Source organism: Chelmon rostratus, chromosome 16 (assembly GCF_017976325.1).
Source record: "Chelmon rostratus isolate fCheRos1 chromosome 16, fCheRos1.pri, whole genome shotgun sequence".
NCBI classification, from domain to species: domain Eukaryota; kingdom Metazoa; phylum Chordata; class Actinopteri; order Chaetodontiformes; family Chaetodontidae; genus Chelmon; species Chelmon rostratus.
The window spans coordinates 17,942,806-18,064,701 of NC_055673.1; the positions used below are offsets into that span (position 1 = coordinate 17,942,806).

The 121,896-nt window shown below is 44.0% G+C and overlaps 9 protein-coding genes and 2 pseudogenes across 11 annotated transcripts; 2 read left to right on the top strand and 9 right to left on the bottom strand.

Moving 5' to 3' along the window:
* Window positions 1-27,969: 27,969 nt before the first annotated feature.
* On the top strand, window positions 27,970-41,640 carry dlgap3 (discs, large (Drosophila) homolog-associated protein 3). Its single transcript, XM_041955556.1, has 11 exons — window positions 27,970-29,031; window positions 33,379-33,587; window positions 34,918-35,020; window positions 35,117-35,333; window positions 36,931-37,469; window positions 37,701-37,795; window positions 38,762-38,981; window positions 39,812-40,106; window positions 40,204-40,295; window positions 40,520-40,666; window positions 41,335-41,640. Exons 1-11 carry the CDS (start codon window positions 27,970-27,972, stop codon window positions 41,638-41,640), a joined length of 3,285 nt encoding a protein of 1,094 aa, XP_041811490.1.
* A 6,650-nt stretch (window positions 41,641-48,290) lies between these two features.
* LOC121619556 (tissue alpha-L-fucosidase-like) lies at window positions 48,291-53,412 on the bottom strand. The gene is made up of 8 exons (XM_041955347.1): window positions 52,887-53,412; window positions 52,608-52,742; window positions 52,139-52,276; window positions 51,867-51,972; window positions 51,574-51,774; window positions 51,012-51,202; window positions 49,145-49,244; window positions 48,291-48,868 (listed from the first exon to the last, which is right to left on the bottom strand). The coding sequence occupies exons 1-8, from the start codon at window positions 53,225-53,227 to the stop codon at window positions 48,734-48,736; spliced, it is 1,347 nt and encodes a 448-aa protein (XP_041811281.1). The 5' UTR covers window positions 53,228-53,412; the 3' UTR covers window positions 48,291-48,733.
* Window positions 53,413-54,805: 1,393 nt separating this feature from the next.
* Window positions 54,806-58,281, bottom strand: LOC121620047 (annotated as a pseudogene).
* On the bottom strand, window positions 58,014-62,342 carry zbtb8b (zinc finger and BTB domain containing 8B). Its single transcript, XM_041955797.1, has 5 exons — window positions 62,240-62,342; window positions 61,471-61,663; window positions 59,964-60,879; window positions 59,598-59,776; window positions 58,014-58,805 (listed from the first exon to the last, which is right to left on the bottom strand). The coding sequence occupies exons 2-5, from the start codon at window positions 61,642-61,644 to the stop codon at window positions 58,491-58,493; spliced, it is 1,584 nt and encodes a 527-aa protein (XP_041811731.1). The 5' UTR covers window positions 61,645-61,663; window positions 62,240-62,342; the 3' UTR covers window positions 58,014-58,490.
* Window positions 62,343-75,303: 12,961 nt separating this feature from the next.
* On the top strand, window positions 75,304-79,597 carry heyl (hes related family bHLH transcription factor with YRPW motif like). Its single transcript, XM_041955776.1, has 5 exons — window positions 75,304-75,793; window positions 77,729-77,795; window positions 77,886-77,969; window positions 78,125-78,206; window positions 78,500-79,597. Exons 1-5 carry the CDS (start codon window positions 75,714-75,716, stop codon window positions 79,183-79,185), a joined length of 999 nt encoding a protein of 332 aa, XP_041811710.1. The 5' UTR covers window positions 75,304-75,713; the 3' UTR covers window positions 79,186-79,597.
* A 2,477-nt stretch (window positions 79,598-82,074) lies between these two features.
* Window positions 82,075-85,793, bottom strand: LOC121620048 (coagulation factor XI-like). The gene is made up of 9 exons (XM_041955986.1): window positions 85,733-85,793; window positions 85,344-85,500; window positions 84,740-84,860; window positions 84,506-84,651; window positions 84,259-84,380; window positions 84,028-84,160; window positions 83,512-83,618; window positions 82,499-82,658; window positions 82,075-82,234 (listed from the first exon to the last, which is right to left on the bottom strand). Exons 1-9 carry the CDS (start codon window positions 85,791-85,793, stop codon window positions 82,075-82,077), a joined length of 1,167 nt encoding a protein of 388 aa, XP_041811920.1.
* Window positions 85,794-88,255: 2,462 nt separating this feature from the next.
* Window positions 88,256-91,744, bottom strand: LOC121619891 (plasma kallikrein-like). The gene is made up of 9 exons (XM_041955827.1): window positions 91,610-91,744; window positions 91,302-91,458; window positions 90,287-90,396; window positions 90,030-90,192; window positions 89,685-89,803; window positions 89,464-89,596; window positions 89,030-89,136; window positions 88,762-88,921; window positions 88,256-88,614 (listed from the first exon to the last, which is right to left on the bottom strand). Exons 1-9 carry the CDS (start codon window positions 91,668-91,670, stop codon window positions 88,497-88,499), a joined length of 1,128 nt encoding a protein of 375 aa, XP_041811761.1. The 5' UTR covers window positions 91,671-91,744; the 3' UTR covers window positions 88,256-88,496.
* A 3,776-nt stretch (window positions 91,745-95,520) lies between these two features.
* Window positions 95,521-102,193, bottom strand: LOC121620162 (coagulation factor XI-like). 3 transcript variants are annotated; one of them, XM_041956128.1, is made up of 9 exons: window positions 99,051-102,193; window positions 98,757-98,913; window positions 98,436-98,558; window positions 98,178-98,340; window positions 97,573-97,691; window positions 97,340-97,475; window positions 97,114-97,220; window positions 96,415-96,574; window positions 95,521-96,215 (listed from the first exon to the last, which is right to left on the bottom strand). In XM_041956128.1, exons 2-9 carry the CDS (start codon window positions 98,842-98,844, stop codon window positions 96,113-96,115), a joined length of 999 nt encoding a protein of 332 aa, XP_041812062.1. In that variant the 5' UTR covers window positions 98,845-98,913; window positions 99,051-102,193; the 3' UTR covers window positions 95,521-96,112. The 3 variants fall into 3 exon arrangements, with proteins under 3 accessions (XP_041812062.1, XP_041812063.1, XP_041812061.1); XM_041956127.1 differs by having other exon boundaries at window positions 95,523-96,215; window positions 98,436-98,545; XM_041956129.1 differs by having other exon boundaries at window positions 98,757-102,193.
* Window positions 102,194-102,334: 141 nt separating this feature from the next.
* On the bottom strand, window positions 102,335-104,876 carry LOC121620167 (glutathione S-transferase A-like). The gene is made up of 6 exons (XM_041956133.1): window positions 104,643-104,876; window positions 104,443-104,508; window positions 104,137-104,242; window positions 103,260-103,378; window positions 102,734-102,816; window positions 102,335-102,632 (listed from the first exon to the last, which is right to left on the bottom strand). The coding sequence occupies exons 1-6, from the start codon at window positions 104,808-104,810 to the stop codon at window positions 102,503-102,505; spliced, it is 672 nt and encodes a 223-aa protein (XP_041812067.1). The 5' UTR covers window positions 104,811-104,876; the 3' UTR covers window positions 102,335-102,502.
* Window positions 104,877-107,881: 3,005 nt separating this feature from the next.
* On the bottom strand, window positions 107,882-111,214 carry LOC121620164 (annotated as a pseudogene).
* Window positions 111,215-113,895: 2,681 nt separating this feature from the next.
* LOC121620169 (glutathione S-transferase A-like) lies at window positions 113,896-116,501 on the bottom strand. Its single transcript, XM_041956135.1, has 6 exons — window positions 116,168-116,501; window positions 115,968-116,033; window positions 115,662-115,767; window positions 114,786-114,904; window positions 114,295-114,377; window positions 113,896-114,193 (listed from the first exon to the last, which is right to left on the bottom strand). Exons 1-6 carry the CDS (start codon window positions 116,333-116,335, stop codon window positions 114,064-114,066), a joined length of 672 nt encoding a protein of 223 aa, XP_041812069.1. The 5' UTR covers window positions 116,336-116,501; the 3' UTR covers window positions 113,896-114,063.
* Window positions 116,502-121,896: the final 5,395 nt, after the last annotated feature.

The following is a 121,896-nucleotide window of genomic DNA, read 5'->3' on the forward strand; positions in this document are numbered from 1 at the left end:
CTAAGAGCAGTGTGATATCTTGTCCTTTTCCCTCTCTTCCATTCCTCACACATTCTCTCATTGATCATGCGAGCGGCTGACAAAAATGCAGCGTCGAGATTTTCGAGGGAAGGTGAAAGCTTTTTCCCCTCTTGTCTTTCTCCTCCCTTCTGCTGCGACGTCTCTCCTGTTCCCTCTTTCTCCGCCACCTTCTCTCCATCCCGCACCCTCTAATAAACACCACCGTGCAAAAGCCTGCAAGAGAAAATCACTTCCTCATTTGTCATTATCACCTTATATCTGCTCTTCAGCTGCAATCTTTCATGCTGCATTTCATTTTCAGTTGCGAGTGAGTTGTCGGTGCAGGTAATAGGAGGGTTTGAGCTTTAAACAGATCGGATTTGTCACGGAAAACAGCTGGGGAAGTGAGGAAAGTGCAGTTCTGGAGCTGTAAAATTCAACAGATTCAATCCTTGCACACAGTGTGCGTGTGTGCTTTTCACACATGAGTGACTGTGTGTGTATTGTGTCTAGAGGGAGGCAGTTGCAAATTCTAGTCACTCGCAGCATTTATGCTCCCACAGTGACCTGCCTTGCCAGTCACAGCTGAAACAACATGTGCTTCAAAGACCACAACACACACACACACACACACACACACACACACACACAGAGGACACAGAGGACACGTGCATACTGACTAATGTGAGTGACTCCAGTAAATGTGATTATACACAGATATAAGAAGAATCAGAATATACTCTATATATTATATATAATATATAATACTATATATATCTCTGAATTATGCATGGACAGAAATATATCTGGCATCACTGCTTACAGTAGATGTAAATGCAAAAATCCATCTCACGTCCACTGCAGCAACATCAAAAACGCACAAACAGCAAACTTATTTGGAAGATAAAATTTTTACTTTTAGATTTCAGGTGTGCTCACTTTTACATTCAAATATAATGAAACAATAAAAAAAAATGCTATGACCATCTGGACTTTATATAGGCAGCGGTGTGATGACAATATTGAAACTATTGTAGTACGGCTTCCTGCATTTTCATTAACTTGACACATTTAACAATACTTGGAGCAAAGTAGGCATAATACAGGGTCAACTAAATGGCACAAATGTGAAAAATCTTCATTTTACTTCAACCAAAAATGTATATTTTTCAAAAAATACAATCACATCTAAGTCCTGATATGAGTCAGACATTACTGACGAGATGAGCTGGAGAGGCTTCCTGTATGGAGTGATGTAAACATGTATGCTGTAAAGGAATAAATTGAGGTTAAACATGGCATGTGTCCAGATATGGTTACCATGGTGAAAGCAGCCTGTGGTTGACAACCTGTCGAGTGAATGCAGAGAGAAGCCTGCGTTGGTAGCCTCGGGCGTGTTGCATGTATACACGACTGGGAGCAGCCTGCTGAACACAGTGCATACAGGAGACATAAGACCTTCACATTCTGCACAAAGACATACACATTGACTTTAACATCCTTCAGCACATGGTGTGACAACATTTCCAAAGAGCAGATTAAGATCAGGTAGAAATGTTGTGTGTTCAAAGATATTGTCTCAGGGCATTTCTCGAGTTTAATGGCCACCTCAACTTAAGCTTTTGCCTTAGGACACTGTAAATCACAGAAAACAAGCACTGCTCCTCAGAACAAGCTCGTTTGAACCTGCAGCGAGTGAAACTCAAAGCTACTCTGAGGAGGAAAGCAAGTATCTATACAGAACATAGAATAGGGTAAAGCAACTTCCAATACTACTCTGAAAATGTCACTTAATGTCAAAGCCATTTCTCCTAGAGAAAATTCAAAACAGCAATGTAGCATTTGGTTGTGCTAATCCGCGTTTTACTGGGAAAAATAGTTTACGACTGGGAACATTACGTGACCAGGCTGGTGTTGGGAAACTAGTTAAACTAGTGGCATCGCCACACGTCGCGTAGTTTCCCCTCAGAATACCTGTATCTGTCTCAAGATAGCATGCAAGGAAGATTTTCCATGAATTTTATTTAATTTACAGTTCTGAGCAGATGATTTGAGTTTTCTAAATATAGAAATGTAATCCAAAACCAGATAAACAATGGGGATTAGTTTTTAGTCCTTTCAGGGGAGACGCAAAGGGGAAAAGAAGAAGATAAAATGACGGAGTGAGGTTTTTTTTGTAAGGCGGGACAAGTGAAAAAAGATGAGCTAGAGAGAAAGGAAAGTGCAGGGCATACCAAATGCATCACTGAGCCGCTCGCCTCTCTGACACTTGACTTCTTCTCTTCCCTCTCTCTTATTTTACATTCTATCCCTTTGCATCACCACCACATTTCTCACCCCATATCCCCTTGTTCTCGCCATCCTCGGCTCTTTATCTCCGCTCCCCTGACTGTGCCCTGACACTCCAAAGCTCTGCTCCCCTCATTAACTCTCTTTCATGGGGCTGCAGATGACAATAATTGGTTTGAAAACAGGAGACAATGGGATACAAGGATTATCCCCGGCTCACGCCCACCACCGCCGCCACCCCATACCCACCCCGTGAGGACATCGCTGCTCTGCATGCTCCCCTCCACTTCCTGTCCTCGTCACTTGTCCTTCCTTTTTCTCATCCTTTGTTTCATAATTGCTCGTTGGTCCCTTTCTTTCCCCAACCCTTTTCAAACTTTTTTTTTTTTACTCTACTAACACACACACACACACACACACATTTTAATATTATCTCTCTTTTTCGGCTTTCTCTAACCCCTTCTCCCCTCTTCTTTATTCATATTTTTGCAGAGAGCTGTGAGATGAGTCCCCATAGGGATAAATCTTTTGTTCCTGCCAGGAGTTAAAGTGACATTACTGACACAGTCTCACACACACACATGCCCCAACACCCCAACACACACACACACACAGAGAAAGGTAGTTCTGTGAAATGATAATGACATTTGATTAAACACTTTGACTAATGTGATGTCATCTTGCCAAGGAAACCATGAACCTGTGACAAAGTGATGGAGAAAAATGGAACGGATAAAAGGCAAAGACAGGGAGGTGGGGTGGCGGTGGGGGTGAGGCGGGGTAAGAACAGAATGGGTGAGGAGTGAGGGATGAAAATAAGAACAAACCTAAAAGGCACACCATCACCAACTTTACCTCAGAGTCATTCTATCCCTATGTCACCTTCTCCCCCATCTGTTTTCTCCTCATTTCCATTTGTTCTGAAGTCACTCTCTCCATCGCTTATCCCCCCTCCTCCCCGCTCCATCTATACTCTCTCCATCTCTTCCCTCCGTTGAGGGCTCTCAGGTTTCGGCTGTAACTGCTTTAGCGCAAGGGATAATGGTTTGTAATTCACTCCCAGCTCCTCTCTGCTGGTCAGGAGGCCCACTCATGTACAAGCAGAGAGAAGCAGTCAGTGTGTGTGTGTGCGCGCGTGTGTGGGTTTGTGTGTGTGTGTATCCTGTCCTGTTTCTCTGTATTTTGTATGACTTTGTCAGTGTCTGTTCCTTTCTTTCTGACTGTAGTCATGCTAATATGTGCGTGTGTGTTTGCATTTTTCATGTGTGTGTTCTGCACTGAAAGTGCATCGAGAGCCACTCAAGCATGCCGTCTGTGTGCGTGTGCGTATGCGTTTATGTCAGTTTATTCATCTGATGTGTTATGTAACTCCTTGTCAAAATGAAATGCTCCTATCATGCAGCAATAATTAGCGCACACACAAATACGCACTCTGCTATAATGTGGAAACTCAGAAGCAACTCCGCCCCCTCTCGCTGTGGCACCATGGAGCAATACTCCACCTCCCTGGAGTATGAATAATAGAGGGATCCCATATGTGTCAGCTTGTAAAACTAGATCACCAACTGTGGGCCTGAGGAAGCTTGGTAGGCCCAGGGGTGCCCCAGGGCCTCGGGGGTGGGGGGGGGGGGGTTCAGGCTAAGTAGGACCAGGCAGACTGTCCACCGTGCGGTGCCTCTCCTCAGGGCGGCAAACACAGTGGGTCGTGGAACATAAGCAGGCCAGTAGCATCTCAACTTTACACTGGCCTTTTACCCATCATTACTCTGGTGGAGCGTGACTGGATGGAGATTTTGTTATTCTGTGTATGTTTATCTTTCAAGATGGCGCCCCACGAATGGCAGCCTGTTAGAGCAGCTCTCGCTTACTGTTAAGCTTTTTCTTCCAGTTTTCTCGGCTAAGTTTGTTTTTTAGTACTTTTATACACGTGATTACTCTCTTTTACTTGTCCATGCACCATGGACGCTAAACTCGCTGAGTCTGCAAGGTTTTACGCTGCTTACAATTAGGGACCATGGACCCATTTTTCACATCATGGATCAGCTGATATCGCTTCATAACACAGCGGTGCTACCTGGGGCGAGACCAAATGTCCCCCTGAGGAGGAAGAGGCGAGGAAGCCTGTGGGGGACTGAAAGCAGATGAATCCGGATGGCATCAGCTTAAGGCCTCTCCGGTCAGCAGACCAGCTGTGCAAGTGCCCGCCTGGTACCAGAAACAAAGACTCGCCATCCCGACGACCTCAACAACTACAGGCCTATGGCAAAGGCATCACATCTAATGAGGACTGAGACCTGCTACAGTTTGGCTATCAACCTGACATTGGGGTGGATGGCACTGTCATCTACCTCCTACATAGATCCCTCTCACCTGATAAAGGCTGGGAGCACTGTGAGAATCATGTTTTAGATTTCTCCAGTGCTTTCAAAACCATGCAGCCCACGCTTGTGAGCAACAGGTTGGAGCGCACTGGGGTGGAGCAACACCTCACAGCATGGATCATGGACTACCTCACCCATCAACCACAGTGCATGAGAATACGGAACTGTGAGTCCGACATGGTTGTCTGCTGCACTGGGGCCTGTAGGAAACCATTCTGGCTCGCTTCCTCTTCCCTCTTCACTGCAGACTTCAGGCACAAATCAGCTCACTGCCACCTGCAAAACTTCTGTGAGAACTATGCATTTGTTGGCCTCATCACAGATGGGGACAACCGGGAGCACAGAGCACTGACCTAGGGATTTGTGGGTTGGTGCCAGCAGAACCACCTCCACAGGTGGTGGACTTCCACAGGTGCAAACACCTCCTGCACCACTGAATATCCAGGGAACAGACACTGAGATGGTGGAATCTTATCGGGTACCAGGGTCTTCACCTGAATAATAAACTGGACTACACTGACTAGACAAATACACTATATAAGAAAAGCCAGAGCAGAGTGAATCTGCTGAGGAGACTTAGGTCTTTTGGAGGGTAGGAGGGACTCCCGAGGACCTTGGTGTGGCCTGTAGTGGCACCAGCCATCATCTCTTGAGTGTCTCTCGACTGCTGACAGGAAGAGACTGGCAGACTGGTTAAGAAGGCCAGCTCTATCCTGGGATGCCCCCTCAATCCTGTGGAGGTGGTGGGAGAAAGGAGAATAATGGCTAACCTATCATCCCTTGATGGAGAACATGTCCCACCCCATGTAGGACACTCTGAAAGCACTGGGAGCAAGGAGAGATTCTGCTACTGTTCCCAGTAGACCACACACACCAAAAAAAGACAAATTCACGTACGTGCAATATCAATATTCCATATGTGCAATAACGTGAATTCAACCGTTGCCTTGTTTTACCTCTTATGTTGTTTACTTATGTATCACATCTGCTTTACTTCCTGGTGCTTCTTAGTGTAGCACGATCCCCTTCGCTTCTGTAACACTGCAAATTTCCCCAGTGTGGGATTAATAAAGGATTATCTTATCCTTGTGTGTATGTTTTGTTGCACTCATACACACATTGCAGCTTCTTTCAGGAATCTAACTAATGCAGTATAGATGTGCAGGAGATCTGCTTTTTTCTGGCTTGTTTCTGGGATATTATAACTCACTTTTAAAGCAATTATAATTCATATTTCTATAGTGGCAATAGATCACATAACTAGGTGTATGTGAAGACCAAAGGTCAAAGCAATTAATCAATTGTACCCAGCAGTGCAACCCTCAGCCTTACAGAGCTTTGTAGGATCTTTCAGCTAAGTGTTGTGGTTTTGGGGCCTGCAATTATATGCAATTATACTTTTGGTTCGGTCTCACCACACGACTGTTCTTCTAGCATCGTTGTCCCCCTTAGCAGGCAACTGGCTTTGCAAAAAGAAACTCTAAAAACCCACTGTACGCTACCGACCCAGAAACAAACGGCAGATAAAGTTAGCAACTAGCTACATTTAGCAGCTAAAAACACAGATATTTCCCTCAGGCATTGGTAGAGACCAAAAAGAGAGCTAAAAGAGAGTAAATATTATGCACACATTTGCCTGGTGGACAGAAATGTGACCCAGTATAATTAATAGTGTTGCTTTGTGTAATAATTTGGCAACTACATCCTAAAACCATTATAACTTAACTGTTATGTCAGTGTTTGTTCACAGTGCCCCTACTCGCCAAAACAGTCAGTTATTGCAGGTTCAAATGTTACAGTTTAAAAAATTGACATAAAAACCAAATGTGATACTAAATCACTTATCAATATATTTTTACAGTGTACACTGCATTATCACAAATACTGCTGTGATTAAAACCCTTGAACCATAAGCACTGTAATCTTAGATTATTTTGGATACAAGAAGGAGACTGTTCTATATAATATTTTTTGCACAATGGTGCTGAAAACTAAAGGATAAATGTCTTCAGGGACCAATTTGTGCTACATGGGCTATTTCTGTACTTCAATCAGTAGATTTCAACCTGCAGATCTCAGGCAGGCTGTCTGCCCATGAAAGTTCAGCGTCACTCACATTCATCTAAATGATTTTCCAATATACTCAGAGAGAGAGTGGTACTGTCACTCTGTTTTTAAATGCAGAAGTGCCCTCTTCCCTCTGAATACTTAATATTACTTTGTCTGCACATCTTGGTCAAATTTGAATTCAGCATACTGGGAGCATAGCTTATTTAGTTTTTGCTCTGTTATTTCTAAGAGTAAGGTCAAACTGCTTCTGTCACGTAGTGTGGAGCACACCTAAGACAAATGTTCTCTTAAAGCACTCCGTTGAACATAAAATGGACAAGATAGAAATTACTTTGTCTCAGAAAAACATGTTTGATTGTGAGTTGACAAATTATAGATAAAATAAGTAGGAATTTTGCAACACTGTCCAAACTTTGTTAACTTCGGACAGAGCCAGACCAGCTGTTCGCCCCTGTTTCCAGTCTTTATGCTAAGCTAAGGCAAGCAGCTGCTGGCTGTAGATTTGTTTCCTGTGGAGACACGAGAGTGGTATCAATCTTCTAATCTAACTTTCATTTTTACCACTAAGGAGCACTTGAAGGACCAGGTTCCAGTAAGTGTCAGCGAGCAAAGAAGCACGACCAATCATACAGTGCGCCGATACCTCCCACCTCATCGGTCCGTTCAGCTGCTCCCAATGCACTTTTGATTTAAGTCCGCAGATTTGTTTTCTTTCCAACAGTTACTGAACTTATCAGGCGCTGACATGAGTGTGTTGTCGCTGTCACGGTGCTGGTCCTTCCCCCTGTTGGCAGCAAGGTGGAGAGTTGCTTTGTTTGTCGAGATGTGCTCAGCAATTCAATTTCACAGCTCCGTCTCAGATGAGAGCAGGAGGAGCATAAGGAGAGGGGACAGTAATTGAAAGGCAGTGGAGCTCATCCTGTGTCCTCCTCTACTTTCATTTCTTTTGTGTACATCTCTCTTATATCTGTACATCTGTGTGTGCATTTGCGTTTGCCTGCTTTACTGTCACTGTGTCATTACTATTGCAGCGATTCGCGTTTTTTGGGATGCTCCATGTAGTTATCCACAGAATAATGTGTTTTAAACACAGCTGACACGGTGTTCTCCATCCCTTTGTTCTTGCTTTCATAGACAGCGGAAAGCTGTCACAGATTTGTCCAAAAATGTGTTTTGATCTCTCCCGTGCTTTGAGTCAAAGCCCTTTACTTTAATCAATAATTGAATTACCTGTGTGACAGCATTAATAATAATATTAGCCACATGGAAGAAGCTAAGTTTGCATGAAAAGGTACATTGTTATCCTAATGAATGTTCACTCCTTAATTTAGATTTGATGTCTCTCTTAAAGATTAAAACGGGGGTCCTTAAACTGGAGCTGTTCCATCAATTTTAAAATTAAAAAAACAAACTTTATATGTCCAGTATCCAGGATGAGACAGCAAGGACGCTACAAGGATATTAATAAGTGAGTGAGTTTGTAATAGGGCTGTAAAAGATGAGATGAGAGTCAACAAGTTTGTCCTCAAATTCCCTGTAATAGCACAACTCCAGACTGTGTAAAATAAAACAGAATGGGATCATTTGCCCATCCTTTTTGACATATACTCAGTTGAAAACAGCAAAGACAATATATTTAATGTTATACCTCATCAGCCTCATTGATTTTTGTAAACATCTGCTTATTCTGAATTTGATGCAGCAACACGTTTCAAACAAGTTGGGCAGCAAAAGACTGGGGAAGTTGTGAAACGCTCCAAAAACACCTGTTTGGATCATTCCACAGGTAAACAGGTTGATGGGTAACAGGTGATAGTATCATGATTGGGTGTGAAAGGGGCATCCTGGAAAGGCTCAGTCGTTCACAGGCGAGGATGGAGGGAGGTTCACCACTTTGTGAACACATGATTGGATAAAGGAGATTAATACATGGGCTTGGAAACACTCCATAAAACTGTTGGAGGTAAACACAGTTCCTAAGCAAATGATTGTATTCTGTTATTTTTAGTTACATGTTATACAGCATCCCAACTTTTTTGTAATCAGGGTTGTATTACAATTTCGGTTTGTTTCTGTTGTTGCCATGTTTATTATTTCTTTAAGACAAATTTAAAGCTCATTTTCTGTCATTTTTAAATTTTTATTTTTTGTTTGCTCATCAGCTCTCTCTCATGGTGTCACTGGAGTGTGACCCAACAAGGGCTTTGAGTGTAACTAGGTCTGAATGAGAGTTTGGCCAGAGAGGAGAGGGGGGCGGGGGTGAGATAGGGAGAGTCACACTGCATAATTCAGATGGGATGGTAGATTATGCGCCATCTGTGTCCACATCCCAGTGGCCCTGTCAGAATTGATCCACAACCCTTGACCTTTTCCGACACTCGGTGTGTTTTCCACCCGCTCTTCGGTGTGCGGTGTGTTGGTGTGCAGGCATGCGGGTGTTTGTATTTCTGTGTGTTTCCAGGATGAGTCAGCCTGCTGCTCGCTAACCTTTCCGCTGGATTACACAGTGCAGGTCAGATACACACGAGGAGTTTTTTTGTCTTTATTTTGTTGTCACTCAAATTAAAGGTCAAACATTTCTGCTAGAGTATAAGATATAACTGGCACTACATACACCACCTAAATAGGTCATATAAATGAAGTTAGACGAACAGTATACAACTTTTTGGGAAATATTCTTATTTGCTTTCTTGCCAAGAGTCTGATGATAAGATTGATGTCTGTATGCTACAGCCGGCGGGTATATTAGCAGTTAGAATCAACTATAAGGTTGGAAGGAGGGGGAAAGCACGAGCCTGGCTGAGTCTTGGTATCACTGCGAGGTTGCCAGACAACCAGCGGAGATCGTTTTTGTATGGATTGAACAGCCAAGATATAACATGTTAATTAGTGAGCTTTAACGAGTCAGCTTTTGAACAGAGCTGGATTAGCTAACAATACAATGACCTAATCATGTATTGTAAGCTATTTGGTATAATGTGATACAGATACAACCATATGGAATAAGTGTAGTAAAGAGAGTGAGGGGGTTGTACGGCACAGACAGGCAATGGAAGAGGAGGTCTGCCATTCATTTTGGCAAAACTATCTAATTCATGAGTTCTTGTGTGTTGTCTCACAGCTCTTTGCTCGTTTAGCTTTGCGATTCCAAGACCCCATAAAGGTGTCGTGCGGTGCCTTTGTGCCGGCTGTAAATCGCTGACCCTCTTGACAAAGCTATGACAAGAAACTGCCCCTGTGTGTATTGTTGCCATGAGAAGCTTTCTGTGTATTCCAGTCTCTTCAAAGAAAAGTCTTTTAATGGTACAGTACAGAGTGGAAGTGTACGGCACTGAGTAGAGCGATGGCCGCAGTGAATGCATGGCTTTGATTCGAGCCTGCAGAACATCAATACAGCAAGTCAGGGTGAGGTGCAGTAGCTGCTGTTGGCTTCTTGAAGGAGAGGCCACCCTCAGTTGGCTGCTAGATGTTACCGATTCTAGTATTTTCTGCATTTTATTCGGAAAGATTTTTCACCTATTTCAGATTTTTGGTTTGCCCACTTTCCAAAAAACCTTCTCCACCTAATGATTTTGTATATCGTATTGCTGTTGGTTATCATAAAGGTCGATAAAGCAATAGAAACAGCAGAAATCACAGATTTGTGAAATCATCAAAGTGAAATCAAAGCTGTGGCGCACCTTGCTCAAAATACATCATGTAATATGACCAGGTTGAAAACCAGTAGGTAACTCATGGTGTGATAAGCCTAATTTATACTTTCCACATCCGTATGGCCGCAAGCATTTGCGATGAGCTGCGTAATGTGAATTTCATCATCTGTCCACACCCACTTGGGTCTCGATGGACAATCAGTAATGACCTGTACCACATGTGTATAATGTTGTAGAAACAGAACAATGTGCATTAGCGTTCATGTCATTATATCATCATAATACAGATGCCGTCCTCTAAAATACATCACAATATGTCTAACAGAAGAAGAAAATCAAATGTTACTGTGTGTGTACCGTCATGTGCAGTATAGGTTGGTTTACAGGTGTGGTGGAGCAACCCATTATCTCCACTAAATCGTGATGATAATGAATGTCGCATTTAAGAGCCGGGTCATGACAAGTTTTACTATCTAATGTTCTGTTCTATATAGGCTTTTATCACTATACACTATCACTATCCAAAAACCCAAATACACCCACTTCATGAGAAATCGATAACCTGTCCATACCTCACCAGTGCGTCACAGTACATCTGATATTCACCGATAATCGATGTGGAAAACAACACAAAACCTACTGTATGAGCACTGGACATGATGCTAACGAACTGCAACCGTCCAGCAGGGAGCAGAGTAGGAGAGAAAACAGCTCTCCATGCAGCCAGAGGCATGAGGACGAGTGCACCCCAAACAACACTGAGTCTGACAAATCACTCAACACCGAGTGAGAAAAACGAGACACATCCTCGAAAAGGAAAGGAATGAAAGAGCAGTTGGTGTTAATTATAGATGATCATCGTTAGAATTATGATAAGTTCGCTTTCAAATGAAACATTTTCAGATATGAGTGCAAAGTACTGTCACGTGACCATGTCATGTGACATGCTATGAGTACGCCTTAAGAACAAATGCTGCTGGGCCCACAACAGAAAACATATGAACATATAATGTGCAGGAATTTACATTATAGACACCACTGACCGCACACTGTCCAGCCCATGCACGAGCTTTCAGCCCAGTCCTATTATCATACCAGCGTTAGAGTCTAGAGCTCTTGACCATGAGTGGAGGACTGTGAGCGGAACAAATGCTGACCTTTAGAATCTACTTTTGCTTTATATTAAATCTATTAGCTCAGGCAAAGATGTACCTTTGGCTCAGTAAATCACTGCATACCCTTTTACCGCTATCCAGTTCTGTACATTGATGTGACATTGTGGGTTAAAGGGCAAAATAAACTATTTTTGTGCCGCTGAGTGCTGGTGAGTGTCGTGGGTTTAGGGCACAGGAGTAGGAGAATTAATACACCCTAAAATGGTGCGATACTTGATATTTTCCATCTGTATTTTTGTCCTTTTTCCGTGCAGTGAAATACAGCTTGATGTCCTTTGTCGAAGTGGGCACAGCCCTATCATAAGCATAGTCGAGCGCCTCTGAAGGAGCAAATCGGCTGTGTGATGTGCTCGAACTAAATGACTATCTTACTGTAATTCTCGCCAGGGTTGGGATGCTTGAATACAAAGTACGACATGAAAGGCCGGGAGCCTCGTCTCTCACACGGCACACATCAAAGAGCAGACAGGCGAATGACACCGAGCTTTCCTCTGATCCTCAAGGAGTCAAGAATGGGAACGAGTGGTTGACGGCGCTCCTCAAATCGCTCCGTCTCCCCACCCGAGCGACTCCCCCGCTCTCACTCCCCCTTCCCTCTCTCATTCGCAGCTTTTGTGATTTAATCTTTCGTTTGATTGACTCCAGGTTTCCTTCCGCCCTCGTCACAGCTGGCTGAGAAGTTAAGGCCGTTAAGGGTTCGTATCGGTGTGATGAGCCCAAATCGTTCCGCTTTCGTGGCGCCCTTGAAACTTAGTGAGGTCGCACCGCACATGCCTGTACACATCCAAGAGTGAATTCAGGGGAGAAAAAAGCGCCACTCATGGCCAGTCAGACTGAGTTAAGGCCACTGTGAATGTGAGTGTGTGTGAATTTGCAGGATGTCAAGGTAGCGCTAATGTGTTGTAGATTCCTGTCTGATTGTGATTAATTAGATGATGAGAAGTGTGCGCTGACAAGCTGCTTATTCTGATTAGAGATCAGCTTCCTGTGAGAGGCAGAACTAACAAGGCTCATGAACCTCCACACCAAGCTTTCTCAACACATCTGCACAGCTCAGCTTCATCAGTCACTGGCTCCCTGCTGCTTAAATAAATTCATTAACTACGGTGACCAAACAAAGTCCAACACAGTAACTAAATTTTAAAAAAAAGGAGCAGGAGTCCTACAGTGAGAAAGCAAATAAAGTCCATGGAAAACTAAGCAAGGTCCAAAATCATAGAATAACCAGGGAACACTCATTATGACAGGAACGCTTGACACAAAAGGTCCGAAGACAAACTGGCAAAGACTGAGGGGAACGCACTGACTTCAATGCACTGGGAGGAAGATAAAGGAGGCACAGGTGTAAACAAACGAGGGACAGGTGACACAAATCAAACAATCACAAAGGCGGGAAAACACAGGAAGTCAAGCAAAAGGTGACGCATGAGGAAAACTTTCAACATAAAGCAGGAAATAACGCAATCAAATAAACCGGATCATAGCACACTGTTTCAGCAGGTCACAGAAAACATTTTGTTGGTTTTATCACTGAAGTTAACACAGTGTATCTCACTGGGAGACGTGTTTCTTGTTGCCTGCTTGTGGCCCCCTCCCACGTGCTCTCAACTCAGATAATGATGGTGATGATGTCTTTAAAGCTGTGTGATTTTTCTTTTTTTGCTACTTGGGTTTAGCAGTACATGCTAAAATCACATCTGTGATTCTGGGCTCTGTAAATACACTTGACTTGATTTATGTCAACCGTGTTAGTAAATAATTGCCTCTCATCCAGCAGACATGGAACATTAGCATTCATTAGGAGTTGTGTTTCTGAGTATTTACTCCGCTTTTAACTCTGTTTTGGTCTCCACTAAGATCTGTATGAAATATAGCTATTTAGCTTGCTAGACAATTATTTTATTAGTTTAGTTTATTATTAGTCCAGGGAAATGCTCACAAACGAACTGGAAATCTTGACACATGCACAAAGGACGAACTGACAAAGACAAAGGGGAACACACGGCCTTAAATAGGCTGGGGAGGGAGAGCTAATGAGACACAGGTGAAAACAATCGGACAATCATACAGGCGGGAAAATACAGGAAGTAAAGTAAAAGATGGCACATGAGATACATTTTCAACATGAAACAGGAAGAAGCAAAACCAAACACTCAGAACCGTGACAGCAGCGCTTCACTTTGTGCCGCACACCAACTCTTAGCTGCTCTAAAAGCGGTTAAGTACAGCGAGAGTGGTTTACTGCAAGGCAAGGTCTGTAGCAGTACATGCAGTTCAAGTGAGAAAAATATTAGCTCCATCCTTGAAAAGCTCCAACATGTCATAGCATCATCCTTAAATAAGACCGTGTAGACTGAACAGCGCTTTGCAGAATCTATTAAAAATTGGACCACTGAACGAATCACCACTGTTCCAACACTAGTGAGCTGTTCCATGCACCACCATATTAAAATTAAATTGCTTTGTGGCTCTGGGGTTCAACAGTGGGATTACATGAATTACATGTGGACAAAATATTGACAGAATTATACAGCGCATGGTAACATGAATTTAAAACCTGCTAATAAGCATTTAAACATGCTTTTCAGTAAGAATTCAGTAAGAGCTATTTGCTCGTATAATGGTCATACACAACTTGGGGGAGTTAAGCGTTTCCTAATAAAGAAAAACATTCTATTTATTTGTGTACTTTTCCCTGCATGGATCTGCATCCTTCCTCCTCTGACTTGCGTAATCTCCCCCCCTCCCCACCTACTTCCTTTGACCAAATGGCAGGTGTCCAGCTTGTTTTCCAGCCAGGAATCAGAGGGAAATTAAAAAGGCGGCTAAGGCACAAACAATCAGAAATCGATTGCACCACAGTTGAACAGTGAGTCTGTACTTTGTCCTTGGAGTGGGCTCCTGCAAGCTTCTTACCTTTTAAATTTGGCGATCTTTGTGTGGCTCAGCACTCAATGCACCAATGCGCAAGGATAGATTTTGTTTCTTACCCTGCAAAGATCAGAGAAGATGTTAAGGCTTTTTTTTGAAGAAAAAAAATAATTCCATCATAAAAGATCTCTTCATCAGATGGGTAGGCTCCTCTACAAATGTGGAAATTTGAGTTCAGGTGGATTTACCCCTCCTGTTTGCCAGATATAGCTTCTCCCTCTGTGTAGGAAGGCTCTCTCAGCTGTGGCTGCCTAGCTCATATGTTTCCCACAGATGGCCTGTCATTCATTCAGTCTCCAACTCACCAGAGATCCAAAATTCCTCAGAAAGTTTTATTAAGCGTGTCCCTCTGAGTCATCCCGGCTCTGTGCGACTCTCTGGCTGTCATCGCTGTCTTTTATTTTCTCCGCTGATGGCCGATGTACAGACCAATCCTCGCCAGCTCAGTGACACATGCAAACATACGCGTGCACAAAATCTGCGGGCCTGTGAAGCTGCGTGACACTAGAAGAAGAAGTCCCCCGGCACACAAACACGGCTCACGCAGAGATAAATAGACGCCGTGGGTTTACAGAGAGACTGATTCGGCACAGAAAGTGAGCACTAAACATACACTCACATACGCGACGCAATTTTACTGTTGGAAACACACTAATCATGGGTTCATTGTCTTCCATTACTGCGAGTCAGACAGGTAATCAAGTGGCTGTTTCCATGAGTTCTCTACTCATTAGCACTCATTAGTGTTTTCCTCTCCACTACTTCCATGATCCTGATTATCTGTGCATCTGAAGCCGGCTCCATGAGAACAGACGTCTTAGAGAAGCACCACCAGACCTCATTTATCAAGCGAGCGCGCGGCCATAATTTCATTACACTCAGCCTATTTTTTTCTGAGATAACGAGTAGTTATCAATTGGATTTTTTTAATTCTAAATGAGGTATCCACTGCGTTACAGTCTCTGACCCCTTGACCTTGCAAGCTGATTTCATTCAAGTCAGGAAAGATCTTTCACACTGAGCTCCACTGATTTTACGCATCAGCTTTCACCGTCTCGCATGGGAGGGTTGCTTTCTTTGAATCCAGTGTGGTCTGAGAACGTGACCCCTGTGATGTCATCTGGGTTATTTCAGAGATGGTTGGTTTTCAAGATGCATTATGTAGGATCAAGTTTTCCGTTTCTTATCAGTGTACTGGCCAGAACAAGATCCCTTTCTAACTCACTTCCAATCAAAGTGATTGGAGACAAAATTCCTTCATTTTACAGGCAGGCACAATCAGATATCGTTTAGCTCGGATATACACGCGTAAAACCTGCTAAAACCTAACAATAAAGCTTTTGCTTACAACAGCTTCTGAGCTCATAAAACTCAGCACATTTCGTCCTGAAAGGGAAACAAAGTCAAGATTGTAATAGCTTATTGTTTCCACCACTCAGCACTACTCCAGCAGATACAGGCAGCCATCAACAACGCTATCGATGTAGCTGTCGCTGTGATGGCATGACACAAGGCACCATCACAGAATATGTCAAAGTAATTGAAAGCAGCGCAGGTGGAGGCGACTGCGTCCTTTTTGAACATGTATTTTTTGAAACACTGGTCAGTGGTTCAATGAGTGGCTTTTTAAAGAAGGCCACAGCTTCTGTTGTAGCATACGTCAGTCTACTGTTGGCCTTTCTAAGTGTCTCAGTGAGGAAAATGTATTCCAGGGAAGATAAAAAAAAGCATCAATTGATGCTTTTTAAAGTTTAATACATTCATGTTTGTTTTTCCACATCACTGCATTAGAGCATCTCTGCCTCCCTACATTGCTCTTAGTCGCCCCACCCAAAAACAAAATGAGCTTTCTTGCATTATTCATTCCACATAACCCAAAGTAACACCTATCCTTGATCTCTTCTTTGACAATTTTATTAGATCTGCAGACTCATTTTCATTTTGTCTGACAATTTTATCTCACTAACATTTTATTGAAGTGGCAGTTTTCACTGCTATAAAAATCAAAGGCACAGTGAGCCACTAACAGCAGGGAGACCCTGTCGTTCCCTTCACTCCTGCATTCAGATCTTCTCGTTCTACTCCATTGCATTGATTGGAAATCTAAATTACGTACCACCTGTAAATTTCACCAGAGGCCGCCCTGTGATTGTGTAAAGATTTTTGGATTCCCGCTCCGGCAAATGCCGTCTTTCATCGTGCGATTCAGCAGATTACGTCTGCGTGACAGCAAGTGGAAAAGTTTCCACAATCAGGCATTTTTAAGGACATCTCAGCGGTAGAATTTGTATTGGTTTCAACAATGGCATGATAAATGAGAGCTGGCATCAGCGCTGATTAATGAAGTCTTCATTATCTCCTGTTTTCCCGCTTCTTTTCATCCTCGCTCTCGTGTGGTCTCATTGTTTTGCCTGGTTAGATTGCGTCGATTTTGTGCTTCGTAATGAGACGGGGAACAATAGCAGGGTACTTTTTCACTTCTCCTCCTTAGCGATACTTGTTCTTTTGTCTGCATCCTCAATGAATGACTCCTGAATGTCACTCTCTCTCTCTCTCTCTTTTTTATCTCTCTCTTCCTCATTTTCGGTGAGCAATTCTCATTGATTCTCGACTATGAATGGTGACCAGAGTGAATGAGAGGACCTTTCCATTTATAACACTTCTGGCTTTTCACTTGGTTGAGTCTGTAGGGGGCTATAAACCAAAACAGCGATTTATCAAATTCAAATGGGCGTGCGTACGGAGCTTTAAATGACACGACTAAATGTCAGATATTGTCAGTGTTGGATGACTGTCTTTTTGAAGGAACAGTGGTTGTAATGCTACATGGCAGTGTGCATATCCTATTAGATACTATCTATTACAGAAATGAAATTACCCTCAGTTAATTTGATTTGGATAATATTAGGCTAATAGAAGTGTGCAGTGCTCTGTGCTGAATGTGAATAGAGCGGACAGAATTCTACATTCATATCCCACACAGCTGCAACCTCTGGATGTGAGACCGGCTTTCCACGGTATTCTTTTTCTTCCCGTGCTCCCTCCCTTTGTCTCTCTCCTTTCTTTCTCTGAGACACACTTCACACAAAAGAGTACAGTAATAACATGAGCCGGCCACGGTGCAGCGCCGACAAATTCAACACTAAGTGAAATGGATGACTTTTGTCTGGCAGTGCAGCAAGTAAGCAACGCATTAATGGAATTACATACATCGCTCATCTCCACCACGAGAAAAAAGTTTAAAAAAAAAGGAAAGATTATGTGTTTTGGGGGGTTGTACATTAGAAACAGTCTATGTGAGTCATACACAATGTTCTCCAGGTGTTCTTGTTCCTGTGAAGACTATTGGATCTCTTTCCTGCGGCAAAATGATACATGCTCACTTCAAGTCCAAGTCAAGGGTCAAGTGTTTGAGGGTAAGCCCTAGTCAAGACATTAGCCTTCAAACCTGTTGGAAGTTCAGGTTCAGGTCTCTTCCTTCAGGTCTTTGAATGCTGTCCCATCAGTGAACGCCCCTACAAATTAAATGTTCAAGGTTTGTGGCTCTGCAAGGCCTGCCTATAGCTGTCTTACATTAGGGCGTCCGTCTGTTGGTCCACCACACTGGTCCAGAGTGAAATATTTCAGCAGCTTACTTCTACAAACATTCATGGTTTCCAAAGGATGAAACCTAATGGTGAGCCCCTGACTTTTCCTCTCGCACCACCATTCTCATTCCCTTTCTCAACAACTATTGGATGGATTGTCTTGAAATTGGCATCAGACATGATCCCTACAGGGATGAATTGTGATAACTTGTAAAACATCGACACTGATAACATGACATTCCCATCAGCTGTAACTTGTGTTTAGTGCCAGTTACCAAATGTTAGCATGCTAACTTGCTAGACTAAGCAGGTGAACATGGTAAACATTATACAGTGCCTGCTAAACATCAGTATGTTAGCGTGTTGATGCTACCATTTAGCTCAAAGCACCACTCTGCCTAAGTTTCTCTTCTCATGCCAGGCTATTATTGCCGATGTGAACTTGAGGCAGAAACGTGCATCTTAGCACTGATTTGGTTTTCTGTCAGTGTCAGAGAAAATTTTCACAATGCCGTGGATGAATTAAATCACAAAAATACCCAGGAAAACTTCTGTATCCTCCCTGCAGAGCTCTATGCTCACTTCTTAGCCTCTCTGTGGATACTCCCCAAGTGTGTGTATGTGTGTGCGTTAGTGTTACAAGCACCGCCAGCAGGAGAAGGCAGTACACATACACACAAACCTTCTGCCACAAACACAGTATTTTCACTGCCTGTCACTTCTCACCTATTGCACAGCTGCGTCCCGATTGCCGGGAGTGACAGAACACCTCTCAGCACGACACGGTTTTCATCTTTCTCTGCGCATCTGTAGGTTGCTGTGCGTGTTGCTGTCCTTGTGTGTGTGATCATGTAAAACGCATCCAGCTATTGATTCATGCAGCATGTGGCGCAGCGGACACTGAGAGCGCCTTTTAACTAAACGATGTAAACACTTCCCGTTTAGCCGAGATGACTGCTAAACTATTTCTTTTGCACCTTAATGAGATTAAGTGTTATTAAGCTTCCTCCATCTGTTTTATATTAGAGTTCTCCAGCATGTACGCTACAGTTTTAGCATTGATATTAATTTGGGTTGCAGGGAGGAGAAGAGAGGGAGACTAGAAGGAAGGTAAAGTGTGAAAGGCATATTAAATATAAGATATATGAGGAAAGGAAAGGAAAAAGAAAGCAAAGGCAAGGAGACAAAAGCAAAGGAAATGAGAGGAAGTGAAAGAAAAGGAGAGAAAAGCAAAGGAGTTGGCCCACCTCTGTATTGGCTCTGCCCTCAAAGCTGCTATACATGGCAATCCTACATCAAAGCACCAGCATGTGAGGCCACACACATACACAGTATGCAAATGAACATATACATTTTGCATGTATACTTCATTTGCATTTCAAACATGCTTTCATTTGTATTTTAAACATATTCAACAAAATACACACAAATAAGTCCTAATTTTGTTGCATTGCTGACATTGCACCCTTAGAAGATGAGCAATTGATGAGCACAATTATTGATCCCAATAAATAACTCCCTCTCTCCCTTCCTCTCTCTCTCTCTCTCTCTGTCGTGGTGTATGTGAGATTTATGCAAAGATGTTCTACATGTAGTAACCTAGTTCACCAAGTAACCTAGCAACACTCAAGTCAGCTGGTTAGAGTGTGTGTCCATCCCACTGCCTGTCTGTGATTTGCATCTGTGGACACAGCTGCAGACAGTACCCACGCATGTGCAGCAGTCGCAGAAGTTTGAGGTGACTGAGTGCTGGGAATCCGTCGACAGAGATGTGAATTACAACCACAGCGATCCGTCACACTGCATGACATTAGTGTGTGAGTCGTTTCTTTTTCCGATATTGTATTTGCTCTTAAGTACGTCTTGCTGTGATTTTCCTTCCCTGTGATCACCTGTCAGTCAAGCACTGGGTCCAGAACTCTATCGCTGTTTCAGTTGCTGTGGGAGGATTGTTGATTTTTCATTTTCGGAACAGGAATTGGCTAAACAACCTCACAACAGAGTCCATTTTGAAGCTTTTCTGGAGCTTTTGATCATATCTCGCACTCCTCCTCAGCAAAAGGATTTTGCATGGATTTGTGTGTGTGTGTGTGTGTGTGTGTGTGTACATAAGAGAGAATTTCAGCAAAAAAGAGATCATTCATGGCTCGAAACTGAAAAGAGTCCTTCTGCCAGTTTACAAGCATGTTGGCAAACTGGAGTTGAGAGTGAAAGTTCATTCTTGTCCCTGCTCCCTCTTGTTCCACGGACAAAACTAAAAATGATCTGCTGGCAAAAAAAAAAGCATTATTTTTGATGAACGGTCTGTGCCACAGTAGAAGCCACCCAATGATTTGGCAGTTGAATGCTTTTAGTGTGAAATCTTGGGTCAGCAGTAGCAGTAACTTATTACAGTGTTAACCGTAAGGACTGATATCAATGAGATACATATTAACACTGGATCATATGCTACATTGCTTCCTGTCAATCGCTTGTAGGCGAATTTAATCCAGCATGAGACTGGCGGACTCTGCCACTAACAACTAAAACCAATCTATCTATCTATCTATCTATCTATCTATCTATCTATCTATCTATCTATCTATCAGTCTTCCAGATAATTGGCAACTTCAAGTAAAACAGCACAGTGTGGTGAAAACAGAGGTGGTGGCACTTTAAGCCGACCAAACTTTATGACAGTGGGAAAAGACTCTGAGCTGCTGTTTGGTGTGTGTGAGTGTGTGAGTGTGTGTACGTGCCTGTGTGTGTCTTGACTCTCCTCAGAGCCGTGGTTTCTGCTTCTACCTTTGATTTCCTGTCAGGGGAGTTTGTAAAACAACACAACACGAGCGACTAGAGAGACGTGGGGAGAAAGAAGGAGAAGCGATGTATTGAGAAGGTGGCAGAAAGGGGGGGGGGGGGGGGGGGGGGGGGGGGGTGCCGGGAAGGAAAGACAGTTATGAAGTGAGGTGAGGTGAGAGGACGCGAATGAAGGAAGAGGGAGGGAAAGAGGGAATAAGAGGGACACAAAAAAGGAGAGGAAAGACTCAGAGTGTTTGTGTGTGGAAGGGCGAGTGTCGTCCTGCGGAAGGTTAAGGCCTAATGTCTAATGACTGACTGTGAATGAGGCTGTTACACTATTCTCTCATTGCCTTTGATCTCTGTTTACCGCCATCTAATATCCCCGGCAATGTCCTCTCATGTTATCTGAGGTAGGGAGGAAAAATGCAGGCAAATTACAAGCCAGCAGCACTCTACTAAGTGGTGTTGGTATTTTCCCTCTCATTAAGTCACAGTCAGAGGCCTGCAGTCGCACAAACATACTGCTTCATGCTAAATGTGTTCCTTCGTCACGTTCGCGCAATCAGACTGATTAAAGCCGGGGTGAGTCATTCTGGAGAAACACTGTCAATATCGCCATCTCTCCTTCTTCGCAATGCTGTTGCATGTTAGCATCCCCGGTTTGCCGTCGCTCTTGGTTCCCTCCATCTCCCCTCCCCTTCCCTTTGTCCTGTGCATGAACACGAACACCACCTGTTGCTGATTGGCCGGAAGAGTGTTGCGCGGCTCGGCCCGAGATACTTTGTTTGTTTCCCGTCGCCAGAGCCAGGGCTGCGCGCAAAAAACAGATTTTTCTCCAGCACACACTGAGAACAGACAGCTAGCAGACCATGAGGAGATCTTTCTTCAGAAAGACTCACCCCACTTTAAAGAAATGACATGATCACTTTGACTTCATTTGTTTGCTCTGCATTGCTATGATAATGTATTTGTTTTCGAAATGGATTATCAATATACATGGAGCATGGACAAAACAGTGTGGGGCTGGTTTAACTCCCAAGAAGTGCCCTGCAGACATTTTGGTGAAAACCTCATTGGGTGAAGCACTTGCTAAAAGTGACCTATGTTTACCCTCTCCTGACAAGTGACCTCTTGCACTGGTGCCTGTTATTTCTGAGAGGATAAGAGAGAAAGAGTGTGAAGTTGTTGGAGTGCCACAAATCCTCTCGGGGAGGAGGAAGGGGTCGATGGTTTGGTAGATCGCGTTTGAATCTTACGCTGGAGAAGGCGACAGTCGACGCTGAAGAGTCTTAAAAGTTATTGAATTGCACATCTTAAAAAAAAAGATATTAAAATGTGGGTGAGGGGTCTATTGTGTTTATTTTAAATATGTTTTTAATTTGCTTATATGTGTATGTTGTCTGCGAACAAAATTCCTAATGGCAAACTAAAGTTCCATGAAAAGAAGTGAAGAGGCTGACTTGTTTCACTCCTGCTCGCCGCCAAATGTCTAAAACCTGCCAGACAGTTCTGCCTACATGTTGTCAGAGGAGGAGTGAAAGCGAAAGAATGGAAGATAGGAGGAGGAAGAGGGGGAGGAAGGAAGGAAGGAAAAAAACAGGTTGTGCAAGAGAGTATGGGAAGGATGAGAGATGGGAAAACAGGGCAAGAGGAGGAGGAGACTCAGAGAGCAAGATAGAGGAATTGCCCCCTAGGCACTCTTCAATTTTGCCCTTATGATGGGAGCATATTTCCCCTGTGCTGTGGCCATCATCTCTCCCTCTCACACATTCGCTCTCACACTCTCTGCCTCCCACTCCAGCACTTCCTCTCGGCCCGCCTTGATGCATTTCTGCTGTGTTTTCCTCGTCTCGCTGTCTTCTCTGCTCGTCATGGGCATGTCAGGTGACAGTCCATTGTCAGCCCCCTTTTCCCAACACCTTTTTTTACTGCATGTCCACATGAGCGCGAGGCCGCGTGAGCGTGCGAGTGCAGCGTATCCATCTTCCCAGTTTCCCCCCTGAAAGTCTACAGCTGCAACATATTCATCCAAAATAGATATAAAAGCATGCATCAGGCCAGCAGGTGCATTGCATTTTTTAAACACAAAGCCTTTATCGTTTCCTCTTTTCTTCATGGGTCTTTCCACTTCTTCTACATCGGCCCCCCTCTCTGCCTGCACAGTGCTGACAAGCTGCAGCTGCCCAAATGGTGGTAGCAGTCATATGGTACAGGTCCTCTTCCATGGGTCACCCTTGAAATGTTCCCTCTTTCCCATCATGCTTGATTCTTTCTGGATCCTCATGGGTTAGCTGTGGCAGTCAGCCCGCTGCCAGAGAAGTGTGTGTGTGTGTGTGTGCGCACGCGCCTGTCTGTGTGTGCGTATGAGAACAGACAGTGGAAAAATGAAAATAGATCATTCATGGCTAAAAGCTGAGAAGAGCAAATCAGTCCTTCTGCCAGTTTCCCAGCATGCATGTCTCTCTGGCTGGCGAAGAAGGAAGTGCACGCCAACACACAGCTGAGCCAATCCTCTATTGTTTCCATTGCTGTATTTATACATTTTGCCATTGTCTGCCCCGCTCTGCATTACGGGTGTGCAGAGCTCCAGTGGTTAATAGCTTATTTGAAGTCTACTGTAGGCTACTGGCACATATGGACAGATACCAGGCTAATGAAAACTTGCTCATTGTTTGACTGCAGTTCTGTAAGGGCTCTGTGCAGTTCACCTTCTCGTACTCTCAAATGAGCCGACATATCTGCCCCTGACCACGCTACCGCTTCATTCATTGAATGTGCAGTCAAACAAAGCCCGTATTCAGGCAGACAAAACCCAGTGCCGCGCAGCATTTCAATAAAAGCCAAGGCAGTGGCTGCCATGTCCAAATGATTGTCTGCTATTGTCTCCCATAGTGGTAGCAAAATGAAACCCAATTTAAACTAGTAAGTCATGATATTTCATATGAATAATAAAGGAATATTTGACAGTTTGGTGGATTTTTCACTTTCTTGCTGAGAGTAAGAGCAGATGATTGCGACCACTCTCATTTCTGTGCGCTAAATATAGAGCTACCGCCAGCAGCCAGTTAGCTTAAGTTAGCATTTAGCACCCTAAAAAAAGCAAAAATGGCATGTTGTAGTTTTATGGAGGGGTTATAAGGCACGCCTTGAATATTTTTTGGCTGGGCACAGTCACTTCTTGGAGTCTCTGCTGGTTGCCTGTCGACCTTACAGTCAGCACATAAAACCACAACATGGTGTTTGTGAGCTTTAAAGTTGCTTGTAGGTGGATTTTGTTACTTTAGGACAACATCAGCTGTTTCCAGTCTTTAAGCTAAGCTAAGATAACCGTACAGACACGAGAGTGACCTCAATCAATGAGCACATTCCCCTTAATGTGGAACTATTCATTTAAAGCCAATTTTGCTTCCTCTAATTACATAACATGTCTTAGGTCATGAAATTTACATGAAATGTTTATTCTCTGTAAGTGATGCCTTTTATCATCAGACCGTTAATTCATGCTTCACAACCGCTGGCTTGTTCACAGCTGTGCAGCAGTCAGCTGACTAGTCACGACCAATCATATTAATGCAGGGTATAGGGGGTCTTTAAAACGGGACTCACTGCGACTCTGCTGATACACTCATGTCGTTGGTGTCACAGCTCCAGCTCCCTCTGTTTGTGCTCTAACGTTGGCAATTTTGTTTTAACGTTAAGATTTTAGTAATTTAGGTGAATAAATTATCACTGAAAGTTATGTTAAATTGATTGCTTGGACCTATAAAAATAGGAATATTTGGATGCAGAAGTCTTCATTGCTAAAAATTTATGTTCTTATTGAAAGATTTTCATTTACCCTCTAAAGCCAATGAAACGCTCCTGGGCTCAGGGTGTTTCTGTCCACCGAACTTCATAGTGACATTTTTGGAGCTCTTCTGCCTCAAGACGAGCAAGAACATTTCCTTGAAGTGAGGAAAAATACATATATCATCTCTGGTATTCCAGCTGTCGAATTTACAGTGAAACACCCTCTGACCCACAACTCACGGAGATGGCAGAGAGCAGGCAGACTCAGCTGTTAGCAAAGTGGGTCAGAGCAGCTGGCATGATCGCATAAATATTTAAAATGAAACAGCGCCAGACTGAAGCCTCTGTAACAATCACGTTGATGCCAAGCAGTGTTAAACAATGACAGCATGTTGTACGGCTCCAACTCCCTACTGAGCTGCTGCTGAATATTTCTGCGTGCACAGAAGAGGAGGGGGGAGGTTGTCCAAAGAGGAGCAGAAATATCGAGAGAAAAGGAAAAAAGATGTGGAGTACAAAAGGAAGGAGTGTAGCTAGGGTCAAATCAAATAATGGCAGCAGGTTTAGATTTTAATTTGAAGGGACCTCTGAAAAAGGGGGGGAAGGGGAAGTAGGCTAATGGAATTCTTTGATGTATAAAACATGTGTACATAATACTGGAATACCTCAATTATCTAACAAGAAATGAACACGAGAGAATGCTTTTGGAAGACAGACAGATCGGTAGAGGCCAACAGATGAAGAACGCCAACAAACTTTGTAATTAACTCAACACAGAGACGTGTTGACAGGTAGAAAGCTAGACGGAGTGACAGGTTGAAAGAAAGAAAAGAAAGAAAAAAACAAAAGAAAGGAGGAGAGCGAAGGGAGGGAGGGAGAGACATGACTGGAGGATGGATAGAAGTAGGTCAGGGGGAGAGACAGAGAGGAGAGGGAGACATGTGGAGGGATGGATAGAGAGAGGGAGGTAAAGGAGAGAGACAGCCGACGTTTGGCTGCGTCTTCTCCACCTCTCTGTCTGTTCACACGGGCGCCTTTTGCGTGCGTGCGCACACACGAGTGCACATTCGTGGTGATTGGCAGCTCCTAGCCAGCAGTCTGCTCCAAAGCCAAAGACTTCATAATAAACAGAACATGGTTTAATTTACTCCTCCAGGCAGCGCGCCGCTGCTCACTTTGCTGTCTATTCATAAACAGGGACACACGCATGCAAGCACGGCACACTGCAAAAAATATCCATCTGGCCAGATTGTTTGATAGTGGAATTTGAATTCTGCTCATTTTTTTGTGTAAAGAAATAATGATAGCGCAGTTATTGTGCATGTTTATCTTGTTTTCAAAACGGGATAAAACAGTTTTTTGGAAATATTTATGGAAACTACGTCTAAAAGTCTGGAAAGCCTTTTACCAAGACACTTGACTCCACTTCTAACGTGCGCCCCGAGCCTGTGTAGCCTATGAACTAGAGGCGGCCCCATCCACCCAGGTGCCGCGGCTGTCTGAAATCTGTCCACGGTGGGATGTTGACTTGGAGAGGCCCGTCGTCACGGCTACACCAATGACACGGCTGGATGTGGTTGAGCTTCCTCTGTGGCAGCCCTCATTCAGCCAATCAAGGCAAACAGGCCATGCTCTATTTAATGATTATGCCAGCATCTGTCCCCTATCTCTCATCTCTGTGTGAAAGCCGGCAAACACGAGCGCAGATACACTCGCAGGAGCTCAGTGAATCCCATCCAGCCGCGCAGCTCGATTCTGGCTTTCTTCGAGTAATTTCATCTCAATTTAATCAAATCTAGAAATGATGGGAAATGCTCGTGTGCATTATAACCAGGCTGCGTGCCTCTGATTGATTACATAGTTAGGGGAGAGCGTGGTTAATAGAGGATGTGATTGCAGCAGCAGCAATTAATGCCAGTCCAATAAAATGCATGATTACCACATTTGGAATGTAATCTCAGTTGTTATCCCTGTGCTGCGAAGAAAGGCAATACAAAGATAGGCTTTATCCTGTTTCCATTGTGTTTACTTTTACTTAAAGCAAACAGAGTGTGTGGGTGATAAGGTTTACATTGTGCCACAGTCTTGCTGCAGCTTGGCCAGGTGTATTGATTTCATTTCCTGCGTTTGTTTTGTGGAGAAGGTCCCATCCTCCTCTGCACTTTTCTCCCTGCGAGGCAACAGCAGGGTTGGGTTCTGCCTGATCACTTGGAAATTGGGAATCATGTTATTGTTCAGCTGGCCCTCAAAGAGTGAATTTGCCGTGCCACTGATAGCACAGACGTTTGTGAATATGCTTGGACGCTTGCCGCTGCGCTCTAGCTCATCAATAAACACACTGTTTTGATCAGCTGTAAATCATGTGACTGCTCAGAGACTCCCTGTGGGCAAGGATAGAGGAAAAAGAGACAGACAAGGAGCGCCGGGCTGATGAATATAACGATAAACGGGAGAGAGAGAGAGGCGCGAGATGTGCTAAATGGGAGAGCGAGGCAGAAACTGAAGAGGCGCCGCGAGAGAGAAAGAAAGGCTAATATTCTTGATTTATCAGCCAGGCAGCCTTTGAGATGAATGAGAGAAAGAAGGCTGTCTGTGGCCGCTTATTGCAGGCCACGGGATGAATGCTCACTATTGCACTGTTTGTCTTTGGTTGCGTAAAAAATGAAGTACAAAATCAATAAAAATGTTAATCAGAATAAGAAAAAAAAAACTGTGTTTCACTTGCAATTTATCAGACACTTGATAGAAGAGACCCAACATTCTCGACATCAATCCACAAAGTCTATTTATTTTTCTTGCGATCCATTTGTAAGTCATAGCATGAATTACATTCCGCTGCACCTCCCACCTTTTTGTCTCCCACAGACATATACAGTGCAAAAATGCCAAATAAGTTATTTATACCTGTACTCACTCTGAATCATATTTTTCAAAGATTATATCCCTGTTTTTTATGTATTCTAGCCGTTGCTGTAGTACAAATCAATAGTAGCGACTGAAGTAACAGAAGAGTGACTGGCAGTGATCTGCAAAACCTACTCATCATCTCGTGATTATTCTGTGTAATGAGATAGAAAAATATTTCTGATTGCAAGACTGAACACTAGATTCAATTATTTGATACGAAGGATATATTTATTCATAAATACAGTGTGCTCGCTGCTGTCTCCTGAGGTGCAAAACTTAAACAGTGACTCTTTTTGTGCCTCCAGGTGAGACCGGTGCAGCCCTGTCACGCCCACAGCGCCCCCTTTCGGCCCGGACGGCCCACCACGCCCCGGCGCCTGTGAAAGGGTACCATGTCAGCCGTAGCATGTCCCAGCATTCCTCCGGTGGTGGCGGAGGAGGCCCCTGCCACTGCACGCCCGAGGACTGTGACGGCCCGGGCAGAGACTACTACCAGGGTCACAGCGACGGCCACTACTACCCTCCAGGAGGTCCAGCTGAGGCCCTGGCACTGGAGAGGCACCATTCCCACCCCCACTCGCACTCCCATAGCCACTCTGGAGGGGGAACCTTCCCCCGCTCCCACCCCAGCCAGCACCCACCTCTCCAGTCGTTTGACTCTTGCGAGGAGTGCCTGTCCTCCGGCCACGGAGGGAAGATGCACCGCATTCCCCCGAATCTGATAGACCAGTTTGAGAAGCAGGTGCCCTTTCATCCTGATGGCTTCCACACACTGCAATACCAGCGCACCACTAGTGGGGGTGCCGAGCAGCGCAGCGAGAGCCCCTCACGTATCCGACACCTGGTCAACTCTGTGCAGCGCCTCTTCGCCAAGTCCCATTCCCTGGAGGCACCATCCAAACGGGAGTACAACGGCACGAGAGGAGGTGGCGACTACCGTGGCGAGAGAGGAGGGGGCCACAGGAGTGGAGGGGAGGACGGCGGAGGCCACTACTCCGGCCACCAGCCTCGCTCTACCAGGAGGAGCAAGTCTCGAGAGCGGAGCAAGAGTGGAGACTCGCGGCACGAGTCGGGCAGGCGCCACCGCAGCAGGACGGCAGGCTGGTGGAGCTCTGATGACAACCTGGACAGCGACAGCAGCTTCCTGGTCAGCGGGGGCAGACGGGGGTATCCCAGCGGACACGAGAGCCTGGATGCAGCCATCCAGGAGCTCACCATGAAGAGGCCCAAGGAGCGTGGCGGTGGGCCGGGGCCTGGGGAGTGCATGGCCTGTACCACAATGGCTCTGGCTGGGAATGAAGGCGGGGGACACCACGGGCACCATGGCCACTCCCTGAAAAGGAGCACCTGGTCAGCCATGACAGTGAGTCAGGCCAGGGAGGTGTACCCATCCAGGGGAGGAGCCTACGACAAAGCCCTAGTGCCCGTGGAGAGTAAGCTGAAGGAGAGGACCTTCCACTACCTGCAGGTGTGTGTCCACCTGCATGCCAACCAGTGTTCGTGTGTGTTAGTGTGTGAATATAGTATGTTGGTGACTTCTGCTCAATGCTGACCTGCAAAAAGGAGCAGTACTGTAAGGTTCCCACATATAAGTCTGCAGGATAACCTTTAGCTTGAGTTTACAGGTTTAGCATGAGGAATTTCACACCTTCTTCTAAAAAACAACCCTGAGTACATGCTACTCTTTTCAGTGATAGCAGTGACTCCAATTTCTTGATTGATTTGGATGATCTGATGATTTCAAAATCATGTTAAAACAGCGCTCCTTATAACTTAACATCATGCCTATTAATCGTCAAATGGACATTCTCTTCTTTTTCAGACTGAATCAATTTGATTGTTGTCTACATCCATTATTACTGTGTGAAAGAAGCACTAGCAGCTGACAGAGCACAAATTCATGGTGCAAATTTGCCTAAATGTAAAGAAATGAAGGCTAAAATTGTTAGCCAAGAGCTAACTCACTGACTCCATGTGACACTGTAACACTTCCTGTTTGCATTACTCAAAGCATGATGGGAACTGCAGTGAATACAATAGTCTCTATTTGGCCATATACAGCTTGTTCACATACAGGCAAAAAATCCACAATTGCATTCAACTTTTTTTTCATAAAAAGTGTCAAAAACATGCCCATGGACTGTCTTGGTATTTTGCAGTGAGTCAGAAAATTTTTGTCCCAACAGTGCGTCTCCCAGTTCCCATCTCCAGACCCAACATGCAATTTTCCTTCCCCTTTCTCTCATTCTGTATACATGAATTCCCTAAAATGAAACGCTAATGGCTGTACCTACAAAGTCACACGCACACACATCAACACACACACAGACACCTCCAGCTGTGCTGAGGTAGAGCTGCCACGCAGGCTGTGTTTCTACGGAAACAGCAGGTAGCCACAGGAGTCCCTGGTGTTTTTCCAACTCTCATCCTTTAGACACAGCTGAGCTCTGCTGATAGTAGAGACAGAGAGAGCACGGTTGTGTGTGTTAGTGTTTTCAAAGGACTAACCCCACACAATTCGCCCCTGTGCCGTAGGCTATCATCACATTCACACCTTAGGACACAAAATGAACTTCCCCACTGCAGCCTTTCTCGTATCTCCAGGTGTCACTTGCAGTTTTGTGGGAAGCGGGGAGACGGCGTGGGGAGTGAATTTTTTTGTGCTGAGCTTAGATGTGTTGAAGTCAGCCAGATTGATCCGTGGCTTCAGAGCATACGTCTTCCTGGAGCTGCAGATATACAGCTGTTTGGGTCTCCAGCGCCAGCGCGAGACCTCAGGACAAACAGCAGCGCAGGTGCCAGAATGAAGCGACAGCTCCAAACTGAAGCCTTGTTCTCTGGGAGCGAAACATTTGCTGCCAGACAAGTGTGTAAAGACTAGATATCATGCATTCAACAACTTTAAACTTTAAAGCAGCCAATAAATGTTTTTATATTAACACAGACAGACACAGTAAGCGAGTAGCTGGTGAATGTATGTGGCGCAGTTTGAAGCTAAAAAGCGAGGTATTTCCCTCAAGTGTCAACAAAAACCAAAGCAAAGAAGAATAACTATTGGATTTACATTCATTACATGGCCACAAACTGATTCAGGATCAGTGCTAATGCTCTGTGTCTGCTGGTATGAGAAAAATTGCTCATAAACCACATAAACATTTCGAGATCCCTCACCTGGGAAAAAGGTTCTGCTAGCAGAAATGTTCGATCATGGAAATAACCCAACAGGATAAGAACATAAGAGATTGATGGAAAATATCCTCATATACAATGTTATCATCAGGTTTGTTGGTCTGACTAGCCTCAAATTAATTCTTCTTGATGAGTGATCGCAAAGTCATGGAAATAAAAGTCACAAAGTGGTTTTATAGTACAGGGAAGACATTGTGGCTCTCAGTCACAAAGCAGCTACCAAAAGTATTGTGTAATATGTATTTACAAGCTGGCTGCACAAAAGCAAGACAAAAATGGAGCAGCTCGAAGTGAAAATCAGGGGAGCAAGAAAAAAGTCAGAATTGTCGTGGTCTGAGGCAAAGGGACAAGGTTTCTCCCATGGTGTGAGCGGCGATCACAATGTGCGGCGCCAGAACCCGGCGCTCTCCGTCCACTAAGCCTCTCCCTTCCCCTCGGCCTGTGTCTGATAGATAAGGGATGATAAAAACCAGAATATGGAGCGAGAGTGAAATGAAGACAGAAACAGCGAGGGAGAGAGAGAGACAAAGATCGAGGGGGGAAAGAGCAAGGTAGAGGGAATGCAGAGATAGCAAAGCAAGCTGAGGGATAGAAAAGAGATAAAGGAGGTGATGGTAGCCGAGGGGCAAAGCGAGAGGAGCAGAGAAAGAGCGAGATGAGAAAATGAGAGAGATAGTACAAGGCCAGGGGGATCGGGAGATTAGGCTGAATCATCTTTTAAGTGATGACCTTAAAAACACACACTCGACTGGATGCCAGACCCCGGGGCCTGGACTGCGTGTGTGCGTCAGTGTGTAGGTGTTTTCATTTGGTCACATGCTTGTGTGAGACTACGCACCTCGGAGCATTCGCAAAAAAAAAAAGGCAACGACGGAGGGGTCTGTCGGCGCAAGCAGCTGCCGTTGCTTGCTGTTAGCTTTCATAATGCTGGAAAAAGAAGTGGGATCAAACGGTACCCACACACGCAAGGTCACACACACACACACACACATACAAGTTTACATATCCAACTAAGCGGTCCTCCACAATAATAAAATGCATTGTATGGTACAAGGTTGATAGCTCTCCTCTTCTATGATGCTAATTAAAGCTGCACTTGTCAATATATTTTTATGCTACCATTGGATCACGCTCAGATGAACCGACCATACCTGCAGCTGGCAGGTGAAGACAGCCAGATATTGTGCTCAGGGATTGGTGGAAAGCGAACAGGAAAATGAAAACGGGACTTAGATTCTTCAGGTGGCCAGAAACAGAACTCCAAAACGCTGCTAATGTGGCTCTTTGTTCTGCTGGTTTATGTGAAGAGGAAATGTTTCGATACAACAACTTATTTTAGGTGATGCTATTGTGTTTTGAAAACAAAAAAAAAAAAGGAAATATCCTGCTCTCTGTTTCTCATTGGTCAAGTTCCCCACAGATCATGGTATATTTTGGAATGTTGTTAAATGAAAGCGGTGTATTTCACACATGGATAGTCAGGATATTGGATCAAATCTGAAGGTAAATCACAGAATGCTGGAATTTTCACTTGATACGAATATGCCAGAAAATATTTCACAGCTTCATTTATCGTTAGATTTTGTCTGTTTTTCCCCTCGGAAAGCCTTCAGCCACAGACCAGGGAGTGATAACATTTTAAAAAGTTATGAAAGCATTCCGAAAAGTCATTAATTTTACATGACGGCCACAGTGGGAACCTGTCAGTAATTTTTTTTTTTCATTTCATTGCTCTTTATGAATTCTCTGTCGTCTTCCTCCTGAGTTTCTTGTCTTCACTTTGTTCCCGTGTGTGAGATTCTCATTTTGTTTTCTCATCGCTCTCATTCGTCCGTCTTCCTGCTTTCCCCCTGCTCAAGTCTCAGCTCCCTCTTCCTTGTTTAATCACCCTGTACCTGTCTGTCTCTCTATCTGCCGCCTGTTTGTCTGTCTGTCTGCCTACATTCCGTCTGTCGCTCCACTCTGCTCGTCTTCCTGCTTTTTTTTTTTGCGCTGCTTTATTTGCTCTGTCTTTCGGCTTCTGGCTTACGCTGTTTCTCCTTCTCTGTGTCAGTGTTTCTCCAGCTGTCAGAGTTTCTCTCTTTCTGTAAGTCCCTTTGTCCCTTTCTCTCTTTCTTTAACGTCATCGCCCATGTATGCATACGTGTGTGTGCATGTGTGTGTGCGCATCATGAGCATGCTTGAGCTCTCTGTGCTGGTGTGTTGGCTTTCCGCCGGGAGCACGTGTGCCATGACTGGATGTGTAATTCATCGCGCTCCTTCTGCTCGAGGTGTGAAATATTTTTCGCAGATGAAAAATATTTCTGTTCTGAGAAGTCTTTTGACTTTAATAACAGATATTGGGAAGAAGCTGCCAACAGGGCAGTGAAAACATCTTCAATATCTCAATACTAATGAATTCACACTGTGATCAACTGCTTTTCTCTTAACAGTTGGTGTAGAAGACGAATGCGTACTTACTTTTAATCCATTTTAACTCTTACTAAAACTGAGTTTGACCATGTACATACTCTACATGGGTTTACACTGAACTCACCATGTGTTGCAGTTTCAGATTAATCCCCCATCTGCCTTTTTCACACTTACCAATGACTACGTGAATGTTGCGAATGTGATCGCGCCTCAGGTCCCGTCAGAAGACTGGGGTGGTGGGTATGGCGGTGGAGTCGACAGCGGAGGGGAGATTCCATGCCGGCGCATGCGGAGCGGCAGCTACATCAAGGCCATGGGCGACGATGACAGCGCTGACTCGGACACCAGCCCAAAAGCCTCGCCGAAGTCCACCCTGATCGCCCAGAGGGACGCCTTCAGACGGTCTATCAGCATGGATCAAAGGTCAAATGACACAAATGCAGCGTTTATAGAAGTGCTGAAAGGAAGTCTAAAACACATGCCTTTAATATACATTTAGTTCCTGTGTTTAGGTCCTTGATTGAAACTAGTGGTAAACAATACATACAAAAAAGTGTCACAGTGAATTCATGTTCACCACTGTGATTAAAATGTTTACAATTTATTTCACTGGGGGAAAAATCCTAAATTTTCACAAAAAGCAAAAAGTAGGCATTTTCAAGTACTTAAAGGGGACACAATTTAGTATTGCACTTTCATAAAGTTGAGGAACTTGGGAAAAGCTCCAAAAACATATGATCCTACATTTCATCAGACCCTCCATGCTTAGTAAACAACGACGTCTTGCAAACTCCACACATTCAGTTTGTAAGGCAAAACAGATGCTACCAAGGTGTATTCTTAAAGTCAGGCGGCATGTTCAGGGTTATTTCAGAGAGCTGAGTCAGAGGTCAGAGGGTGTAAGAGTCTTTACAGGCTGAGTAAAACTGTGTAACGCTGGTGAAGTGTCCTGCTTTGGACTGTTAAGAGTGTTTTGTAGTCCGTGGCCTATTGAGACAAATGCTATGTTTAGGTTTGAGTTTGAAATCAACATGTCACCTATACGTACAAGCAGGAGGCTTGTACGTATAGATGACATGTTGACCTCAATGTAAAGACATGTAAGCTAAATATAAGTATAAATACCCAACATTTGAATATAGATGGCCTAAATATAGATTGACTGAGCAAAAAAATGGATATTTCCCTTGGGCAATACAGTAAATGGCCTTTTTTTAGAGGAACTCCTAGATACACTACTAGAAAAACATATGTAAAATATTCAGTTTCTGTTTTGTCGTTATCAGTTTTTATTGAACTTGGACTAGGATAAGGCTTCATGCTGTGGTCCCATTGTGTTTTCCAGCTGATAAAGCCCAGATATATCATATCATCTGCAGGCATCTTTTTGCAAAAAATATATATATATATATATATTCAGGCAGAAATAGACTCTTTGTACCTCAGTGTGTTCAGACTTGTATTTCTCAATGCCAGTGGCTCTTCCAGTGATTGTGACTGCTGGGGATGAAACTTCAGAGTGTTACCTTTCACTCCGTGAAATGTTTTGTTCAGCTGTGGTTAACCAAATGGTGTACTGTGTGTTGTCGAATGTTACAAAGAAAATGAGTTTTTGACAAAAATAGCACAGCTGAAGATTTCACAGCCACAATATAACATCAAGTAAGTGAGAAATAACGATCTGTGTCACCATACACTGTGATGTAGTTGTTCCAGTTGTCAGAAAAGCTTATAAGTACTATTTTCCATTCAGGTACTCATGTAAGCAGTGTACGGACTCCTACCCCAACACCCGAACTACACCCAAAACCCACACCCGCTCTCGCAGTTACACCCGCTCTCTGACCAGCTCACAGGTAACAAATAATGTTCTTCATCTGTGTGAATCATGTGTTTGTACGAGGCCTTGACTACAGCAATGTGTCTCTCTCACCTTCCCCGTCGTCCTTCAGCTGGGAGACACGTTGAACCGTCAGTTTGAGGCGGTGTGTGAGACCATGTTCGGGGAGGTGGAGTCTCAAGCCGTGGAGGCCCTGGATCTCCCAGGTGTGTTCCGCACTCGCAGCCACAGCTACGTCCGCGCCATCCAGGCCGGCTGCTCCCAGGACGACGACTGCCTCTCCGTCTTCTCCATGTCGGGCCCCCAGGGAAGCATCAAGAGCGGGGCCGGTGAGTGTGCGGCGTGGTGTTTGGTACACGACGTGTGCGAGAGGCAGAAGGACGCGTGGTTGTCTTTCATGCGGTGGCCACCTGGTGGGAGACACAGCAGGACGGCCAGTGGGAGAGAGAATTTCATGACAGCTTGCGTCTGCTTACCTCGACAAAAGCTAGTTTACACACTCGCGCACGCGCATCCACAAAGCACACACCCTCAGCCACTGCACAGCTGCATGCAACCAGTTTTTAATTTTTAATTTTCACCCTTTTTTTTTCCCTCTATCCTTTCAATCTCTGTGATCTTACTTTTTCCGCCCAAGCCTTCTGCTCCTCTGCAGCACTTTCTTTGTGTTTCTCTATATGTGTGCATGCTATAAGCGTCGACTTGTGTCTTATGTTATTGTGCATGCTCTTTGTTCTCTGTCATCTCTGTATCTCATCTCTCCCGTCACCCTCCCCTGTGTGATCGTCGCTTTCTCAGGCTCAGTAATAGGTACAGGAACGCTCATGACTGTGATGATAGCCTAGCGTCTCCAGCTGCTTCCTTCTCTCTGTCTATCTATAGCATGTGTCCTCCTGCTGCAGCCTCGCTGTTTCACCTTCTTATTCGGTATCACTGCTCTTTATGTGACACACGTCTGTTGTTGTGCATTTTGTATTCTTTGCAGGACTTTTTTTTTTTTTTTGCTTTATCATTGCAGTCACCCTCTTAGGCAAGCCCTATATACAGTACATCAGCAGGAATTTGTGATAGTCTGTGTGTGTGGGTGGTTATATTTGCTTATGTGTGTTTGTACAGTAGACTGCAGAGCCACTCGAGTGCCTTACAGGATTCAGATTTCTAAGCTTAGACCAGCAAATCCCCCCTGATACTTATTAAAGTCTGCAAAGTGTCATATACATCAACCACAAGCACGCACACACAGCACGCAAACTCGAAGACACATACACCTACATACATGCACGCTCCCATAATGGAGCTTATACAGCTGCATGGTTCGGATCTTTGTAAACTGTGACAAGCTGAAGATGCTTGGAAAGAAATGCATTAAAGATTGATCTTTTATTTACTGAAAATAAACTGTGTGTGCATGCGTGCGTGTGTGTGTGTGAACCAAGCTGTGAGGGAGGAGGAAGAGACAGAATCTGCGTTTCTCATTTTAATATTTCTCTCAGGAAATTGCTTTATAGTCTTAAGGAGCAGAGCTCAGTTAGCTCAAGGGAGGAGGTTTTCCTTTGTCACTTCTGTCAAGTCTGTCTTTTCCTCCACTTCACTCTCTGCCTCTCACTGAAATTCGAATCACAAGCTGATTTTTGGTGAAAAGAAGTAGTGCTTTTGAGTTGCGTTTATGAATCTTTCTGTCACATCTTGCATTGGCATTATTTCTTAATGATTTTGTTGTTTTCTCCTTTTCTCTCCCTACGTTGCTTTGCCCCCTTTTTATGTCCACAAATTTCCCTTTTCGCCTTTCCTTCCACCTTCTCCTTCTAGTCTGTCCCTTTTGTAAGTATCCCCCCTCCCCTGCTCCCTGTTGATACAGTACCCATGTTACTGTTAACAGCCCACTATGCCTCTGTCTTCCTTTCTCCCACTCTTCTGACACTTCAGTCTTTCCTTATCGCAAAGGTGCTCCTCCCCCACTCCCACCTCGCATGTCAAAGTCTTCACTCTCAGTGCGAGCCCAGAGCAGCACCGAGTCCACCCAGGATGCCTACTTCCAGAACAGCGGACAGTTGGCCTCGAGCTCAGGCCCGGGGCGTCCCAAGCAGCACAGCAACTCCGTGGACCTGGGCAGCTCTGACGGCCCCTCGGGTCGCTCCTCCAGAGGAGGCTACTACACCGCCACGGGCCCTGGACGTTCCCGACAGCACAGCAACTCGGCAGAGAGCCTAGATGGGGTGAGGGGTTCGAGGGAGCTGGTGCCCTACGGAGGAGGTCCGGGAGTCGGGGTGAGGGCCAAACACAGCAGCTCGGCCGACAGCCTGCTGGAGGGGCCGCCGAGGCCGGTCAGGGAGAGGGACGGCAGGGGCGGGGGCAGCCTGGGAAAGTCAGTCTCCCTGCCTCAGAACAGCATCGTGCTGAGTAAAGCTGGGGGGCAGGACGAAGGGCGTGGTGGGAGAAAGTGGAGACCATCTATAGCTGTACAGGTGAGGAAGGGCATTTTTCTCTAGCAAAATGAGGCTGCATTGATCATTTAATTATTGAGTCCAAAACATGTCAGACATGTCAGACAGACAAAACAAAAAATGTCCATCACAGCTTGTTGTGTTTAGCTTTCTGTATAGATTCAACAAAAAAAAAAAAACAATTTATAATGTGTGTTTTAACAAATACCACTGTACTCTGACTGCGGTGCTTTGTGGCTCTTTGTGTTCCAGGTGGACAGCTCAGAGACTCTCTCAGATTCGGACGCTGAGGGCAAAGCTCTCACAGAGGTCCACTCTATAGGAGTCCAAGTAGAAGATGACAAAAGGTAGTGGAAATACAACTACAAATCAAAGCAATGAAAAAAGTATTTATCCCTGAAATCTCAACTTGAAGTATGCTTGTTTTGCCTGACATTTAACTTGCCTTAATCATGGACCCAAGCTTGAAAACAACGATGTGCCTTTGTTTATTTGCTCATTTGTCTTTGCCCCAAAATGTGTGGCTTCATCAAGAGGTTTTGGTCTTTCCGCAGTAATTTATGTGAATAATTTTAATATATAATTTGAAAAAGCCTTCATTTCCTGGGCGCCCGACAGTGCAGCCACCTATGGTTGATTTCAAGGCTAGATCCCATTATTTCATTTAACATTTCATCAGACATCACAGCTTGAACTCAGTATCACTTTGTTCCAAGAATGTGGTGTTTTTCGACTGTAGCCATGACAACTGCAAATCATACACTCGACATGACTTTTACACGTGATGCAGCCCTTCTCCTAATTATATCTGCTGTTGTATCATCGCCCACGGGTCAGATTCACACGCATGCATGCGAGCACTCGCAGCATCACATTCTCCCAAACCCCAAGCAGAGTGTGATCATGCACCTGTTAACGATGTCCCCTACCTCCTGCACTAATCAAGGGTGACAGTATGACATCAAGGGAGAAAGCAGGAGTGCGAGAACGGAAATCTGAGTCACGCCTCACACCTCATCAGACAGCAAAGAAGGATGAGGGGAGGTGGGGTACAGACTTTTAATAGAGTAAACACTCATCACTGAGTCCATTGACATGATATTTGCACACACTGGTGTGTCATATGCCAAAGGATTTAGCAGGGCTTATCACAACTCAGTGAGTAGTAGTGACTGCAGTGACAGCGTGCCTATCCCTGCTCCAACAGAAATGTGCAATAATCAGAGGAGAAAAATAATTCGAGAAAGGCTTTTGCATGTGATACTCCGTGTGACTGGACGGCTCTGGGCCTGCCGTGACTCCCTGTGTTGCAGGCGGGCTCGTTTCAAGCGCTCCAACAGCGTGACGGCGAGCGTGCAGGCCGACCTGGACCCCGAGGGCTTCCCGGGGCTCAGCATCGCTGTGCCAACACAGGACAAGAGTCTCCAGTTCGGCTGTTCCTTCCAAAGGCACTCGTCAGAGCCGGAGTCAGCTAGCCAGTACACGGAGTGCCACCGCACCGTCCACACACAGGGACAATGGGCCTACAGAGAGGTAGGTCTGCAGTGATACGCAAAAAAAAAAAAAAATCTTCATGCTTCTAACATGTTGCTGCCACCAACTGTAAATCAGTGGAACAGTCTGAACCTCAAACAAAACTGTACAGTATATGCCAACGGCCACATGCTCACGCATCTGCGTTTGCATGCATGTGCATTAAGACAAAGAGTAGAGACTTGCTCACAAATATTTTGACACTACAGGTTAGAAACTTTGACTGTACCTTTAACAAAATCGTTGACATTTCGCTGCTTGCTTCGAGATGAGAAAGTCCAAACCACTCTCATATCTCTCTGTTATATGTGAATATACAGCCAGGCGACAATTAGCTTAGCTTAGCACAAAGACTAGAGACTGGGAACCAGCCAGCCTGGCCACAGTTTTGGTTCAAATTTAACAAAATGAGATATAAGGTGCTAGTAGGCTTAGCAATCCTAATGCTGCTTGCTGTAGATTAACATTTCATGAACAGACATGAGAGTGCCATCAATCCCGTACTATGACTCTCAGCCAGAAAGCAAAAATGTCTACCATGCCTTTAAAGTTGAGCTAAGAAAAAACATCTAGAATAAATCTAAATCTCCAGGTATTTAGGACCAAAGGTCTTATTATTTGGTTATAATAAATATTAGATATTTAGTAACTTGAAAGCCATCACATTGCCAAAATAATACTGTAACTTATCATCCATTAGTCAGTAATCCAATATCTTATGGTCAATTTAATTGCCACGAGACTAAGACATGACGATCGATGATGAGGTGTACCATTTAGACGTCCAAACACCATGTGTCCAACAACCATCTTTTCTCATGTTATCCCAGGACTTTATCCAGAGTGGCTACACCACTGATTCCTGCCCAGCAGACCCACGGCCCCACCAGCACCCACACCTGCCTCCACGTTCCCACTCCCCTCTGCCCATCGCCTCTGAGAGAGCTTGGGCGGGGACGCCGTCCCTGGAGGGCCCCCGGAGCCTGCCAGACTCGGGCCGAGCCTCGCCCTGCATGAGAGATGGAGAGTTCTTCTTACGCCTCCTGCAGACGGAGGTGGAGAGGATGGAGGGCTGGTGCCAGACCATGGAGAGAGAGGCAGAGGAGAACGAACTGCCAGAGGAGAGTGAGTTTGGGAAGAGGATCAAAAGGATCAGAGATAAAGATAAACGATGAATAATTCTTGGATTTTTAAAACTACTTATGTGCTGTTTCCTCCCTAGTTCTTGAGCTGATTCGAAATGCAGTTGGCAGTGCCCAGATGCTCATGTCTCAGAAAGTCCAGCAGTTCTTCCGCCTCTGCCAACAAAGTGTGGTGAGTATGTGTGATTGCATGCAAAATCACGACAGCACACATTAGATATGGTGCGTGGTTTTGTCGAGATTCACTGTCGCTAAAGGCAAAATTAGCTTGGCTGCAAAAACACGAGTGCAGAAATGGTTCCTATGGAATTTTGCTGTCCTTCTTGTTTTTCACAAATTCTCGTACATCACTCTGTCACCCATCACATGTCATGTCCTGCCTCCCTTCCCACCCAGGACCCATCAGCGTACCCCCAGCCTACCTCTCAGGACCTTGCAGGCTTCTGGGACCTGCTCCAGCTCAACATAGAGGACGTCAGGGTCAAGTTTCAGGACCTCCAGAGGCTCAAGGACTCTAGTTGGAGGCTCCCACCTGAAAAGAAGGTGAGAGGCCCAGGGGTCCAAACAGCCCTGGTTTCCCTACAGCACTCCCCCAGAGCTAAGATGGCAGTGTGCAGAAGAGTAGCGCAGATGGTCGTGCCCTCCAAACCTTTGCAGGCTGTGAAAATACAGAACAGCAAGAGGAACTGAGCTAAGCTGCCCACGAGACGGTGGAGTCTTAAACTGCTAGAAGTCTAAATGCGTTGTTGCGTTTATTGCAGCTGGTCAGACAGAAAGTACTTTTCCGTTACATTATTGTCTATAAAGCTTAGGCTACTCACTGATCAACATTTTTCTCGATAACAAACTAACAATTGTTTCTCTTTCCTTCTTTTTCTTTTTACGTTCTCTTTGTTTACCTTTTCTTCTCCCATTTCATTTCCTTTTACGCCACCCGATGTCAATGCATGCTGAGATACTTCTTGCTGACTTGTTGTCGATTTTGCCTTTTTGTCTGTCATCATGAGTCTTCCTCACTTGAATTTAACCCTTTTTGTTGGTGGTTTTGCTTTCTTTGGTATCTCATTTTTTTTGTTTCTCCCAATATTTCCACGTTTTTGCATGGGGTCCCTTTCGTACAACCACACAAAACCTTTTTTTTTCACCACCCGACACGATAAATCCACTGTACGTTTCCATCTTATATCTGCGTCTCACCATTGCCGGGCTAGGAGGATAAGAAGCTTCCTCCTCCCTTACCAAAGAAGCCAGCAGGCGGGGTGAGTGGCAGCCTCCGGGGCGATAGCGGCGGGGATGGGGGCGCCGGAGGTGGGTCGGGGGGCCTGGTGGTGCCTCGCCTGGGTGGACACACCCTACCCATCAAGGAGAAGTCCCTGGACCTCGGGGACCGTCAGAGGACAGAGGCGAGGAGGAGGCTGCTGCAGACCAAGCGTGCCGCCTCCTTCAGGCAGAACTCGGCCACAGAGAGCGCCGACAGCATCGAGATCTACATCCCCGAAGCCCAGACTCGACTCTGAACACAGGACTGAGGTGTCTCCCACCCACCTCCTCACTGGCCCTCACTCCTGCGAAGCTGACCCGCTCAGTCTTTCTCTGAGCCCAGTTTTGGATCATCTGCGGGTCGTTGCTGTTCATCCTCTACCCTCCCTCCAGCGTTCCCGACACTCACCACAACCGCAAATTCATCTCCTGCTCATTAAACAAGCAATGACAGCCATTTTAGTGTCTTGAAATTTGGACATTTTACAGACACAGAGGCCTCGACCTGAAATGGTAGCTAGCAGATGTGAGTTATAGACTTTTTTTTTTGTTCAGAATTATCTGATTTCTTTTTGGCTGTCAGCAAACAGGAAATAGTCCACTTTTATAAGTCAGCGGAGGGTCACGCAGTAGTAGCATGCCTGTGCGTGTTCACCTAGCACTTCTCCATCACTGAAAATAAAGGGCTTAACAGGCACAAAACCTCTGCGCGAGGAGACGACAGAATCACCCAGCGGATCCCCTGTTGCCATCTCCTGAATGCCATTTGCAACAGATTCAACTAGGATATATCCACACTCTTCACTGATGCTACCAGTACGGATGAATAAACATGGATTCATTGCTCTTCATCAGTTTAAATGCCCTTAAAGTCAGATGGTCGGCAATCCCCAAAGAACATTCTCCGAGCGTAGTCAGTCAACTACAGCTGGCTCCTTTCGCCCAGGTGCCATCTGTCCACCCAGTCGCCCAGTCAAAGAACATGAAACAGTTCTCTGCCTCTTCCCTTCACTCCTCACATCCCGCGTATCCATCGACTACCCTCAGCATTCAGCGGTGAGGCTGTTTGAATGTCCAAGTGCTATTTGTACATAGTGTGCACACTCATGTTTGCCAAAAGGAGCTTCTTTTGCGGTGTAGCATCACAGCCTTGACAGCTAGAGAGCATCACAGACAAGAATACACAGTCGCTTTTTATGTAGTCTCTCTGAAGTTTCAAGTGTTCAGGGGTGGGGTTGCCGGGAATTTTGAGGGGAATATATTTTGGTGGCTTTTCAGGACTTTACTGAGGATGCCTCCATTTCACTGTGAGACTTTAGCACCACCAAGTGGTCAAATGAGGACCGAAACCAACAAACAGTGGTCTGCAGAGAGTTCTTTCCACCTCAGTCAGGAATTAACAGACGCACTGATGAAACAGCCATGAGAGAAGATCAGTTTCTGGGGTTTTTTTTTTTAGTTCGTTCCCTTAACACAAATTGTCTTTTCTCTTCTCTTGAATAATAATGAGTGGACCTTCCCATCATATATTTGCATATTTGAGAAAATAAAGCAGCGGATCACAAAGTAAAAAAGGGGGACAGCTGCCAAAGTCTTCAGCAGATCCTCTGAGTTTCACACAAAGAAAGGGAGCGATTTCTCTGATCGGAAGAAAAGGAGTCACACTCAATGTAGCTCCCGCCAACCCCCACCCAAAGAGTCATCAAAGACAGGAGGCCAGCAGTTGGGAAATGATGAAGAAGAAGCAACTTGATAGCGCTCGGGATATGCTGGGATTAAATAGCATTTGTTGTGAATGGAATTATACGATACGTTGGTTTCCCTTCGTTTTTTTTATTTACTTCTTGAAATCATACTATCTGATGTTTCCGGTGAACAAAGTGTAGCATGATTTGAAAAACCCTGAAGGGGTCTCATTTACACGTTTGTGTCAGAGCAGATATTTCTAGTGTTTTGTGCGGATGGTGCATATAGGCTTGTATGCTTGTGTAGTGTGAATATGAAGGGCTGTGTGTCAGGGACGTGTGATGAAGCCCAATCAATACTAAAATGTCCAAGCATGACCATTTTTTTTCTTTTCTATTTGGATGGAATATGTTGGTAAAATGGGATATTTTAATGGGAGATGTATATTTTATAATATAATCTACATTTCTAGATTAGTAGAGATTATTGAGTACAGTATATGTACAGAAAAAAAGCATATATCAAACGTGAAATACTACAGTATTATTATGATAGATTATAGCATTGTGTGATACTACAGCCGTGTGGCATATCCAGACTCAGTACACGTGAAAAAGAATTTCAAATGTTTATCATCTTCAGTTTGTGAGTGCTGGGTCAGGTTCACAGGGTATATAACTGGCAAGAGTGTTAATTGCCAAGTATGATCCTCCTTAGGCCTAATGTATATCTGTCTGTGGTTCTAACAACATATACTGCTTTACCCCCTCCCTGTATTTCCTCTCTAGAACCAACTACATGTGCCTAACCAGCTATATGTGGAGGTTTCCTTTGAACACAGTTTACAGTATATATAGAGATATATAAATAGATATATAAATAGATATATATCTATATATATAAAGATATGTAAATAGAAAAATATGAAATCTCCAGAGAATATTGTTGTTTTTATTGTACTGACATGCCATTCTCTGTCTCCCTCACTCTCACTTGCTATACACACGTAAGACTGGCAGATTTTGTTGATGTTAACGCTGCATGTTTTATGTCGACCTCATTTGAAAAATTTAGCAGAGTCCCATTTTTGACTGATAAAAGGAAAGCAAAATTTTGTAGCTTTTAAACCTTTTTTGTGACTGATAAAAAAAAGGACAAGATTTTACAGCGCAGTTATTTCCATGAGTCACTTCTTTGTACACAGAGTATATCCTTGGAGGACGACCTTGAAGCAGCAGTCAGTGTTTTGATGTGAATCTCAGCAGATCAATTTAACAACCTCGATGTGAAACGAGCTGCCCTGGTGATGGAAAAAAAAAAAAAAAAAAAAGAAGGGCTGAGAATCAGACGTTGTCATGTTTAATTCATCTGCGGCAGTGTGGGCAGCCCTTTTATCCCCTCATCCTTCTCCCGTTTCCCTCAAACTTGACAACATCTCAGTGGTGTTTGGCACAGCCCTCATCAAACAAAGCACAAAGACCTGCTTTTATACTGTTACTCCACTGTGAAGGCCTCTGGACTCCACCCTCACAATCCTCGAACCCGCACGCGGAGGGATGGCGAGGTCTGTCCAATACGAGCCGGCCTTGAGGGACACCAGGAATCACAGAGGCTTTGTGGGATGTTTATCCACCGTAGCAACTACTACTTCTTCAATTCTCGCTGACTCTCTCTCCTCTATACTTCTGATCACATGTTGAGGTGTTAGCCAGCCACCTTGCCTTGAAACAGGTCCATTGCAAACACACTTCTGGTGGTACGATTTCCATTCTTTCCGTTCCGTGTTTTTCACATCCATTTGTCCTCTGTCCTCACAGTATAAATACAGGAGCCTCAGCTAAACATAGCACCTGGGTGTATAGTTGTACAAACATGATCCGAGCACTCGCCACCACACCAGACAGACTACTATACGAACCCTTTCACCTCTTTCTAGAAGTGCAAAAACCCCTCGTGGACAGCCAGACGGGACAAGTCAACTCCGAGTACCTCAGTTTCTAGCAGCAGTGTCTCCAACCCCGACCCAGGCCTCTGTCCTCAGGGGATTCTCTAATGCCACACAGTCGATGGACCCTGAAAATACAGGATCAGATCAGTCCCACAGGAACGTCGTCCATATTCTCTGAATGAAAGGGGAAACCCTTTTTGAGCCCAGATTCTCTAGTAGCCATTTTCTGAGACTGGAGAGCGCTTGTGAAAGAGGCGGTGTTTGAGGCAAGAGCTCAAGTGTAGCCAACGTACGTGTGTGTGTGTGTGTGTGTGTGTGTGTGTGCTGTATACTGTACATCTGCAGGAGAGATGCTGTAGCAGCAGATTTGAGTTTTGGTTATGCAGACGTTTCTGAGAGGCAGAGCTGCTTTGGAGGAACACTACATGGCTACTGCTGAAAAAATGGCAAGCTATGAGAAACAGGCTCCGATTTCCCGAAAATCTTAAGGTTTCGATCTTTATTATGAAATTATACTTTGACCAAAGCACCTTAAAGCTTATTCTGTGGCTCTTCTGTCCGAGGTTTTACTTCCCTCTGCCTCCAGAGCAGCTCAAACCCCAGAAGATGTTTAACTGAAACTCCAATGTGCCTTTAGCTCTGAGGTGCAACTGCGTTTGTATGCGTGTGTGAGTGTGTGTGTGTGTGTATTTACACTGTAATGTTGTTTAACAGTACACACACAGGTAACCATGTGGGTCAGAGACAACTGAGCAATTACTGTGTAATTAACAAAAAAGATAATACCCTGCCACCCTCACGTTTACAAAAATGTACATACCTGTTGCCAATGGACATTGCTCTTCTCAATATTACATATATTGTTATTACAATATGATTATTATTAGTATGATTATTGTCATTAAAAAGATTAATTATTGCCATCACTCTCATTCTTATAAACGGTGTTGTCAACTATAGCTATGGGTAAACATTGTTCTGTATTCAAGGGCGAGTCTTGTGTACAATAACATAAAAAGTAGTTTAATCTATGATGACAAGTCTTTAATCGCTGCTACTAAGGAGATGGAGTCGAAGAAAAGCAAACTGACAATAACTCTGGGAAGACATTTTTTCTCTGGGATCACTGACAGACACTCCGATGAGGAGTGAAAGATCACCAAAAGAGGAAAGCATTGAACAGGTGGACTGAATGGAAGATCCAGACATCAACCTTCTTCACGCGCATCGATTCCACTCCGAACTCTTCGTTCTGCCACAGGAGGAAAACAACATGGACAGCAAACTGATAGCGACTCTACTCTCTCTGTATTCTATGTAGCAAAACTAAATAGCCCCTTGTTCTCTACTCTCCTCCTCTTTCATCTCTCGTGCGTTTCTCACTGAACACCATGATTTTTAATCAGACGGGTTTGATACAGCGAGCTTTTCTGTCTTTCAGCTCAGCTTTATTCTTGTGTTCTCGTTTTATACGTTTGATTCAGTGCCAAGACAGCATATTGTACATACAAACATGAAATGCTTCTGTTTTTCCTCCTATAAAAACAACTGACTGGAGCATATAGCAATAGCGATGCCATCAGACATGAACTTTGTTTCATAACGCCACCGGTGGATACACTCGATGCATGAGAGCACCACAGTGAGCGGGAGATGCAGCGTCAACGCGTGCTGGAGGGCGGCGGAGGCCGTCGCACAGTGAAGTGTAACCCATGATTCTGTTCGTTGTGTTGTGGCTCTCATTTTGTACATACAAATTTATTTATTGATCTTGTATGTTTTACGGATCTGGATGTGTCAGAGGAGCACGTCTGATAGCGCTGAAGCCCAGAGAGATGGCACACTGTGACGTGGTTTACCCCAACACAGAATGTAACACTGTCAACGTTGTCAAAACATTTTCTAATGGCTAATATTATTACTATTAATATGATTATTATAAAGCTATTTTAGCGAGTTAAATGAGGGGTGCTGTGTCTCCTTTGTCGTTCTTTTGTGTGGATTTTCCGACTATTGAATGTTTTAAGTGCTGAAGAAAGGAATCCTTTAGTCAAAGTCCCAGAAAACTTGGATTCACATCTTCAGTAGCTTCTCTATTATATTAGACATTCATCACTAAATTAGCAGAAACCAGAACAGCAGTTTGTTAAAAAAAAAGAAAAAAAAAAGGTTATTATTTATGAAGAGTTTAACAAAAAAAAAAACTTCTTTCAAAGTAATCGTCTGCCTTATTTTACCTTATCATGCTGAAGCCTTTCTTAACCTAGTGGCATTACCTCTTGATGAAATCATGATTCAGTATTAATGACTTGGCAGAGGGGACTTTTTCTCTTTTTTTTTTGCAATGTACATATACATGCCCTCATGGGAGCATCCATCAAATATGCAAAACAGGTCAAAAAGAAGGATTTTCAATTTTCTTTCCTGTTTCTTTTTCCTTCTGTCTTTCTGCCTGAAGGATTTCCAATGTAAATACCAAGCAGGTTAAAAGAGAGGACAGAGTACAATTTAGCACTGAGTCCAATAATTCCCGTAGGCATCTTCTTCCCACTCAGGTCTGAATCAGACCGACGCATTGAGGGGCTATTTTTGTTTATTCACACAGTAGCTGTGGTAACGAACTGCACTCACGAATATGACCTGCTGTAACTGAAAATAAAGTGTTCACCTGAGATTTAAGAACATGCAGCAGTCGCCTCCAGGTCCAAGAAGGAGGCTACAACCAAAGCGCAGGAGTTAGTCTGACATAAAAGTGTGGGAGGTGAATGCGTAATGCCACCTTGAGGCACTTAATGGGGTTGCTGAAAATAAAAGGTCTAACAAGTGCTGCACAGAACATCAAAACATCCAGAAGTACCCATGTCATGCTGTTCCCAATGGTGACTGTACTGTGTAGAGCAAAAAATGTTATTCATTCATACTTGAGTGCAAAAGGCACTCTCAAGGTTTCTACATCTTATCCGAGAATACCGAAATTCAGGTAGGATTTGAGCTTTTTTAATTTTTCAGAAGTCTGAGCACAACACAGCAGCACGGAAGGAAGTGCCATTAGGGAGGCCGAGAGACAACTTCTTGACTTTTCTGATGGGACTCCAATGTTTCAAAAACCCTGCAGGCCAAGGATGGCTGCGAGAATAAAGGAAGAAAGTGGACCACGAACAACAGCATTTTAAAATACCTCAAAGTTTACTTCTAGTTCTGAACTTCGTCGCTTTTCCCAGAGCTTCACTGGAACCTTTAAAATCACTAATATGCTGTATGAACACACAGGAAGACAAATCATCTTTTATTCAATCATTTTTCACAGCACACAGTAAAAAAAACTATAAAAGTGCTTCACATGTAAACTGCTGATTTTCAAACAAACCACTCGAACAAATGAATTATTTCTAAACCCACAATTAGACCGCTGAGAGGATGCCAGGAAAGTTTTACACGCTGAACAGCAGATTCCACTTTCCATTCATAACTATTTCATGATTCCAAAGAGAGCACAATTAAGAGACAGTGACACATTCAACCTTTCATCCTCCGAGCTATAAAGGAATTGATAAAGAGGAGCGTTCCCTTTCATTTTGGCAAAAATACTTAAAACATTACATAAGCCCGGTCCCTTCAACCACAGTGCGTAAGTTCCCCTTATACCACAAGCGTGATGATTCTGAGATGAAGAAATTCTAAATACTCAACTTTGTAGTGTCTGGGGGGTTTAAGGCTCACTGGATACCGTCCAGTTTGAGTGTCCATGCTTGACCGGGGGAGTAAGGCAGTTCAGGCAGAAGGACAATAAGTCCACCACTGGGGAGGAGGGGGGACCAGGGTAAAGGCTTTGGATTCCCCAACAAGGTCACCTGGACAAGAGACAAAAATCAGTTCATTCTAAATTAATAAGTTCACCTTCTGTTTTTTTTTTTTTTTTTTTTAAATCTTTTTACCAAATCAAGAAAATGAGCTCATCAGTCTCCACGCTGCATGTTACTGTTATTTCTTTGTAAATGAATTGTCACTATGCTGGTTGTAATATGTCATGTTGTTACAAGGTTACACTTCTTTTTGCCCAAGCTTTACTTATGAGTTTTTAAATCAGCTCTAAAAACATAAACAACACACTGTCTCAGTCCCCTTACCTTAGTGGCTGCTGATGTTTTAGGTCCCAGTAGTTTCAGTGTGGGCTTGGGGGGTTTAGCTGTCATGATGGCATATACAGATGCTCCTTTAGATGTATACCTAGAAGAATGAAGACGGTAACTTGCATCAATTCAATTCAAATCAAAATAACTTTGTCCCTCAAGGGGCACTTCAAAGCATGCAAGTGTGCAATCAAGCCTTAACCTTGTTAACATGTCTATATGGTGTTTTTGGATATAATACAAGACATAACATGAGAGAAATAAGCAGTCAATGCCATGCCTGAGCATTTCCACCTTGGAACTGCAGTGGACCAATGACAGTCTACGAAACAGACAGCCAGAGTTTCACACAAAACATCCGTAAGGAACCAGTCCCCTTGAGGAGACCAGAGGTATCTAAGGAGAGGCTAGGTGCGGCTACTTATCGGTATTTTGGAAGCCAAGTTTCACTGTTTTTTAAAAGATGGCAGAGACATGTTCTGTTTTCAGTCGCAAAGTTGTAAAAGAATAAATGGTCAGCCATCATGTATTACCAAAGGATCTGAAAATCCAAGAGCCAACTTTCAGAGACAATACAGGTTTGCAGGAGCCATTTTCCAAAGCACTGTTTTGAAAATTTTACACAGAAACTGATGGATACGGCCACACAAGTGATACTGAAGCCCGATGCTGTTCCATCCATTTGTCCTGAGGACACAGGGAGTACAAGCCAACATGTTAGCAAGTTTATTTCTGTCAAGTTTTGTCTGTTGACTGTGTCCAAACAAATCTGCAGTGTGCTAGATAATGTTGTGCAACGTTAGCCTGCCAAGTTACACTGTGATTCACGTCAAGCGGCGGAGGGACGCTTCATATGTCCTGAGGGTGTTGACGAAGAAAGTTTCTGCAAATGTTACTCAAAACAGTTTGTCAGATAGTTAGACTGACTTTGAGCTGGTTCTTTAGAAACAGTTTCCAGGTTGAACATGTATGGCTGAATCAATTATTATATTACCACTTGTCATTGTGTGGCGTACAGTAGCTAGCAAAACAAAAAGCAAGCAGAGGATTGTGTGTTTGGTGAGCAGGTAAGCTTGAGAGGCAGAGGGGTGGGTGGGTATTTAGATCTGTGCATATTAATTGCCATTTTAAGGCATGCTGGGATATTTTTTCATGGAAGAAATTTTTAAAGTAATTCTGATGAACAGAATTTTACGAGGTTTAGTCAATGCCAGGAGAGGAACTTTAACATACATGAATAAAAAATCTAAAAATACAAATGACATTCATAGCGATTAGGATGAGGTCAAAAGTGCAGATTATCTGTCAGCCAATATACAAGGTAAACTGACTATTTCTATTACTGTGACTGTTCACAAGTCCAGTGGCTTCTGGAATAAAACCAAACGTCCTGCTACATGTTTTACAGGCAATCTAAATGCACTCCTGACTGCAGCATCTTAGAGTCGTCACAGAGACATGTGGAGTTAAAAGTTCAAATACTTTCAATAAAAGAAGAAAAAAACATTGCTAATATTCTTTGATCTAGTCTGCACCTCCTGTCTGTGTCTCTACCATCACTTTCAAAGCACTTTCAAGGCAAAATATCAAATCTGCCAATTCAACTGACCACATGATCATAGCAAATATTTGCACTAAACCCTGAAAACACTCATCAGCAGCTCATCCACAGCAGAGCAAATTCAAACTTAAAACTGAGTCTGTTAACATTATTGAGTCCACCTCTGTCCTCTGAATAACAGGTAAATGCATCACGAGATACTGTTTACGTATAGATGTATGAAAATGTGCTTACAACTATAAATGACAGAAACTACAAGATCACAGACTGCTTTACACATTCAGCTCTCCCTTCGCTTCTTACCAGACTGGTACAGTGGTGTTCTCGGTCTGGATCCTCCAGGGTTTTGAGGCATAGATGGCCTCCCCATTTATCCCTAGCCAGGCTCCTACACCCCTCAGCCTCTCCTCAAACACCGCAGGGATCATCCCATCAGGTGTGGGACCCACATTCAGAAGGTAGTTACCTCCCAGAGCCACAGTGTAAACCAGATCCTGCAGCAGAAGCGGGAGGAGGAGCATAATCAGTCAGAGAGACTTGATTGATTACAGTCAGGTTCTTAGATACATCTTTAAGCAGTGAAAAATAGGATGACTGACACCATGTCTCTGAGGTGATGACAGCAAATTATGGATGAGCAAAGTGACCAATTATAAAAGCAACACTTCCCTCATGAGATTAGACTGATCCATGAGGGAATGTTGGCTTCTGGGACAGATTTACACATTAGGAAATAACACGGCCACAAGTATGCTAACCCTGTATATTCTGTATGTATGAAAGCCACACTCAGAGGCAGAAAGGGCCTAGTTATCATTCCAGGTTTGGTAATCAATCCTAAAACAATGCTATCACATATCCTCACCTCTATGATAGTGGGCAAGTCCATCAGCTCACTCATCTTCATGTTTCGACGGTAACCCCAGGAAAAGGTGTCTACAGATGTGCACTTCTCCCACTTGTGCTTGGGCAGCTGGCCTGGAGTGTATTTGTCTTCACAGTTATAGTAGCCACCATGTTTACACGCACAGCCAGCTCCCCATCTGTCATTGGTCACAACAGTATCCTAAGACAAGGAAGGTATGGTAAGTTCATGTCGCCGTGTGGAAACAATGAATAACTGAATCTCTAACCTTGAAAAAAAAAAAACACACTTACCTTGACAGGGCTGTCATTGTAGAGCCAGGCCAGGAACTGGGTGGAGTTCCAGTAGGTGTCGGGTGCTTCCCAGTCCCCATCAGACCAGATCACCTCAGGTCTGTACCTGTAAAATAAAAGGAAGACAAATCTTTAAATATACTGCCGTAAAGTTTTATTGACATGTGCCTGTATCTCACAAAGGCTCATGTAACTAAATCTGACTTATTGTACATGCAAGTGCAATAAACATTTGTACTACAATCGGTTGATGGAGAAATGTAAGTACAGACCTTACAACCATGTTATAGAGCTCTGGTAGAAGTTTATGCATCACAAACGCCTGCGTTTTGAATCCATTCTTCTTGTCCATCAGATATAGCGGGTGGAACCACTCGTATAAGGAGTTGTAGAGTCCATAGTGCAATGACCTAAACAAGGGAGGTAAAAACCTTAAAATCTGTCATTGAAGACAAGTAGAGTCCACAAGAAAACTAACCACAATTCAGGTTTTTTAAGTAAATCCAGGTATTTTGAATGATGCACCATCCCACTCTTCTCACACAGTACTGATAATCAATATCTGCAGATACAGAGGTCTGGTCTGATACATAGGCTGTCTTTTTACAGACTGAAAATCTGTATACCTCATTGCATGGATGCATTTTTATGTAAAGTATCATGAGGACAGAGATGCTGTGTCACCATTCTACCAGCTGTAACCACTTTCCCTCTGCTTCATCACTAAACATGATGGCCCACCTGTTGCGCACCGCCTCTCCCAGGTCTCCCACTAGGTCCCTGTGAGGACCAGAATCGACTGAATTCCAGTTCCAGGAGTTTGGAGACCCCCAGTTAGTAAATCCTTCGTGGTGTTTGGCAGTCAGGACGACATATCTGCAGTGAAGACAATCAGTAAGCGTAACACAGAGTATGCGTGAGGCTGCAGACCACAGATGCAGGTCAACTAAGAACCCGGAAGTTAAAAAAGTGCCTGGTAGATCATGCCCTGTACGCACATTTAACTACAATAACACTCACTTTGCACCAGAAGCCTTGAATATGTCGGCCCACTCCTCCGGGTCGAAGAACTGCGCGTGAAACTGGGGCGCAAACTCCGGGTAGCTGAACCCAGGCGGGTAGTTCTTCGACATGTAGCTCACACACTTCTGGTCCGGAGGCTGCTGGCCCTGCCAGTGCCACCAGAACCACTCACTGCCAAACCCGGGGACGGAAAACACTCCCCAGTGGATAAAAATCCCCACCTTAGCCTCGTCGTACCATGAGGGCAGCGGTCTGGCGTCCAGACTCGTCCAGTTCGCGCTGTACCGAGCCGCCGTTTGAGAAACTACAGCAGCTACTATGATAAACACGGCTAGCATGGCTACAGCAGGTTAGCCCTCCTGGTAACTACTGCGGGGATGCTACTGCGACGCTTAGCGCGGATATGTGTTCAGCGGCTGGTACACCAACAAGCCCACGATAACGTCAAACATTAGAGGGGGTTACAACTCAGGTGCAACCCATCAGGTAAAATGTTTACCGTCATATGACTGCATCATATGAATTGTCACGTGACCATCCCATCCGGGCTTTTTCCCCCAACTTTATTTACAAACATTGCAGGGGCTGGTCTGCACACATGGGACTTTCACATATGTGTCAAAAACGACAAGATTCCTTCCTCTGTTAACGACTGATTAGATTGTGAACTGCTTCAATCCACACATAATCGATATAAAGCAAATTAAGCATCCATTTATTTCTGACCGTCATTCATTCAGATTTGTTATGGCCCCTTGAAATGTGTAACCGAGGATGCCTGTAGATTTGGGAGACTAGCCTGACAATAAATAACGGGCTGGAGAGTATTATAAATACCTTTTCTGATCTCTAGTTAGAAAAATAAACCCAAAATTAAACTGAAATGATGTTTCATTAAATAGACACTAATATTCTGGGTAGACGATGGAAGGACAATGACTGGGAAAATCTTCCAACTGCACCATACAGAATTTTTTAATTCAACAAAATGGGCATGATTTTCTCTGTACAACTGTAGGTTTTGGTCAATTATATTTATACAAAAAATAATTTAACAAAAAAAAACTAACTCCATAACAAACTGGGTTTTGATTTGCCTAGATCTATTTGAATATGGCCATACAAATAAAAAAGGCATGCTATGGCGAAATGAAGGTGAAAACCTGAATTTTGTTAAATACAGATGCACATATTCTTTGAAGTTTTATTTGTGTTCACTTAGTATTTATCCAGCACTCTCTCATTATGTGTAAGTTCTCTTGGACATAACTCTATATGTACATATTGTTCTGTTAATGAAGAAATGCGTCCAGTGGGCAGCTTTCTTTCTTTGAACTTAACAGGGGAGGCCACCGCGGATCAAGGTATGCAGGTCTCTACTGCACTCATGGGTCCGGGTCTTTCTCGCTGCTGCACACCAGGTCCGCGGAGGTCTGAACTCTCGAGTCTGACTCTTTGTCGTTGCTGCACACAACGTCCGTGGCTGTCTCAAGCCGTTCCGGGCAGGACGCGTACGCGGCCAGAGCCTCCAGTCCGGCCAGGACGAGGGAGTCCCGCCGCTGAGCCCTGCGGCTGTAACCGAGCCGCTTCAAGGTCCGCCGGGTGGTCCTGAGCGAGATGGGCTTCTCCTGCCCGCTGCTGTTGTACAGAGCCTGAATCTGCTCACTGGTGGCGTGGTTGTTCGCCTCCACCACACTCTCCATCCTCCTCTCGCCGCTGTCACCGACCAGACGTTTCCTCCCGCAGGACCCCCGGTGACTGGAGGTCTTCTGCTTCTCACACCATTCCCTGTAAACTCGAGACACGCTGGTTTTGGAAAATCCCAACCGGTTCACCGTTTCCGAGATGCTGCAGCCGGCGCGCCGGGCTCCCACGATCATACCCCGCTGGAACTCACTTAAATCCCGCGACTTGCCCATGTGTCACCGCTTAGTCCGACAGAGGCTCTCTGGAGGACCACCGCAGACGCCCGCTCTCTGCCAACAACAAAACAAAGTCGTAAATAATCCGTCTTCTTCTGTGGTCATTGGCACACTGGGTTCAGCGGAGGCTTATTGTCGCCCTCCTCAGTTGACTTCGCGATTTCTTCTTCTTCTGCTTTTTCACAGCAGCAAACTTTAAAATTAAAATCTGTCCATAACAATAACAATAACATGTCCTATACACACACGCACATGCTCAAAGTATTGTACATTTATCTTTGTTCAGGAAACTCTTTATGACAAATGAGGCTTGTAATCGCATTAAATACAAACATGAATACAGGAAAGTTAAACATCACCAGTGCTTAAATGCTTAATTCTCAGAGACAGACTGAGATTATTGATGACCTGTGACCAAAAAAGTGCTTTTTCTTCAAGTCCTGCTGTGAGCTCTGACAGCCTTTTAATATTACAGCGCATCATAAATCATATAAATCATAAATCTCACCGATCACTTAATTTACAATTAAAGCACACACAGTCAGGAAGTGTAGCAGCGCCTCGACCTAAAAACAGGTTGGTCTTGATTTGCTGCATCTCTCCGGCGTTACACAACCCCCTCCAGCTTCAGAGACCAGGCGTTCCCAGGAGATACTGGCATGGCAGGCATAACAATCCTCAGTCCAGCTGTTTGTGTCACTGGTGCCCACTTCAGCGGTACATTGGGATAGTCCATAAGTGTAACCTGTGGATGTAAAAGAGTCGTGTGTGCAGTTTATGATCATGACAAATGAAGGTAACTGGAATTGAAGTTCTGGAAGCATAAAGGTGTCACGCTTACGTTTGTGGCTGCAGACGTCCTTGGAGTTGTGAGCTGAAGTGGTTGTTTGGACGGCCAGCCAAGGATTATGGCATAAACTGTCTTGTTTTTGGCAGTGTACCTATAATAAAAGAAATCAGTGGCTAGAGCCAAGCTGCTAAAGGCTTTGCGTTATTTTACATCACAATATGTTGCCAGGGACGTCTGGACTAGGTTGCTTAGCCAGCTGCTAGTGCAACCTGGCCCCCGGCAAAGCAGCAGGAAATGGAATGAAAGGCGAAACCAGAATCTCACCAGACAGTGACAGTGCTGTTCTCCGTCTGGACCCTCCAGGGTCTGGAAGCGTAGATGGCCTCCCCATTAATCCCCAACCAGGCACCGAGTCCCCTCAGCCTCTCCTCAAACACCGGGGCAATCGTGCCATCTGCCATCGCACCGATGTTCAGCAGGTAGTTACCACCCATTGCCACCACATACACCAAGTCCTGAGGAAAGAGAGTTTTTGATTAATTCAAATAATCATCACAAAATGACAGGACATAAATCAGCTGCAGGTGACGAGCTTCTGTGACCTTCTCACCTTTATGATGGACGGCAGGTCCATGAGTTCGCTTAGCTTCATGTCTCTTCGGTAGCCCCAGGAACGGGAGTCGATGGACTGGCATTTCTCCCATTTGTGGTCTGGAAGTTTACCTTTCGGCACAGTTGTAGTAGCTGCCGTGTTTGCAGTAGCAGCCCTTACCCCACCTGTCATTGGTAACCACCACATCCTGAAGAAACAGACAACACGTTGAGTGGAACAGACCCACACCATGCTAACAGAACATGCTCAGTTGTGGTAAACTCCCTCCCTCACCTTCACTGGGCCTGTAGAGCCAGGCCAGGAACTGGGTGGAGTTCCAGTAGCTATCCGGTGCTTCCCAGTCTCCATCAGACCAGATCAGATCAGGTTTGTACGCCATCACAAGATTCATTAACTCTGGAAGAGTCTTACGGCCCACAAAATTCTGAGTCTTGAATCTAGAGGCTTGGTCCGACAAGAAAAGGGGATGGTACCATTCATACAGAGAGTGGTAGAGACCCAAGTGCAGTGACCTGTTGGCAGAGACATCTGACATCATCTCAACTATGTCCAACCTGACGCATTTAAGACGTAGAGAACAGATGGGTTTTTTTGTTACATCCCACCATACTAGAACATTAGATGCAGCATCCTTCTCCCAACCTCCTCACCTCCTCCTGACAGCTGCAGCCAGGTCTCCCACCAGGTCCCGGTGCGGACCAACATCCACTGAGTTCCAGTTCCAAGAGGCTGGCGAGGGCCAGTTTGTGAATCCTTCGTGGTGTTTTGATGTGAATACCACATACCTGTAAAAACGTGTGTATATATCAACACGTTTATGTGACAAGATCAGGTATTCTGTTGCAAGAATTGTGGTTTGACTTTTAAGAGACACAGATAATTATATGCTGAATAATATTATAGATGATGGTATTCTGGTTGTTATGTCCTGCAGAACACTGCCTACACGGAAGCTGTACAGGAAACCTGTAGGTGTGGTTGTGGTGAGCAAACACCGACTACAAAAGAGATCTGCTGCAGTCGAGAACCAACTCAGATGCAAACACAGCATGTCTGTGCACATTTTTATGGCATTAGCAGGAAGACTAATGATCATACTTGGCTCCAGAGGCTTTGAATATCTCCGCCCAGGTATCCGGGTCGAAGAATTCTGCGTGAAACTCGGGCGCAAAAGTTCGCGTAGCGCGCCGAGCATCCACGTCCCAGCATGAGCAGGGGGATGAGACGAATCAAAGGTGTGACGATAATGCACGTGGGTCGCATTTTAAGTGGCATGAGTGGGACTCCAGTCCCGTGCCGATAAGAAGCTCTTCTTACTGTCACACAGTCAGACGCGACAGCTGAATGGACGCCACCTCTACCTGTGTCACAACTGCAGCATTACACCTGAATGCCGTTGTGGGAATGATACGCCGTGTGGTCGCCCTCTGGTGGTACAATCCCTACATAAGCTTTTTTTAATCATCTCTTCATACATTGTGAGGTTGTCAGTTGACGCTATTCAGTGACTGCTGGGACAGATTTCTGTCTACATAAGTTATTCCTCTGCAGTGTGGGGCTCAACCCCTTTTATTTTAATTAAAGAGTTTTTTAACCAGGTAGTCTTTAAGAGCAAATTCGCATTTATAATTGAAGCCTGGCAGCCACTACATGGTATCATAGGTCACTTTAGGTTGAGCACAGGATGCAAATGCATGACAAGCGGCAGGAAACAATATGTCAGTAGATTATAAAGTATCCTCAAGTAGAAAAGCATATAAATACACAAAGCGTGACAAAAGGAAATATGTCCACAATTACAGAACACATTTATTGTGACAACACCCACAATGGCTCCATTATAACCACAGGGCTCATTTGATCAGCGTACTTTAATCATTTTGGACATGACATGGAACAGGCAACTTTGCTCATCCTCTGTGACGTTGGGAGAAACCAGAAAACTATAACTTTGACAGCAATGTTCTCTTTATAGACAACATACAGAGAAATTTGGAAGTGATCAACAAAGCCATGCGGTAGAATGCGTACCACATGTCAAGCCTTACCACAGCGGACTGGCTTCATGTTGCGGCATGTTATAGTCTCTTTCTCTCCTTTCCTGTCCCTTTCTACTCACAGTATCAAAAAAAGCAGAAATGCCCTAATAAATCATCTTAAAAAACATGATCATCATACAATAATAATTTCAATAATCAATAACAGCATGGCCACGCTTGACCCAAACAGTAGAACAGTTCAAGGAATGGTTTTCCTCAGTACAGTGGGCCACAAATTCACAGTGTGTGACCTACATCAGTGCAGACAGCCAGCTGCCTTTCAAGCATCTGTTTCTCAACCAAGTCCTCCACTCGGCCGACCTCCACCTCATCTACATCATCCATAAAACTGGACCAATCAGTACCCCCGTCTGCACGATCCATAGGCTCTGGTTGGCTGGAGGGGTGAGCAGGGGCGGCATCATCATGAGTGGTGGTCACGCAGTTGCAGCTGTCGCAGATGCCGAAGCGCCTGAGTCCTGGTGAAACACTGGGTCCGGTGAAGGTTCGCCTGCAGCTCTTACATGACACCGGCCAGTAGTGTCTGTGGACCTGTCGATGGTCGACACAGTGAGAGAGACAGCAGAATGTGAATCAGTTTGCAGGGGCAACATCAATGTTTAGATTATTTACAGGTGAAGAACATCAATATAGGTACAAAAAGATTTACTGCTCTCATACTTCCTTCACTGCACACAAAACACAAGCATCAGGGAAAAAAGACCTGAACAACAACCTAAACAGCACTCAATTAAAGAGTGAGAAGGCTAATTAATGCTTACAACCAAATGCCAGCAATTACCAGCTTCAACTGGTTTTGAACAAACCAATATATCTTAGCTATGTCTTATTGGCTTTACAATTCTACTGCAACCAAGACAAAATACAACAATTTATCTGTAAAATACAACAAGAGGATAGATCATTGCCACTGTGCCGTTCCCCACAATAATTTCAAAAGCTATCTTCAACACATTTCACATTTCAATACTACTTGTAGTTTCCCTGTTTGACAAAGAGGACAACTTTTAGACAACAATTGGAAAATGCAATTAAAAAGTTCTCAAAAGCATAACTGACACTAAACTAAGGGTTTTAGCTGAGGAGGCTACATAATGACAAGAGCTCAACACTGAGCAGACAGTAGGTAACTGAACAGGTGGAATACATGGCAGAAATAAATCTTGTAAAACATCATATGGTTGTTGTATAATTCTTTCTTCAGTTTACTTTTAGATCAGATACTACCTTAGACCGACAGGGCTACATATAAAAACCATGTAAGATGGCACAAGATGGTGGAAAACTAGGCTGATTATTCTTTATCATTATTAGAGTGCTTACACTGAGTGCATGGCTGCGGAGGTGCTCCTGTCTTGTGAACCGCTTGCCACACATGGGGCAGGGGAAGGGCCTCTCTCCCGTGTGGCAACGTATGTGTCTCTTCATGATTCCCTTCTGCTTCGCAGTGTAAGGGCAGAAAGGGCACTTGTGGAGTTTCACTGGCACTACCAAACCATCACCTGCAGGGGGAGGAAGAGGCCAACTGTTCAGATATTTCCCAATAGGGCAGCACTGTAAACTGCAAAGCCTTGCTCTTTTGCTTGAAAATGTTTTCAATGTAACATCGTATTAGTTTCAGTTTCTTTTTCAGTCCTACAAGGAAACATGTAACAATTTGCAAGAGCTGAGATTGAGCTTGCAAATTACCTGTGTCCTCTCCAAGCCAATCAGACTGGATCTCCATGATAGATGATCCCACAAACCCTAAACCTTCATCCATTCGGCCTCCTCCCGTGCTGCTACTTAGTCCTTGGTTAAAGCGCTGCCCCACTCTGTCCACGAGAGGACTGGGGCCTTCACCTCTGGCCAACATCTCCATCAGCTGCCTGGAATTAAAGGAAGGGCTGTATCCCAAGGGCGAGCGCTCACTGGAGGGAGATGGACTTGGGGGAAGTAGCCTACTGTGATGGGAGTTATGGAGAGAGGGCCCAGGATACGAGGCCAGGTCTTTTGTGTCAGGGGACTCCATAAGCTCCTCATCAGGGTCATACTCTATCTTGGGGTTCACTAACTCCAGGGTCAAAACAGATGATGAAGACGATGAGAGGTTAGTCTGATCCATATGTCCCTTCTGTCCTTCGCTACCAGATCTGAATTCCTCCCTGGAATGGTAGTCACTGTCTATATCCCTACTGGTGCCTGGAGTTGTGGTGACGGGGACAGACAAGGGGGTTCTAGCCAAGGTCACAGTCTCTGTACCTAAACCCGACCCCCTATCTGCCTCTGCGACCTGTGAATGAGGCTCCCCGGCCTCTGCGCAGCCAGAGACAGCAGCAGCAGAAGTGCCGCTGTCTGCGGGACCCATCCCTCCATCCTGTGCCTGGTTCTCCTTCTCTGTGTTCCTTTCCTTCTCCTTGTTGCATATTTCCAAAGATGAGCGGATGTATCCCTTACAGAAGTTTACCAGATCAGTCATCTGCAGGTAGCTGGCTGCCGACATCACCTCAATGACATTGCTTCTGTTCAGGGCCAAGCGGCCAGAGTAAAGGAAGTCCAGGATAATAGAGAAGGCATCAGCCGTCACAATGTCCAATGATGCTGTGCTGTAGCGCTGTCCATTATCCTGAAAAGAGATGCATTGATAAATTCAAGACAATTTAAGACTTAAATTACTTCAAAATTTAACATTGCTGTTCATAGAACTAGACTGAGAGCCTAATCCGTTTTTTTGTATTTCTGTATTTTTGGCTTACTTCAAAAGTTTTTGACAGTAATAAGATTTAGAGGGAGAAGCATATTGGTGAGCTTGATTTAACAGATTTGTAATTTCTAATTACTACTGCAAGTGCGTATTTTAGCAGCATAGTGAATGCCCTCCCTTGACAAGATCAGCAGTGTGTGGCCTGCAAGTTAACAAACCAGACCTCCAAACCAGTTGACTTACAGAGGGTCCCAACTCCCACCATCCACTCCACCCATGGAGAGGTTGTTTATTTGTTATATTCTACTTCACTGCCTTCATAGAAAGTGATCTGCTTTGTTTCTTCATTTTGTTTCTTAACACTTCAAGGCATTAAGCATCATTAATGTCATAATAACAATAACATTAGCCAAATGACTGCATTTGTTTCTAAGAATCCATGTCCAAAGCTTTGCCCCCTCTCCAGAAAACAAAACTAAAACTTAGGGAATCACTGATAGCAGCTATTCTGACCTGCAGATAGTGAACCAGAAGAGCTCGGAAATAGCCGCTCCCAGCAAACAACACATTACGATGGGCTTTGAAGACACGTCCTTCGACAAGGATGCTGCAGTCACAGAAGAAGTCCCGCTTACGCTGCTCATTGAGCTCAAACAGTAGTTTGGGCAGGTAGCAAGGCACTTCCATGTCTACAGCTCAGTGAGCCCTACCAGGGAAGAGGAGGAGAAAGACAACATAAGGGTTAGTTTAGGGGAAACAGAAACAGGTTGATACTGACACAGACGTGGCAAACATTTGATTTAAAAGTACCTACACACAGACTTTATATATATATATATATATATATATATATATATATGTATGTATGTATGTGTGTGTGTGTGTGTGTCTGTGTGTGTGTGTGTACATGTGTATATATGTTTACATACATATGTATCTGTACATACATACACACACGTAAGTATATTACATACACACACACGTGTAGACATATAACTTGATAAGCTGACAGTTTTGTTGTGCACAGTTTTATTGACTAACATTAGGCGACGTCTAATAACCTGAAAAGACAACAAGGCTTCAAAACAAACACGTTAAACCGAACAGAAACACTTCTAGCAGAGTAAATAAAAATAAAAGAAATAACTGTCAAACAGCTCTTTGTGTTGGTTTATAAGCTAACATGTGTTGCTACCGCCGAGCTGGTTGCTGATACCTTATTCAACAAAACAGCAAACTAATAACATACATCGAGATTAAAGGAAGCATAATACGGTCTCACCTGTGTTATAACGCGACTGGGCGTGAGTATATCTACACCATAACACACATAAACATTAGCCAGGTACGCCGTTTCCACATTACCCAACAACTTCCGCTTTCTTCTTCTTCGCGTTATTTGGACTGCATCACCAACTCTTGGGTAAATACCGCCACCTACCGTACCGGAGTATGTAGAACACGAACAACTTTACCTGTGAATATTCTCATTCAACCAGGCAACTGGGCTTTGTCAGTTTGTCTTGGAAGACGTTTCGCCTCTCATCCGAGCAGGCTTCATCAGTTCATGCGCACCAGGCTAGATAGGACAGCTGTAGTCTAATGAAAGGTGTTAGGTTCAAGTATTTATCCTCTGAGTAAAGCCAAACCCCCAAAAACAACGATGGTATCACTCTATTGTGAGGCAAACTATGCCCCATTAAGACGGGGTAGGGTGCAACGTTTGGGTGTCAAGGACAGTCGTCTGCCTCGTTAGTATCCCATTCTTGTCATGGGGAGGCTCCTTGAGCCATGTGTGAATGGCTTTGTTGTTCACCTTCAGAGGCTAAATTTTTGCATCTCTATGGAAGAGATGAAAGGACAGCATTGTGTGTGGGAGCTAGGTGGTGTCTCAGACCTCCCCCTCTGTTCAGAGACGGTTTTTCAACCTTAACATAGATGGCTTCTCTCACTCCTCTTTCAAACCATCTGTCGTCTCTGTCCAGAATATGCTCATTTTTATCCTCAAAGGAGTGTGCTTCGTCCTTGAGGTGCAGGTAAATAGCTAAATCTAGACCTGAAGAGTTAGCCCTTCTGTGTTGTGCCATGCGTCTGCTCAGTGGCTGTTTTGTTTCCCCAATATTTAAGTCTGTGCATTCCTCACTGCACCGGACTGCATACACCAGATTGTTCTTCTGAGTGTGAGGTGTCCGGTCTTTGGGGTGCACCAGCCTTTGTCTGAGAGTGTTCCCAGGTTTGAAATGTACCGGGATGATTCGCCTGAGTTTCTCTGATACACCAGACACATATGGAATGACAATGTTATGCCGTCTGTCTCTCTTTTCTTCCTCCGTCACCCTGTTCTTTCTGGAAGCGGCTGAACTTTTCACAAAAGACCAGCTGGGATAACCACAGGTTTTGAGGGCATCCCTCAGGTGTTTGTGTTCCTTGTCTCTGGCCTGTTGGCTGCCTCTGTGTTGGAGAGTTCTGATAACACCTAGTTTGTGTTCCACTGGGTGATGTGAGTCAAATAGGAGGTACCGGTCTGTGTGAGTAAGTTTTCTGTGACTCACATCACCCTCTGGAACACAAACTAGGTGTCATCTAAACCCTCCAACACAGAGCTGATAATGATCCAACCAGCCAACAGGCCAGAGATTCCTTAGAACTTGATTTGTGAACCCAGAGGACCCTGGTAAAACTTAAGACAAGGTGATGCTGGTTCAATCAGACAGACAAACCTATTAGACTAAATCTAATTCAGTCTTTATATAATGTCATATGACAATGGGTCTTTCATGATTAGCAGGATTATCTAGTGGCAAGATCACAAAATATGGGAAAGCCCCCGGTTTGACCCCCATGTGGTCTGTATTTCATGTACATTTCATGATATAGCCCTGCTACATGGTGATGTTAATTGTCCATCAAATTGACTGAGTCATTACTTTAAGTATGAAAGTTTTAACACAGAACTCGGGCTGAGGAAGTGTTCAGTATCAAGTAAACATCATGGTGCCAGCCTTAAGTCGCTGCAGCGTAGTGTGATTAGTCCTGTCGTCACTGGAAGTGGGTCGGCTGTAACTCAGTTGGAGGCAAGTTGCAAGAAACTGACACAAACTAATTTAATTAAAAGGGAGTGTAAACACTGCACATCGTGTGCCCGATGTGCAACATTATTTTACACAATGTTCCACTCAGCTGTGATCAGCAAACAAACCAGTGCGCTGTTCATCTGTACAATAGGGACAACATGTACAAATTGACGTCCAAAATTCCTTTTTAATTGACACCATACTGACAGTATGTAACAAAAATGAAAATATCATCATAGAAACAGATAAACTTGCGAATTAGAGAAGAGATTCATGGAAGCATTTAGAGTATCATGATGAAAACCTGATGGTAACTATATGTTTTCTACAGTAAAATGTATTCTTCACTGTAGCTTGAATTTTGAGTTGTGTCTGCCATTCTCCGTGGCTGAAACCCACTGATAGTGATGATGACAATGATGATGATGGTGATGATGTTGTGGGGAAGTGTCACCCTCCTTCTCATACCAATTCCAGCATGCCGCTGCGCCACCGCAGGCAGCTTGCGCCTGCCCACGTTGTCTGCTCAAGAATACTTGTTTATTTGCCTTCCATTTCGGAGAGAAAATAATTGCTTTTTTTATTTTCGGACATAGCGAGAGTAAACAAGTAGTTCCTTCAGCGCTGCGCCACACCCTCTCAGCACAATCCACAGCTCTCAGAAGTGTTTTTACACTGATGGGTGCCGACCGAGCGACTTATTTGTTTCAGATATTTTCCCATGGCAAACAGGGCGAATACAAAGGCTTCGTGGTGGCCTGGGGAAACCACAGGGTAGGCGTACATGAGCCTCCATACTCACCCGCTTTTGAAAATGAAATTTATAGCACCTCATAAAAACTCTATTCACGCTTATAAGCACTAAATATAAACCAGCAGGGTTTGACTCGACCCTTGTAAACTTGACCTGATGGAGCGTCGTGTCCGGCTGACGGCAGGCCAACCGTCGGTTGACCTAGCTGCCCGTCCCTAACACGAGTCTATCCCAAAGTAAAGCTGAGATGGGTTGAACTCGGAGGTGGCTCGGGTTGCTGACCTTCTTCTTGCACTGACTCAGGGAAACACAAGGCCTTTGTTTTGGTCTTTTGTTGACATAAGGGCAGGAAACTCCCTCTCCACAGACATTTCACAGCCAAGCAATCACACTGGAGTTTGTACAATACTGCCCTATCTGTGTGGCAGTTTAATGCTAGTTTACACCCAGCAACCCCTTAGGAACAAATAATATTGTTGATTTATGCCAGGGTTTTGGCTCTATGATTATGATGGCGTATGATTTACCGATCTAAGCCCAGTCTAAAAAGTAAATAGATGTAGCGACGGCTGTTATGTAAGGCTGCATCCAGATTTGGGACCTCACTCATTGTGTGTGTTAGCCACTGTGAGACCCACGGCTGGCACAGAGGGCTCCAGCAGCACCCCTCTGGGTCCCTGTGGTCTGCGCCTCAGCACATAACAGCCACTTAGGCCGGCATTTTCCCAGGCTGAGACAACACACCACGGTGGCAGCGCGAGCCACAGAGAGGGCCTGATTAAAGAGTAGGGACAATGGAGGGAGAGAGACCGTGGTGGCATTTTCCATCTCTGCCGCTGTCTCCTGGGGGGACCAAGTATGTGCCATGAAACGTTTGAATTATCCCAGAATCTCTGGAATTCAGACAGAGGCACCGCGGAGAGGACCCTCGACCGGGGATCAAAGAGCTTTGAGAGGAGTGCGGTGGACTGGTGGTGAAGTCGAGTACATAGGGGAGTATGTGTGTGTGCATGCTTGTGTGTTTCAGAACACTGACTTGAAACAGATAAAGACAATGTTTGAATTTGAATCATATTTTCTTTTATGGCTACATGTCTAAAGATGTTTTCAGAAAAAAAGCCATGTTTGACTTCTGAGGAGGCAGCGAACATTGAGCAATGAAATACAGGCATGTGGTGTGTGTGTGTGTGTGTGTGTGTGTGTGTGTGTGTGTGCTGCTGTCCTTTTATCCCTCATGGGATCAGATAAAGCAATCATAGCCAATCATTGGGATTCTAATACAGCGGGCGCCCCTCTCTAGCTTGGAGACGCCACTCTCCTCTGTGGTGGCAGAGGAAGAGGAGAGCGAGAGGGGGAAACCTCGTCCCTCTCTTTCTGTCTATCTCTCTCTGTAATTATCACTTAATGTTGTTCGGTGATCTGGAGACGTCTGTCTCTTGCTGTCCTTTCTTCCCTCGCTGGAGAGGAAATGTATAACAGTCTGAAATAAATCTGCCAGCCTTTTTATTATTGTATATTTAGCACCAGAACAGAGTAGTAAATGGAGCCGTCCCAGACCACAAGCTTCCGGTAGCGCAGGGCCTCAGCGCTGGCTGGCTGTCTTTGCCACAGCCAAGTCCAAAGATCAAAGCCTCTTGTACTATATACAGTTAGCTAGTCGTCCTCAAGCATTGACCTCAAGCAAGTTTTCATGTCTGAGAAAGACAGCGTGTGTTTGTGCATGAGCTACATGCAGAGTGTATAGAATTAGTTCACTACGCAAGTATGCCTTCCAGCACGCCGGTTTTGCATGAACATCTGTTGTGCGCGCTACTCCGAATGTGCGCGGGAGCTTGCGTGTCTGTCGACGTCCATTTATGTCTGTGCAGAAAGTCGAGCTTTGTCATGGCATTGTTTTGTGTTTGTTCCATGGCAAAAAGTGACAGCATTGCATTGACAGAGAGAAAAGTGTACAAAGTGGTGGCCTGGCAAGTTGTCTGTGAGATCTGTGAGCTCGTGTACTCTGGGGGGGGCTTCTTCAGCTGCCAACGGGTACAAGGAAAACTAATGAAATCAACTAAACTCGACTGCTTGTGATTTGATCTGAGAGATATATCCACATATTTATGTTAAGAAGGAACATAAATAGCCACAGGATTACAAATTGGTGTAATGCAGGGGTTTTTACAACCAGGAAGCTGCCCGTGTGTAGCCTAAAACTAGTTGGCAGGCGTGCAGAGAAGTTTAAATAGCTCGCTCAAAGTAATCAATAAACAAATAATCAGCTAAAAGTAACAATTAGGAAAATAAAATAGCAAGCTACAGGCGATGAAGAAGAAGAAGTTTAAACAGCTAAAAGTGTGAATACATGGTGGGAAATACACGGTTTAAATCTACTCCAGCTAAAAGCAGTGGATTAATTGTTGAAATAGTTGCTAAAATAATGAACAAACAGTTCAGATAATTAGAAGTAAAACTGTCGAGCAAGTCTTAGCTGAAAGCAATCGTGCTACCATCACTCCAAGTGGTAGCAAATATGATCAACAATCACAAACAGTGACAATTCAACAGTATGAGAAAATGCAGCAAGAACTATTTTTATTTGAGGAACAGTGTTGAATAACGTCCAGTTTCTAATGCATTCATAAACTCATATTTGGAACATAGCGGGTGGTGCGTGAGCTCATCTGACAGGAAGGTGGGGGTGTGTCAGATGAATAAGAATGGGAACCTCTGTGATAACTACCCATGATAAAGCTTTTTCAGTTCTTCACTCAATACACAGTACAGAGTGTGTGCGTGTTTATAGATCAGCTGAGCTGATCCAATCCATTAGATTTAATGGCAAGCTCAGACTTAGTTTGGCGACAGTAAAAAAAAGCACACAGACAGATTCCGGATTCAGCGTTCAGTGCATCCATTATTTCAGTAGTAATTTTTAATTATGAAAGCCTCAATCAAGACCATTAAAAGTGGTACCAACTCAGTCAGGACGCTGATGTTATGACCCTCATCTTTCCTCCAACAAAATCTTCCTTTCTTTCCTGCACACTCTCTTTAATCCCCTTCTGGGAACACTAAAATGGCCCAGCAGCGCGGTGGCGGCGAGTTTTTATGCTGGTTTTTAGGGGCTTATGCCTGCTCTTTGGAGCTGCCGTCGGAACGAGGTGTCGGCTGGATGCCTCCCTGATAAGGCCGTAATCTGAGGTGTAAAGTTATGAGGGGGATTTGGGAAAGTGAGAGGCTGTCAGGGAGCAACAGCAAACGGGGTCTGGGGCGGCGTTAAACAGGGATGGACTGCTGTCTCCGAGGTTTATGGCTCTGTGAGAGGTTTCATGAACCAACCAAATGGTATCCAATTTATCTAAATCTCTTAATTTCAAGTTGATCTGGGAACAGATGCATATGTTTTCAATATATCCTCGTCATGTACAGTTTCCTGTTAGAACTGCACGCCTTTTCCTTAGACACTGACAAAAATAGAAAGCCGATAGAGGAATTAAGCATCGCAGCACGCCACGCAATAAAAACGAGTCTCCGCCATAAACTTGAGGGATAGTCAGCTTCCCAGTCAATACGCTTGAGCGAAACTAGTTTTAAAGTGGCTAATATTAGCTGAGCCTTAACCCCCCGGACCCCCTCTCTCAGTCGTCAAATCAGGCGCAGCCGCATGCATGGCTGAGGGGACACTGTGGATTAGCCCTGAACTCTTTCATTTTTCACTTTCCCCTTCCTCCTCCTCCTCTGCTTCTGCGGCTCATAAAAGATTGCGTCCCGTGTGTGATGTGGCGGAGGAGTGCAGTCAGAATGAACTGATTACGGACGAGGGCCGGCGTGCCTCTGAGACATGGCACCGAACGACATTCTTGAAGCACTTAAAAATAGTAACAGTTGGCTTTTTTTTTTTTCAGGTTTGTTTTTCTCATTGGACGACTTTGGGGCATCCTCTCTTGGCTTTTTTGGAGACTGGAATCATAACCAGATTCGTTTTTTTTTTTTCTCCTGCCCCCCGCCCCCCCTTTCATGTTGTTATTGGGAGTTTGTTTAATCTTGTAAAGAAAATTGGCTTAGCGTGGGAAAGGCGGAATTCTTTTGGGGATAGGTTTTGTTGTTTTAGAGTTGTGCGCGTTGTTTTTGCAGCGCAGGAAGAAAAAGTGCCAGTTTGTGCCAAAACCTCATGAAGTATAGATAAAAAGGGGCTGAGTGAGAGGGAGGCCGCAACACCGCGACAAAGATATGGGCTGTCCGAGCAAAGAGCTTTACAAATGATCATCTCCATGGGGAAAAAAAAGGGGGGGAGGGCAAAATAAGGGAGGAGGGGAGTGGAAGAGGAGGAGGGAGGAAAAGAGGAGAAACAAATGTGGATGGATTGGTGGGAGGAGGAGGAAGATGGGTATTGGGGGGAAATAACGCGGAGCAGTGAGGAGGGAGGGGGGGAGATGAGAGGGGAAACATTCCCCCTCGCCCACATTAAAGACATAAAAAAGAAAACAAACAGAAAAACATGTCTGACATAAAGAGGCTGGTTTCCGCGGCGACAGCACAATGGCTGCCTGTGGCTCTCGGGGCCCTCGCCGTCCCGTCTGGGGCCCGGCACCAGCGAAAGTCACCGCAGTCATAGGGCCCATCAGCGTGTGTGTGTGCGTGTGTGTGTGTGAAACATGGTGAATGTCATCATGGGCCTAGTACTGTGGGAACCGCCATGAAAGGGACCCCACTCGGAAGCCACAAAAGTTCCTTTCTGCTTCTTCTCTTCGGCTTTTAGCCTCTTTATTTATTTTTGTGTAGGGGAGCCGGATGAGGAGGGAGGACTCTCTCTCTCTCTCTCTCTCTCTCTCTCTCCCCCTCCCTGTTCTCTCTCTATGTCTCTCGCTCTCTGACAGGCGGCATTACCCATCACTGCCCTCTTGACGTCCCAAATCACAGCAGCCACTGTCTCAAACATATATACTGACTGTGTCTAACCCCATTTCACTGGAGGTTTATTCACACCTCATATCAGCTCAATCAGGTCATTAAAAACACAATGCCGCTCTTTGGAAGCACCCGATAGGAACAAACCTGCCATTCCCAGGAGCGCCTCATATATCCAGGTTACTCTGAGTCAATGGTGGAGACGGCCAGACGGGCTGTGCCACAGGTCCCAGGCATTCCTTATGTGTCTGAGGGGCAGATAATTCCCTCATGGGTCCAGCCTGGACAGTGCCAAGCTACTCCAGTGCCAGTTCCCATGCCAATCCAACCTTGACCCCAGTGACTGAGCGCCCAGCCACCGGCTGACTATTATAAAGGCCTCATACCAATAAGAAATCAACTGATTTTTGGGGGGTGTATGTCAATAGCACTTGCATACAGCAGGGCACCATGCAGGGCTCCTTTGACCACAATTGGCCTTTCATATATTCTCTGCAGGGGCTCTAGACTCTGAGCAAACATTTGATTTTACATCTGAGGGGTTATTTTTGGGTGCCTTGTTATTTTAAAAGATATGTTCACAACATTTTTACTCTTATTAACATTCCTCAAATTTAAAGAAGTAAAAAAAATGTAGTTTTTAAAACCACGGCTGTAAAGTGCTTCACAGTTACAAAAACAAATTAACTAGCTGAAAGCATTGATCAAAAGCAGCTAATCATTTTTAAAGAATAACAATTCGACGGCTCACCATTGAGGCTTTGCTCCCTCATTTATGATAACGATCTGATTTCAACTCATCAATCTGTGTCAACAAGGTTAATTCTATGCTTTTGTATTAAGGTATCGTTGCTGCAGTGGAAACTTTGCATCTGCATATTTAAGTTTTCTGATAAACTGAAAGATTATTTTGTCATTGTCAGAATTTAGTTTAAAACATGTGACTGAACGGGGCTGTTTTCTCATATCATGCACATTGGAGTGAGGATTTATTTCAGCTTTATTTTACCATGTCTTTTATCGTTTTTAAATCCTGTTCTGTGTCTTTATATGTTGCCATGTCTTTCTAATAATATGTTTTATATCTTTAATTAATGGATTTTTACATCTAAAGGTGAATAACAATAAATGAAAACAGACTTTTTGTTTGTTTACAAGAAAACTCTACAGGGTCCTTTAAACACTCTGGAGTCCAGGTTCATTTTGGGTCATGTTGCTGACTATCTATGCATTAATTTTTGTTTTTGTTGAGCACATTGTAAACTGTCTTTAACACATGCATGGTATCCCTTTTTAAAACTGAAGCTCAGCTACAAGTCTGGTCAGGAACCCAAACCTGTGAAAATGATGCGGGCATTTGGAAAGATTTACTAATCTTTAATGACAATCACTCACTATTAATATAGAACATCACTAGGTTGTAAAATATTGCTCACATGTACAGAAGAAATGCAAAATGACTTTATTCCAAGTCTGAAAGTGTGTGTATGCCTGCAAATCACTGAAAACATTACAAATTCAATTTTAAGAAATTTTTCCAGAAAATGTTTCATGGTCATAAAATGAGACATAAATAAGCATTTTCAAGTGGTTTTCCCAGCTTCTGCATGGTATATAAATCAAGTTATGTTACTATTAATAAAACATTTAATATATTCAGAGCTGAATAGACTCCAGAGGTTTCAGAATGACTCACTTGTATGATATTGAGACCACTACTGTTTGTAATTGTGCGCTTTTGTTACGAATAAAATGCACAAAAGAAGACTGGACGTGTGTTTGATCTTTAATGGCTCTTTAATGGCTGACTGTGAGTTATTCTCTTCTTTTTCAACAGGTTAAAATCCTCTGGGTGTCTTTTTGCACTTTTACATTTTATGGGGAAAAAAATGTCGCTGAAAGTTGTTTTTTGCCGCTTAAAAACAGAGTAGAAATAATCAAAGTCAACCATGCAGTGAGACACATCTGATCAGTTATTCACTCTGACATGAACGCGGGGGAAAAAGTCGCAAACAAATGCTGAGCTGGTTCCATCTCACAGACTTTCAAACAATAGCAATAGTCATGCATCAGAAACAATAATTGCAATTGTTTGTGCCTTATAAATTGTGGGTATGCACTGTCCACATGCGTGTGACGGAGCTGTGTGTGTGTGTGTGTGTGTGTGTGTGTGCATGAATCAGTTCATGGCCCATGTGTGCGTATTTCCCCGAGCGTTCACACGTTCATACTCCAGTTGCGCATGTGTGCGTGTGTGTGCAAATTGTAAAAGTATGAGCTTGTTAATTTCAATAAGGGACGTTGCCTTGTTGTGGTTTGGAGGGATGGGAGGGAGAGGACTTGAAGTGGCCGACCAAGATCGCCAGAAATCTCCCAGAATTCCATTCCGCCATCCAGTGCCAGCTCTCCCTCTCCTTCTTTATGTTTCTCTCCATCACCCTCTCTTCACACACCCCCACCATGAAACCATTTTCATAATTAACTTATTTATTTATTCGTTCATCTTCTTAATTACTTTCCACTTCGAGCGTGTTTTTCGTGCAACTTGCCTCATCTTGGAACAACCGGGAGGTGTGGCCAGCAAAAAAAACAAAAAAACAATGAGTGAAGCCAGAGTGATTTCATTTAGAGAGGGAAAAAAAAGGCTTGTGATACAGAGAAGAAAGTTATTCTTTGAAGGGAAGGATGGGCGGGTGATAAAAATAACAACAGAGAAGAGACTGAAGCCTGACTTCATAGATGTCTCATTTCTTTCAGACTGTTTTCTGATGCTGAAATTAGATCCAGATCTGAATTAAGGAATGATTGGTAATGAAAGGATATGTAGACGGGGGGGCTTTTTGTAGGGAGGTTGGGAGGAAGAGAGCGAGGGATTTCTCTTCTCTGTTAGTCCTGACTCATACTCACCACACTCTGATCCCCCCTGCTGACAGTCACACTGATTACTGACACTTGGGTATTACAAACACACGCACATGTATGTGTTTTAAGTTGGTTTATTGCTTTACATATAATATAATAAAATTCAGGCTGGCAGGGCTCAGTTACAGCCGCATCAAATGCAAACACAAAAACAAGGCTGTTGAAAAGGACATCCTCTTAAAAGAGACAAAGAAAAAGACACATCTGCAGTAAGTAATCAATCAAAGTTTACCTAATTTTATTTACAAAGAGCGGGTTGCAACCTACAGGACCAAACTAAGTAGCCTCCAAAAAAACATACACATAGATCTGGCACCCATGCATTGTGCTTGTAGTCGGCTTGTGTTTAAACTAACACACCCTTCCAGTCTGCCAGGCAGGAAGAGACACACTCAGCTGGGCATTGTGTGGAAGGGGGCATGCCACTTGGCCTCTCTCCGCCTTTCACACACACATATGCACACACTGCAGGGTCAGTCCGGCATCGCTCCTAACAACGGGCGCCCTGGCTTCGCGTTTCCATGGCAATCTGTAGGCTACCAGCAATCTTCCCACGGTGGCAGCGGAACCGAGTGCTGCAAGGCACCGTGTGTGTGTGTGTGCATCTGTGTGTGCTTGAGTTACATGCAGCGCTATCTTGCCCAGAAGTTCAGACAGTCACTGGGCTGATTCCTCTCTTGACCCCCTCAGAGCCTGCCTTCGTTTCTGCAAACACTGACATTCATGCAGGTCAGATTTCAAAATGTTTGGAAGAAGTTGGGTTTATTAGCTCTGATCTCACTTTCTCGATGTCAGTGGCAGAAAGTAGCCACAGACCCATTGCATGCTTGTTACTACTGAAGCATACACTTATTGTGTCGTCACATGATCAAAAACAGACTTCACATCGGACAAAATCCACTTTTTCATTACCCAGCAATCATCACTCCATATCTATATATGACAAAATACCAAAGCTAATGACAAATAATTATTTGAGGAGTGTATTATTTTTTTTTAAAGTTTATGCACAATAAGCATCTCATTTTCTTTGCCTTTTCAAGGGTTTACAAAGCAAGTAGCGGCATTTTGTAGGTAACATAAGTTCTTCTTTAAACACGTGCATATTTCATAAGGCGCTAACTGCATCACTTGTCAGAAATACTTTCTGAAAATAATATTCAGCAGATGCACACTTGGTAAACCCTAATGGTACAATTCTGTGAATCCCATACATGAGGGCTTACAGGGAACAGGAGTATTACGTCCTCCAAAGGAGGAGAATACGACCCGAGACCGCACATCTGGCTAGGTGGTCTCAAACCGTACGACTCGCTGTAGCTCCCTTAAACTTTAGTTTCAACATGGTCGGTAAACACTGTTGCATGGCAGGCAACCAACAAACAAAGTAATATCAGATCTATTACATTTGTCTTTCGTGGGTTCTTTATACATTTCAGATGAGAAGTGGCCGCTGGCAGATAATGGCAGCTAGCTAGCATTCACTGCCACAGAGTGCTCTGCGATTCCCACTGAAATAGTTAGAGAAAAGTAGCTAACGCATAAGCAGCTGAAAGGGTTAGCGAAAAGTAGCTAATGCATAAACAGCTGAAAGAGTTAGCGAAAAGTAGCTAATGCATAAACAGCTAAAAGAGTTAGCAAAAAGTAGCTAATGCAAAAACAGCTAAAATAGTTCGCTAAGAGGGAAACCAGTTGAGTTTCGTTTTATTATAAATTGATTAATAAAATGTTCAAATAGTTAGCTAAATAGTAACAGATAAGGTGTTCACATCGTTAGCTAAGAGTGGATAGTATGATTAAAACCTCTAACATCTGCCAAACTAAGTGGTGGTAGCACGTAGCTTTTTGTAAACTTGTCCAATTTATCTCATACACTGACAATTCAATTGCATGAAAAAAAAAATATTGTGACTGTAGTTGTTTTTATGTGATTAAATAGTGCTAAAAACAAACATTGGTTGATGAAGTTCATGTAATAGTGCTGTGGGCACACGCCTCATTGGCTTGAAATGAACTTGATATACATGAGTTTACACTGTATTTAGTATTATTAAAGCAATATTAAGTATTGTTTTGGGATGAAACAAGAAATGTGCACAAGTATTCAGATTTTTCTTCATATTTGCTGATCACTGACAGCTGCCTGGAGGTCATGAGCTTTTTATCGCAGCAGTTTTCTCCCTCTGCTCTTTGTCTCTCATACTCACCCAAAAGGTGAGTTCAGCGACTCCATTCTCACAGTCACCTGTGTGAGCGTGTGAGAGTCAAGCTTTATGCACTGTCACACACTCCCCCTGCAGATGATGGAGTGTTTTCACACTCCATCATTCCCACACTCCTCACCTCTCTCCTTCCCTCCCTCCCGCTGCCATTGTTCCACAAAGCTGCGTAATTAAAGGCGCAGAAAGAGAAAGAAAGAAGGATAGAAAGAAGGAAGGAAGGAGAGCAGGATGGGATTGGAGGCTAATTGACTGAGGATGACTGAGCAAAGGGGTGGAAAGATGGGGCAGAAGGGGGGAGGGAAGGAGGGTGACAAACCGGGGAAGGCCAGATTAAAGGGAGGGAGGAGGGACAGGGAGAAGAGGCGGGGGAGCCAAAACTGGCAACCCTGCCCCAACTGCCAAAGTCCTATTTTGTCATTGGGTGGCTGTGACAGAGAGAGGGAGCCAAGAGAGAAATAACAGAGAGAGAGAGAGACAGACACAGAGAGAGAGAGCGAGAGACTATGATTGGATGCCAGTGATAGAGTAAAAGACTAAAGCAGCTTGTGAATTTTCTTAGTTGCCATGGGCCCTTGGGGGTCGATCAAGTGGCACTGCTGACTCACAGAGGAAAGGACAGAAGACACATGAAGAAACAACAACAACAGAAAAAAAACAAGTGACAAGAAGTAACTAAGGACAACAAGGCTTTCATAAGTAACAGTGCAAGAGAAACAGAGTGAGGGGCACACAGGGTGAGAGCTTCGTCTAGAGGACAGACGGTCCTCGGCGTGTTGCCTCCGTGCAGCAGAGCGAGCGGCCGACAGGATCACCCAAATCCATCAGTCCACCATCCCTCCATCCATCCACCCGTCCATCCGTCAGTCCAGCCAGTGAGGAAGGGGCAGAGCCATGAAGAGACCTCACGACTACAGCTCCCCAGACTCGGACACAGACGAGTTTATTGACGTGGGACAAGAAGACAGCTTTTGGTGAGCATCCGCCAACCACACCTCAGGTTGCAACACATGCCCTCCAGTCACGCTTTAAAGGGAAATTACATGGTGTAGAGCTGCAATCAGTAGCTAAAGACAAATTTGCTCTAAACATATTTGGCAGTGAACTGTGGGATTTGCAAGCTTTTTCAGCGTTTCGATGCTGCCATACACGAAACTGCAGTTTTGAAAGTTGTAAGAGGGCAGGAAAAGTTTCAGTGTTTCCGACTCAGATTTAAAAAGCGATTATGAAAAATGAGTTTTCTGCATTAAGCTCAAACACTAAATAATTTATGAATATTTAACACCACCAGCCTTCCAAATAATCTGAGCTGTCTGCACTAACATCAGGCCATTGGCAGCAAATCTTCCATATTCGCTGGAATTTATATCCACTGCATTTCCCTCTCAAGGAAACCGTCATGTTTGCTTCTTTAATTTGTCAATGTTAGTAAACACACAGGTTTGTATTAGTCATTGCACGCATGACATGCATTACAAGTGTTGTTTAAAAATGATGTAAGGCCTGGCATGTCTGAAGCATGGAGTCAGGAGCAGACTTTTCTGACAGCGTATCATTTGAAAATTAATGCAGTTAATATAAAGCATCAAATATTTTTGGGTTAGTTTTTAACTGAAAGTTATTGGGATGTAACAATATTAAGGTTTATTCTTTTCCACCTCAGGAGCTCTTTGGTGTTGCATAAAACAGAAAAAACTCAACTGTCAAATTAACACTAAAGCAACAGAGAGAGACACCACCACAGCAAGCATGCTGAGGCTTTTGTAGCATTTTGTGGGAACATTTGACGTGTATGACATTTTGCTTTATTTGACAGATTTAATTCACTTTTAAAAAATACTGACATTCTGCAAGGCTGTTATTAGGGTTCATAAATCATAATTTGTTTTTTATTCACATGAAATTATCTAGAAAATAAGAAAGCTTTTAAGGTATAATGCAAGATTGTTAACTTAAATACTCTTTTTTGAAACAAAAAATTATTTGAACCTTTGAATGCAAATGTGCCAAGCTGTTTCACTGCAGTTTATTATGTGTAACTTGTTTCACTGTCGTGGAAAACGTCTGATAAGCAGCAACATGACTCCCAGCACTGCACATAATCTTTGCACGTCATTTTACCATTTTGCTTTTTAGTTGAATTAGTCAAATTCCTCAGGAAATGTGGATTAAAGAGGATATTCATTCCAGTGTATGTGTATCAGTGTGTGTGCAGAAACACTTTCACAGCAATACTGGTTACATCACAAGCACTGAGCAAGCCAGTGACACTAAAGACGGTTTGGATAAATCAAATTGCCATGTGACACGCAAACAGAAGACAGTGCTGCCTTTTCAAGTCAGCTCCATCAAACATAAACCTAAACAAAAACACACAGCTAAATTGGCAGCCTTCATGTTAAAATCCAATAGAAACTCAATAAGTCTCTGGTGGGGCAGTTTGAAGGGGACTCCAAGCTGTCAGGCTCTTTCAGGCCTGTGAGCCGAGAGTTCACAAACAAACACAATCCATATTGAGTGACTGCGCTCGGCGGAGCTCTGATCCCATGCTGCACGCTGGAGTCCCATGCGAGCGAAAGCGTCGCCCCGAGGCTATATAATCATCTTTCTAAAAGTGCTTTCGCTCAGATGGAAAGGAGAACAGCATGTCATTTCACTGAGACTAATGTCCAGAAATGCATTAAACCAAAAACAATGTCGTCCTCCCTCCTCTCACGGGCACTCCTCTGCCGTTCTGTGCCCAACAAACAAATTAGATTGAAGGGAGCTGATGTGCCATCCTGCCTCTGTGTCATATTAGGGAGGGTAATAATAACAATATGCAGGAGAATCAAAGTCACCATGTTTTTCTTTGTGCCAATGCCATCCCCCCCATCTCCCTCTTTCTCTCTATCTGTCTCATGGTACAGCCCAGTCACCGGGTCCATGTCTCCTGGCAGCGCCTCGCAGATTCTGGCCCGAAAGAAGAGAAGAGGGGTGAGTGGATTATAGCCTTGGATCTTAATCTTTTTAGTCCTGTCATTTTTGGTCGGCCCTGACTGTCTCTCTGCTCTTCTTGTTGTGCAGATCATAGAGAAGAGGCGCAGAGACCGGATCAACCACAGCCTGTCAGAGCTCAGGAGGCTGGTGCCCAGTGCTTTTGAGAAACAGGTAACCGCTCACGAATGAAGCCAATATTACTCCCCTTTTTACTATTAATTAAAAGTACTTTTATTAAATTTTTTATCATTAACTAAAACCGCTACCACTTGTTAAATGACATAAGTAATGCAACTGAGTCAAATGTTGCTCATTTTCCCCTGCAGGGTTCATCTAAGCTGGAGAAAGCAGAGATCCTGCAAATGACTGTGGACCACCTCAAACTCCTGCATGCCATGGGAGGAAAAGGTGACGCTGTGTCACAGTTTGTTGCTTGCAAAAAACAAACAAACAAATGCACTGTCTCACTTTTTCTGCATCAGGTTCATCTATTTTCTGTAGAGAATGGACACAAAAGCCCTTGAAATAATGCTGGAATATATAAACTTCCCATCAGAAAGTAGACAAATGTAGTTATTTATTGTCGTCTTTTTTTGGACAAAAGAAAACACGCAGCATGTTCAGCAGGAATGTTTTTCAGGACGAGCTGCATTCCATTGCTATTATTCAGTGTATGACTAAACTCTCTTTTCCCCTCTCAGGTTACTTTGATGCAAGAGCCCTGGCAGTCGACTACAGGACCCTGGGCTTTAGGGAGTGTGTTGGGGAGGTGGTGCGGTACCTCAGCTCCCTTGACGGGGAGTCCCCGGATCCCATAGGGGCCCGCCTGGTCTCCCACCTTTCCCACTGCGCAAGTGAGCTCGACCCTCTGCTCTTACAGTCGGCCCCGGCCTCCGCCCTGCCCTTTCCTCCGTGGCCGTGGGCGTCCTTCCCTCAGATCTCCCCCACCTCACAAGCCTCCTCCTCACCTCCCTTCCCCAGTGGGCGAAGGGATCTTGCCCTGCTGGGGAGCTACCCGTCGCCCGCCTCCCTCCGCCTCGCCCCCCTAGCCGGGTGCCCGCAAGGCGCGCCGCCGCTCCTCGCGCCCACGGCCCTCGCCACCGTCCACAGGGTGCCCTCCCTCGCAGCACCCCCGGTCCTCGCCCCCTCCAGACCCACCCAGCTGTCCCCTCACAGCGCCACCAGGGCCTCGCCTCTCCCTCTCCTCACCCCTTCCTCTTCCTCTCCTTCTACCTCCTCCTCCTCTTCTACTTCATCATCTTCTGCCCCACTGCAAGTCTCTTTCAGGCCCTTCGCACCTCTGGGGTCTCCCGCGGCCCAGCGCAGGAGCTTGAGCGAATCAGCCAAGTCGGCCCCGGGATGGGGGACTGAGATCGGAGCTTTCTGAGGGTCGACTCTGGTTTTGCTTTCCAAATGAACTCTGTACAGTGGACATGGAGCTCCCATGTGCACCATGTAGCAAACATGATACCTTTGGAGAAAGAAGTATTGAACCTTTGATGATTGTCTCTGCTTTTGAGGGACTCTAAAAAGCCATATCAGATTGTGGATGAAGTTTCAGATAATCACAAACAATCACATAAAACAGAATAATGAAGGAATGTGAAAGAAAAGAAGATCTGAATAAGTCATAATCTTGCAGACAAATACACACATACAGTGTCCAACAGAGCCATATATGCAACGCTCAACAGAGTGACGTTGAGTTTTCACTGACTTTTAACTGTGATATTTGTTTTTTTTCCTCCAAAACATTTATACATTTGATTACATTTTCCAATTTTAAAGAATGTTCAACAAAAAATCTCTATAAAGACTAAGTGCCTTTACCTTTTTCATGCTCATGTGTGTTTTTTCTGCCTGTGTAAGTAAATGGCAACATGTATTTGCAGCTATACATTGTGCGCTGTCAGTACAAACGGCAAACGAATGGTTGAAAGCTACATGCTAGCCACTTATCCATATTAGCCATGTCTGCAAACACTGTTTGCATGTTCCCCAGCCGTAACCCCCTCAGTATCTAAGCTGTCTCCAGTGACGGCTGATGAGAGCTGTGGTCTTGTGGCTGCAGAGGATAAACATGGTGGGAGCTGGTGATGTTTTTGGGATGCCGCGGCGAGGCAAACAGACCCATCACTTTGCCCTCTAATTGGCAGTCCCCTGTAATTAACTTTACCCTCATATCAGTCCATGTATCTTCCTCTCCTCTGCTGTCTCTCTGCCATTCTTTCTCTCCAATCTTGTGGTACACCAGCGGATATCTTCTCTCCCTGTTTGTCTGCGCCACTGTCTCCTCAACAATGGACAGACAGTAAGGGAGAGGGCAAGAGGGAGGATGGAGAGACGGAGAGAGGGGAAAACAAAGAAAAAGATCTGAAGGGCTGTGGTTGAGTGACTGATTTGGCGTAGACGTTCAATAACAGGGTGGGAGGGAGGCAGGAGACAGGGTTAAGGGAGAGATGAGAAGGACTGCGAAGGTTTAAAAGGACAGGAAGAGAGAGAGTGTGAATCAGCGAGAGTCGGCCAGCGCGTAGAGGGCGCTCAGGAAACCCCCCGGGACAATGATGAATGGCAGTTGCAATGAGTTGTTTCTCAAGAAGATCAGCATAATTGTGCCGTGCTTCACCAAACCGGCTCCGCGAGGATGAGAGAGCAGAGAAGAGCCTTGTGTGTGTTTACTGCTGGAGAACGCTTTGATCTACTTCAGGATGCAATGTCTGTGGCCTGCGGTCCAAAAATGTGTGTGTTCCGCAAAGTGCATATTGTTTATTCGAGTGAGTGTGCTAGTGTGTGCTTAAGCCAGTTTCATGTGCTCGCCGCCCTGTGTGTGTGTGTGTTTGTGCCTTGCTGAGTGTTTTGTTTATGTGGTGTTGTGTGCACACACGTCTTGTGTGTGTGTGTGTGTGTGTGTGTGTAATGTGAGTCTTCAGGGCTGGCGTCAGGACTGAACCGCACTGGCGGCGTGGCTCTCGTGCAAGGCCGGCCGGCGGTCGGACGGACGGTATGGTGGTGGAATGTTTGTGGAGGGTGCATGCGTACACACACACACACACACACACACACACGCAGGCACTCAGACAACACACAAACACAGACACACACAGGCTGGCTGGCACTATTCTAGCCTCTGAGTGGAGGAGCCAGAGTCACCACCACAGCTTCCAGGAAGGACAACCACAGTCACACTGCACTGGCTTTCCCACGGGGGAGGGGAGGCTGGCGGGAGTAGAGAGCAAGGAGGGAAGGGAACGATGGAGAAAGGAGGGAAGTGAGTGAGTGTGTGTGCGAGTGTGTACGTGGGGCAAGGGTGTATGGAATAGACCGGCATTGTGGTTCGAGCTGAATGAGGAAAAGAGGAGGGTTCACTATGCAGGGAGGAGGCAGAAGGGAGGGAATAACGTGCCTGAAATCAGGAAGTGAGAGAGATTTCTCCTCTGTCGTGTGAATAAACTCATCCATGCATTAGTGCTGCATGTTTGATTGGATGATATGTGTGCGATGTAATTTATTGTCTCTGTCCCGTTAAGTAATGACACCATCAGCGTTTAGATTGGTTCACTATAAGCCCTCAATTTTACTCTGTAGTTGTGTCTGTTTTCATGTTTCCATTACAGACTAAATGAATGTTTTCTTCCACTCTCTCCTCCACCCAGACGCACAACCGATACTCAACCTATAACAATTTCACTTTACCTCTTTAGTGAACATCCGTCTTACTTCTCTCTTATTTTCAAAGTGGTGTTGATCATTTCTTCAAATAAATTTGGAAACAGATGCAGTGCGTTCTTTGTTGGTATTTGCTGAGCTCTGAGGAAAACGGACAGCGATCCGTTTGTCTTTGCGATAGCGGTGGCAACAGTAATACCACTTGGAAACACCGGGGGGGGGGGGGGGGGGGGGGGGGGTTGGAAATGATATACTTTTTACTTGGCTGCAATTGCCTGACAGCTTTAGTTACTAGTTACTTTGCAAATTGAGATTTTACACACCAACCATATAAAAGGCTTATAAAATATGATGCTTTGTTATAAATTAAACTACAAAGTGTATGTAAGTGCATACAAGTACAGCTGAAACGATGAGTGAATGAATGTCCACAGGTGACACTGTTCTGCATTTAGGACTTTTACTTTTAATACTTTAACCAAGTACATTTTCCTCATCATACTTTTTCTCAAGTAACATTTTCAATGCAGGACTTTAACTTGCAGCAGAGCATGTAATGTATATATGTATATGTATATAATGCTTTACAGTACAGTATTACTACCTTTACTTAAGTAAAGGATGTGACTGCTTCTTCGAATGTCGGTGTGGTTGGGGCTGGAGGACTCGATACACAGTTCTTCAGGGAGAATCCAGACACAACAGCGGCCAATTTGGAAACTTTAGGAGGAGCAGGCACAGTGATGACACGCTTGAGATAGCATATGCCCCTAGAACACAAAATCAATAACAGCATCATTATCTGCCATAATCTTTAAATTGATTAAGGTTCAAAGTGTGGTTGCAACAGACAGTAGCATCTACTGTTGTGTACTGTTATTATGTCTCGGTTCTTATTTACTGCTGCAGTGCACTTTTACAGAGCCCTGTCTTTTGTTTGTGGTACTGTATTAGCAATGTGCAGTGTTACCTAATGTAGCTTCATCTCTGTTTGACAGTATTGGAGTTTGTGTGTGCATAAACCACAGACATACCTGTGAGAAAGTGCAGGGGAACTGTCAGTGACAAAGGTGTAGAACTGGCAGTTGGGATCCTCAGTACAGGTCCTCTGGCAAGCCTCTGCATCATCCGCCAGCACATCGTGATAGTCAGAACCCCAGAAATCTACACCTGCATGAGTCTCCTTAATCCAGCCTGTTCGTGGAGAGGAACAGGGTTACACCTCTGCTGCTGACTTAACTCCAGAAATTAAACAGTAAAGAGTAATCTGAGATGATAAAAACAGATCCACATTCATATTATTTATTGCCTTTTTTTTTTTTTTTTTTTTACAACATTAGGTTATATAAGAACCAAATGTATCAAAACAGAGGGTTCTGTTATAAATGCTTTTATGGCACTGAGGCCCACCAATCCACTGGAGGAGAGCGTGTCGGTGTCACATTTTGCTTGCCTTGGCATGAAGTGAAGGTGCAGCACCAGCAGGGGGCGATAATGGCAGTTGCAAAGGACAGACATAGTGTAAAGGGTTATACGGTCTGCCTGGGGGTGGGGATCAGGGTAGAGTGGTGGTAGAACAGTTGATCACACATAGGACCCTCAGACAGGAGACCAAGGAGACCAACTGTCATTGCTGATTGTTTGAAGGAAGCAGTTATTTTAAGCCAAGCCATGTTCATTTCCTAAACCTAACCAAGTAGTTTTGGTGCCTAAATCTAACCAAACTACGACCGTCAACAGAAATGTTTCTCAGCAAGCTTTATTCTGAAAGACTATCCAGATGTTGCATATTTATTATTGCTAACATGAGAATGCATTCTCTTCACGCTGAAACAAGGCAAAACGTGACACTGACACAGAGGACCGACGGTCATGACAGTTATTGACTCAAAAAAATTACTTCTACTTGTTTTATGAGGCACAAAGAAACACACACACACAAAGAGCATCAGAGCAGGGTTGGCCTCTCTAAACACCCAAACATCTCAGATGGTCCGTGCGTGCTGAAACTGTGTCAGCAACATGCTTTGGATTTGATGATACATACTGTTGTCAAGCTGACAGAAGCGTGCCGGTAACCCGGATGTGACTCCGTCTCTGGCTTTCACCACCATTTCATTTAGATTGTTCTTCAGGTGGCACGTGAAGTCACCACTGGAAATAAAAGTTGCCAAGAAATAGTTACAGCTCTGAAGTCCTTGGTAAAAACCAGAACGCTATGTTTTGGTTGAACAGAAAATATACAACCTGTTAACTGATTAGTTTGGTGGTGCTGGTGGGTATATTTGAAAAGAGTCTTTATGCTAAGCTAGGCTAACCGCCTGCTGGCTCTAGTGCCACACTTATATATATTATATGTATTTATATACATATGACATGACTTGACATCCAACTTCATCATTATTTGGCAACCATGGCCCCTCCACACAGAAAAAATATATATATTTTCCTTTTCAGAAAGCAAGTTTAAAATGCTGTATACTGTTTTTCATGGTTAGTGCAAATTAAAAGTAACTGCTAATATTGCTGACAACTGTAATCAAAATGCACCTTCAGTGACTACCTGGCATAAGAGAAGTAGGTGCATTTCGGATGAGCAGTGCACAGAGCAAGACAGTGTTCAGGAGAGGCAGCGTGCAGATTCTCCAGGTTGTTTCCCGGGATCACAGTATTTGGAAATAACTGGGTACGACATGCTGTTAACACACAGATGAAATAGTGAAACAACAGCCTGCAAGATGCTTCCGTGACCAGGGCTGTCTTGTTTACTATGTGTGTGTGTGTGTGTGTGTACCTGTCTCAGACTGCGTTAGAGTCATTTGTATTTTCTGGGAGAATCCGGCCACTAAACCAGCCTCTTTCTTTATCCTAGTAGTCCTCGGTACTGTCCAGCTGAATTTAAGGTGGCACTTATATCTACAAAAGGAAGAAGAAGTGATATTAGCAGGGTTTATACGCCATCACTCCACCCCATTAATCAGAGACTCAAAACTGGTGAGTGTGAACACAGTGCAGTTTAAAACCAAAGTATCCCCTTTCACCTGTAATCTGCTGGTGTAAAGGTTTCATTGAGAAAGGTGAAGAACTGGCAGCTGGGGTCATTTGTACAGGCTCTCTGACACTCCTCATAGTCTGCTGTGAACAAGGTCCGGTAGTCCGCCCCATAGAAGTCCACACTGTGGTACACCTGAGACAGGCAGGGCTCTGGGAGACAGACAGTGAAGGAGAGGGTCACCGCCAACCGCTACATAGCTACTGAACCGATCTAAAATGGCTTTATTCCTACTTGAGTTTGTGTTGCAGGATTTGAGAGATAAGCCAGAGGTGACACCCTGCTGCGAGGTTTGACCTTCGGGCTGTCCAGAGGAACTGGACTTTAGGTGGCAGTGGAAGTGCCTGCGAGGAGAGAAGCAGTACTGAGGTCAGCGATCAACAAATACAGCAGCATGGTGTGTGTGTTCATGAGGCAGCATGATTGCATGCAAAGAAAGACGTGATTCCACCGGGGGATGCATGCAGCGACACAAACGCCCTACAGCACGAGTTGAAAAATTTCAGCTTGAATCAAAAAATTTGCACAAACATGCAGAGAAATAAGGGAAAGGAAGCGAGAATGGAGGGAAATAACAGCAAGAACTGGACTCTCTGATCTCATTCATTCAGCTGATCTGGTCCATGCTAACGTCTACTCAGCTGGGACAGAGCATTGACTGTTTGGGGCGACCAAACACAACAGACGGTCAAGCAGCCAAATTTGCAGCAATGAAAGGCCAAAAGCAATTTAAGATTTATTTCCTGAAAATTATTTTCAATGAAATACTTTACTGCTTCCCATTAAATTACTCCTTTGTATTTACTGCGGCGTGGACGGTAGCGCACCGTTTTTCGTCACCCGAGTCGGGCCGCGTGAAGCTGAAGAAGCGGCAGGCGGGCTGATGGGTGCAGAGCAGCCGGCAGTGTTCGGCATCAGGCGAGTAGAGAAACTCAATCTCTCTTCCCAGCAAAACCACGTTCTCCAGAAACCCTGGACTACATTCTACAGACATGGAAAAGGAAACACATGTAAATGCGCACACGTTCAGACAGATTGTCCCACATGTTAACTAGCAAAACAGACACTTATGTGGTTACACATAGGCAGCCACAAACTGCATGTAGCACAGCATGTGCCTGTGCCTGTCGCTGAGGGTAGAGGTGCTGGATGTTGTACTGATACTGTACGCTGTAAATTTGTGCCGAACACGTAAAACTGACTTGACACGCATTACCTTGACTACTGGAGAGTCCACAGAGGGACAGCAGACCCAAGATGATGACATGTGCTCTCATCTTGCCGATTTCGAGGCCGGTAAAGATTCTTCAAGCTCTGCAGCAGACAAACTGCACCTGCAAGTTGACCGAAGGGTTGTTTTTTTGCAGTCCCCACATTTGTACTTTGTATTATATGAATGATTGTTGACTCTTTTAGTGATTGGTTGGCTTCAAGCCCTGTGCAGCTCTGCCCTGCTGCAATAAAAAAAAAAAAATGAAGATACAGCTTACAAAGAAGATCATTAAGTATGGATATTTTCAATAGTCTTATGCTTAAATAAGCGTGCATACTGTAAGCTGATGTATTACACGGCATTAGTTTTAGCCAGGTGGGCTATATGCTGCTGTAGTGCCATGGAAGCTTTTATAACCTGTTGCTGTGGACAACAACTGGCACAACAAGCATCTGAGAGCTGTTTGCTGTTTCAGAGTCCGGATTAACATCAAGGGGTGGTTGAACTTTTGTGGTGGTGGCAAAATAAAAATCCTTTAAAGCAGGGGTCAGCAAATAATTCAGCCATGGGCCAACGCCGTACAGGGGCTCACAGGCCTACATGACACTGCATCAAAAAGCGACTGGTTGCGTGGATACAACCCAAACATTGCAAGAATCGTGCAAGTAACTTGATTAAATAAGATGAACTGCTTCAAAAGCCCATGTCCTGGATGTAGGATAGGCCTAAGCGTACACCGTATGTCTCAAAAATGTTTTCTTTCAATTTACTTTCAGAATAAAATGTGTTGGTATAACACAGAGCAGATGTCATTTTTAGTCTAGCTAAAAACAACAATGTTTGTGTTACACTATGAGGCTGTTGTTGATCTATCTACGCACACAGAGTGTTTTGGCGTGTTATATTGTTTAAGGGTTTACATTTTCCTCTACATTAGATTGATGAAAAAACCTGGAAAGGTTTCATGAAAACTACAAAAGCGTAAATTCAGCTTTTATCAGGCGCCATATGTTTTTGTTGGAGGGTGTGATTCGGCCCATGTGCTGCATCCACTGCTACGCTATAAAGTCTCAAACCCAATGTGACTACATCTGTTGTGTTCAGCAGTTCAAAAGACCCAAATGCAGGACGCTCAGGTGAGCAGGTTGCAGAGGAAAAAGCGAGTTCTGATAGCCAAAGCTGAATCCAAATAAACCAAACCGGCATGCAAAATCTGCAGGAGCAGACTGAGGTGAAATAAAAAAAAACAAAGATGATATACAAATAGCAAACTAATAAGAAACCAGTCTAACACAGGCAGGGAACAAATGCAGGAGGAGGGCGCAAAAACAGACCTACAAGTGACTTAATACACAGAGGGAAGGCTAACGAGGGACAGGTGAGACTGGTCTACAATCACAAAGGGTGGGAAAGAAAGGCAGGAAGCAGAACAAAGCACACCACATGAGGACAAACTCTTTCAACATAAAACAGGAAATAACCAAAGTAAAACCCAAAACCATGACAACACCCAGTCAGCTAAATCTGAATAGACATCTCTCTCTGTTGTGGCCCGCTGTCCACACTGAGCGCTGCTTTTCAGACCCAGAAGTGTCTCAGAAACACTCATCACCATGGATACATATGAAAGCACTGGCCTTTCATTTCATTGTGGACAAGGAAAACAGCTTTTCCACAATAACAGTGTACTTGTATGCCTGCTCAGACATGCTTGAGGCTCAGTAAACTGTATGTTTTCGGAGTATTGGTGTTGTATTGTGTGTGTGATTACAGCTGGAACAATTTGAGTTCATGTTTTGTGTGTATTGTGTTTTGCCGACAGAGGACTGAAGGTACAAAAACAAACTGGAGACAGCGAGTGGTTGATCCATAGCTATGACAACAAAGGGGGGAGACACACACCAGACTTAGCAATAATACACTGAAATTTATTCAAGGAATAATAATAAATCCAATGAGGTGTGACAGTTTGTGTCAGTGATGTATCAATGGTTCGACTGCGGTGGTTAATATGAGGCGCATATGGTGAGTGTAAAACACTCTTAAAGGGCTTAGGAACATTGGCCAGATGTTCCCAGTTACCACAGTTACACACACACATACGCACACACACACACACACACCACAAGACCAAAGCAAAGGATGCCGGGGCCACATACATATAGTTTAGCGGCCTCTGCTGTCAAAACTGCACCAGTGCGGGAAACAAGGACGAGCAGCATGGACGTGGGTTCATTCCCCTCAACTAAAATGTAAACACCGAAGATCCAAAGTTCAAATTTGCTGTTAGAGAACTGACTTTTCAAATTTGCTTTATTGCTTTTGTTTACAGAACAAAAAGAATAATCCTCACCTTAAATTGCATAGAAATGATGCGAGGAAATTACCGCCCACTGCCACAGAGCAGGTGCATATATTTATGTAAAACATGATACGAGCTGCAGTGGTGCAATGCAATGCATGGTCACACATTACACGCTAGAAATGGTCAATGTGTCATCTGAACTGAGTGGATTTCAGAGGTCTTGGGGACTTGCTGGTAGATGCTTTGGACCGAACTAAATATAGAAAAGAGGACGTTATGTGAGGAAGCGAGGGTAGTATTGAAACAAATGAGAAAGCATCACAGGTGTTCATGAAAATAGTCATTTACACAGATTGCTTACTGCTGTATCTTTTATTGGATTATATATGGATTACACTGATGTTGAGTACACTGATTATGCATGGATTATGTGTTTATTTCTGTATGCAGGAATTGCTGGATTCAAACGATGATTTTGTAATAACAGTTCTTCAGGGAGAAGCCAGACGCGACATTGGCCAGTTTGGTAACTTTAGGAGGAGCGGGCGCGGTGATGACGCGCTTGAGATAGCAGTGTTGCCTGGAACATGAAATCAACAACAGCACCTTCAGTGATGTACCACGATGGATTTTATGTAAAACACAGAAACACACCTGTAACATGTGACTGAGGATTACTTTCAGTGTCACACGGTTTCTGGAAACTGAATTATATGGCATACCGTACCTGAGAGCAGGGTTACTGATCCTGTCAGTGATGTAGCTGTAGAACTGGCAGTTGGGATCCTCGGTACAGTTTCTCTGGCACGCCTCAACGTCGTTCGTCTGAAGATAGCGTATGTCAGAATGTGGGAAATCTATTCCTACATGAGTCTGCTTAATCCAGTCTGTTGGCAGAGGGGAACAGGGTTAGACTGCTGCTGCTGCTCAAACTGCACAATCAGTTGAGTGATTCCAAAGTTTTGGTTGGAGGAGATTTGGTGCACGTTACATACTGTTATCCAGCTGACACAAGCGTGCCGGTAACCCAGATGTGATTCCTCTTACAGCCTTGCGGACCATTTGATTTGGATTGTTCTTCAAGAAACATTTTAAGGCATAACTGAAACACAGGTGAGTGCAGGTAGAAATGTTGGAATAAATGGTGCAGAAAGTGGCGCAAATATCAGACGCTGCCCCAAACCTTTTTTCACCTATCCAATCACATCAAATGTAGCACAACTGGGAGGAAACTGGCAACAGCAGATGGTTAACATATCGTCAGCAGACTTGCAAGGTCAAAGACGAACTTGATATTTAGACTTTCTCATCCCACACTGTTATATTGTTGTATATTAAAGCATTTGATAACCTTCCCCTATGTCCTATGCAAAGCACTGTTGTCACTGCGGCTGTTCCTTTGCATAACACAGATGACAGCACACTGTACCTCATGTAGGAGAAGTAGGTGCAGCGTGGGTGAGCGGAGCAGTATGTCTGACAGTGTTCAGGAGAGGCAGCGAACAGGACCTCAATGTCGTTTCCTGGGATGTTGGTGTTTGGAAAAAGCTTGCGCTCGCACACTGTGCAACACAAAGCGGCACAATGAGAAAACCTGCACGGCAGCCTGCAGGATGTCACCACAACCTTTTGCCATGAGTGTTTGATTACCCGCGTCAAAGAATTGCATTGTTTGTATTCTATGGGAGAATCCAGATATTGTTGCATCAGCTCGCCTTATTATGGGTATCCTTGGTACTGTCCAGCTGAATTTAAGGTGGCACTTATACCTAAACACAGACAGAAAAATAACAGCAAGGTAAAGTGAATGGCTACTGCCAGGCTCTGCCTGGCACTGCCACCAAAATGCTGAACTGAAGCTGGCAGCAGTTTGAAGTGCTCAGTTCTTTTCATGTGTGTCTTTTAAAATTACTCGGCCCAAAACCTGCTCACTGACGTTAGTCTCCCTCCAGGCCTTCGTTTAGCATCAAACGTAAAATTCTTCATTTTACCTACCTGATGCTGCCAGGTATAAAAACATGTTCAACAAAAGTGAAGAACTGGCAGGCCGGGTCACGTGTGCAGGCTCTCTGACACTCCTCGTGGTCTGCTGTGAACAAGGTTCGGTAGTCTGCCCCCGGGAAGTCCACGTGACGATACACCTGAGACATGCAGGGCTCTGGCAGACAGGCAGCCCAACAGAGAATAAGTTTCGCCTCATATCATTCATTGTTAATGGTTATCATGGGGGATTAAAGTTGTTATATGCCTACGTGGGTCTGGGTGGCAGGGTTTGAGAGAAAAGCCAGAGGTGACACCCAGGAGTGGAGTCCGAAGGCTGGGCAGTCCAGAGGGAGTGGTCTTCAGGTAGCAGTAGAAGTGCCTGGTGGAGAGAGAGGCAGGTGTGCTGAGGTTTGCAACTGACAGGCTACAAGGCAGGTAGGCGATGGTTTTCAGGCAGCGGTGGTCATGCATTTGTTACTGGAAGAAGCGAACCACTGAACGCGCAATTGATCCCGAGAATCAGTGGTAGAAGTTCATGCTTCAAACTTTCATTGATATAAAGTAGTTAGAATTACCTCCACCTTTACCAGATGCAATCCAATTGAATTTACAATCCAATAATATGATTTATTCTGAGAGGGAAATTTTACTTTTTCGTACTTTCAGTATATTTCATAAGTAAGTTTTACTTGTATTTCTACACTATGTCATCGCTACTTTGACTGGAATTACAGAGCTGAGTGTTCCTTCCACCAGTGCTAAATGATGATAATAATTTTTATATATTATAATTATTCTAAATGTAAATTAGCAAGTGTGCGAAATATCTTTCATTTGAAGTCTTCAGTAAGTTTGGTCCTATCATAATTTTATCTTGTAAAAATATTGAATTTATGTAGTGTAATGTCAGACTTTATATAACATTATAATTATATTTATATTCTGTATATTTATATTTGTGAGAATATTTGTAGTAGAATGTCATATATTTTGGACAAAGAGTGAACTTTTGGAAATATAAAGTGCTAATCTTTACTCTTAAAAATAAATATGTTTGTCTAATTTGCACATTTTCTTGTAGCTGTTTGTAAAATCTTCTGATGAGAGTTAGTTGAGGACTGTTTTGACATTTTGAGCCCAAATTAAGATTAAACGTCATTGAAACTGTTGTGTAGACTGAATCAAAGTGATCAGAAAATACTGTAAGACACTAGAATTATTTTGTGAAAACATTTTCAGTGGAATACTTCCCCCCTCAGTCGTCTTCTGTTGTGGGTTTCGTACCTGTTGTCTCTGGTCCAGTCAGGCCGCAGAAAGCTGAAGAAGAGACAGGAGGAGTACTGGGTGCACAGCTGCTGACAGTGCTCAGCGTCGGGAGAGTAGAGAGTTATTATGTCTGTTCCGGAGAAATTCATATTCACCAGAAGCCTCCGTCTACACTCTGAAGAAATGGAAAAAGAAACAGAGACATATTCACCTGTAATACAAACACCTGGTTAAATAGATTTTGCTCAGGCAGTAAGTGGAAAAACACACACCAGCTCTTACATGATGTGGTTACACAGTGTAAAAAAAAGCAGTGCGTGTGTTACCGAGGCCCAGGGAGAGACTGCAGAGGCCGAGCAGACCCACTAAGACAAAATGTGTCGCCATCTTCTCAGCTCTGAAGCCAGAGAGATTCTTCAATCCTGACTGCAGTCAGCGAGATGCTCCTGCAACTGCACGGATTGTCTAAAAGACAACCACAACTCACACATTTATACTTCTGATTGATTTGCATGACTGATTGTTGACACATTCAGTCATTGGCTGGCAGTAATCACCGTGCACCTGATGTGTAATAACACAGGAATACAAACACACGAGGCAGACCAGCAAGTGGCAAGAGAGAAGAACAAAGCAAATTTGCAATTTTGTGTCCATAATTGTGGAGGAAATACTGATGAAATCAGCCAGTCAGTAATGTATGATACCATCTAAAGAAGTAGGGACAGATTCATGTGGCACAGATCTGAATTCTTTTTTTAACATCAATAACCAGCTTGATTTGAAAGCAGTTTGTTCAAGTCGATGTGATCCGCTGCCAATCACACACGCGTTACCACAATCACATATATGTTGTGTTAGCACACATCATTCCACTCTAACACACACTGCATTACAAGTGCTCCTTCTAAACGGGGGCTAATTAACAAATCAAGGCAAAGCATTTAAAAAAGGAGGCAAAGTCTGTTTTTATTGCTTTTGCATAATGAGTCATTTTCATCTTAAGGAAATACTTCATCATTGTATGTGTGTGTGTGTGTGTGTGTGTGTGTGTGTGTGATCAGGCACAGTGATGACACGCTTCAGATAGCAGCAACGCCTAGAACCTAAACAGCACCTTATTTGCAGTTCACTTGAGGGAAAATATCCCGATTTAATGGGGATTTAATAAATCTGCATCGTAAACACACAGAGAAGGACTGGAGGGAAATAACAGGACATAGGACTAACCCTCGGCAAAACCCGGCTTTGTTTTCTGTCTGGGCAAACCTACGGACTTTATTTGTACTGGGTAACTGGTGCGAGTGTGCGGCAGGGTGTTGTTGGAAAACCATCTCTGAATAAATAACAGCTGAAACTGTAGGTTATCAGAGAGCAAACACGACTAGCAAATACAGAAGGATCTAAGGTAACAAAGAAGTTCATCATGAATTTCTTTTGTTAGCTCTTGGACATTTAGCATTCTAGTCGTCCGGCATGTCTGGAGAGCTTCAGGCCAGTGTGGCGCGTGGCACTGCTCTGTGGATGGCAACGCTGCTTCCTCTGCCTTTTTGTGGGTCAGTTGGAGCAAACAAACACATAAACAAACAATCATCCAGAGAGACCCTTAGCTTCTGTTACTTCAACTTTTACTTTGACTTTTCCCAACTTCAGTGAAGTACAACAGTCAGTCACTGGAGCGCCCTGTTAGCTTTGTAACGTTCATTCTTCCTCCATTGCTTTTCCCAAAATGCTTTGCTCACTGATGTTGATCTCAATCGAGCTCATTACCTCCGCCTCAGAGCAGGCTGCCTCCTCGACAAAATAATTCAATCAATTTAACACGATGTCAGTTGTGCTCACCTGATCTTTACTGATGTCAAGACTGGCAAAAGTCAAGAACTGACAGGTAAGGCCCGGTGTGCAGACTCTGTGACATCCCTCACTGTCGGCTGTGAGCGAGAGTTGGTAGTGGGGAGTCCACGTTCTGGTACACCTGAGGCAGACAGACAGCCTGACTGACAGGTGATTAAGTTTAAGTTTTAAAGTTTATTTACTTTATTCCCAAGACTGGGAAATTATTCTCTGCATTTAACCCATGACTGGGGAAACACACACACATGCAACATGCATCATGCAGTGAAACACACACAGGAGCAGTGGGCTGCAATCAAGCACCCGGGGAGCATATTGGGGGGGTTGAGCCTTGCGCAGGGGCGATCTTCCGACCACAAGCCGCTTCTCCGACCTCTAGGCCACGGCTGCCCCTCCCTGCATTAAAGGATGAGGCTGCTGCCGTTATATGTTTTTCTTACTGACAAAAAGTAACATGAAAATACTAAAACCAGCAATGCTTCAGTTTGATTCTCAATGCTTTCTTAATTTCTTACCCTACATGTGGTACTCAGCCATTAGTTCATATTGAACTCAATTTTTGATTCTGAATGTACTAATGTTCTGTCACAGGGTGGTCCCGGTGTCATATTTTACAGAGTTTAGACAAATTTGTGATTTTTGGCCTGTGTAAATAAAAATTTCGTCCAAATAAATCTAACTGTTGTCTTTCTGTATGTCTTAGCTGTATGACAGACTGCTGATTTCTCCAGGCCATACCCCGCCTCTACCAGTGGGAACAGAGGCATGCAGTCTAACCCATCATCCTGTTGGTGACACGTGGGCTAGATTAAAAACATACAGATGAATGAATCAATGACTCAGTATAGTGACACACTCCTCATTACGACGAGTAAAGCATAGCTGACTGACAGTCTGAAAGGATTTGATAAACCTGCAATAACTGACTAGTGCAATAGTTTTAGCCACTTGGGGGCAGGGACACATTATCATTTTACATGATGATTGATTGATTTATAGTGTCACAGGCCTCTGGTGGGCTGTGTCTCCAACAGTCCCTCTCACTCTTGTTAGGTCTTCAACAGCTCCTCAGAATCTGAACACTGGATTGTGATTCAAGCGAAATTATGTGTTAGTACAAAAAGTGAAGTGGCGACAGTAAAGTAAAGACATGCAGGGACTGCAACAATGTTCATTTTCATCTGGGGGCTGATTTTGCCTGGTGTATTGTTTGATGCCGAGCTCTGAACTGAAAACGGCCGTCTGCTGCTGGTGACCAGGCCGATTCAGTGAGAGCGGTGAGAGCAAACCATACTGTGAAAGAATAAGCTTGTGAAAAATAGGATGTGCAAAGTGGCAGCATCATATGCATACTTAATGCCAAATGTCAAATCAGACATTGCGGGAGTGATTGTGGCTCCTTCATCAAGCAAAGCAGACATGAAGCTTTAAGAAACTGTCAACGCTCTCATCCCATCCTGTTGTCTGTTTCTGCCCCCTACTGGTGAAAACATGCCTCTGCACAATCTCAACATGACCAAGAGTGTGTGTGCGTGTGTGTTAGTGTGTGTGTGAACGTGCTCCTTCATCTTTAAAGCATTTTTAAACATATTTATCAAATGCACTAATGTAAGAAAAGAAACATGCAGAAAGAAAGAAAATAAATGAAGGAAATATGCAGAAAGCTCTCAGAGTTCATTTCTTCCTCCAGCCGGTCCGTTCACAGAGCCAAGAGAACAGTCTGCTCTTCTTCTCCAGAGTGTCTGTAAGGGTCTCTGCAGAGAAGCCCTCCTCCTCCCTGCTGCAGCTGGGTCAGCTCTCTTTTTTGGCTCCATATTCTGTTTTGGAGGGGGATGTTAGGTTTACATGAAGCTTCGTCTCCAGGCTTGCTGCTGACCACACAGTTCACAGTAGGCTTAAGGTGGTTTACATGAAATTTGGGTGGTTAGCACTGTTCATGGTTTTGGAATGTTTCTTTGCCTCCTTTTCCAGCAACACCCACCGTCTCATTTCAAAGACCAGGGTCTCCTGGTGCTGTGGTTTGTAGAAGTTCTTATCCCAACCTCTCAGGAGTTTTACCAGGAATCAGATGGTGGATTCCCTCACCAAAGCTCATCTGTGATCAGATCTGCTTTCTTAGTAACACACTCGCTAATCATAAGATGGAGAGGACAAAGCTGAGGGAGTCTGCGGCTTTGAAATCCAAATTTAAGATGTTTTGCCCGAGTCCTGGAGGCAAGCCCCTGGTCTCCATTGTGATAAGTAAGACGGTTCTGCAGCAGGAAGCTGCTATCAGCTGCAGTTTTCACCTACTCATAGAAATCAGCAAGACAGTACTTTTAAACCTTAGTGCAATAATGAATGTTTTTTTTTATTGGTTCATTTCATTTTATTGGTTCACTTAATTTAAAATGTATCAAATTCCCTACTACATTTATTCCTTGTCAATATGTCTTAATGAATGCCAGTTATGATATTTACTAACAAGGTACAAATTATTACAGCAAATGTTAAATACTGCAATGACCTTGGGATTATTAAAACTACAGGCAACAATTATTGCAGATAATCATCAACTGTATGGAGGAATTTATTGTATCTTCACTTTATGTCTGAGGTAGAAACACACAGATAAACGTCATTGCTCTCCTCATACTATAAAGGTGGGCCATAAAGCTGGCTGCTCATTTGCAGCTTAAACAGCAATCACATGACGTTCTGACCGTCAGACCGAGTGCATATCTTAAAGAATCAAACCACCAGGTCTGGAGGAAGCAGCGAGGAAGGAAGTGTGATTGGTCTAAGTGCACGAGTGACGCAAGGAAACATGAAAAAGTTAGGTGTGGTGGTACAAGCTGAAAGAAAAGGACAGTGATGACATCTCTCATGTAAAGAAAAAAACACTCCACACAGATGGCTTACTGCTGAATCTTTTACTGGATTCATCGTGTGTGTTTTTCCTTTTCACTTGAACATCTGCGTGTGTGCAGAGCGCTCTACACACAGTTCTTCAGGGTGAAGCCAGATACGACATTGGCCAGTCTGTTAACTTTAGGAGGAGCAGGCATGGTGATGACACGCTTGAGGTAGCAGCGGCGCCTAGAACACCAAATCAACAACAGCATTTCAACAAGGCACCATAAATACAGCTGTCATCAAATCATAAAGTGGAGCTGCAACACTGATGATGAATGTTACACGATTTCTGGGTATTGCCTGAATTGCTGGCATCGTTTCACTTTAAGAAATGGACAGTGTTTGTGTTCATGCAGGTTTGCACACATAAAGAACACTGTACCTGTAAACCGGGTCAAAGAAGTTTTCCTTAGCATAGGTGTAGAACTGGCAGCTGGCATCCTCAGTGCAGGTCCTCTGACATGTGTCTGCATCATCCATCAGCTCGAAGCGAATGTCGGAACCTCTGAAATCTATATCTTCATGAGCCAATTTTACCCAACCTGTTAGCAGAGAGGAACCAGGTTAGACTTCTGCTGCTGGCTAAGCTACAGAAATATTTTGCTGCCAATCAAGGCGAAGGATAGATAGATATTCAGATGTCCTGAATGATTCAGGTCTTTGTAATTCTAGGTCATATAAACTGCCAAATCTACAATGAGAGTGTTTGCCATTTATCTGTACATGCAACGTGAATGGCAGGCCGTCATTTCTTTGGTCTTAAACTTCTGCTTCAGTTGTATTTGTAGTTGATGAGATTAAATAGCTTCATAACGCAAACACGAGTCTAATGCCATGCTGAGTCATCTCTGAAAGGTGCTCTTCATCCTGTGGGGAATACGGACGTGTGTACATATTTTCATGCAATCTGTTCAGTTGGTGTTGGGACATTCACATGGCTAAAAACAACAGGGAAAACACCACCAGTGTGTGATAGGAGGCGGGCTAAGGGGGGTCCCAAAATGCATCCCCTGTGTTAACCTGCCATCCCCCCACTCCATTCTGTAGTATCAGCGAAAGTGTGTTGATTAGCGATACGTACTGTTATCCAGCTGACAGAAGCGTGCTGGCATTCCTGATGTGACTCCGTCTTTAGCTTTGGTCACCATTTCATTTGGATTGCTCTTCAGGTGACAATTGAAGGAATTGCTGCATAAAAAGGAGAAAATAATGTGAGTAGAGCGAAGATACTGTCACGTAAGAAATTAGAACAAATACGTGAACATAACCCAGGGTGTTCTTATGAATCATTAGACACTATACACCACCTGACAAAAGAGAAGTAGTTGCAGCGTGGGTGAGCAGAGCACAATGCCTGACAGTGTTCAGCAGAGGCAGCAGGCAGCATCTGGATGTCGCTTCCTGGGATGTCAGTGTTTGAAAACAGCTTGACAGCCTGACATGCTGTATAAAACAAGGGTCATATAATAAGAAAGCTTGCACAACCACCTGCAGGATGGCTTGCTGATGCTACAGCATTTGCTATGACTTGTCTGTGTACCTGTGTTCAATTGCTGACTCATTTGTATTTTGTGGGAGAATCCAGATGCTACACCCGTCTTTGCTTCGACAATGGGAGTCCTTGGTACTGTCCAGCTGAATTTAAGGTGGCACTTGTACCTGAAGCAGAAGGAAATAGCATCAGTAGGGAATTAGCCTATGTCATGCTCCAGGTTGGTGTGAAGCATTAGCTTCTAAGTGTCTATCAAAAGCTCAGCTGCCAGCAGTTTAAGACATCAGCTCCACCAGGTGTGTCTGGGGACAGAGTGAAGCAGTTGCTGATCACTTGCGCCCCCCACCTGCTGGCTGAGATGAGTGAGGAGTCTTTATTTAATATAAACCCGAGCAATCAATTAATATATAATATAAATGTGCATTTTTTAATTGTGAATCACAGCAACCACAACAGGCTGCTGGGTCCAGAAGTATGCTCGATCAGCGGCAGACATGCACACACACACACGGCCAAACACATGATCCCCTCCAGGCTGAGGTAAAAAGCAGCATGCTCAGCTAGCATGCTCTGATGAATAAAGATTTTAAAACATTAATCATTTAGTGCTATTGATTATCTAATCTCAAATGCAGTGCAACATTGTACTTTACCTGATCTTCTCCGGTGTAAAGAGCCCATTAACAAAAGTAAAGAACTGACAGGCAGGGTCCTGTGTGCAGACTCTCTGACACTCCTCATGGTCTGCTGTGAACAAGGTTCGGTAGTCTGCCCCGAGGAAGTCCACATTCGGGTACACCTGAGACAGGCAGGGCTCTGGCAGACAGGCGGGGAGAGGGAAGGAGAGCGTGATCATGCATCACGAATGAACTGTTGGATTTCAGAATGGTTTGAAATGATGGTGAGCCTACGTGAGTTTGGGCTGCAGGATTTGAGGGAAAAGCCAGAGGTGACGCCCAGAAGCGGAGTCTGAACATTGGGCTGTCCAGTGGGGGTGGTCTTGAGGTAGCAGTAGAAGTGCCTGCAGAGAGGGCCTGGTGGTTTTATTTTTGTTGTTTTGTTTTCTATTTACCTTAAAATTTCAAGAGGAAAGTGGGCCATCACATTTGCAGAGAAAAAGAAACTGACACACAATCCGAACACATAATTAAATTTACTTTCACTGCCACTCTTCACAATGTGTAAGAATGACTGACTTGTTTGTAACTCTGTGTCGATTACTTGTGTAGTACCTGTTATCTCTGGTCCAGTCAGCTCGAATAAAGGTAAAGAAGAGGCAGGCGTGGTGCTGTGTACAAAGCTGCTGGCAGTGCTCAACATCGGGAGAGTACACAGATGTTATGTCTGTTCCTGGAAAATCCACATTCTCCAGAAGCTCTTGCTGACACTCTGAAAAAATTGAAACCGAAGCACTTTTACATCGACAAATACAAATATATATGTTCTACCACATATACACAAGCAGTGAATTAGTAACTTAGACAAACACACAGTAAGTCCCATAATTATGATAGACAGTGCATTACCTTGACAGAAGGCGAGGCTGCAGATAGCGAGCAGACCCACCCAAATCAAATATGTTCCCATTGTCTCAGTTTGGATACAACTCTGTGTTGGTGAATAAAGTTTCTTGGAGCACAAATGCAGTAAAAGAGGTGGTTCTGCAACTGCAGGCTGGCCAAAGGACAGTTTCTCAGTCTGCAGATTTGTGTGTCTGATCTATTTGCACAGCGGATTGTTGACACATTCAGTGATTGGCTCACTGCAACTTATGTAAAGATAACTATGCCCTTTAACCAAGTTAAGCAAATCTTTGCTTCATGGTATAGTGTTGATATGTGCTAACTTAGCCTGCAGGAGATCTAACGAAGATGTAGCAAAAATCATGTTATTACATCATACGCCTGCATTATTGAAATATCTTCTAACCTACCTTCACAGTTAAACAATAGCTGAGCTTCAAGTTGGTGTCTCGGCTGATTGGCCAAATGCTCTTCACACATAAAATAACATTTTGACTGATTGATTCCCAGTCATTTCAGAAATCCATCTTAATGGTCCCATGTGAACTATGACCGACCAAGTCCGTCAGATGTTTCAGAGTCCAGGTTACAATCAACATTTGGAGGCTCTGGCCTCTGCCACCAGTTCTTGGAACTGTTTTATTTTGCTGTGCTGACCTATGTCTTACCTTAACTTTCCCAGTGTGCTGTTGTTTTCATGGCAGGCTGTCTATCCTGTCACAGTTTCACTCATTTAGAGAACACGTTTTGCTGGAGCAGTAGGATCTAACATGATTATACTACTGCACTTTGTATTTTACCTCCTGGCTGTGCATGGAGATATACCCTATACTGTTTATTATTTATTATTTATATTACCGCTATACATATGTATGCTAATCTTCACTTTATGGCTTTTTGGACTTCAGGTTAGGTGCTAAAATGATATTTGTTGCCCTTCCCATTCCCTCACCCCTCATTTCTAAAGATCTAATGGACTCTTTTTAACCCCATTCATGTTGAAGGGGCGACACATTCTACAGGTCAGACCGTTTACCTGCTGCTCTCATCTAGTTTCTCTCTCAAGTGTCTTAATTTGGTGACACTGACCATAAAGTTGTTGTTTTTAAGTTCTATTACAGCCCTATATTATTGGTCCCTACTGAACAACACACTCTCACATTCTCAACGCTGACTCTGGAGTCAAACTCTGTGATGCGTTTAATTCATCACACTTTAATTCGTCTATATCTCCTCTCAATCCAGATACACTGTTAGATTCGTTGAACAATCAGTGCCCATCTATCCTCGACCAAATTGCACCATTTCAAAAGAGGAAACTAAAATCAAATGCCCTCCCCTGGCTGAACAACAATGGAAGGCCAAAAAGTCTGAGGCAGCACTAAACTCCCTTAAAAGACAACCATCAGGTCCCAAATCCTGCCTGACCCTCGCATTCTTTCCATTTCCCATGTCAGTTCTGCTCCCCATGTTTCAAGCCATCATAACTTCAGTGTTAGAGAGTACAGCCCCCCACATGCACTCATTTTCTATGCACCTTAGATATCACCCACTAAACTGCTCAAAGAGGTACCCCCCACTGTTAGCCCTGTTATTTAGCAGATTATTAATAACTCTCTATTAATATTTTAATTAAAATTTTAATTTAATTTTAATTTATTTTTTCAGGCAGTTTTAGCATACCAGTGTCTTTGTCTTTAAGGAACAACAGTTTAATCTCAAAACTGACTTTTTTTATTGAAGGTTCCGGAGAAAGTAATTTCATCCCAACTGTTATCTTTTATGAGTAATAAAAGTATTTTTAGTAGCACTTGTTAAGGTTACTAATTACCACTCAGGTTACTAATTACACTTGTTAATGACCTACTGTGAAGAGGCAATGGCTCCACTTTGTGTTCTGTTAAATTTAAGTGCTGCCTTTGACATAGTCACAGTTTCTTACATCATGTGACCTGGGAAGGCATCACAGGCTCGACTCTCATCTTATTGCGCACATACCTCTCAAACAGAACCTTTTCTGTCACTCTGGGTAACTCTTCTTCCTTGACGGCCTGTTGAATTGTGGTGTCACTCAAGGCTCAGTTCTTGGTCCGATTCTTGGCCAGGTTATTCAGAACCATGGTGTGTTTTACCATTTCTATGCAGATGACACTCAGTTATACATGCCGTTAAAAGCAAAAGATCCTGTCAGCCTAGCTAATCAGTTGGTGTTAATCTTGGTGGTCTCTCAAATAATCTAACACAGGGTCTGCTAGGAATCTAGGGGTAATAAATGATGCAAAACTCTGTTTTGATGATCAGGTCAAAAGTGTTGCTCAGTCATGTTTCTTTCAGCTGATGTTAATCACAAAAATTGCTGATCTACAACAAGTCCTACATGTTTTCTCTGTTTCTGGCTTGATTAATGCAATGCACTTTACTCAGGTATCAGCCAGGGCTCTCTCCACCGTCTCCACTCGGTACGAAATGCTTGCTTGATGAGTTTTTTGCAGTAGTATTAGAGTCCCCACACTGTGGAACCCTCTGCCTACTGAACTCAGACACACTAAGTCTCTGGCTTCTTTTAAATCTCTAAAACTTTTTGTGACAGCCTTTGACAATGATTAATGTGTCACTTATTGATACTGTTTATATTCCTATATGTTTTATCTTGTTCGGTATATTTTACTGGCTTTACTTGCTCTTTGCTCATGTACTTAACAATGACAATAAAGTTGAATCTAATCTAACAAAGCTCTTATCATTATTATGTCTTACTGTGAGTGGGGACACACATTGCTAGCCTCAAACTGTCAAGTCATCTGCACTGATAATGGTTTAATTTGCTTTGATCCCAGGATGAGGGACTAAGGTGCTGATAACAAACTTAACCCTTAACCCAAACTGATATTAAGGTGTTTCTTTGAGGTCTTGGCATGAAAACATCTGGAAACCCAGAGTTCATGTTGTGTTGGCCAAACAGGAAATGATCGGAAAACTGCAGAATGAGGACAAACCAAACCAAAGGGCAGTAAAAGCAGCATTGGTTCATTTGAGTTTATCGACCTCTGCTGTCGAAACTGTGAGGTGCAGAAACTTTTTCACCTTGACACCTATAAAAAAAGAAAAGTCCAAATTTCAGACTTGCAGTGAGAGACCAGTTGTGATGGCTATGGTCACACATCTCGTGATAGAAACCCACAGCTATGTTTTAAGACCATTTATCCACCTTACCTGCTAAACATATTCCAGTCAAACATGGCTAAAAGAGAGCTCTGTGGATATTGTACTTTAAATTGACGCAAAGCTGAAAGTCACTTTTTATTCCTTTGTTTACAGCTCAAAAAGAGAAGTTTGCAAGCAAATTCTGTTGGGAAATTAACAACCACAGTAAAGGCAAATGCATATTTCTTAAAAATGCTCCCAGCTAGAGTAGTGCAATGTGGTTACAGGAATGGTTCTGGCATGTCAGCCTCTCAGATGTCTTTCAGCATGTCTTGTCCCGGGCTGTTCAGCCAGGTGGGAGGCCAGCTGGCTTTGATGCTGGGTCTGTCCTTAAGACAGTTATAATAAGCTGCCAGTTTGGGGTAACGCTTCTCACATAACCTACAGAATGGAGAAAAGTTGGTGTGAACTTGGCATTGGCAATCCATGCATTCATTCTGTCAAGCAGCTGAAAGTGAATTCCAGTCAATTAGGCCACATACCCAAAACGGAAGAGAAAAGCGACGCCCGGAAACATAGACACATCAGCCAGCGTGAAGTTCTTTCCTGCCAGACAGCAGGGTGCCTGGAGGACAGAACAAGGAAGTTAAAGGCCACATTCATGTGCTGGTAGGCAGATCTGACAACCAAGATTAACATTTCAGAACCCTAAACAGAGCTGCATTTGCTACTTTCCCACTTTTCAATTACAGGTTGCATAAATCATAGCTGTCATGGATGGCTATACAGTAGCTTAGCTAACTAAAATACATTATGGCACATCTGCCTTGAAACAAATAAATTACTTTTCTGGCAGAGAGCTAGATGAGAAGATCAATATCACTCTGGTATCTAATAAATAAGCTGAATATGAAGCCTCTGTCTGCAGCCAGTTAGCTCAACTTAGCAACAAAGCTCGTTGGTCGTGTGTATGTTTTTCTTTTTCTTGTGAGTCGCACCCTGTGTTGTTTTTATTGCAACGGCAGCAGAACCAATTTACTGAGGGTAAATGATGATTATCAGGTTTACCTTGGCCAGGTATCCCTCCCACAGTTTGAGCTCATTAGTCAAAGCCTCTTTGTTCCTCTTCACAGTAGACTCAAGTCTCTCTTCCTTTGGGACCTTATACTCGTAGAAGAGAACATCCACTGAAAAATGTCAAAACAGGCTTTCAGTGGTGACTCTCGGAGGTATGAGAGCTATGAGAGATTTTAAAATCAATCCAAACATTGTAAAACATTCATTCCCATGTCAGTGGGCCAACTGCCTTCATTTACTGAGCAGCTGAGGGTGAGCTCAGTCAGGAAATTATTATGTAACACCAGTGACAACAGTAAAAGTGGCTCAAATAAAGTTTGAAGCAGTCTAATTGCAGCTCTCCTCTTTTTGCACCATGAAGGACCTGTCTCATGACTTTGCATGCAAGCTTGTCAGAGCATGTGATCCTTTGTGGGATTAACATATGGCCTTTTAACATCACAACCTGTTGCAAGGGGTGCACTGCATGGACTATGTGAATGCAGAGCTCATTAGTGCACAGCGTGTGTTTTGAACAGCTTGGGTCTCTTGGAGAGGAGGGATGTGGAGCTCCCTCTGAGGACACTGACTGAAGACAAGAAGTCTCAGAGGTGTAAAGGTGGCAGCTTGGTGTGTGATGCTGTCAAGGGTGATGTAGTTCAGAGTCTCAAGGCAGACCTCTAAATGGCAACAACATCAGCTCGGTCATAACGCTATTAGTGAGAAAAAGCTTTTGTAGCCTGGCAAGACTTAAATAACTAAAGCAAGGTGGCTCAAATGTAATGATTTATGATGATTATTAAAATGCAGGATTGACAGGGCCACAAATACAGTTGTTTTGCAAAACAGACGTGAAACACTTCAGCTTTGCATGTCCGAGTTAACATACCCATTTTCGGGTAGAATGTGAAACCCTCAAAAAGGCGCTGGTACATCAGTGCTTGCTCAGCGGGGCAGTCAGGGATCAGCTTGTTTCCCTGGGACTTGAACTGGCTCTGTTATTGGAGACATTGGAAAGAGCAACTATTGTGAACAGCTGCACGGAGCTTCGGTTTCCTGTCTTCTGCAGTGTAGGGTGTTTGTTTTTCTCTGAGGCATTGTTGAACACACAGAGCACGAGGAGCCCAACTAATTATTGACTCTGTCAGAACATGGTGACATGGGGCCAAGTTCAGCAGCCTGGCCAAGTTCTTACCTCCAGGTAGAAGCAGGCAGCGAGGGACTCATTCACGACAGTGTCTCCATGCTTGAAGGTAGGAAGCTTTAATAAAGAATGAAATGAATGAAAACTTCAAGTCTCATTATTTTATTTTCTAAAATGAATATAAATGTGTGCATGTCAGGAAAAAGCAGGCTGACACGATAGGAGGACTTATTATTTCTAGGTTAACTTACCTGTCCCCTGGGATTCAAGTCCATGACTTCCTTCGACTTGTGCTCCATTTTCTCAAAGGAGAGCAGTTTCTGGTTGTAGCCCTTCAGGTTCTTCTCTTCCAGAGCGATCATCACCCTCCAGCAGGGAGGAGAGCCGGAGCCCCACAGCAGGGTCATGTCCTTGGCCATGGTTTCAGAGCGAACTGCTTCACCTGACGGCAGCTGAAGTCGGAAGGAGTGAAGAGTGAAACTGGAATCTGACAGGTGCCTGTTTTTATAACAGGCTCTGACCAACCCTTCGCAATCAGATTGGTGGAATGAAGTCCCATCCCATTTTTGTGCTCTCACCCAAGATTGTGACTCAAGACAGCTCAGATAGGTCACGCCCTATCCAAGCATGTCCATGCAGCCTTTCACAAGCATCTGCTTCTGTTCACTCAGGGCAGCATGATGTCATATTGAAATAAGATAAGAGGATCATCAGAAGATCAACTTTATTAATCCCGAGCTGGGGAAATTTGGTGTTACAGGCAGCATCAATAAAAACAGCAAATGGCAAAGGCAAAAGAAAATATAAAATACAAAATGCATTATTATGCCTCTAGCTGCTTATAACCACAGGCGTTAGCAAACGGAGATGCAAGGAAGAGACTTCTCTTTCTTTGCATTAACACCTGGCTTTGCAACTAAGACCTGAAGTAATGCCTGAAATATGAGCAGAAGGAAAACACGAATTCCGGATGGCTCCCTTTGAAAAAAAAAACAACTTTAATCTTAACACTCAGTGTGTTCCTGCAGTGATCGTAATCGTAGGGATGTCACGTCCTCAGTTTTTCATTATGTGCCCAACCATTACTAAAGCATTCCAAAAGACATTACTTGCATGGTCTGTGCCTGTGGAAACCTATGCCAACGTGATTTTAGTTTGTGATTTTATCTTAAAGCCTTCCTGCAGAGATTTACTGTTTTTTCTCTTGCATGTTTACAGGCAATTTGACTGAAATTAGGCTGCTGAACAGTCACAGTGAGTCAGCGCTTTTCACTCACCCCTGCACACACTGAGGACACCAGCTGCGGCACGGTCATTCAAATCAAACAATCACATTGAATGTACTGAATGTGAATGTGCACACCACCTATCTACCTACATTTGAAAGTGGCATTTAGCGGCACAGTGCAGAAACCTTGAGCACCCTCTTCACGTATAATCACATACAATTTGAGGTTTCAGTGTTTGCACTGCGGACATTGTGCACTTGAACAGCTGCCAGTATACACACTGCAGTGGAGTTAACTGTGTGTGGAAATTAACCAGATCCTGTCACATACTTCATGGTTTGCAATCACTCTCTCTTCTATTTTGGTCTGCGGCTGCATTTAAAAGACAACTTATTAAAAAAGAGAGCTGCAGACATCACATGAGAAATGTGGTTTTGCCGAAGCCTGTTCCCTCCAGCAAAACATTCAACTGCTGACCAGCATCATTTTAGATGTCTGGGAAGTTTGACCAAAAGACAATTTTTTGCAATAATTTATCCACATTTCAATTCAGCTCAAGTATAAGTGGGTGTGCTTTTGAGTGAGTGCACCGATGACATTCCACCTCTTCATATCACTTCATCTTTACTGGCTTTGCCTTTATTGAGTCTGAGCACTGTAAGTGTGTGCAAGTCGGTTTATCAGTGTAATCTTGACTGGCCTGGATGACGTTAACACTTTCTGTTGGCAAAGCATATTGAGGAGGATGAAAAACAATGGTGGCTACAATACAACTGGTTTTCCAACAAAATGTTGTTGTTGCTGATACACCAGCTTCTGCTCTACATGCATGACCTCAAACATCCTTTGTGTTCATCTGAAAGCTATACATGTCGTGTGTAGACAGGGAGGCTGCGCAAGAGGGTTGGAGGAGTGAAAGAATGCAGTGTGCAAAATTAAGGCTGTAGTTTTCCTGTTTAATGTAGAAGCTCTGCAGCAAAAAATAAACTATGCAGATACATACTGGTATGTTTCCATCCCTAAATAGCTGCATGAGGCCTTTTATGTTCAGGTCTTGTCTTTCCAATGTAGAGTCACATTTTGATCTATTTCCCCACAATTAAGCTTTTATTTTGAAATATCACACACATGGTCTTGTAGGCTGATTGACAGCATGTGATCATTAGCATTTAGCATTAATTCAGTGTCACTATCTTGATGAGTGGGACCTGTGCCTGCACACTTTTCCAGCATACTGGTTCATAGATGCTTGCAGTCAAGTCTGTCAGTGAGTGTGGGAGCCTCTGCTGGTCCTGCCAGGAACTGTGTGTTTCCAGAGGCTGACCCTACAATGGCAAATTCAAAGACACCATTTGACGAGATAAACATTTTCATAGTTCACACAGTAAACATTATATTCCTGCGTATTCCTTGTCAGTGAACTTTTGAGCTGCCACTGAGACACATACAGTGCATTGATCATGTTGCAGGTTGGATGGGGCAGCTCCATAATACTTCTTTTATCTCTTCCAAATAAAAAAACCTAACAACTGCCCCTGTGATTATCAGCTGTGGGGGAGAAACAGGGGAAGCCCAAGTCCACAGAGCTACAAGCATGGGCTCAAAGAAAGATCCATAACATTCAACAGGCAGCACCGAAGAAGAGGGCCAAGACCAGGAACAGGATGTCACTTTGCACCGTCCTGTAGTGCGCTCCACTCAGGGCGCTGCTGTTCTCCTGCTTGTGTGGGCAGGATCTGAACACAAGCTATTTACAATCTATTTCCTTTATCAAAGTGACATAAACCAACATTCAGTACATTTCAGCTGTTGCAAATGTTTAAAAGAGGACGTGCATTCCATCAAATGCAAAATCACGTATACAAAGTCATGATTAGACAAGGCATTTTATTCACCTTTGTGCCAAAGGCACATTCAAAAGATAAGGGTCATGGTCATTTCCTCAAAAACACCGCCTAACTTTTTTATTGACATGCCAATGAAAATCTATGGCAGACTTAACGTGAATATTGGGGTTTACGCAATGACGTGTTCACCTCTTACAAAAGATTCCAAAAAAGTTGGGATTTGTAAAACATGAATAAAGCAGGATGTGATAATTTGCTAATCCTTTCTGACATTTGACTGTATAATGGACATTACTACAAGTGACTGGATTCTGCCGTTACTTTTACTCTGCGCCTGAACTTTCTTTGAAAACGCGGTTCTATGTGACTTTTTAAACCACATAAACTCGACAAGAGCAACTCCGAAGTCCAAACTTGAGTAGATCTCAGACTTTATTTGTACTTTTAGCAGTGCCATCTTGATTTTATTTGGCCTGTGCTCCAGTGTAACTGCTGAGACAACATACTGGGTTACAATGCAGTAAAGGTTATTTCGTACAACAAAAAGGTTGAAACCTGTTAATCAGAAATAACTGACTCCATACAAAGACTCAACATGCATGAAAACCTGCTGTTATAGCAACTTGTATCAGCGTTTTATTAGTCAAGGGATTGATACATATGCACGCCACGTATCTGGGCAACAAAAGCTGCGCCATCAACAGTGTCACAACTTGCCTGTTACCCTGCAAACACTGCATACATAACCTAACATAACCTGTGTTTATCAACTGTTTTTTGCCAAACGTTTGACAGGAACCTCTGGAGAAAACACAACCAAAAAAAGGAATCACATCTCAGCCTTTCTAACAGGAGTATATTTAGCACATGCTGATCACCTCAGCACTTACTTTCCTTTTCAGGGTCAGAAGAATACAACAGCTGTGTCATATCTGACAAACTGTGAGCTGAAACTACATCAAGCAAAAGCATTTTTTATAGAACCCAAACCAAACCATTACAGGAAGGTGTGACTGGAAAGCATGTGAGAATCTCAGATGTCTTTGAGTGTGTCCTGTCCCTGAAGGTTCTCCAGCCAATGAGGAGGCCAGCTGGCTTTGATGCTGGGCCGCTCCTTCAACAGAGTGTAATACCCTCCCAGTTTAGGGTAACGCTCAGCAGACAACCTTGAGAACAGAAAGTAGGAGACATTTTAACTGTGATGTCAAGCCACACACCTACAGATCACCACTTATTTTGTTAGTGCGACTTATAGAGAAATGCAACAGCCTTCTCCCACTCACCCAAATCTGAAAAGAGTAGCGACAGTTGGAAAAACGGTCACATCTGCCAGCGAGAAGGACGGACCTGTGAGGTGAGAGTTCGGGCCCAGCTGGAAAGAAAAAGGTGTAAATACAGCATGTTTGAACACAGCAGTGCATGAGTGCTGAGATTGTTTGTGTTTGTGTGTTTAGGGTGAGCACGCTACCTTCTGCAGGTAATCCTCCCAGAGCTTGAGCTCAGTGGCCAGAGCCTCCTTGTTCCTCTTCAGTGCTGACTCATGCCTCTCTGCTTCAGGGACAAACCACTCGTAGTAGATAACTACATCTAAAAAAAGAAAAACACCACGCACACACATTCAGTGTATAGTGGTGTGTGCGTGGTGCACATGATCTTATTTCCTTGGCATAAGTGCAGTATTTTGGAGCATCAATAATTTACTGTTTAAGCATAAACATGCAATATTCTACATTTTTCTTATCCTATTTATATCCTCAGAAAAGCAAATAACAAATATATAATTTCATAATTTAAAAAGGCCACATAATTTTCTCCTAAAAGCTGGGCACTGCACTTTTTAGCAAACGTTACTCAAACAAGAATAAAGGAATAATCATTTTTAGCTGCAGATTAATACACATTGGTTGCACTGAGTATTGTCAGCACCAGCATTGTGTATGTGACTCAAAATAAACCATGTGCCCATGATCATCATAAAAAAGAAACATCCCACCCAGTATTACTGGTTTTGGACTTTTAATGAAATTTGCTGACACTAAATATCACTGGCCTTACCATTAAAACTTTGAAGAAGTGACTGAAACTCTTTCATGTGCTTGCAATAAAAGAAAAAAAAAACAGGCTCTCTGATCGATATCTGGACCATTGCTGTCAAAAATTAATAGAAAGATAAATTACTGATGACAGAGTGAGAGTGAAAATCAGTATTGCTGGTGCTTATTTGACTCCAACGGTGGGAGCTGTGTATTCTTTACGGATAGTAATATATAAATATAGCTAATATTTGGTGTTTTGTTCGGGCTTGGGGGTCTCACAGGCTGCAGTCTGAGCTGCCTGCTGTAGGGATTTCATTTCATTTGTCTTACTGAGTTTTTCGTAGAAGGTGAGACCCTCAAACATGCGCTGGTACATCAGGGCTTGTTCAGCCTGGCTGTCTGGGATCAGCTTGTTTCCACTGGCCTTGAACTGACTCTGCAGGGAGAACAGCCGCATCTAACTTAATGATGTTGAATTAAATGACGTCATCTGGTAAATTGTTTTTTTTTTTTTTTTTTTTTTTTTGGTGATGGCTCACTCACCTCCAGATAAAAACAGGCTGCGTAGGATTCATTCACGATGATGTCTCCGTGTTTGAAGGTGGGAAGCTTAAAAATCAGGTTATGATGTGAGCAAGAGAGACGACTGAAGAGTTAACTGCTGTCCGCGTTGTTTGCTAACGCTACGGGGAGCTAATTAAGACAACCTGCTGAGCGGAGAGACTAATTTACAGCGTTTTAGCAAAATATGGCGGTTAGCTAACCCGGTTAAAAATTACAGTGTGTGGTGTTTTCCAAGCCACCATGAGTGGACACATATTTACAGCAAAGTCAGGATTGTACACTTGAGCTCTCTCTGCATGTCGCCATATATCATTGACTGTGTAAATTACTCGTCACGTACGCCAAACTGCCTTCAAAATTCAGTCAATTAGCCATTATCTTTTTTACCTGTAAAACCCCCGCCGCATAAACACTGGATTAAGACGTTGTGGCATTTAATCAAGACTTACGATAACTTCGGCATGCTGATAACCCCTCTCTTGTATAAACCATTTGCTTTATCGTTGCCGCCCATTGTGGTGCGTTTTAAGTGAAATGCACAACAAGGATTTTCCTATAAGGAGGTGCTGCTTGGTGAAGTTGACATAAGCCGAATTAAACTCCACATCCATGTGATTCGTCTACAGCCTTCAGTCATGATTCAGCAAGCACGCAGTCTTGTCAGTGAGCAAGAAAACTGCGCAGATACAAGATCTGAATAGTTTGACGTTGCATTAGAATAGAAAACAGCGCGTCTATGGCTGATACCAAAGATGGTGTCGGCTGCGTCTGCAATAACACAAGCTGTCGCTGTTATGTTGTGAGAGATGGCACATATGCAGGGTAATAATCTAACGTTATGTGACTACAGGTAACGGTGCATTAAAGTTACAACCTACCTGACCTCTGGGGTTTATATCTAACACGTCTTGGGACTTGTGCTCCATTTTCTCAAAGTAGAGCAATTTGGCTGATTGTAGCCCTTCAGGTTTTTCTCCTCCAGAGCGATTATCACCCTCCAGCAGGGAGAAGAGCCGGAGCCCCACAGCAGAGTCATGTCCTCAGCCATTGTCTCAGATTCAGCAGCTGGAGCCTGAAGCCTCAGACCTCAAATCGACACCGCTTTGCAAGTAACAGGCAAAGTGCGCACAAGTGTTCACTGTTGCTCTCTCCGCTGCTCATGGGGATCTCAAGCTATAACAGAAGCGCTTATTGCCACCTACTGGCAAGATGGTAGTAATACAACTGTCAAACAATTTCCCTTTATCATCATTTGGTCGATTAAAAAATAATTAATAAAAAATATTATTATATTAAAATATATATATATATATATATATATAATAATCTCCTTCTCACCCTGATGGGGTGGTATCTGTGTCATCCTCAAGCTCGGGTCCTCTACCAGAGGCCAGATGTTGTTCCTGGAATCTGCTGGAGGCACTCTCCCAGTCTGGGGGTTACTGCCCCGAGTGCCCCCACTACCACAGGGACCACGCTAGCCTTGACCTTCCACATCCGTTCCAGCTGCTCTTTCAACCCTTGGTACTTCTCAGTTTTTTCGTGTTCTTTCTTCCTGATCTTGGCGTCAGCTGGGATCGCCACATTTATTACCACTACCCTCTTCTGCTCTTTGCCCACCACCACTATGTCCGGTTGGTTAGGCAGGAGCTGTTTGTCAGTCTGGAAGCTGAAGTCCCACAGAATCTTGTCCCTGTTGTTCTCAGCCACTTTCTGTGGTATGGCCCATTGGGATTTGGGTGCTTCTATTCCATATTGGTTGCATATGTTTCTGTATACTATCCCAGCCACTTGGTTGTGCCTCTCCATGTATGCTGATCCAGCTAGCATCTTACATCCTGTTACTATGTGCTGAACTGTCTCAGGGGCTTTTTTGCACAGTCTGCATCTTGGGTCTGATCTACTCTTGTAGATCCTGGCCTCTGTGGCTCTTGTGCTTATGGCTCGTTCTTATGCTGCCATGATTAGTGCCTCTGTGCTGTCTGTCAGTCCTGCATTTTCCAGCCACTGGTAGGATTTCTTGATATCAGCCACTTCCTCTATCTGACGGTGGTACATGCCATGTAGGGGCTTGTCCCTCCAGGTTGTCTGCTCCTCCTCCTCTACACTCTTGTCAGGGTTCTGCTGCCTGAGACATTCACTTAGCAGTTCATCCTTCGGGGCCATTTCTTCGATGTATTCTTGAATTTTCATCCTGGACTGTGGCCTTGACGCTCACTCGTCCTCGGCCTCCCCCTTTCCGTTTAGTGTATAGCCTCAGGGTGCTGGACTTGGGGTGGAACCCTCCGTGCATGGTGAGGAGCTTTCTAGTCTTGATATCTGTGGCTTCTATCTTCTCCTTTGGCCAGCTTTTGATACCAGCGGGGTATCTGATGACTGGTATTACGTACATGTTGATGGCTCGGACCTTGTTCTTACCGTTCAGCTGACTTTTCAGGACCTGCCTTACCCTCTGGAGGTATTTGGCTGTGGTTGACTTCTTTGTGGCCTCTTCATGGTTTCCATTAGCCTATGGGATGCCAAGGTACTTGTAGCTGCCTTGGATATCACCTACGTTGCCCTCTGGTAGGTCAATCACCTCAGTCCTGATCATCTTGCCTCTCTTTGAGACCATGCGGCCACACTTGTCCAATCCGAATGACATCCCGATGTCATCACTGATCCTGGTGGTGTGGATCAGCGAGTCGATTTCTCGCTCGCTCCTGGTGTACAGCTTGATGTCATCCATGTAGAGCAGGTGGCTGATTGTTGCCCCACTATGGAATCGGTACCCGTAGCCGCTCTTTGTGATGACATGACTGAGGGGGTTCAGGCCTATGCAGAACAGCAGTGGTGATAGCGCATCTCCTTGGTATGTGCCGCATTTGATGTTGACCTGGGCAGTCGGCTTTGAATTGGCCTCTAGGCTTGTCTTCCACATTTCCATCGAGTTCTGGATGAAGGCCCTTAGGTTCCTGTTGAACTTATACAGCTCCAGACATTCCAGTATCCATGTGTGCGGCATTGAGTCGTAGGCTTTCTTGCAGTCAATCCAGGCAATGCAAAGGTTGGTCTTTCTAGTCTTACAGTCTTGGACGACTGTTCTATCAATCAGTAGCTGCTTGCTTGATGAGTTTTTTGCAGTGGTATTAGAGTCCACACACTGTGGAACCCTCTGCCTACTGAACTCAGACACACTAAGTCTCTGGCTTCTTTTAAATCACTAAAACATTTTGTGACAGCCTTTGACAATGATTAATATATCACTTATTTATAATGTTTTTATTCCTAATTGTTTTATCTAGTTCGGATCATTTTACTGGCTTTACTTGCTCTTTGCTCATGTACTTAACAATGACAATAAAGGTGAATCTAATCTAACAAAGCTCTACTGTGAGTGGGGACACACATTGCCAGCCTCAAACTGGCAAGTCATGTGCTCTGATAATGGTTTAATTTGCAAACTTAACCCTTAACCCAAACTGATATTAAGGTGTTTCTTTGAGGTCTTGACATGAAAACATCTGGAAACCCAGAGTTCATGTTGTGCTGGCCAAACAGGAAATGATCGGAAAACCCCAGAATGAGGACAAACCAAACCAAAGGGCAGTAAAAGCAGCAGTGGTTCATTTGAGTTTATCGACCTCAGGTGCAGAAACGTTTTCACCTTGACATCTAGAAAAAAAGAAAAGTTCAAATTTCAGACTTGCAGTGAGAGACCAGTTGCGATGGCATCTAGCAATGTTTTAATACCATTTATCCACCTTACATAGACCTGTTAAACATATTCCCGTCAAATATGGCTTAAAGAGAGCTCTGTGGATGTTGAACTTTAAATTAACGCAAAGCTGAAAGTCACTTTTTATTCCTTTGTTTACAGCTCAAAAAGAGAAATTTGCAAACAAATTCTGTTGGGAAATTAACCACAGTAAAGGCATGTTTTTTTTACAAATGCTACCAGCTAGAGTAGTGCAATGCAAGGAGTGGTTACAGGAATGGTTCTGGCATGTCAGCCTCTCAGATGTCTTTCAGGATGTCTTGTCTCGGGCTGTTCAGCCAGGTGGGAGGCCAGTTGGCTTTGATGCTGGGTCTCTCCTTAAGATAGTCATAGTAAGCTGCCAGTTTGGGGTAACGCTTCTCAGATAACCTACAGAATGGAGAAAAGTTGGTGTGAACTTGGCATTGGCAATCCATGCATTCATTCTGTCAAGCAGCTGAAAGTCAATTCCAGTCAATTAGGCCACATACCCAAATTGGAAGAGATAAGCGAAGCTCGGAAACATAGACACATCAGCCAGCGTGAAGTTCTTTCCTGCCAGATAGCAGGGTGCCTGGAGGACAGAACAAGGAAGTTAAAGGCCACACTCATGTGCTGGTGGGCAGATCTGACAGCCAAGATTCTCATTTCAGCCCCTAAACAGAGCTGCATTTGCTAGTTTCCCACTTTACAATTACAGATTGCATAAATCATAGCTGTCATGGATGGCTATACAGTAGCTTAGCTAACTAAAATACATTATGGCACATCCGCCTTTAAACAAATAAATTACCGGTACTTTTCTGGCAGAGAGCTAGATGAGAAGATCAATATCACTCTGACACACACACACACACTTAGCAACAAAGCTTGTTGGTTGTGTGTATGTTTTTCTTGTTCTTGTGAGTCTCACCCGTGTTGTTTTTATTGCTACGGCGGCAGAACCAATTTACTGAGGGTAAATGATGATCTTCAGGTTTACCTTGGCCAGGTATCTCTCCCACAGCTTGAGCTCATCAATCACAGCCTCTTTTTTCTTCTTCATAGTAGACTCGAGTCTCTCTTCCTCTGGGACCTTCAACTTGTAGACGAGAAAATCCACTGAAAAATGTCAAAACAGGCTTTCAGTGGTGACTCTCGGAGGTATGAGAGCTATGAGAGATTTTAAAATCAATCCAAACATTGTAAAACATTCATTCCCACATCGGTGGGCCAACTGCCTTCATTTACTGAGCAGGTGAGGGTGAGCTCAGCAGGAAATTATTATGTAACATCAGTGACAACAGTAAAAGTGGCTCAAATAAAGTTTGAAGCAGTCTAATTGCAGCTTTCCTCTTTTTGCACCATGAAGGACCTGTCTCATGACTTTGCATGCAAGCTTGTCGGAGCATGTGATCCTTTGTGGGATTAACATATGGCCTTTTAACATCACAACCTGTTGCAAGGGGTGCACTGCATGGACTATGTGAATGCAGAGCTCATTAGTGCACAGCGTGTGTTTTGAACAGCTCGGGTCTCTCGGGGAGGGGGGATGTGGAGCTCCCTCTGAGGACACTGTCTGAAGACAAGAAGTTTCAGAGGTGTAAAGGTGGCAGCTTGGTGTGTGATGCTGTCAAGGGTGATGTAGTTCAGAGTCTCAAGGCAGACCTCTAAATGGCAACAACATCAGCTCGGTCATAACGCTATTAGTGAGAAAAAGCTTTTGTGGCCTGGCAAGACTTAAATAACTAAAGCAAGGTGGCTCAAATGTAATGATTTATGATGATTATTAAAATGCAGGATTGACAGGGCCACAAATACAGTTGTTTTGCACAACAGACGTGAAACACTTCAGCTTTGCATGTCCGAGTTAACATACCCATTTTCTGGTAGAACGTGAAAAACTCAAAAAGGCGCTGGTACATCAGTGCTTGCTCAGCGGGGCAGTCAGGGATCAGCTTATTTCCCTGGGACTTGAACTGGCTCTGTTATTGGAGACATTGGAAAGAGCAACTATTGTGAACAGCTGCACGGAGCTTCGGTTTCCTGTCTTCTGCAGTGTAGGGTGTTTGTTTATCTGTGAGGCATTGTTAAACACACAGAGCACGAGGAGCCCAACTAATTATTGACTCTGTCAGAAAATGGTGACATGGGGCTAAGTTAAGCAGCTTGGCCAAGTTCTTACCTCCAGGTAGAAGCAGACAGCGAGGGACTCATTCACGACAGTGTCTCCATGCTTGAAGGTAGGAAGCTTTAATAAAGAATGAAATGAATGAAAACTTCAAGTCTCATTATTTTATTTTCTAAAATGAATATAAATGTGTGCATGTCAGGAAAAAGCAGGCTGACACGATAGGAGGACTTATTATTTCTAGGTTAACTCACCTGTCCCCTGGGATTCAAGTCCATGACTTCCTTCGACTTGTGCTCCATTTTCTCAATGGAGAGCATTTTCTGGTTGTAGCCCTTCAGGTTCTTCTCCCCCAGAGCGATCATCACCCTCCAGCAGGGAGGAGAGCCGGAGCCCCAAAACAGGGTCATGTCCTTGGCCATGGTTTCAGAGCGAACTGCTTCACCTGACGGCAGCTGAAGTCGGAAGGAGTGAAGAGTGAAATTGCAATCTGACAGGTGCCTGTTTTTATAACAGGCTCTGACCAACACTTTGCAATCAGATTGGTGGAATGAAGTCCTGTCCCATGTTTGTCACCCAAGATTGTGACTCAAGACAGCTCAGATAGGTCACGCCCTATCCAAGCATGCCCATGCAGCCTTTCACAAGCATCTGCTTCTGTTTACTCAGGGCAGCATGATGCCATATTGAAATAAGATAAGATTAGATAAGATCAAATTTATTAATTCCCAGCTGGGGAAATTTGGTGTTACAGGCAGCATCAATAAAAACAGCAAATGGCAAAGGCAATAGAAAATTCAAAATACAAAATACAAAATGCATTATTATGCCTCTAGCTGCTTATAACCACAGGCGTTAGCAAACGGAGATGCAAGGAAGAGACTTCTCTTTCTTTGCATTAACACCTGGCTTTGCAACTAAGACCTGAAGTAATGCCTGAAATATGAGCAGAAGGAAAACACGAATTCCGGATGACTCCCTTTGAAAAAAAAACAACTTTAATCTTAACACTCAGTGTGTTCCTGCAGTGATCGTAATCGTAGGGATGTCACGTCCTCAGTTTTTCATTATGTGCCCAACCATTACTAAAGCATTCCAACAGACATTACTTGCATGGTCTGTGCCTGTGGAAACCTATGCCAACGTGATTTTAGTTTGTGATTTTATCTTAAAGCCTTCCTGCAGAGATTTACTGTTTTTTCTCTTGCATGTTTACAGGCAATTTGACTGAAATTAGGCTGCTGAACAGTCACAGTGAGTCAGTGCTTTTCACTCACCCCTGCACACACTGAGGACACCAGCTGCGGCACGGTCATTCAAATCAAACAATCACATTGAATGTACTGAATGTGAATGTGCACACCACCTATCTACCTACATTTGAAAGTGGCATTTAGCGGCACAGTGCAGAAACCTTGAGCACCCTCTTCACGTATAATCACATACAATTTGAGGTTTCAGTGTTTGCACTGCGGACATTGTGCACTTGAACAGCTGCCAGTATACACACTGCAGTGGAGTTAATTGTGTGTGGAAATTAACCAGATCCTGTCACATACTTCATGGTTTGCAGTCATTCTCTCTTCTATTTTGGTCTGCGGCTGCATTTAAAAGACAACTTATTAAAAAAGAGAGCTGCAGACATCACATGAGAAATGTGGTTTTGCCGAAGCCTGTTCCCTCCAGCAAAACATTCAACTGCTGACCAGCATCATTTTAGATGTCTGGGAAGTTTGACCAAAAGACAATTTTTTGCAATAATTTATCCACATTTCAATTCAGCTCAAGTATAAGTGGGTGTGTTTTTGCGTGAATGCACCGGTGACATTCCACCTCTTCATATCACTTCATCTTTACTGGCTTTGCCTTTATTGAGTCTGAGCACTGTAAGTGTGTGCAAGTCGGTTTATCAGTGTAATCTTGACTGGCCTGGATGACGTTAACACTTTCTGTTGGCAAAGCACATTGAGGAGGATGAAGAACAATGGTGGCTACAATACAACTGGTTTTCCAACAAAATGTTGTTGTTGCTGATACACCAGCTTCTGCTCTACATGCATGACCTCAAACATCCTTTATGTTCATCTGAAAGCTATACATGTCGTGTGTAGACAGGGAGGCTGCGCAAGAGGGTTGGAGGAGTGAAAGAATGCAGTGTGCAAAATTAAGGCTGTAGTTTTCCTGTTTAATGTAGAAGCTCTGCAGCAAAAAATAAACTATGCAGATACATACTGGTATGTTTCCATCCCTAAATAGCTGCATGAGGCCTTTTATGGTCAGGTCTTGTCTTTCCAATGTAGAGTCACATTTTGATCTATTTCCCCACAATTAAGCTTTTATTTTGAAATATCACACACATGGTCTTGTAGGCTGATTGACAGCATGTGATCATTAGCATTTAGCATTTATTCAGTGTCACTATCTTGATGAGTGGGACCTGTGCCTGCACACTTTTCCAGCATACTGGTTCATAGATGCTTGCAGTCAAGTCTGTCAGTGAGTGTGGGAGCCTCTGCTGGTCCTGCCAGGAACTGTGTGTTTCCAGCGGCTGACCCTACAATGGCAAATTCAAAGACACCATTTGACGAGATAAACATTTTCATAGTTCACACAGTAAACATTATATTCCTGCGTATTCCTTGTCAGTGAACTTTTGAGCTGCCACTGAGACACATACAGTGCATTGATCATGTTGCAGGTTGGATGGGGCAGCTCCATAATACTTCTTTTATCTCTTCCAAATAAAAAAACCTAACAACTGCCCCTGTGATTATCAGCTGTGGGGGAGAAACAGGGGAAGCCCAAGTCCACAGAGCTACAAGCATGGGCTCAAAGAAAGATCCATAACATTCAACAGGCAGCACCGAAGAAGAGGGCCAAGACCAGGAACAGGATGTCACTTCGCACCGTCCTGTAGTGCGCTCCACTCAGGGCGCTGCTGTTCTCCTGCTTGTGTGGGCAGGATCTGAACACAAGCTATTTACAATTTATTTCCTTTATCAAAGTGACATAAACCAACATTCAGTACATTTCAGCTGTCGCAAATGTTTAAAAGAGGCCGTGCATTCCATCAAATGCAAAATCACATATGCAAAGTCATGATTAGACAAGGCATTTTATTCACCTTTGTGCCAAAGGCACATTCCAAAGATAAGGGTCATGGTCATTTCCTCAAAAACACTGCCTAACTTTTTTATTGGCATGCCAATGAAAATCTATGGCAGACTTTTTTAATTCAAGATCTTTTTTATTGAAGTTTTGCCAATATAATAAATGTGCAGCACTACATAGGTGTTACAAAGACAGAAAATGAATCGAGGTGTACATCAATCACAGCATGCACAAATAATATATATAAGGAAAAAATAAATAAAATAAAATAACAATAAATAAATCCCTCCTCTGTCCCTGCCAGTTTACTAGTCGCTGTACCAGATCACTGTAGTACCAGTGATGTAAACAGAGAGTAAAAAGTGTAAAAAGCTGAGCTGTATTCAAGGGCCAAGTCATTACAGGAACTGCTGTCTTCTGGAACTTCTTATTTGATTGTTGAAGTGAGTGTCTAATTTTCTCCAATTTAAGGCAGGACATGATGTCCTCCAACCATTGTTCATGAGTGGGAGAGGAAGTATCCTTCCACCTGAGCAGAACTGCTCGTCGAGCCAAAAGGGAGGTGAAGGATAAGTGCGTTGCTTAGACGTAGTTAATTTTTTCACCCCTCGCCCTCCCATGACCCCAAACAAAGCAGTCAGTGGGTTTGGTTCCAGATTAATGTTTAACACCCAGGAAAGCGTATGAAAAACTTCCCTCCAATATTTGTTAAGGCTTGAACAGGACCAGTACATATGGATGAGGGATGCCTCCACATTTTTACATTTGACACAGTATGGACTAAGATCTGGGTATATGGAGGATAGTTTTGCTTTTGAGATATGGGCCCTGTGAACCACTTTAAATTGAATTAAGCAATGACGTGCACAGAGTGAGGTTGAATTGACCAATTTGAGTATGGAAAACCAAGTGTCCTCTGACAAGGAGAAACCCAAGTCCTCCTCACATGCTATTTTACCCCTACCCGAACCAGGGTTTGTATTCCCACCCCGCTTTTTCTTAGTGCAGTTGGTGAGAGGCAGGGGTAGATGATGGTAGTGTGGCAATCGGCAGTTACATGTGGCATCTAGGCCTGTGGTAGCATTGTAGCAGCTAACAATAGCTAAAGCGGTGAGAGTATGATAGTATCTTAGCAGTTAGTATTGGTAGCTAGCAATTAACATTAACAGTATAGGTGAATCTAGCTTTATTGTCTTCTTCTGTTCTCTTAGCAGGTAGCGGTTAGCATGTAACATTAGCTAAATGGTAGCATCGGAACTGTATTGTCTTCTTCTGTTCTTCCTAGCGGTTAGCATTAGCATTAGCAATAGTTAAATGGTAGCATCGGTACTGGCCACTACCTGGAGCATCTCTGGGTCAGTTGAACGTGGCGGTGCTGTTTGGATTGTGTAGGAGCAGTGTGAACTGGCACTAGGGGGGGTGACTCTGGGACGCCGGAGTTCACTGCCTAACCTCCTGGAGGTGTAGTGGGACTAAGTAGGCGAAACACTGTTGAAGGGAGGTTTCCACCTGATGACCCCCAGAGACGTGTTAGGAATCACTGCTCTTTGGCAGGTATAGAGGCAGATTAGAGCTCCAAGGTTCTTCACTGAGAATGAATCCTCTTTTTGAGCACAAGTATCTTGTGTTTAAATTAACTCACAACTAGCTTGGCTAGTGACTGTTGTGAATAGAGCAGCTGACAACAAGGGAAAGACCATGTGACTGCTTGGAAAGACAGCTGACAGGAGGGAAAAGACCCCACAGGTGCTGGTATGGGCTAGCAACCCATGGCAGCAGTGGCAAGCCTTAACCTTGCTACAACCAGACTTAGCTACAACCAATGTAAGGAAAATACCCCAAGAGTCAGCGAGAGCAGGGGTGGAAGATGACTCACAGGTGGATTGCATGGTAACGAACAGGATAACGGATATGACTATGCCTTGGATACATGACTCAGTGAGGGATGGGGGCACGGACCCATCTCTTAGGGCCAGATGTAGCAGTACTCAGGTGACAGGGAAGGCAACTAAGGAGAGCAAAAGTTGTGCAGCAGAGGATAAGAAGCTTCAAGTTTGCCCATGTGGCTGGCAGAAAATAACATCAATCCGAGGCCTTAGAACCCATCAGGGAAGGAGGAAGTGTTTAGCGGTGGAAGGGCAGAGTGGCCGCATCGACCAGTATTTCTTGAGAAGTCAGTCGAATCAGTCGGATGAAGTCCAGCGACAGGTAGAAAACCACAGTTCGCAGGATATCAGTAACACTATCCCTGGAGAGGAGGAGGTACGGAGAGGGGATGCAGTTGGTGTTGAGGTCAACAGGCCAGCCAAGGAGAGAAGCATGGAGCAGAAAGCTAGAGTTAGGTGGCCGAGGGCTAATGATAGCAAAGAGTGGGAGGCAGTTGATAGAGATTTATCAGTCATATTAAGCAGGCTTAGAGGAGATGTAGTGGAGAAATTGGATAAAATTGGAGATGTGATCTACTCCTATGGTCGAGAGAGATTTGGGGTGCTTGTCAAAAGGAAAGGCGAGAGGGTGCAGGTCGGCAAGTCTAGGCGGCAAAGAGAAATAGAGAAGTTAGTAAAGGAAAGGAGGCAGTTAAGAAAGCAGTGGAGGAAGGCGACAGAAGAAGAAAGGGAGGGAATTAAGGTGTTGCAGGAGGAACTGAGAAGCAGGTTAGCAGTACTCAGAAGGGCAGAACACCTTAGGGAGAAGAGAAAGAAGAAGGAACGTGCAAGGTCAGCATTTTTTAGGAACCCCTTTAATTTTGTGAAAGGCTTGTTTAATCAAGAAAAAGGAGGGCAAGTTAAGGCAACGAAATCAGAGATTGAACAGTATTTGAAGTCGACGTATTCAGATTCAAAGGAGAATAGGAACATAGGTCTTCCACCTG

Excerpts from the sequence above, each read along its gene's own strand:
- LOC121619891 (XM_041955827.1), bottom strand. The coding sequence starts at position 91,670 with ATGGCGACACATTTTGTCTTAGTGGGTCTGCTCGGCCTCTGCAGTCTC. Across the intron at positions 90,193-90,286 it reads ACCCTGCCACCCAGACCCAC|AGCCCTGCATGTCTCAGGTG; the intron begins GTAGGCATATAA and ends CCTGTCTGCCAG. Across the intron at positions 88,615-88,761 it reads ATCAGTAACCCTGCTCTCAG|GCAACACTGCTATCTCAAGC; the intron begins GTACGGTATGCC and ends TTCATGTTCCAG.
- zbtb8b (XM_041955797.1), bottom strand. The coding sequence starts at position 61,644 with ATGGAAGTGCCTTGCTACCTGCCCAAACTACTGTTTGAGCTCAATGAG. Across the intron at positions 60,880-61,470 it reads TTCTGGTTCACTATCTGCAG|GATAATGGACAGCGCTACAG; the intron begins GTCAGAATAGCT and ends ATCTCTTTTCAG. Across the intron at positions 58,806-59,597 it reads TCCGCAGCCATGCACTCAGT|GTCCACAGACACTACTGGCC; the intron begins GTAAGCACTCTA and ends GACCATCGACAG.
- LOC121620169 (XM_041956135.1), bottom strand. The coding sequence starts at position 116,335 with ATGGCCAAGGACATGACCCTGTTTTGGGGCTCCGGCTCTCCTCCCTGC. Across the intron at positions 114,905-115,661 it reads CACGTTCTACCAGAAAATGG|TGGATTTTCTCGTCTACAAG; the intron begins GTATGTTAACTC and ends GACATTTTTCAG. Across the intron at positions 114,194-114,294 it reads GCTTATCTCTTCCAATTTGG|GTTATCTGAGAAGCGTTACC; the intron begins GTATGTGGCCTA and ends TCCATTCTGTAG.
- heyl (XM_041955776.1), top strand. The coding sequence starts at position 75,714 with ATGAAGAGACCTCACGACTACAGCTCCCCAGACTCGGACACAGACGAG. Across the intron at positions 77,796-77,885 it reads CCCGAAAGAAGAGAAGAGGG|ATCATAGAGAAGAGGCGCAG; the intron begins GTGAGTGGATTA and ends CTTGTTGTGCAG. Across the intron at positions 78,207-78,499 it reads GCATGCCATGGGAGGAAAAG|GTTACTTTGATGCAAGAGCC; the intron begins GTGACGCTGTGT and ends TTCCCCTCTCAG.
- LOC121620167 (XM_041956133.1), bottom strand. The coding sequence starts at position 104,810 with ATGGCCAAGGACATGACCCTGCTGTGGGGCTCCGGCTCTCCTCCCTGC. Across the intron at positions 104,509-104,642 it reads ACTTGAATCCCAGGGGACAG|CTTCCTACCTTCAAGCATGG; the intron begins GTAAGTTAACCT and ends TCTTTATTAAAG. Across the intron at positions 102,633-102,733 it reads GCTTTTCTCTTCCGTTTTGG|GTTATGTGAGAAGCGTTACC; the intron begins GTATGTGGCCTA and ends TCCATTCTGTAG.
- dlgap3 (XM_041955556.1), top strand. The coding sequence starts at position 27,970 with ATGTCCCAGCATTCCTCCGGTGGTGGCGGAGGAGGCCCCTGCCACTGC. Across the intron at positions 35,021-35,116 it reads GCTCTCTGACCAGCTCACAG|CTGGGAGACACGTTGAACCG; the intron begins GTAACAAATAAT and ends GTCGTCCTTCAG. Across the intron at positions 38,982-39,811 it reads GACAATGGGCCTACAGAGAG|GACTTTATCCAGAGTGGCTA; the intron begins GTAGGTCTGCAG and ends ATGTTATCCCAG.
- LOC121619556 (XM_041955347.1), bottom strand. The coding sequence starts at position 53,227 with ATGCTAGCCGTGTTTATCATAGTAGCTGCTGTAGTTTCTCAAACGGCG. Across the intron at positions 52,743-52,886 it reads TTCAAGGCTTCTGGTGCAAA|ATATGTCGTCCTGACTGCCA; the intron begins GTGAGTGTTATT and ends TCTTCACTGCAG. Across the intron at positions 52,277-52,607 it reads GGAGAGGCGGTGCGCAACAG|GTCATTGCACTATGGACTCT; the intron begins GTGGGCCATCAT and ends TCCCTTGTTTAG.
- LOC121620048 (XM_041955986.1), bottom strand. The coding sequence starts at position 85,793 with ATGAGAGCACATGTCATCATCTTGGGTCTGCTGTCCCTCTGTGGACTC. Across the intron at positions 85,501-85,732 it reads TGGACTCTCCAGTAGTCAAG|AATGTAGTCCAGGGTTTCTG; the intron begins GTAATGCGTGTC and ends CCATGTCTGTAG. Across the intron at positions 84,652-84,739 it reads CAAACTCAAGTAGGAATAAA|GTGTACCACAGTGTGGACTT; the intron begins GCCATTTTAGAT and ends TGCCTGTCTCAG.
- LOC121620162 (XM_041956127.1), bottom strand. The coding sequence starts at position 99,111 with ATGGGAACATATTTGATTTGGGTGGGTCTGCTCGCTATCTGCAGCCTC. Across the intron at positions 98,914-99,050 it reads CAGCCTCGCCTTCTGTCAAG|AGTGTCAGCAAGAGCTTCTG; the intron begins GTAATGCACTGT and ends CAATTTTTTCAG. Across the intron at positions 96,575-97,113 it reads CTTCTGTCAGCTGGATAACA|GTTGGGTAAAATTGGCTCAT; the intron begins GTACGTATCGCT and ends CTCTGCTAACAG.